We start from the raw sequence: 144,179 nt of genomic DNA, 5'->3' as shown, positions 1-144,179 counted from the left end.
CTGGACTGCTTTACCGCAAAGAGAACCGCCAGTGACTTGCTGAATTTTTTACTTTCGTAAGCGCCAATGTTAGACTGCATAAATCAGGAAGCACGTTATGCTGTTGAGATGGGGAACACGAGATGCCTATTCCTTTGCCAGCCTAGTGATTGAGACGCTACTAGACCGATGAGTACATGAGTACTCCACTGTAACACGAGAGTGATCGAACTACTGTTAATCACTGGTGCTAACTGAGACTGTGTAAACTAAGAGACTCAAAATAAACAGTCATGTGTTCTAAGTTGCCAGAAATTACTAAGTGGGTAGGAATAATGAAAATTTCTCTCTCGATAAACACCAAAATACGTGAGTAGCTGATGGGAAAAGCAGATAGTGAAAACAGACAAATTGCAGTATACAGGAAGAGCAGATAGTGAGAATAGACAAATAGCAGCATGCTAAGTGGTAAAAGGACAAACATGACTACTTTAAGAGTACTCAAGTTGTGCCATGTGAATTATTTGGCCTGAATATAAGCTCATTTACATCTCGGGTTCCATAAGTGGCTCAGTACTCTTGTTCCCCATCTCAACAGCATAACGTGCTTCCTGATTTATGCAGGTTGTCTAACATTGGCGCTTCCGAAAGTAAAAAATTCAGCAAGTTACTCGGATTCGAGCATTTTGCGGAGTTACTTTCATAACCTGGCAGGTCACTGGCGGTTCTCTTTGCGGTAAAGCAGTCCAGGCGCAGTAATTCCCTGCAATAGTTTTTTTTTTTTTTTTTTGCAAGACCTTTATTGTAAATATGCTCACATACACAGCAGTATGCCTACAACCCTATACAGGGCCGGCTGCTATCAATTCAACAGTGGGTATCTGTAAGCATACATCAAGGATAGTAGGCAGGGACGGTCCAAGTTCGTAGAGGGCAAGAAGCGGTCACAGTTCAAATATATATCAACCTCCACATGCGTTCCCCGCTTAACACCTATAGGTCTTATTTTGCAGTGTTTATTCAGAACAGTAACAAACCCCACCTCCCCCATCCCAACCAACCCGGTCCCAGGTCACAGTAAAGTGCATAGTATTAGTGCAGAATATGAAAACAGTGCAAAAGGTACGTAAGGTATTGTCAACAATCACACATGCGGTGCTATCTATAGCATACAAGGCAGCATGTGCCACCAGTCATTGCGAAAGAACAGGGAGAATCATATCCAAGATCGCCCCCCAGGAGCCACATTCACAGCAGACAAAACGACCCATGGCGACAACCACTCATTCTAACCAATCATTCGGACAGACCCTCAGGCACACCGTCAACTGGCAAGCAATCCCCACCCCCATCGTCAGAACTGTCATCCTCTTCCAATCCAAGCATGTAGGCAGTGTATGAGGCCCAAATATCTCGTGGCCGCGAATTCTCCGGTAGAGCTTCAGCATAGCACGTCAACTGATCCCTACAGTAGGCCATGTCCTTCAACCACAGCTGTACGTCAGGTGCCTGCCTTCCACCCCACCCCATGGCCACCCTCCGCTTAGCAAGCTGTAACGCCAGCACAATCAATTTCCGCTCCTTACATGGCACCCCAGAGGCGAGCCCTAGCAAACATAACTGTATATCCATCGCCACCTCCGTGGCCGTCATCTTAGCGAGGGTGTCAGTCACAGCCAGCCAGAATTCATACACCTTGGCACACCCCCATGCTAAATGCACAAAATCAGCATCTTCCTCTCCACACCGAACACACCTCGCAGCATCCCGAAGGCCATATCGGACCAATTGTTTCGGAGTGTAATACCATTGATGAAGAAATTTAAAATGAAGCTAGCGGAAATTGCCGTTTACCACATAGCCCCCAGTCATGGAGCAACATTCAGTCCATTCCTCGTCCGTCAAAGGCTCAGGCAAGTCTCTATCCCATCTGGCCCTGGCTAGCAGTGCCCCTCCCCCTTCATCTTCCTGAGCAGCTCGGTACAGTCTGGAGAGCAACTTGACTCTGTCCGTCGCGGTGTAGAGTAATTGCAAAGCGCTCAGCGTCAGGGGCTCATTCGGGAATGTAGGATACAAGGAGCGTATGGCCGCACGAAGTCTAACATAGAGGAAGGTAGCCATGACTGCATTCGTGGAGTGGTCCATCATCATTTGTAACGGGAGGAACTTGGCCCCTGGGAAGAGAGTACCCATAGTGTGGAGACCAGCTCCCTGAAGGACCTGCAAACCGCCTATTTCACTCGATACCGATATATCCGAATGATACAACAGCGGCATGGCGGGAGCATAGAGCGGTAACCTGCCAGCTCTCCTACCAAGCTAGTGCCAGGCAGTCGCTGTGGAACGGACCGTATCCACCTCACCCTTGTCAAACACCGAGTGAGTATTACCCACCATGGCTCTCAGCGGGTATGGCAAAACGGCACTGGCCTCAAGAGCCACGTGGGGGGTATACGGGGGCGCAGACACCCAATAAGCAGCAAAATGCGCCTGTGCACACAGGTAATACAACTTCATATCCGGCACAGCGAAACCGCCCAGGGCATAGGGCTTAGTCAGCACCTCCCACGTCACCCGCGGCTTCTTACCGGCCCAGGTCAAGGAGATCAGCAAAGAGCGCAATTGCGCAAAGAAGTGGGAAGTCAGTCGAATTGGTATGTTTACAAAAAGATACAGAAATTTTTGGAGAACAACCATTTTGATCAATGACACACGATCAGCCAGGGTGAGAGGAAGTTTGATCCAGCGGGCCACCTGATCCTCCAGTTTGGATATAGCCACACCATAATTGGCTCTAATAACCTCCTGACTATCTCGGTGGACCTGGATCCCAAGGTAGCGCACTGAATCCTCGGCCCATTCCAGTGGGAATTCCAGAGGGAAAGGTACGGTGACATCCGTGAGGGGCAGCAGAACAGACTTATCCCAATTAATAGTCAGTCCAGAATGTCGCCCAAACCGAATAAATTCCCGAAGGATAGATTCAAGATGGAGGGCGGGCTCACGCACATAAAGCACCATGTCGTCGGCATACATAGACACAGCCAGTGAGCGAAGGGGGAATTTCAGGGCTGCTTCAGCATATCTTTGCCTCAAAACACAGGCCAGAGGCTCCATCACTATAGCAAACAATAAAGGGGAGAGAGGGCAACCCTGTCGAGTGCCCCTCCGCACCGGGAACGAGTTCGAGACATGGCCGTTGACCCGCACACGAGCCACAGGGTCGGTATAAAGAAGAGTCACCAACGATGTAAAAAAGAAGGGCACCCCCATACGATGTAAAATAGCTATCATATACCGCCATGCCACAGAGTCAAATGCCTTGGCAGCATCCAGCAGAACAGCCACTGCAGCTAGGTCTGGTTTGAGTAGATGCAACACAGCGAAAAGAGCCCTGAGATTGTGGGTGGTAGATCGAAGCGGTATGAACCCCGACTGGTCCGGTAACACCATCACCGGAAGTAGCAGCCGCAACCGGGTGGCCAACACCTTAGCTATAATTTTAACGTCAGTGTTCATGAGGGAGAGGGGGCGATATGACTCACAGTCAGCGGGCCAGCGGGACGCGCAGCTGGGGACGCCGTCGCTTAGCCGGAGTCGTGCCTGAGTCCTGCCCGTCTGCGCTCGTCCGCGCCGAGGCAGCGCGAGGCAGGGCAGGCTCAGTCGTAATTGCTATCTCAGCGCCGTTTTGCTGCGCTGCCAGGTATGATATCTTACACACGTTCGGAGCTGTTGGCCATAGGTCATCGGTCCAGGAGCTCTGTGTGTAAGCCTGTGGACCCCTTAGTTGGCCCTTACAGATGCGTCTGTGAAGGCTGGTCTCTTAAGAGCCCAACCAAAATACGATCCTTGGAAAACGTCGTCCCTGTCACCCGGCCTAGTGCTAGATCGCCAGATCTCCGTATTTGGTGCCTTAACGTGAGATCTCTTATAAAGCACCACTTGTCTATCTATGACCTGATAGATAAAGAGGATCCCGATGTTTTCTTAATAACAGAAACCTGGCTTCAGGACTCGGACTCTGCCATATTGAACCTTGCATTCCCCCAGAACTACACCATCTTCACCTCTAATAGGACCACAAGAGGTGGTGGCATTGCTATGGCTGTCAAATCCTGCTTCCCAGCAGAATGGAAGCCAGCAGGACTACCCGCTTGTGAAAGCGCTATTTTTAAAGTCACCTTCTCTCATCAGTTCACCTTCAGTGGGCTGCTGATCTACCGCCCCCCCGGCAATGACTCGGTATTCAGATCCGCACTGGCCGATATGGTCAGTCCCATAGCATTGGGCTGTGCCAATTTCAACATCTTGGGTGACCTTAACATCCATTTTGATAATGGGGCTTCCACAACCGTGAGCTCCTTGTTAGCCGACTTGGAAGCTCTCCAACTTACTCAGCTTGTCACCCGTCCAACCCACGCTGGAGGCCATATCCTTGACCCCTTCTTTTCCACACTTGACGGGTTAAGGGTGTTAGATCCAAGGAGGATAGGGTGGACTGATCATCTACTAGTAGAGGCGTTCTGCCCGGTCCATGACAAGCCTTTTATATCCAGGGAAAGGCTAACCCTCAAAAGGCCGTGGCACAAACTTATGCTGGAAGAGTTCTACGGTTTATTAGAGCGGAAACCTTTGAACAATTTCATTAATGTGGAACAAGGCTACCAACAGTTCTGCATGTGGATCACCGACGCCTTGGACTCTTTGATACCTTTACGATGGGCGAAAGGAAGGACTAAAACACCTAGTCCCTGGTATAACGAGTCTTTGGCGAAACTGAAGAGATCCTGCCGTAAAACAGAGAGGGAATGGAGACGATCATATGACCCTGCTCTGAAAACTCGGTATTTTACTGAGTTGAAACTATACCACAGAGCTATCTGCAGAGCTAGAGCTGCATTCTACGCCCAGGAATTCGCCACTAGTACTAACCGCTCAAAACTGATTTTTAAGGTACTGAAGGACCTTATGAAAAACAGATCCTCATCAGAGGCGATTTGCACAGATTCACACTGTGATAAATTGGCCTCCTTTTTTGTGGAGAAAGTGGAAAAAATATATCACGGGTTCGACACACTCCACCAGGATCGAGAAGTCACTGTCTCTGATACATCGGATCTTGAGCCCTTGACTATCTTACCCGAACTGTCGGTTGAGGCCTTTGATAGACTCAGCCTCAGGGTCAAATCAGGCTCCCCGACGGACCCGTTAAAGCCTGCCTTCATTAATACACTTTCCCCGCTGTGTCGTAATCCCATACTGGATCTCATTAATAGGTCTTTGTCCTCTGGAATTGTACCCGCGGCTTGGAAGCAGGCAGTGGTCACTCCCATACTAAAAAAAGCCAACTCTGACCCCCGTCTGCCGGAGAACTACCGACCTATTTCCCTGTTGCCTTGGATCGCTAAGGTTACGGAAGCGCATGTCAACTCGGTTCTGGCTGAGCATCTGGCTTGCAACCAGATTCTGGACCCCAGCCAGAACGGCTTCCGGTCAGGACACAGTACCGAGACGGCACTTCTTCACATCTTGGAACATCTTCGCCAGGTACTTGACTCAGGTCATACTGCAGCGCTTATATTATTAGATCTAAGCGCTGCCTTCGATACTGTGTCCCACCAAATACTTATCCAACGCTTACAGGAGGCGGGAGTGACTGAGGTCGCTCTCCAATGGTTTCGGTCCTTTCTGGCTGACCGTACTTTTAAAGTGGCTATACCACCTGGACAATCCACCACTTACCCCCTGAAGACGGGGGTTCCACAGGGATCTTCGTTGAGCCCTACAATTTTTAATCTCTATGTGAAACCGTTGGCCGGTGTCGTCAAACAGTGGGGTCTTACGATGGCCTCATATGCTGACGACACTCAGCTAGCGGTGACACTTAGCGGAGACCCCGAGGTAGCAGCTTCGAGATTCCGTGCGGGTCTCTTGGCAGTAGCCAGCTGGCTTCGCACCAACTGCCTCCAGTTGAATGCCACCAAAACTGAGGTATTGGTCTTAGGGAAGCACGCTGAGCTATGGGGCAATCAGTGGTGGCCGTCAGAGCTTGGTGTCACTCCTATTCCAGTGACTGGAGTGAGAAATCTAGGAGTCTGGGTGGATTCTGCGCTCACCTTCAGGGATCACACCAAGAAGGTGGCTGCCACGTGCTACGGAATACTGCGGGGTATTAGGCCAGTCTTGAAGTACTTTGATCCCCCTACCAGACAGCTTGTAGTTCAGGCCGCAATACTATCTAGGCTGGACTACGGCAGTTCATTGTTGTTAGGGGTGAATCAAGCGGAAGCCTCTAGGCTCCAAAGAGTACAAAACGCCGCGGCACGAGCCATTGTGGGCCTTCCCAGACACTGTTCAGTGTCTGGAACCATCTCGGCCTTGCATTGGCTCCCGGTCAGACAGCGAATCATGTTCAAGGCGCTGTGTCTGGCCTTCAAAATTTTGAAAACTTCCTCGCCACCGGCACTTGTCACTCTACTCACGCCCTATGTGCCGTTGAGATCTTTGAGATCTGAGGGGCTTCATCTGGCTGTCTGCCCACGCTTTAGGTTGAGCAGGATGGGTGGCCGTTCTTTCAGGGTACTAGCGGCAGGCCTATGGAACTCGCTCCCAGTTCACATTCGAGCTCTTGAGGATATGTTCGCCTTCAGGCAGGCGATTAAAACTTTCCTCTTTCCAGTTTCTAGCTAAATTCTTTTGTGTGTTATGTTACAGCATCTGTCATAGCGCCAGGACGCCCCTTTGCTGGGGCAGCTGTGCGCTATAGAAATTTTAATAACATAACATAACATAACAGTGGTCCGGAGGCTTCCCGGGCTTCGGTAACGCACCCAGTAGTGCCTCTCTCATTGTGGTCGGGAACCGGCCCCTATCCACAGACTCTTCCAGAACCATCGCCAAGTGCGGGAGTAGAATATCAATGTACTCTTTATAGAATTCAGCCGGCAAGCCGTCTGTGCCAGCAGCCTTCCCATTAGGAAGAGCCGCGATTGCCTCCCGGAACTCCCCCTCAGTGATGTGGTGCATTAGAAATTCTTGCTGACCTCTCGAGAGCCACACCAAAGCTATATCGTCAAAGTATTCAGCAATCTCTGCCTCCGTCGCTGTCTCATTATACTCGTACATACCCTCATAATACTTGGCAAAGCAGTTCAAGATTCCAGGCGTATCAGTAACGACCTCCCCACCATCCACAATCTCCTGAACCGAACAATGCTTGGCCCACGGCTGTCTTATGCGATCCGCCAACCCCTTTCCCGGTCTGCCCCCCTCACCATAATAGCGTGCCCTGGTGTGTTTGGATAAAAACTTCACCTCCTGATCGGCCAGCTCGTTATACTCAGTCACCTTCGATCATATGTCGGCTAGTAGGGCCTCCCCAGGACATTCCTCCAACTGCCTTTTCAACCCCGTCAATTCCCTCTCCAACCTAGTCATGGAGTCTCGCAGTGATGTAAGGACTCCAGAGTGAAGGCCAATACATGCCCCACGAATAGTCACTTTGAAGGCCTCCCACACCGTACACATATTGTCAACCGATCCAACATTTTTTTCAAAGAACTCTACGATAATGGTCCTGAGTCGCTCACGGAGCACCAGGTCAGTCAAGGTCCCCGGCGATAAGCGCCAAGTGAACGGAGCAGGCGTGCACATAGGCATTTGCAGCAGTAAGCGAACCGGCGCGTGGTCAGACAGCGTGCGCGGCAAGTGGTCAACCTCCAACACCCACCCACTCACATCCCGAGTCACCAGCCAGTAATCTAAACGCAACCAGGTGTCATGAGCTGAAGTATAGCAAGTACCCTCTCTCCTTCCAGGGTGCCTCATACGCCACACATCAACCAATCCCAAACCTTGCATACCCCCCTGAACCTCAGCAGTCGCTTTCTTCCGCGCCCAGGGTCTGTCTTGCTTGATGTCCAACTCCCCATCCAAAATCACATTGAAGTCCCCACCGCAAATCACAGCCGACTGTGGCAACATGTATATCTTATTCCAGAGCGCAACAAAGAAATCGGGGTCATCCACATTAGGTCCATACACATTAACAAGTGTGACAGGGGAACCGCATAACGTACCATGCACAATTATATAGCGCCCTTCTTTATCCACATCCTCATGTTTCACGATAAAAGGCACAGATTTTTTAACCAAGACCATCACCCCACGTGCATATGAGGAGTAGCTGGACGCCAGTCGAACTCCCGCCCATTTCCTACCCACAGTTTCTGCCGCTTTGCCCCATAGATGTGTCTCCTGCAAAAAAGCGACATGCGCACCATGCCTGTTTAGAAACGCCAACATCTGTCTAGTCTTTTGAGGGCGATTCAACCCCCGTACATTCCAGGTAACACAAGCAATCTTACCCCCCCCGGCCATCCACCCAAAATCGAAACATGTCCCTAAGGACACAGGACCACCCCTCTTGTGCAGAGGGAGCACATCGCACCGAGCCCAACAAACTCCTAAGATCATTAAGAATAGCATTCCTTAGTAGACAATACCAGGCCCAGCCAGTCCCCCACCATGGCCCAGACCACACATACCTCCCAGCACACTTACTGCAACATCGTGACCGTTCCCAGGAGAAAAACAAGCCCCCCAAACCCCCACCTCCCACTTCAGCATCCCCAACCTGCCAAAGCTGACCCCCTCCCCCGTCCCCCAACAACCCCAACCGTATGAGCAAAACTGTGTGGGGATCTCCCATACTCGGGGACGTAGTGGCGCACATCTCCCGCCAGAAATCTGACGAGAGAGCGGACCGTACAAGCGATAAAAACATTCCCGCCCCCCCCGAACACCAAAGCTTCAAGCATTTCTGCAAATCATGCCCACCCAGCACTGCCAACAATGCGACTGACCCTCCCGGCAGGATCATATGAAATTATACAGAACCTCGTCCAGCAGTCATGGTCAATCTCCCGAGGGACCCCATATTAGTTATGTATCATTCCATGCCAAGCAGCAGTGAGGCACAATTCAAAGGAAATGCAAACAGTCGATTTACAGGGCAGAGTATAGTTTCCCAGAAACAAATCACAGCCGTATATCACTAGGGGCCCCTCCGATGACCCAGATCAGTGAGAAGTAGTCAAAGCACAGAGGGTGAGATGTTCAAAAAACAGTAACGATCATTTTACCAAGCTTTATCCTATCCAGCAGGGCGAACCTCATCAGCCGAAAATCTCCTATTCCACATCCTCCATGAGGTCTCCCTCCCCGTCTTGCTGCACATTAGAGTCCCTCTTGCGTTTCTTTTGCTTATTTGCATAGTCCATGGCAGCTTTAGGGGTAGCAAAGACTTTGTTGTCCGACCGAGGCCCTATCCGAAGGCGTGCTGGATATAACATGGCGTATGGAATGTTCTCGTCTCTCAGCAGTTGCTTCACTGGGGCGAATTCCTTGCGTGCGGTCTGCACCGCTACAGTAAAGTCCGGGAAGAACTCCAGCTTGTTGCCCTGGTACTCAATGGTGCCCTTCTCCCTGGCGAGTTGTAGTATAAGGTCCCGGTCTCTGTAGTTGAGGATACGAGCGATAACAGGGCGTGGGTTGGCGCCAGGCACAGGTCGCTTCGCCAAAGTTCAGTGTGCTCGTTCCACAATGAAAACCTTCGAGAACTTATCCGAGCCAAAAATGTCCACCAACATTCTTTCCATGAAGTCTTCCATGCGACCCACATTTGTGGACTCCGGAAGGCCCGTGACGCGGATGTTATTGCGCCTGGACCTCCCTTCCAAGTCCTCGTTCTTAGCCTGGATAACTGCCAACACCCTTTCCATGTTGAACACCTTAGTGGACACCGTGGCCAGTCCATCCTCCGCAGCCGACACCCTCTGTTCCACCTCGCCCATCCGCTCATTCTGCCGGTCGAACTGCGTCGCCATATGGTCGAGCCTGTGATTGACCGCCTCCATGGTGCATTCAATGGATTGCAGCGTTTTCTGCATTGCCACCAATGTGTTCTCCAGATTTGGGGCGCCGCCAACTGCCCCCGAGGATCTAGTGTCCGGCGGCGATTGCGACGAGGAGGTCGCCGTTTTCTTCGCCTCAAAGTTGATCTTGGGCTGATTGCGCTCCGGCCTGCCCATGGCGCAGCAATAATGGCCCTCCGGGTGCAGGGGCAGCCACCCACGTGTTCGCAGGCCTACTCGATCCGCGCTCCGGTATTCTCAGATGATCCAGCAATATTTCCAAAGTTATAGAGCTGCAGCGGACAGGGCCGTTCAGGTTCGCCGGTCCGGAGCGCACCTCCAACCAGCAGCTGTGTCGCAACACCTCTTCGCAACCCAGCCAGGCGTAGCGCGCGGCAAGTCCCCACGAGGCCTAGCGCCACCTCCGCAGCCCCGGTCTCGCGTAGACCAGCGCACCACTCACCGCCACCGGCAGGGACGACGCCGCTCAAGCTCCGGGCACCAGTCCGCCGTCAAAAAGTTGTTGTTTCCTCGCCCGGGACCCAGAACACAGAAGGCCAGCCGACGAGGCAGATATCGGAGCAGATCTCAAGGTCCCAGCCGGTGGGCGGGCCACACCGCCAGCCCGCGAGCCTCCGGACGTCCAACCGCCAGCCGACGGCGAGTTCGATATTTCGGCCACGCGACCTTCTCAGCCAGGGGAGGACACCTCAATCGAGTCCCAGGTGCTTCAGGCGTGCTTTGCCATCGAGTCGGGGGAAGAAAGCAGCAGAATAAGCAGGATATTATAGCAAATTATGGACGGTCCCGGCAGAGCCTCACATACGTGCGGCCATCTTGCTCGGCGCCCTCTAGCGCCCCAATTCCCTGCAATAGTTGATGTGGTATTCACCTAATTCTGAGTTCATTTTTCCGTACACAAAGCCCTTTTCCAATATGGCGGCCTCACTGTGGCGACCACTAATAGTCCTCTTTCGTTGTGTATTGACCAGCAATGGTTGCGCTTACAAAACGGAAGGGAGTAGCGAACACGAAGTCAGTTCCAGGGCAACGAGTTCAGGCACGTTAGATCCTAGGCGGTAAGCATGAATTTGTTGATGAAGTATAACTCGGACAGAGCAGGGGAACAGGATTTCGTGGTTTTAATTAATTTTTCTGGGTGTGTAGATTCGGCGCGCAGTAGGAGGCTTTTTTGTCAACATCAGTTAGTCTCGCTGTTGAAGCACAGACGACGTGTGAAGGAAACAACCCCTTACGGGACACATGCTGTAGTAGTAAGGTGAGCTGGCATTGGAGCTAATCTCTACATTTTGGACATATGGGAACTCACGCAATATTGCTTTCTCATTGACATTTTGCATTTAATGTGTACAGACCATTGGCTTAGGTAAGAGAGAGTCACTTTCAAGTGCACATTATCAGGTTCACACAATTGTATGTTATGTGGTGCCACTCGAGCTAAGAATCTTGGCTAGAGCGAAAGTTGATTACAAAGCTTTCGTCACAATAGGCTTGGATTTCAAGCACATTTCAATGAGAAATATATTCACAGGGATTTCATTGATTTTCCACAGAGCGTCCCTTCACACAGGTGATGAGCAAACATGAGAGTATAGAAGACTTACAGACCCACACCTGCATTGGCGCAGTTTCTATGTCGACTGCATTAAAAGAGAGCACGGACTAATTACACAGTTGTCATTTGTTATTTACACAGTAAGTGCATTGACGTAGTTCTATCCAGTTATTCTTACATCGTGAACAGGTGGCAGTTTCAATATGCTGAGTGGTGTTCTCATTTTCTCCATCAGGTTCATCACGTTAGGTCTTGTCATATTTTTTTCATCACGGACATTGATCTTCTAGTGCAAGTGAGTCATGTTGAAAACAGGGATCTGGTTTTTAGCACTTTCACTCAGCGGTGTCTTCGGGACTGTGTAATTAATTGTGTGATTGTTTCTTTTGGAGCTGGGATGTTTTATCAATAGAGACGGTAGGGGTAAGTATTTTCCACACACACATGGTGTTCTTTTGGTGGCGTGGCTACTATTCAAGTTGCTTTTTATCTCTCTTTGTCATTTTTGACCTCTTTAATAAGCTCATACAGTGTTATCTAGTGTTGCTTTTGTCCACTTTGTGTGTAAATAGAACTGCCGGTTTATATTGAATAGTAACAAGTTTTTTTAGCTAATTAGCACGTACCTTTGAAATACATTGCTACAATGAGTTGTTATTATGTTTTGTTTCTTACAGTGCCCCTGAAGAAGGGAACCCCCCGAAATGCATTGGGCTTTTACAGTGAATTGTGTCTCTCATTATACACTTGTCTTTAGAGTTTTGATTTAATCCATATGATTGTATGTGTCTTTATACCTTTACAAACATCACACAATAACGTTGATGTATTTGTTTTTTCCATCACCGTGTACAAATTTACCAGTTTTCTTGAATCTGTAATACAAATGTACAACTTGAAAAAATACATTTATTTTTTGAAAAAATTTTCATGAGTGATTATTAGGATAAATAATAATGGATTAATTGTTTCTAATGGTAATACTTTAAACAAGTAGTGCGTTTGGAATACTAGTGGTGTTTCCACCAGAGGTTGATCATTCATTAGGGCTGGCTGCCTTCCAACCAAACAGCACACTAACAACGCTCCAACTTTGTAGAACTATAGAGTACTTGAGTACACATAAGAGAGTGTAATCCAGCGCTGGGATGCTCTTCGGAGTTACTACGCGCTTTACAAAACCATTAAATTAAATTAAATTAAGAGTGCGCAGGCTGATTATTTTTTGTAGTATTTCAGGACAGAGCCATGGCCCAGCGCTCCCTGTGGGCGATTCCCTTTTTGCCTACAAAGCACAGACCGACTTACCTCACCAACTCTCCCATAACTCGCGCAGTCACCAAGGTGAGGGACGCGGTGGCCACTAGACGCGGCCTCACTACTTTTCCCTCTCCATTTACCCCACTACTAGACAACCCGGACTTCCCTCCGGGTAACGATCCCCGAGCTTTCACGCAATGGCGAGGCACGACATGCAGATGCGCAGGAGATCTTTTTGATCTACAGGGCTTCCTCCCCTTCTCCACCATTAAACTAAACTATGACGTCACCGACCCCCATCTTTTCCAATACTTTCAATTGCGGCACTGGCTCACTGACCCGGCGACTGTCACTTTGGTGGGACGCCCCATGACTCCTTTCGAGAAATGGCTCCTGACTAGAGACACAGATCGCCGCCTCATCTCTGATATATACAAAATGCTTACACCTCCAATAGATTGGCACAAGACAGCTGGACAGAAAAGATGGGAATCCGAGCTAGGCAGACCATTGTCATTTAAGGAATGGGGCCAGGTATACTACAGAGCATCCCACACCACACGCAACACGGCGGGCAGAGAGACAGCCGTGAAACTGGCAACCTATTGACACCTCACCCCAGTCAGACTTCATAAAGGTAACCCCTCTAGAAGCGACCTGTGTTGGAGGGGGTGTGGGGAAAAAGGCACTATGACTCACATCCTCTGGGACTGCAGGGAGGTCAGAGACTATTGGAACTCTGTTTTAGATTACATTGACGCGACCTTTGACACGGAGATACCTCGCTTCCCCGCATATGCCATCTTGGGGCTTCCCAATGCACTCACCTTCCCCCTGAAATCGGTCTGTGGCCGACAGATGGGCATTGCCATGCAAGCCGCCACGCAACATATCCTCTCACTCTGGGGGTCCGCATCCAAACCCACCCACACAGGGTGGCTACACAAACTTTGGTTCACCCTGGGCATGGAGCGTATCCAGGCTACTCTCTCTCACTCTGCAGCCACGTTTCAAAAAGTCTGGCAACCTTTCATCTCGCTGCTGTCCAAAGAATTTAATGAAATTACGTGTCCAAAGTACTTACGGCTGTTGCGTCTCACAGACACGGCGATAGACACCTAATTACCTCAAGGGTTTGCGGTACGGGTCTCTCTCCGATTCATAGTCATTGGGCCTCGAACATATGGCACACTGGTTGGGGTGGAGGGCGGGAGATTGGTTGGGGGGTAGGGGGGGTTTTGCTCGGTTGGTTAATTCTAAATTGTTGGCCACAAAAGCATGTCATGAGCCTCATTTGCATCACCCTGCTACTGCTGAATGCCTGTTTCTTATGCCAATTCTGTCTTAGCACTAAATGGACGTTCGTTACGAACTGCAACTGGTTTACGGGTCGCATGCACTCTGTATTACGATGCTTTACTATGCTTTACCTTGGCCCAATAAAAAACCATTTAAAACTAAAAAACATTACATGCAAACATTTGGTTTAACTTGTTGTTTAGTGGGATAGTGTATACAAGATACAGGGAACAACCACAAAGAGAAAGAACATGCAGAAAGATGAAAGGAGACAGACTGCAGAATGAAGAGAACAGAAGGAATGGCACCAAATATTGTGGCTAAAATATCGACTGACAAAAATATTGTGTCCTAAATATTGATTACAAAAATATTGCCACATTGGAGTTTATATTAGAAAGTCTACACCCACTAGAGTGATATTTTCATATATGATATTTTTACTATGACATTCTGAAGTTACAGCTCGATAGAGCTAAACAATAACAAAAGAGTAGCAACAATAATTACAATAGAATGAAATGCAGGAGTAAGCAAAAACAACACCAAGAAAAAGAGATGAAAGAAGAGTTTACTAATCCCACTGCTCTGTCTGCCCCAGTTTCCCCTTCCCAAGCATTTAGTGAAGATTTATCAGACTTTTTTGCAAAAAAAATTGCCAACATCACGGCAACAATTCTTCAGAATGGTACAGAAATTACTGAAGTCCTTATCACCATCTGCACAAATGCATTCACTACTTTTAAACCACTCACCAAGGAGCATGCCCTGAACCTATTTTTAAAATGTAAATCAGGCTCACCATTGGACCCAGCCCCGGCCCTGATTATGAATGAAATTGCCCCGTTAGCTATTAACCCCCTGCTTGAAATCTGGAACTCCACCCTATATTCAGGTGTTGTCCCTTCCGCCTGGAAACACGCAATGCTAATTCCCATTAAAAAAAAAGCAGGTGTCGATCCAACCTGCCTGAGCAATTACCGACCGATCTCACTCCTACCCAAGCCAGCCAAGGTGCTCGAGAAGGCGGTACAAGAGCAGCTGTCCAACTACCTTGAGTCAAACTCGCTGTTCCATGACTCTCAATCAGGATTTAGGCCGGACTTCAGTACTGAGTCAGCTCTACTTGAGGTGTCTGAGTCGATTCGGGAGTGCACGGATAGGGGAGAGGAGGCCATGTTGGTCCTCCTCGACCTATCTGCAGCATTTGGCACCATCTCCCATGACATACTACTCACACGCTTGCAAGAGGTAGGAGTCGGCGGGACTCCCCTCGCTTGGGTTAAATCTTTCCTTACGGACAGATTTCAACAGGTGATGCTGGGCTCCTTCCTTTCTACCAAGAAACCATTGATTTGGGGAGTTCCACAAGGTTCGGCCCTCAGCCCGCTCCTATTCAATGTGTATCTGAAGCCACTGGCAAAAGTGGTGGAATCCTGGGGCGTCAGAGTAATTTTTCACGCTGACGACACTCAACTGGTGTTCTCCTTCAGGGATCACTCCGAAAATTCATTTCACAACTTTCGCCATTGCATGGTGAATATTGCCGCCTGGATGTCTTCTAACAATTTAAAACTTAATACAGATAAGACGGAAGTCCTATTTTTCAATCAGAAATCTCCCATTTCTCCCAGTCTCTGGTGGCCGACTGAACTAAATCCTCCTCCGGTACCAGTCCAAGCTGCCCGTAATTTAGGCTTCCAATTTGATACTGCCCTCTCCTGCAAGACCCAAATTGACAAAGTCATTGCGTCTTGCTTTGGAAAGCTCCGTATGATTAAAAAAATCATCCCTTTTTTGCCATTAGACTCACGCAAGACAGTAGTCCACGCCCTCATTACCGCTCATTTGGACTACGCAAATAGTTTGTATGTCGGAGCCCCGGCGTATCTCAGAAATCAACTACAGACAGTTCAGAACTCAGCTGCCAGGTTGATTTGCAACATCCCTACCGTCACTCCATCTCACCTCATTTGATCAAACTCCATTGGCTCCCAGTGAGACTTCGCATTCAGTTTAAGTCTCTGACCCTGGCTTTTAGAGCTCTTAATGATCGAGGCCCTATCTACCTGAGACGTAGAATGAAGTTCTCACTTGCACCCAGAAACCTCAGATCTAACGATCTCCGCCTTATGATCTGCCCCCGTTTTCGCCTCGTACGAACGGGAGGAAGGGCCTTTGCAGTAGCCACCTCCAGACTGTGGAATCACCTTCTTACAGAACTGAGATTCCTGACCTCAGAGCCTCTATTTCGATAAAAACTCAAGACCTGACTCTTTTCCCTAATCTAATCTACCCACTTCCTCCTGCATCCCTCTGAACCTTTCGAGATACTGTCTTCAGCGCCGGGACACCTCCGTCGGAGGTAGCTGTGCGCTCTACAAATCACTAAATAAATAAATGACACTGTCTAAGAGACGTCTTGTCTTGGGTTAGCCAAGATAAAAGACTTGAACAATCCGTCTATACCTACACCTACACCTGTTAGTGATGACACTTCAGAGGGGGTAGTCGACGTACATACTATTTTGCATCACAACAGAACAGATCCAGATTGGAATAAATGGTTGATCTGGCCCACAGATAGATTCCTGAATAAAACAAAGGGGTTCACATTTATTAGGCCAGAACCAAGATGTTCAAAGACAGCATCCAGGAATAGTAACAACATACAGTGTAGGGAAACTTTGCCTTGATTGGATACATAGATCTACACTTAAGGATGTAAAGCAACAGTTATCTTTACTTAAAGATGGCGCTGATCTTAGGGAATTGTTGCTAGGAACAAGAACACCGCGTCATAAACGTTTTATATATGCCGGTATCTTTGCTGCTTATAATGAAGCATGGAAAATTACGCAAGCAGAGACTGCAGAACGAATACGAGAAATTGATCGTATTCATTTAGAGAAATCTCTCTCTGTGGTTGACAATGGGTTAACAACTCTGTGGTCCAGGATATATTCTTTAGATAGCATAGTGTCTTCTGCCATAGACATCATGGAACAGGACTTGGTCATGTTACAACATAGTCAGTCGCAAGTACGTTCTATCATGCTATTAGGCTGGACGGTGCAAAACCTTCATTCAGGCTATACTACGTCAATGTTTTCAGAATTCAATCTCACTGATAAACAGATCAAATTGGTACAAAGGGGAGCAGACAATACGGTGCTGACCGTTGAAAAACTGGAAAGATTGCCATTTACTGTAGCTGAAAAGCCAGTTATGGAATGGATTATACATTGGAACATTCACTCAGTCTGTTACAATTTTCCATTTTCAATATTGCCTACAACATATACCAGCAGGCACATATAAAAGGTTGGGTAAAGAATACATCAAGACATCCTGGGAATTGCCGTACACATACAGATGTTGAAGTGGGGGTCCTGAAGTATTTCTTAGCCGGGAAAATTGTGAAAATGCACTAAGCGGTTTTCTCCTATGTAAGGGTATAAACTTACACAGGGCCTGCGATAGTTCCTCTAAAAACTTATCCTCCCACCTGCAAGGTTCACCAGCTGCGGTGATTGATCCGATTTTTGGACAACTCTCGAATGGGAGTTACCTTACGTTGAATGATCGCAGCTGCTGTGGCATATTGCCAGGAATACCATATCTAGTAACTGTGTAAGCCAGGTTCACTTGCTGTATGCAAGTATTGTTTCCTAAAACCAAGTCAGCCGGGAGTCGCCACTTTGGGCTTCACTGAACATCTCTTCTATACAAATTGATACTTTAAGCAGAATGAAAGCCATTCTTTTGCAAAAAACAGTGCCACTGACATCGGCCAAAGAAACCTATTTTCTGCAAATCGCAAGGACTTCTGCAGAGTTACATGCCCTCTTAACTACACATTGCCCTATACATTTATCAGAAATGTTAAGTCGTATCTTAAACATGTCTGATACGAGTGGTATTGTACATGTATTTAAGACCGTATTTTCTGGACTGTCAGCACCTTTTGAAGCAGTCCTGGTAATATTTCCAAACTTTGTGCACTCTGTGTTCGGCGGATTGCCTCTCATTTTGGGACTCGCTGCAGGAATACTATTTTTGCTTCTATTGCTGCGATATGGCAAGTCAATTCACAAACGACACCTAGTTCTCCATGGAGACAACTCTACTGGTGATGAAGTGTCATGAGCACATCGTCCAAATTTTGGGACTACCTCGTCTAAGAGAATTAAATACCACATGGTTTCTGTAATTCAGACCAATTTGGCAAGATTGCATCCTACCTGTTTTACGCTGCCTGCTATGCGGAGAAGAATGCGTGTTAGTCACATGTCTCACACTCCCATCAGTCATGCCAACGGATGTTGATACTTTGCTTGAACCAGTAACAGCCCATGCACTGTGTTGTCCCCAGCGGCTACCGATTCTGATGACGGCATTCATTGAGATCTCATAGACGCAAAAAGCTACTGCTGTAATTCCTGAATTTTTATCTTGTGGTCTGATTAACTTGGACATATTATATTTGTCAATCTGTAACTTGGAAGATGTTTTTCTTTTATAAAACCGAATAACATTTGTTGATAATAATCACTAGGGGATTCATTTACAGGGTAGCATGGTATCCCTCACACTAACTCCAGGAGTCACAGTCCACACAATGGACATGCTTTGTTCCCCCTACTTCCAACCTTACATGTAGCCCTAATGACCTGCCCAAACCTCTCCGTGCTGATGCCAATGTGGTCCTCAGTCATCCCACAGACCATATTTTTGGCCGCTTTGAAACTGCCCATACAACCCATACAATAAAAATGCTGCAGTTGTAAATACATATCAACTACCATTTGTTGTGTTTGAAACATTTTATTGAATAATAAAACCTAATAAACATAAGCTGATTATTAAAGCAAAACAAAACATCAGTTGCCATACACATAAGAGACAAAAGTAGTACATAAAAATCAACTACTGTAACACAGCAAAGTTATGTAGAGCACAATTCCTAATTTCGGGCAATCTTTAAAGTTCAACAATAGAAACGTTCATAAAGTTCAAAATCACCTGCCCAAACCTCTCCCTGCTGATGGCAATGTGGTCCTCCGTCATTCCATAGACCATATTTTTGGCCGCTTTGAAACTGCCCATACAATAAAAATGCTGCAGTTCTAAATACATATCAACTACCATTTGTTGTGTTGGAAACATTTTATTGAATAATAAAACTGTAATAAAATAACGAGGTACACTGAGGTAGAGTATCAGTCTTCTTTATTCCATCTTATCACCACCACAGGTTCCAGTCAGCTGGAGACAGGTCTGGAATGTTCATGCATTATTGAGCGGACTATACCAACGGGGGCGGGAAGGAGAGGGGGGTCAGAAGGAACCAAGTGAGATTACAACACATCTCCTTATGGGGGAAGGGAAAGGAACGGATTGGGTACATTGCAGAGATAAGAGAATTCAATACATAGAGTAAGCAAACAGGAGGCGGCACACCAAAACACAGTAACCAGTGACGGAAGACTTATTTTGTGGTGTAGTAATCTTTGCTCCAGCGGGGTGCAACTGTGGGTCTAGACGACCTTCTGGGGGTCACCTGACTCATTCCTGGAGGTAACACTTGCAACTGGGGAACCTTGAATTCCTTGTATGGAACAATTCTATCCATGCTCCAGGTTTGACCATTGGCCAACTGTACCACATTCTTACCCACATTACTCACCACCATAGGATCAGAGAACCTGGTGGCACCTCTCCGTCTCGACCTGGGGAGATCAATGCGCACCAAATCACCTTCACGCACCTGTATGGTTTTAACATGTTTGTCAGAATTGTACCTTGCTACATACTTTTCTTGGTGGCTTTTGTAACGTTCACCAATCATCTCTCTGTCCACCAAACGACTGGTTTGTCTCTCAATAGGGGGAGAAAGTTTAGTTTTAGGATCCCTCCCCTTCAATGAAGTAAAAGGAGACACCCCCGTGACCAAGTTGGGAGTGGTGCGGTGCGCCCAGACTGTCGCAGAGCCTGTGCAGCGGGTGTGTTTAACGTTTCTGCCCGTTGTCAGCACTCTTTTACCACCCGGTTCATCCGTTCCACTAACCCATTGGCACGGGGACAGTATAAGGCAGATTTTTGGTGAACAATACCCATGTCTGAAAGAAATGCCTTCATCTCCTCTGATGTTAATTGCACCCCATTGTCCGTGACTAGAATGTCCGGGATGCCTTCCTCGAAAAAGATTTCATTGAGGAAGCTCACGAGTGCCTTAGTGTCAATCTGGCGTATACATTTAAATGCCACCCACTTCGAGTGATAGTCCAGCAACACCACAATGAATCGTTCTCTCAAAGTTTTCAAATTTAGTGGGCCAATTATGTCAAGTGCCAGTTTGGACCAAGGCTTCTCGGGTATGGACACCGGAGACAGAGGTGGTTTCCGGGTTTGATGGGTTTTATCTGCCTTGCAACACTCCATGCAGTCTCTCACGACCAGTTTAGCCATGGCATCTATCCCCGGCCACCAGTAGTCCAACCTGATCTTACTCTTGGTTAAACTACGGCCCAAGTGTCCTTCATATGCCAGGTCCACAATTTTCTGTCTTAGGGAGACAGGTGGGACAACCTTTTCTCCTCTGAAGACCATATCATCAAAAATGTTAAGTTCTAGTCTCACCTCCCAAAACCCACTCAATTCAGGCCCTACCTTGCTCTTATCACTGGGCCACCCATTTATTATAAGGTCTTTGAGTGTCTGCAAGTGCCTGTCTTGGTTCAATCCCTGTTCCCATTCCTCCTTACCCAAAGAAGTGAGTGTCAACACCCGTTCCTCATCCTCCGTTATAGCTTCTTCCCCACCCACTTTATTAGGTGAACGGGACAGGAAGTCTACAACCACATTCTGAGATCCTGGCATGTACTTCACAATAAAATTGTACCCCTCCAAACCTAAAATCCACCTTGAAATGCGTGGTGTGGTTTTCTCTGAACCCTTCGTGGTGAAGGCATACATGAGAGGTTTATGGTCGGTCCGCACAGTGAAAGGAATGCCCCATAAGAAAAAGCGGAAGTGTTTAATGGCCCATGTACAAGCAAGTGCCTCTTTCTCAACCACAGAGTAGTTAACCTCCGCTCCTTTTAGAGCGCGTGACGCGAAGGCCACTACCTGTTCTTTATTCCTGGCCATCTGTACAAGGCTAGCCCCCACACCCTTGTTACTGGCATCAGTGAATAGGATTGTGGGTTTGGTCGGATCAAATCTTCCCAGAGATGGGGCTGAGGCAATGCAATCTTTCACTGTAGTGAACAGCCCTTGACAACTTTCATTCCAAACAAACTGATTTCTTGCTTTCACCAACATTCTCAGGGGTTCCACAATACTGGCATAATTTCTCACAAATTTGGCGTAATACTCAGAAAGTCAGAGAAAAGACTTTAACTCTTCAACATCAGAAGGAGGTTTGGTGTCTCGAATGACTTCCACAAGGTTAAGCTTGGGCTTAATGCCATCCACAGAAATGGTGTGGCCCAAGTACTCCACTGACCCCACCCCAATGCGACATTTCTCTTTCTTCAGGGTTAGACCCGCAGCCTCTAGTCTAACCAAGGCTCCCCTCAAAATGTGGTCATGCTCTTCAACATCCTTACCATAGATGAGGATATCATCCTGAAAGCATAACGTCTTAGGTAGACCCTCCAGCACATGTTGCATAATCCTCTGAAACGCAGCAGCGGCCGAGGCTAAGCCAAACGGCATGCGGATGTACTGAAAGGCACCCAAGGGTGTAATGAAAGAGGTTAAATGCCTTGAGTTGGGGTGTAACTCTACCTGGTGGTAGGCAGAGGACAGGTCGAGGACACTAAAACAGCTGGCACCTTTGATCAAAGTGAGGACCTTGTGTATGCGTGGTAGTGGATGGCTGTCTACCCAAATACTGTTGTTGAGGTCTCTAAGGTCCACACATAGCCTAATGTCCTTTCCTGTAGACTTGGTTGTAAGAACAATCGGGGCCAACCGCTGTGAACTCTCAATGGGCTCAATTACACCTTGAGCTAGCAATTTGTCTATTTCTGCTTGAAGCGGAGCTTGCATCAAATGGGGAATAGGCCTTACTCTATGGGCCACTGGTTTCACCTTCCCTTTAAGTTTAATAGAATGCTGATAGCCCTTGAGTAACCCCAATTTTTTCGTAAACACCTGGGGAAACTCCTCACACACCCTCATGCTCCCTACTGACTGATCTACCAGGAGTACTTGGTCAGGGCTGTTGGCGTCTAGTTTGATGCCGAGCTCCCGTTGGTGTCTCCACCCCAACAAACAAGATCCTTTCTTTGTAATATACACCTTGCCCACCGTGCACATTCCTTTAAACCCAATCCTCATGGTTGTCATTCCCACCAAGGGTATGGGGTCCTTATTGTACCCCCCCGGGTGTACATCTGCAGGTTGTAAGGTATGCTGTTCTGTGGGGAACACTCTATGAAATGTCTCCTCCTCAATTAAGGTATACGGAGAACACGAATCAGCAAAGACACTGACCTCCCACTGATCTAGAGTAATAGTGCAAGACGGATACTTCTCTGCTCCCTCTTCATCATCCACCTTGAACACCATCTTGACTTTTTGGTCTGTTTCCTGTTCAATAGAGTGAACTGATTTAGGTTGGAAATCTTTGCACAGTCTAGCTAGGTGGCCTCTCCTCCCACACTTATGACATGTAACTGATCTTGCCGGGCAATTTGCGTGATTGGCCAGATGGTTAGGGTTGCCACACCTGAAACACTTAAGTTTGGTACCAGGAGGAACCGGACCCTGGCCTTTCCCCTTAGCCTCCCTGCTAGTTTCTTGTTTGCTAATAACATTGACCTCTGTGTTCTTCTGTCACTCTCCCTTCATAGCTGCCATACAGTCTGCTGTGTGCTCAATGCCTACCGCAATTTCTACAGCTTGTTTGAGATCAGGATTGGCCACCAAAAGCCTTTCTTGAATTTTATTGTTATTAGTACACCTAACTAGCTGGTCTCTAATAAGGGAGTCATGTAAACTATCAAAATCACAAGTGTTAGCCAAACCCTTAAGTGCTGCAATGTAAGTTTTCATCTTTTCTCCTTTACCTTGCCCCCTTGAGAAAAATGTGTGCCTCTCCAAAACCACATTAATAGTCTTGCCAAAATGTTTTTCCAGTCTGCCAACTGCTGCTAAATACACATTCTCATCATCATCGCTATCCTCCTCTGCCTCCGCAGTTATATTATCGTACGTTTTGCGCCCTTCTACACCTAAGTTATGGAGTAAAGTGTGCAATTTTCTTAAAGCAGAGAATTTCTCTCCCCCAATGGCTATCAAATAGGATTCTAAAAGTCCTAACCACTGTTTCCAAGGTAACTGTGGTTCCCCCACCTCGTTCAAGAATGGTGGTGGTTGAGACATGCTTGTGCGTGCCATACTGAGGAAAAGATAAAACACAATCTTATGCTTAACGTGTAACTGTACTACACCAACACACCACCATAGGCGAAATGACCCTCTGAACCATACAGCTCTTAACAATTCCAAAGTACAATTATAGTGATAATGTATAGGTAGACAGTACGTTATTATTTAAGGTTCTTGTCAAAACACTGAGAGAAAAAAAAAATTTCCACAGATTCTACACAGCTGTGCCCATCAGCGAAATATAGACAGGCCTCTTCGAACATGCAGGGCAAAAATTAGTCCAGCTGAGCCTGTCAGCGAAGGTGCGATCGGGGAATTGAAAGTACCTGTAGAAATGCCGCCACCACTGTCGTCTGACGCCTCCTTGAAGAACCGGTGACTCCGCGCCGTTCCTTGACCCCAAAACCGTGTGAATGTGAACAGCTGTGCCTGTCAGCGAAGACTGAAGGCAACACCGAAAGGCACCAACAAAGGGTAAATATATTTTTTAAGGCTCCCGTTAACACTCGGGAGAGGGCACCGCTAAAGCTCACGTTGCTTGCGGATACCTTTGTGAGGGAAAAAACAGAGCGCAGGTGCCGTTTTCCTTGCCACCGCTCCCCGGCTCTGGCGCTATGAGGAAAGTTTAATGCGCAGATGCGGTGTGCCTCACACAGCTCCCCTGCTCCGGCGCTTGTGAGGAAAACTGACACACAGGTGCGGCGCTGTAACGCTCTTCCCTGACTCCAGCACTGTGAGGAACTCAACTGCGCAGACGCGGCGCTCTCTCCACAGCTCCCCAGTTCAGGCGCACATCCTGACAGAAACCGCGCTACTGGAGGAGACCACACTGCAACACCACAGAAAACGATTGTGCCTCACTGCTTTTCAACTCCTAGGCAGCCACCACAAACTGCCCATGCCGTAACGCTGGTTGACTTCAAAGCTGTACCACGTTCTCAAACGTACAAGTTCACCTTAAGGAGATGGCAAATAGGTGAGCAGGCACACTAGAGGCTGTAATTACCTTTGCCCCCGGGTACCCACCCACTCACATTCGACCGTAGACCACGGACAACTTGCTGGAAGACACAGCCGATGCTCGCGCAGGAAGGATCCCCACAGCTCACCTCAGCATGAAGACAACAGCAACGCAGCGAGGATCTCGGAACGGACACCTCACCCTCTGCCATCTACTTCCAAGGCGGGGAAGGTAAGTGAGGAAGCGTCTTCATCCCTTTCAGGTAAATTATTATCCTTATGCCATCATAATACACTTGCTGTTCTGGAGTATCACTTGGGGGTGATGGTGAACTGCCCCCACGCAGTGTTCTGTCGCCAGTGCAATAAAATGACGAGGTACACTGAGGTAGAGTATCAGTCTTCTTTATTCCATCTTATCACCATCACAGGTTCCAGTCAGCTGGAGGCAGCTCTGGAATGTTCATGCATTATTGAGCGGACTATACCAACGGGGGCCGGAAGGAGAGGGGGGTCGGAAGGAACCAAGTGAGATTACAACAAAAACCTAATAAACATAAGCTGATTATTAAAGCAAAACAAAGCATCAGTTGCCATACACATAGGAGACAAAAGCAGTACATAAAAATCAACATACTGTAACACAGCAAAGTTATGTAGAGCACAATTCCTAATTTCGGGCAATCTTTAAAGTTCAACAATAGAAACGTTCATAAAGAACAGGAAAGGAAACAAAGAAGGTGGGGATACAGTGATTTCATTAATGTAATACTTCCTACATATAGAAAAACAAATACTAATTATTTTGCTTAAGCAATAAAGTCCTCACAATAAAATACTAAGAGAAATATATTGAACAATGAACATTTCATATGTAATTAGAATTCAATTTGAATATTTTAACCTCCTCAGCATTATTTGACTCATGATTACAACCTGAATGCTTTCTGGAAAGGAACTGCCTCATGGAGTTCAAAATCAAATCTTTTCCAACAATAGGATTCAAATGATAAACTTGAATTTCAATTCAATTTATTTATTTAGGCCACTTTGGAGATCAACAATTTGAAATATATACAAAATCCATACACTTTTGTAAAATTGTCTCCTAAACTTGAATTCCATCCACTTTTTGATTAAACACTTCCCATTCCAGCAAGCATCACAAGACCACTTGTTGTTATCATCCCAATTAGTGATAATGTTTTGGCTGGCAACAACAATAAATATGTTTAGAATTTTACCTCCAAAAGCAAAAACATGCCATTTCTGAATCATGGTGCACAATAAAATGTAGGAACAAAAGGGCATCTTTTGGTGTAGCATTCATTAAGGTTTGACAAGGCTTGAAACTAGAATTCCTGATATTTTGGACATTTAAATGTCATATTTTTGAAAGAGTTCTAATAGACCCAGCACGAGGTCCGCAAAAAATAGAAGATGACTGAATTGTACTTAGAGATTGATGTATAATACAGTGGTCAGGCAATGCTTGTGGATCTAATCTATTCAGATTTTAACTCCATAGTTTGTTCAATAAATTGACTGAGCATAATACTTGAAGGTCCATCTCTCAGATCAGTTCTATTACAGTTTTAGTTGCGATAACACTAATAGAGATCATTGATAAATAGATTTTAAAAGCCATGGGTGGAATTGATCCTTGGTCTAAATCTAGATTATTGTCTGAAATAGAAACCAGTACAAACAGATCAAATCTCAAAGCATTGAATATGTTTATTTTAGTGGTTTAGGGTAAACCCAGAAGACACGCATTGTTCCGGAAACTCAGAAAATGCATCTAAAGATTATGATTACATCCTATTTTATGTCCAGAGACTGCTTTAGCTGCTTTCCTGTATAAGTGACAACATTTGTAAATATATTTAACAAAACATTAACGCTGGATGTCAGAAATTCTGTCTTTAAGTATTGTGTAAGAGTTATGTGTGATGGTTTTTATTTGATCTGAAGCAACACTTACACTAAATAGGTACATGCACCGGTTATTATTCAACTAACATTATTAGCAAACTTAATTTGGAGGGAATTGAGAAAAATGGCCTCATGTTTTATTGTTAAAAAAATCTAAGGGTTCAGTACTTCACAGAGTTTGCAAAAGCTAAACCCCTTTTTGAAATGTACTAAGCCCATTTAACAATTCAGAATTTGGAAGGGGGATGTTAATAGTTTCCCTTCTGAATATTTAATACATTGTTAAGGTATGTATTGAGCTTTGAAACCATATGTTGGCTCAAAAACCATAACAGGAGGTAGTAACCCAAGGGGACATTTGTGAATCTGAAAGTAAAATATGGTGCATTAAAAATGCCTTTATTTAAAAGCTATCACAGACAAAGTAGTGTGCTAACTCTACAAGCAACCACTCTTTACCAAATGGATTATTAGAACATGAACCTCAGTATTTCCTATATTGCTGAAATTTAATCTCTGATATTTTTGTAATGTCGTGTAAATATTTGTTCCTGTTAGTTCCCCTTTCAATATTGTCAAAAAATGTACCTATTCTTTTAGTCAAACATATTGAAATATCTTTATCACAATTTTGAGGCATTCTCAAAAGTGTTTTCACTCTCTAACTTGAAGCTTCCTAAGAAATATACTGAAGCCAGTGCTTTCTCACTAAAACAAGCACAATATTGATTTGAGAGCGGTGGTTATTGTAGTCATACGCACTGGGGTTAGTTTAGAAAAGACCAATTCCTTAATCTTTAGAAATAAAACTTGGAAAAGTTTATGTTCAATAATTTCAGATAATTTACTGATAAAGATATCAGATAAAGATCCCCTAATTTCTTATATCTTGTGGTACCAAAAATATGCTAGAATTAACAGACTTCTGTTCTAGATAGATCTAGGTATGAGAAGTTATTAAATGCGATTATCAACTGTCTGTTATTTTAACACATTTTGTCAGTGCACTGAGTATTTTCCCTACATAGATCACAACATTTCATGCAATGGTCTGTGCTTGAACGTACAAAGAAGGGGTAAAAATGCATTTCTACCACAATCAAGAAACCCGTGGGTCTCTGAGGATTACTGTTGCAAATGAAGACCTAGCTAAGATGAAATATCCCTTTAAAAGGACGATTTCCCTCACCCACCATAGTTGGCATGCTTCCTTATTGGGAATCTCCTTGTACTATGAAACAACCCCCTTACTGAGAGGGAGGAGTTCAGGCATGTTTTGTTATAGAGAAAGGTATACTAAATACCACAATAATGAGCTCAGGGTAGTGGGGGCAGCAGATTGAAAGTTAAAACATGCTAAAGGGTATGTGGTTTCCATTATTTGTACGCCCTTGTGCCAGGATTAAAAACAAGACACTGTGGGACAAATATATATGCACTGTTAGAGTCAATAAGAGGTCAACATGTTTCAGCCTATTAACCCTCCAAAGAGGTGTTTGCGGCATTCTTCAGGACTTAATCAAAAGTTCTGCCGCTCAATGTACTCAATCAATAACAAGCATTGTCATAGCCAATAGGTCTCGCCTTTGGGACCTCATAAGTGTTTAGCCATGCATATTCAGTAAAAATTTGAAATAATTACTATTATAAAAAAGAAGACTATAAACTAACTAAGCTAGACGTGACTTTATAACTGGTTAATCAAACGTTTCTGGAGGTTTAGTATATATAAACAACTCGTTTTTTCTATGGTGTGTCATATACAATTGATGCTCTAAATTTTGGTAAGAGTACTCAAAGTCAAAAAATTCAATACTGCTTTTATATCAATTTACCTTTGAAAGCTTGAAGTGAAAGACAATTCTAAGTGGCATTTGGTTATGAAGAGGCTCTAATGACTATTTTCGGATGACAATGTAATTAGCATTTTTTATATAAGATGTGTTAGAAGTATGGGTAGGGAAAATGGCTATTTTGGCCAAAGGCTCCCCTTTCTTTATTCATGCTAGTTTTAATTTGTAAACAGAATCACAATTTTGTATGTGGTACACTGTAATGTTAGATGAATCTGTTTTACCCTTCTGATAAGCAAGGGATGACGATGAACTGTTTTTTCGTCCCTGGTTTTAAATGGATTCAGGTTGGAACTGAAGAGGTGTTGGTTGACTTTACCTCAGAAAATGGTTGTTTCCCGCATGCTGCTTTCATGCGACTTAAATCCCTTCAGAGGAAGAGGCGGCTGCATGCCTGCATATACGGCCAGATTAGTACTTGGCTGTTTCGGTTCTCCAGTGGGGCTAGAATAGAAGCTGTTAAGGGCAGGGGCTTAGCTTCCCATTGGTGCAGCAGGTGAAGTGGCACCAGGTCCCAGATGCCTTAAAGGCCCACTGAACCCTGATAACTGCTGTTTGTCACAGTTCAAACAGAGGCCTGAGGGCCCACAGAACAATGATTATTGCTGTTTTCCACAGTCCAAATAAACGGCAGAGGTCACATATCCTTTCTTGCCTTGGGGCCCAAGGCACACTGGCTAGGCCACTGGTTAAGGATGCAGTGGGGAAGAAGTGGCGAGACAGGTGGATTATCTAAACAGCTCGACGATGACTTCATGCCTGGGTATTAAAGTATTCATTACAATTAAAAACTTAAGCAGGAATAGATATCATAATATAGGAAGGCCTATGTACAAATGCAGCTCGATTAGCGGCTGCCTTTAACTTCTCACTTATCACCTCTCCTAATTTACAGTTTTATATTAGATGCAGACATAAATCGTGACCTATGAATATGTTTATCTATCTTTAGGTTCAAATGACCCAACTTTTCCATATGCAAGTATCAGACAGGTCGGAAACGCCTAATGGCTTTAAACTTGATAAAGCCACATTAATCACTGGTCTTGAAATACAAATGGCAGCATTAGGCACGCAGAGGTGTATTCTACGTAATCTCATTATGTTCAGGGTACGGGAGAGAATTTAGGGCATAAAGCACTTTGACAAAAACATTTCTGCCACCATAGAAATTCAATCTTCCTTGTCCTACCCTAGTATACAAGTAGTACCACATTCTTTGTATACCTGAATTAAATAGGCACACAAAATAGTACCGTATTTAAAGGCCCAGTTCAGAATTACATGGAAGGTGCACTGTCCCAGACTACACAACTGTGCAGTTTTCAGTGGGTGCTATCATCCCACACAGGGGCGAGCACACCAGATTATGCTGGAAAAAACATGTGGTGCCCCAACGTAGGCGCAGTTGTAAACCACCAGTCTGCTTACATAGTAAAGCGTCTGGCAGCTATTAAGTGAGGTGGCACGTTTCCCCTGCAGGTGGTTGGGGTCTGTCACCATCCTGTCAGGTGGGGGGTATACAATCAATGCGCCTCTTGACTGCTTGTTTGCCTTTTCGCCTGTGTCAATAATACAGTGCAGTCCTTGGAGGAGGAGTCAATTTGTATTCATGAAAGACACTTGTGTTTCTCGGATGTGTAATCCCCAGACGATGCCTGAACTGTTCCCCAATGGGCTATTTGTACATCGTATTAAATTGTATGGTCTTATGAGGACTGTTAATAATAATAAAAAATATTTAGTGAGTGTTTATTGCCCTCTATGTCACTCTACTTCTAAGCACCTAATACAGCTGGTACAGTGCTTACTGTCATCTGATCACTTACATTATGCTTATTATGCTTAATATAAATAGTGCACAATTTTGGCGTTTGTGTCTGCCTACAACGTGGACCTGATACAAATAGCAGTACCTACAAGGTGGATGGTACAATTCAACAAGAGTCTAAGATACTCCAGCACAGATGACTTTGCATCAACATTACGGGGCATCAGTCTTGATGGCAAGCCAACTTAAAACTTATCAGTATTGTATACATTATTATCAGAGACTATACTTGCCTCTTGGATACAACTTTACAACGGAATTTTATTAATTTTTGTACAGTTGTGTGTATACAATAAAACAACCTCCCCACCATAATTGATCTGGCTATTCATCTTGTTGGGATCTGGAGTAGCATGCTACTCGCCTAAAAGCACTTCAACACTTCATCAGGGGTAGCAAGCGCTATATAAATGCAAAACCTTCCCTCTTCTATCCCCCCACAATCTTTTTTAACCCAACTAACAGACCAACATGTCCAGCTCTCATATACATTTTATATTTCCCTATACTAATTCACCACTAATCATTTTTGGATCCTAGAGTAGTGTGCTACTCGTCGAAAAAGCGCTTCAAAGTTTGTATGGGGTAGTAAGTGTTATGTAAATCTAAATACATTACAATTACAGTTTACATCGGGCTGCACTAACACGAGGATAGAAGTAGAGTGGGGATTAGAGTTTATCTGCCCAGAACAAAGCATACTACAGAAAGTGTGGGAACAGTCTATATGTTGTGCACCTGGCAGAGAAAAACACAGCAGAGGTGGGAAGAAGGTAGGTCATCTGATGGTCAGACCTATGTGGAAAGAGGCAATCACTTTGGGCAGAAAAGAGGGCTTACACAGAGGACTACTTTGTTCGGATGGACAGCAAGAAAGGCAGGTCTGGAAGATAAGCCTGAAGCTCATCATCCTGCAAGCAGAGGTGATGGCAAGCAAAAAACTAGTCTTCTAAGGAGGCGAAGAGGATAATTATGTAGGCGCTCAAAGGAGCACACATAAGATAAGTGAGGTCAACTCCCACTAGGGCATTACGAAAGGAGAAGGAGGAAAGAGATGAGTAATGCACTTCAGAAATCGGTTAACAATAGGATCGAAGGCCATGCTCAAGAGCTCGGGGTACCAGACTTGGAACTGATCGCGTTTGATCTTCTTCAGCAATCTTGGCAGAAGTGGTACAGGAGGCCGCAACTCCACTCGCAACGAAAAGGGTCGCCGAGCGAGAGCTGCTTTGGAAACTTTAACACGCAGAACTGCTGACATTGAGCGTTCTCTTCGGTGGCGAATAGATCGAATCAAGGCTCTCCCCACTACTAAAAGAGACCTAGCATGACCTTCGAGTGAAGATGCCATTTGTGATCCATCATGCACCAGCGGCGGAGTTTGACCGCCCTGGCGTTCAGGGAACCTGCCAGGTGTTGAACCACCAGAGATATGCCCTGATGTTCCAGCCATGTCCAAAGGCGAAGAGCCTCTTGAAATACGGTCCACAACCCCACCCTGCCCTGTTTGTTGCAGTACCACTTGGCGGTGGTGTTGTCCGAGAACACCTGCACCACTCTTCCTTTGACAGAAAGAAGGAATGCCTTCAGTGCAAGACGAATCGCTCGGAGCTCCAGAGGGTTGATGTGGTGCCTGGACTTCGCCAGAGACCAGAGGTCTTTGATCTCCACCATTCCCATATGGCTGCCCCAACCCAGGAGTGACGCATCCGTCACTACTGTGAACTCAGGTTGGGGAAGGTAGAGGGATCTGCTGTTGACCCAATCCTGGTTCGTGAACCACCACTGCAACTGACTTGCAGTCACCTCCGAAATCTGAACGTCATCGGAAAGATTCCCCTGGTGCTGCGCCCACTGAAACTTCAGGTCCCACTGCAGAGCACGTATATGCCATCTGGCATGATGCACCAGCAGGATGCAGGAGGCACGAACACCGGGATGGAGGCTGAAACATCGGTATCATAGCCCCAATATCCTGGACTTGCTGCTAGGGAGGATAGACCGAAAACTGTGCTGTGTCCAGAACCGATCCGATGAAAAGGAGCTTATCGGATGGAATCAGGTGCGACTTCAGCACGTTAACTGAGAACGCCAGCAAATGCAGGAAGTCAGTCGTAGTCTGGAGGTGGGAGCCTTCAACAGCCAGTCGTCAAGATAGGGGAAGACTGGAACCCCCTGATCTGCGCAGATGAGCAGCGACCACCGCCATCACTTTCGTGAACACCCGAGGGAGGGGGGGCTGGTAAGGTCAAAGGGGAGCGTGGTAAACTGAAAATGCATGTGGCCTACCGTGAACCGTAGGTAATGCCGGTGGGCAGGCAAGACGGGGATGTGAAAGTAAGTGTCCTTCAAGTCCAACGCTACCATCAAATCTCCAGGTTCGAAGGCAGACAAGACCTGAGCCAAGGTTAACAACTTGAACTTCTCCTTTCGGAGAAAGCGGTTGATGTCCCTGAGGACTAAGCTAGGATGCAGGCCTTTGTCCTTCTTGGGTACCAAGAAGTAGTGAGAGTAGCAACCCCGACCTACTTCTGGCACAAGGACGCGTTTGACAAAGAGATCCATAACTTCCTGGAAGAGAAGGGCCAAATGATCCTCCGACATGGGATGAAATCACCACAAACTGCATGACCCTTACGCACTCCGCTGCTTGCGGAACTCCGCGTTGACCGCCAGAGTTTTTTAGTCACTTTGCGGAGTTCCTCACTGAGGAACTCCGCATAGGCTTAATCTTATCATGAAAAAATAGATATCAGTCATATGTTAAGAAACAAGGGTGTGTAGAAACCTTTTGGGTGGAGTAAAATTTAAGACATTATTATTGTGATTTTTTGGGCAATTAGTTGATTTTTGCAAGCACTAACACTTCTCTGTGTAAAGTAAAGACCTTGAGAGTTTTGTAACTTTCAGATACTCAAATTGTGGATTCGATTGCAATTAAAAATATTTCCAGGCCTGAAATTTCTTTGGAGGTTGCATGCGGGCAGCCTAAGTTATCCTGCAAGAGTTTCTTGATGAATTCTATTGCAACTACAATATGTGCTCTCTCATTCTAAAGTCAGGTTGTTAGAAGCTTTTCTGCAACTCAAGATACGCCTTACTTTTCACCTGGTGTGGATGCATTTCTCATGTTTAGTGAAATCTCCTTTCTGAGTATAACGGTTCTGGCTTTCCCCTCCTGTATATGGCTTTAGTCCAGTGTGAATTCTCTCATGTGAAATGACATTGTATTCAAGACTAAACCTCATCTGACATTCAGAACACACATAAGGCTTTTTTCCCCCTGTGTGAGTTCGCTCATGTCAAGTGAGAAGTAATTTGTAACCAAAACATTGCTTGCATTTCGAGCACTCCTAAGGTTTTTTCCCAGAGTGGGATCGCTCATGAAGCATAACACTGTCTTTCAGATTCAACCTTTTATGGCATAAGGATTTTCTCTAGTGTGGAGTTTCTCATCGTGAAATAGCATTTTTCTCTGCAGCTTTTCTGGCATTCAGAGCACTCAAGGTTTTTCATCAGTATGGAGTTGCTTATATTTAGTGAGGCTGTGCCAATCAAATAGGAATTTCTGGCATTCCCAGAAATTGGTAATGTTTTCCCCCTGTGTGCGCCTGCTCATGTAGAGTGAGATTGAGTTTAAAATGCATGCTTTTCTGGCATTCAGAGAACTGAATTATTTTGATGGTGTGTTTTCTTATGGCGCTTCTAACCATCTCTACCTCTGAATCTTTTCTGACATTTAGAGCACTGATAATTTATTTATATAGTGTGGATTCTCACATGTTCAGTGAGATGAGATTTTTGGCTGAAACATTTTTGGCATTCGGCGCACTGATAAGGTTTTTCCCCAGTGTGGGTTCTTATATGCTGAGTGAGACGATATTTTACACTGAAACATATCTGGCATTCGGAGCACTGATAAGGTTTTTCCCCAGTGTGGGTTCTTATATGCTCAGTGAGACTGCTTTTTACACTGAAACATTCCTGGCATTCAGAGCACTGATAAGGTTTTTCCCCAGTGTGGGTTCTTATATGCTGAGTGAGACAGCCTTTTTGACTGAAACATTTCTGGCATTCAGAGCACTGATAAGGTTTTTCCCCAGTGTGGGTTCTTATATGATGAATGAGACTGTTTTTGTATATGAAACATTTCTGGCATTCAGAGCACTGATAAGGTTTTTCCCCAGTGTGGAATCTCAAATGTGCAGTTAGAAGTGATTTACGGCTGAACTGTTTTGGGCATTCAGAGCACTGATAAGGGTTTTCCCCAGTGTGGATTCTTGTATGTTCAGTGAGTCTGCTTTTGAAACTGAAACATTTCTGGCATTCAGAGCACTGATAAGGTTTATCCCCAGTGTGGGTTCTTCTATGCTGAGTGAGACTGTTTTTGTATATGAAACATTTCTGGCATTCTGTGCACTGATAAGGTTTTTCCCCAGTGTGAGTTCTTGTATGATCAGTGAGACTGCTTTGATCACTGAAACATTTCTGGCATTCAGAGCACTGATAAGGTTTTTCCCCAGTGTGGGTTCTTATATGCTGAGTGAGACAGCCTTTTTGACTGAAACATTTCTGGCATTCCAGGCACTGATAAGGTTTGTCCACAGAGTGGGTTATTGTATGTCGAGATAAAAGTAAAGTAAAGTCCACATTTGTAAAGCGCACAATCACCCGTAAGGGTCTCTAGGCGCTGGGGGCCGTCGGGAAGATTAAGCGAGCTATTGCCCAGAGTCACATGGTGCTGGGCTGACCTGCCGCCGGAGCCGGGGATCGAACCGTGGTCCCCAGATTCCAGCGTCAGTCGCCCTGGCCGCGGCGCCACACCTCTTCCCACAATAGACTCTGTTTGTTACAAAACCTTTTCTGGCATTCAGAGCACTGATAAGGGTTTTCCCCAGAGTGGATTCTCATATGTTCAGTTAAATAAGATTTTTGGTTGAAACTTTTCGGGCATTCAGCGCACTGGTAAGGTTTTTCCACAGAGTGGGTTAATGCATGTCGGTATAGACTCAGTTTGATTCTAAACCTTTTCTGACATTCAGAGCACTGAAAAGGTTTTTCCCCAGTGTGGATTCTCATATGCTCAGTGAGATAAGATTTACGCCTGAAACTTTTTTGGCATACTTTGCACGGAGAGTGTTTTCCCCCAGTGTGGATTCTCATATGTTCAGTGAGATAAGATTTACGCCTGAAACTTTTTTGGCATACTTTGCACTGAAAGTGGTTTCCCCCAGGGTGCATTCTGTCAAATTCTGTGAGATAAGATTTATGGCTGTATCTTTTTGGGCACAGGTAACTTTTTTCCCTAACTTCAGTTATTTTGCCTCGATTTTAGAGTCGGGCTTGTTTAGATAATGTTCAGCACTTATCTCTAAAAGAAATTGTGTGTAATCTTCTCAACACTTGAATTGAGCAAAAAATGTCGGGAAGCAGTCCTGTAACACCTGTTGAAATTTTTCTAACAGATAATAGTCTTTAGGTAATAGCCTCTCCGGCAGCAACTTAATTTGTGACTGAAGTTTTTCTTGAATCTATTTCTATAGGTTCTTAGCAATGCAGTAATAAGGTGTTAATCTGATATTTAATGATTAAACTGATAAGTACCTTTTTGCACTGGTGTAATGGCAGTAACTGAGGGCGTAGAACGTGCAGAGTACTATTGTGGATCATTAGTCGCAGAACATCAGTTCCTTCTACCCTTTCTACGTTTGGGGTAAGTTTAAGGTTCGTAGTTCTGAGGATGAGGATTTACATTAGATATAGCGCAACAGTGCTCCTTTAATCCATTTTTATATTTAACAGTTTTATATATCACTCCTACACAACAGATAATGTTGAGGCGATTTACATAGAATTACAGAACAGTACACAATAAAAAGGAAACAATCTGAGATGGTCATTAACACAATAAAGTGGTGAATTTTTAAGGTTTTCGCAAGAAAGAGCAGAGTGGGTCAAGGTGTTATATCCCAAGGCAGATAGTCTCAAACTTGCGTAACTGGTTAAAAACGGTTGTTGAACAAAGGTGATTTTCCAATCTTTTGGTTGTTATTGTGTTAGCTTCTTTCAGCGTCTTTTCTTTGATGGTATCCAGAAGAAACCTTTAGTTGTAACTTTCTTTTATGCAGTGTGTGCTTCCTCTCTAGAATTACTTGATGCTTTAGTTGAACGTTATTCTGTCATGCTGAGGCAATTTGTCTTTCTGATAATATTTCAGATGAGGATGCTGAAGCGGTCTTTCTACATTATTTCTGATGCTGTGTGCACAGATATGGCTTTGCTCTGGGTAATGAAATGCAAAATTAGAGACTTCACTTACAGGTATAGTACTTTCCTCCCCACACTTAGATTTTTGGAAATTGTTTAAAAGTAGAATGCTGGATGTCCTTCAATTTTTCAAAATAATCCTTCTTTTGGCACTGACATTCACTTGCTTAGTGCTAAATCTTGCTTTCTTCGTCCGTAATTTCAATCACCTATAGTATTAAAATTAAATAGTTAATACATGTACATTTCCAAAAATATAATTTACAAGCCAAATCAATGCGGAAGTTTGAATATGCTGAGCTGTTTTTCAGACAGAGCAGAGTGCAGAATGGTAGCATGAGAGTACTTGGATGTAGGAGTGAGGTTTTGTAGAATTTTCAACATTTTATTAAGCTCACAAAGAATACATGTACCCTATGGAGTTGCAACATCGAATCCCAAAGGCAGATTTGAAAGTCATATGGACTGGCACCAAACAGATATTAAAAAACGATATACTATTAATGAATTTGTAATGCAGATTTCTGGGAAGGGAATGACTCCTCCACAGACAACAGGCGTTTTCCCCTGCCCTGAGTTACCACCTACTTGTATCTGGTTTCCTGACTTTTGAGTTTTGGCCTCTGCCTCAAGCAAATCTATTGTGTGCTGCGAGGACTATGCCTAGACCAGGGGTCTCCAACCTTTTGTGTAGTCAGAGCTACTTCTGGCCAGTGAAAATCATCGTGAGCTACTGAACCCGAAGCAACTCGCGCATTTTTCCGAGAGACCCCCCCACGCCCAGTTTCATTGACTTTAAGCCTAATTTCATCAGAGCCCATACTGTGCATTTCTGCCCTGCGTTTCACTTGTTTTTTGTGCCTTTCTGCCCTGTTTCACTCGTTTTCCCCTTGTTTTTTGTGGCTTCTGCTCTCTGTTTCACTCGTTTACTCCTTGTTTTTTGTGCACTTCTGCCCTCTGTTTCACTCGTTTTTTGTGCCCTTCTGCCGTGTTTCACTCGTTTTTGTGCCCTTCTGCCCTCTGTTCCCTTGTTTTTTGTGCCCTTCTGCCCTCTGTTTCACTCGTTTTCCCCTTGTTTTTTGTGCCCTTCTGCCCGCTGTTTCCCTTGTTTTTGTGCCTTTCTGCCCTATGTTCCACCCGTTTTCCCCTTGTTTTTGTGGCCTTCTGCCCTCTGTTTCACTCGTTTGCCCCTTGTTTTTTGTGCCCTTCTGCCCTGTTTCCCTTGTTTTCTGTGGCCTTCTGCTCTCTGTTTCCCTCGTTTTTCGTGCCCTTCTGCCCTCTGTTTCCCTCGTTTTTTGTGGCCTTCTGCCCTCTGTTTCCCTCGTTTTTCCCTTATTTTTTGTGCTCTTCTGCCCTCTGTTTCCCTCGTTTTTTATGGCCTTCTGCTCTCTGTTTCACTTGGGTTTTTTTTGGCCTTCTGCTCTCTGTTTCACTCGTTTTCCCCTTGTTTTTTGTGCCCTTCTGCCCTGTTTCCCTCATTTTTTGTGCCTTTCTGCCCTCTGTTCCACCCATTTTCCCCTTGTTTTTGTGCCCTTCTGCCCTCTGTTTCACTCATTTTCGCCTTGTTTTTTGTACCCTTCTGCCCTCTGTTTCCCTCATTTTTTGTGCCCTTCTGCCCTCTGTTTCACTTGTTTTCTCCTTGTTTTTCGTGCCCTTCTGCCCTGTTTCCCTTGTTTTCTGTGGCCTTCTGCTCTCTGTTTCACTCGTTTTCCCCTTGTTTTGTGCCCTTCTGCCCTCTGTTTCCCTCATTTTTCGTGCCCTTCTGCCTCTGTTTCCCTCGTTTTTTGTGGCCTTCTGCCCTCTGTTTCACTCGTTTTCCCCTTGTTTTTTGTGCCCTCTGTTTCCCTCGTTTTTTGTGCCCTTTTGCCCTGTTTCCCTCGTTTTTCGTGCCCTTCTGCCCTCTGTTTCTCTCGTTTTTTGTGGCCTTCTGTCCTCTGTTGCACTCGTTTTCCCCTTGTTTTCCGTGCCCTTCTGCCTTCTGTTTCCCTCTTTTTATGTGTCCTTCTGCCCTGTTTCACTCATTGTCCACTTGTTTTTTGTGCCCTTCTGCCCTCTGTTTCCCTCGTTTTTTGTGCCCTTCTGCCCTCTGTTTTCCTTGTTTTTTGTGGCCTTCTGCTCTGTTTCACTCGTTTTCCCCTTGTTTTTTGTGCCCTTCTGCCCTCTGTTTCCCGCGTTTTTTGTGGCCATCTGCCCTGTTTCACTCGTTTTCCCCTTGTTTTTCGTGCCTTTCTGCCCACTGTTTCCCTTGTTTTTTCAGGCCTTCTGCTCTCTGTTTCACTCGTTTTCCCCTTGTTTTGTGCCCTTCTGCCCTCTGTTTCCCTCGTTTTTTGTTTGTGCCCTTCTGCACTCTGTTTCCCTCGTTTTTCGTGCCTTTCTGCCCACTGTTTCCCTTGTTTTTTGTGGCATTCTGCCCTCTGTTTCACCCGTTTTCCCCTTGTTTTTTGTGTCCTTCTGCCCTCTGTTTCCCTCGTTTGTCGTGCCTTTCTGCCCTCGTTTTCCACTTGTTTTTCGTGCCCTTCTGCCCTCTGTTTTCGTCGTTTTTCGTGCCCTTCTGCCCTCTATTTCATTCGTTTTCCACTTGTTTTTCGTGCCCTTCTGCCCTCTGTTTCCTTCGTGTTTCGTGCCCTTCTGCCCTCTGTTTCCCTTGTTTTTTGTGGCCTTCCGCCCTCTGTTTCACCCGTTTTCCCCTTGTTTTTTGAGTCCTTCTGCCCTCTGTTTCCCTCGTTTGTCGTGCCCTTCTGCTCTCGTTTTCCACTTGTTTTTCGTGCCCTTCTGCCCTCTGTTTTTGTCGTTTTTCGTGCCCTTCTGCCCTCTATTTCATTCGTTTTCCACTTGTTTTTCGTGCCCTTCTGCCCTCTGTTTCCCTCGTTTTTCGTGCCTTTCTGCACTCCGTTTCCCTCATTTTTCGTGCCCTTCTGCCCTCTGTTTCATTCGTTTTCCACTTGTTTTTCGTGCCCTTCTGTCCTCTGTTTCCCTCGTATTTCGTGCCCTTCTGCCCTCTGTTTTACTCTTTTTTGTGGCCTTCTGCCCTCTGTTTCACCAGTTCTCCCCTTGTTTTTTGTGCCCTTCTGCCCTCTGTTTCCCTTGTTTTTTGTGGCCTTCCGCCCTCTGTTTCACCCGTTTTCCCCTTGTTTTTTGAGTCCTTCTGCCCTCTGTTTCCCTCGTTTGTAGTGCCCTTCTGCCCTCGTTTTCCACTTGTTTTTCGTGCCCTTCTGCCCTCTGTTTCCCTTGTTTTTCGTGCCCTTCTGCCCACTGTTTCATTCGTTTTCCACTTGTTTTTCGTGGCCTTCTGCCCTCTGTTTCCCTCGTTTTTTGTGCCTTTCTGCCCTCGGTTTCCCTCATTTTTCATGCCCTTCTGCCCTCTGTTTCATTCGTTTTCCACTTGTTTTTCGTGCCCTTCTGCCCTCTGTTTCCCTCTTTTTTTGTGCCCTTCTGCCCTCTGTTTCCCTCGTTTTTCGTTCCCTTCTGCCCTCTGTTTCATTCGTTTTCCACTTGTTTTTCATGCCCTTCTGCCCTCTGTTTCCTTTGTTTTTCATGCCCTTCTGCCCTCTGTTTCCCCTCGTTTTTCGTTCCCTTCTGCCCTCTGTTTCCCTCATTTTTTGTGCCCTTCTGCCCTCTGTTTCCTTCATTTTTCGTGCCCTTCTGCCCTGTTTCCCCTCGTTTTTCGTTCCCTTCTGCCCTCTGTTCCCCTTGTTTTTCGTGCCCTTCTGCCCTCTGTTTCCCTCGTTTTTCGTGCCCTTCTACCCTCTGTTTCACTCGTTTTCCACTTGTTTTTTGTGTGTCCTTCTGCCCTCTGTTTACATTGTTTTTCGTGCCGTTCTGCCCTCGATGACGTCACAGGGGTCATACTCTCACAAGAAGAGTCTGCAGCACCAGGAGAGGAACGTCATCCTCTTCACCCGCCCCCACCCTCAGCTAAGCTCCATTCCGAGCGGCTGGTTTGGGTGAGGGCGGGCAAATGCAGCCGGAAAAGTAAATAGCCCATGAAGGGCTACACAAGCTACTCCCAGGGTCTCCGTGAGCTACCGGTAGCTCGCGATCGACCGGTTGGAGACCCCGGGCCTAGACCTATCCCTCAACTATGGTCCAGAGTGTGAGTCAAGGGCAATGAAATTAAGGCGTACTTTCATGTGTTCATTTTATTCCACCTTTTTCGGCACCTGGATTTACTGGGTGCAGAAAACCAGGACACAATCTTTTTCCAGACAGAAAACTTAAGACTGAAAAGACGCATAAGACTCTGGGTGCAGCAGAAGCAGCCAAGACTTATGCTGGTTTTTTTCACTAACTGGGGGAAACACACAATTCTTCCCTCTGTTGGTGTTCACAGTTGTTGTCTGCCTGTGATTGGGTGTTGAGTGCAGAGCGTATCGATTAGAGCCGAGGGGCCGAGCAGAGGAGGAGTTGATGAGCAAGCGGAGCGGAGCCTGGGACGACTGCCAGGGTTTGTTTTGTGACCGGTTCCCGCTTCACCCGCGTCCTGTTATATGGTCGCTTTAAGTTCTACGGATCTGCGATGGAGGCAGGAACGGCCGCTGCCAGCACCGCAGTGCTAAAGCGCTGCTGGTGCTGCTCGTACGGCGGCTGCTGCAGAGCACAGAGGAGCACAGAGGAGCCTTGGCCTGCCACCTGATTTATGTAAAAAATGTGTTTATTAATTTTTTTTCTCCACAGTCCACAGGCAAAAATTACATCATCACTTGGTCCCACGCAGGGGATCAGAAAGCCTCAACAGAATTATAACAGGTGGACAAAGTGCATTGATCAATATAAATCAGCTCCTCCTCTTATTAGATAAGCCAAATGAAAGATACAGCTTCTAAGTGCCCCGGAGCTTAGAGAGACAGATAAAAAAGAAAAAAAAGACGATCATGCAACTTTGCTAAGCCAGCAGATAGGTCTAAAGAAAACTCAATGGCCTTCTGTAACGGTAATTTCTCCAGGTTGCTCCACCGAGGTGTTGTATGCGGAATAGCCAAAAAGCGTGGACAAACTCATCCTAACATGGGATAAGTAATTATGAATCTAACAAGGAACAAAGAAAAAAACGAATAAAAAAACACTTCCCGGCGTGGCTACCGGCCGAGAAAGATGGCTGCGTTCTAGCAGAGCTCCGTGACTGCAGGGCACCTTCCCCGACAATTCGCACGCACAATACTCCTGACTTCAGCAGGCGCTGCTACGGCTGTATAAAAACGGGAGATCTTCCGGTTCCCGGTGAAGCAATCGGCTACTCCAGACTCCTAAAACTCAAGCGGCTACGAGACAGTGCAACCGGGGCCTAACAGCACTACGGAAGCCAGGGACTAAAGTTTCACGGCGGCCCGGCATACAGATTACCCGACAAGAACTGCTCCTGGACGCAGAATAAAGGCGGCAAAAACCAAAACGGAAGCGGCTGCGCGCACAGGACATCCTTGGACTACAAGGTACTGGCGACTGCTGGAGGAGGCAGCGAGGGGGCTCTGACCGAAAACCCGACGTTACCGGGCAGGGACTGTGGACTGGGGACGCCGCAGTACGGCGGCACAAAATGGCAGCTTTCTGGAACCACCGGCCTCTCTGTTACCGCCACTGAGCACACCAACCGGCTCACTTGCCCCACACGCGGCACTAGCTGCAAATCAGTGACACCAGCAGGCATTTTAAGGGCCCTAGATAGCACTGTGCGAAGACACCCGGCGCTGTCTCACGAGCTTAACGGGGCTATAGGGAGCAGTTCCACAGCTGAAAGACAGAAGCTGGAGGTACCACAGGCCGCTGGTTCTACACAGCGGACCAGCCCAGCGCAACACAGGCCCACACGCGTTCCCGGAGTCACCAAGGAACACACTGTACAACACATCGAGGAACAGTTGGCAAACGGGGCTCTTCTCCTGTCCTCACGAATTTGTGGGTGCGTGTCCACTGCGATCAAGTACCATGACGGGCAGGTGCAACAGCCTCCGCACTTGAAAAAATATGCCTATGTAAAAGAACCCCAGAATGGTCAACCGAACGAAGCACCACGCACATCATCCAAGACGACCAACCTGCCTGGTGACGACGAACAGGTCACCCTGAAAGACGTTATGGCGGCATTGCACACAATGCAAACTTCAATGGGCACTATCTCCACCGATATCTCCCTGATAAGGGCGGACTTTTCCAAGTTGTCAGACCAATTGATTGAGGTGGAAAAAGCTACATCGGGGCTAACTGACGACACGGCGGCCTTGAAACACAAAGTACAGAAACTGGAAGATGACAATCTGCTATTAAAGGCGAAACTTGACGAACAGGAAGGCCGCTCACGGCGCAACAACGTACGCCTGGTGGGTGTACCGGAAACAACAGGACCTATTCGTAGAAGATTTGATCTAAACTAAGCTGCAACTGAAGGGCCTGTCAAATTATTTCTCAGTAGAACATGCCAACCGGGTGTCAGGGGGGAAACCAAAACCAGGGGCACCACCGCATCCAATCTTAGCGAGGATCTTCAACTTTCACGACCGCGATGCCATCCTGCAGACAGCTCGAATGGCTCCACCAGTCAAAATTGAAAACGCAGAAGTCACCTTCTATCCAGACTACACGGCAGCGGTGGCACAACAACGACGAAATTTCACGGAAGTGAAAAGGGAACTCCGTTCTAGAGAACTCAAATACTCAATGCTCCTCCCAGCGAAGCTGCATGTTGAAGCGGAGGGAAAAACGTGTTTTTTTGAATCGCCCAAAGATGCGCAAGACTGTTTGGAGGGCTGGCGGCAGACAGGGAAACCCAGGAACTGGGAAGAAAGACAAAATAATCGATAATGGAAAAGACAGAAGCCCACAACAAACTGCATCACTGAAGAGAAGCTATGACTTGGCTTTTTAAGGATTAAGGACCTCACAGGCTGCCACGCTTCACAACACAGCAGTAGGAGACTATGATATGGACACGGCCCGAGATTGGGTGGTGAGCGCAGGGTGGTGGGTACTGTTACATTGACCTTCCTTACAATGGGTCGATTAAGGGCGTGATACACAGGCAAGTTATGAAGACTCCTACAGGTAGGACCTACCGTGATGCTGGTAGCGCTGCATGGACATTGATGGGTGGGAAGGAGGCTATAACAGTCACGGTAGTCTCACCCTCACGAACACTACATTTTGTTCTGGGAAGTAAGCACTCTGCTCAGTTGGGGGTGGTGGATGGTTCTGTATCCGCCGGGCAGGGAGGCAGGGTGGGGGGTTGGGATTTTGATAGCGATAAGTTTCGGTTTGTTTTGGTCTCTGGTGAACAATGACCACTTTCTTCAGGGACTACAATTGTTTATCGGTGGCCATAATGAGCAATTGGAGATGGGGACAGTCACAGATCCGATGTGGGGGAGGGCAGGGTTTGGGATTAGGGGCCAAGGATTCTTGAAGCAACTGCTACAATGTTTACGTTTAATATGTTACGTTATTTCAAGGAACAAGTTTACGTGTCAACTATACAATCTATGCGCACACAGGGCAGGTCATGTACAGCAGGTATCAAGTAGTCACTGACCATAGGATATACATATCAAGCACGACGTGACACCACATGAGGGGCGGGAGACCAACACTCAGTTACCACTTCAGCCGGGCCCCCCTTGTCCATAATTTCGTGGAACGTAGATGGGTTGGGTCATAAGATTAAACGAGGGCTGGTCCCACAGTACCTGAAGCGCAAGGGGCCCTAGATTGTTCTACTCCAGGAAACACATTTGACAGGAACAACATGCAAGGCACTAGATAGATGGGGCTTTAAAATGGTAGCTCGCGCTGAGTTCACATCTGGCTCTAGAGGGGTGGGAATCCTAGTCCATAAGAGCTCCACATTCATGATTAAGAACACTTGGACTGATGCACAGGGACGGTTTGCGGTACTAACTGGGCAGTGGGAAGGTAGGTTGTATCACGTGCTCTCCGTTTATGTTCCCCCTACACTTCACAGGCAAGCAATTCAGGACCTCGGGAGGCTAACCACAATAGAGGACAATACACATTTCTTGCAAGACATTAGGATGCCTACGCTTTCCCCGGAAGCCAGGGAAGACCTAGATGCTGAGCTCTCGTCGGAAGAATTGGGGCGGGCACTGGCGGCACTCAACACAGGGAAAGCAATGGGTTCAAACGGGCTACCAGTAGAGCTGTACAAAAAAGTGGCGGGTCTGATCACACCTCACTTACTTAACATGTACAATGACTGCCTGGAGGATGGCAGGCTGCCACGGGATCAGCGAATAGCCACAATTGTGGCAGTGCACAAACCGGGCAAACCTGCGCATATGGCAGCCTCTTACCACCCAATATCGCTGATGAATACGGAAGCCAAAATACTGGCCAAAGCGTTGGCACTCCGACTACAGCCACACCTCAAGGACTTGGTTCACCCGGACCAATCAGGGTTCATGCCGGGATGTAACACCTCCCTTAATCTATGGAGGGTGCATGCCGTTATGGCCCGTACACCAGAGATACAGAAAGATGCAGCCATCCTTTCCTTGGACGCCACTATGGCCTTTGATTTAGTGGAATGACCGTTCCTCTTTGCGGTACTTGGCCCGAAATTCTGTGCATGGATAAAACTTTTATAAACGGAACCCCTCGCGCAAGTAGTAGCAAACGGAAGATAATCAAGAGAATTCAAACTAGGAAGGGGTACCAGGCAGGGATGTCCGCTGTCGCAGCTGCTATTCGCCCTAGTGGTGGTACCGCTCGCTGCATGGATCAGGCAGGACGTCTCCATTCATGGAATGAGATGGGAGGAGGACTGGGAGTATCGTATCTCGCTATATGCGGACGACGTGCTCGTATATTTAACATCCCCGGCGAGATCATTAGTGTTCCTACTAGACATTTTTACTGCATACGGGAAAGTATCCGGCTACACTATTAACTGGACGAAATCGCTACTCTATGTATTGCACGGGCCTACACCCAAAATCCCGGCGGGATGCGAACTGCAGATCGTGACCAGAGATTTCAAGTACTTAGCAATATATGTCACCCCATCAGAGTCTATATTCATGGAAGAAAATTTAATGAGTCCCCTGAATGACTCCGAGCGGACGTAAAACACTGGAGATCCCTCCCGCTGACGCTCCTGGGTAAAGCTGCACTATTTAAAATGCTAGCCCTTCCGAGATTCCTTATATGCCCTACAAAATACCCCATTTCCTGTCCCCCCTAAGTATTTCAAATCCATTGAAGCAGAAGTAACAACCCTTTTGTGGGACGGTAAACCCCCCTGGATTGCACAACACAAACTGGTCCGGAGTTGGTATGACAGTGGTATTGCTCTACCGAATGTTAAACTCTACTACTGGGCATCACAACTGATGACAATAAATTAATGGTTGCACGTCCCACAGGACGAACGAGCATACAGGTTGGACCGCAGCCTCCTGCCGGCAGACCGACTGATGAGGGCGCTTTACACCTACGGAAAACAGGAAGGACTTACAGGACCAACGGCACACACGATTAAAATATGGCACGCCGCACAGAGGGCCTTGGGATGGGAGGGAGCGTTGAAACAAGCCACTCCCCTCTGGGACACGAGAAAACTGGGCATACTGGCGAACACAAAGGGATTCAAAGAATGGGACCTAATTGGTATCTCTAAAATAGGCGACCTATGGGCGAAAGGAGAGATAATATCATTTGAAAACTTGCAAGCGAGGTATAAGATGGCAGACTCGGAACGATTCCGTTACATACAGATACGACACGCATTACAAAGTGCAATTCCCCCAGAGACCAAATTGGTGGAATCCTCCCCTCTGGAGGATAGGCTCCTCACGGACTACATGGAAAAAAAGGCAACCTCCTACACATACAAGAAACTGATCAATAATCAACCAGACCCCCTGATAGCACTAAAGGGAAAATGGGAGACTGAATTGGGAGATATCGAGGAATCTGATTGGATGGACGCCCTAGCATCAGCCCGAGAGGCAGCGATCCCATCCCGACTTAAACTCATTCAACTGAAAATATTACACCAAACATATTATCCTCGCACCACGATATTTAAACTGAGACACACACCAGATCACCTTTGCCTCAGAGGGTGTGGAGGTATTGGAACATTTTACCAAGAGTATTAGCGATAATTTCAGAGGTGGGAGGAGCAGAAGTGATATATGGATTGATGTAGCCTGATTACTGTGTTAAGTTAGCATGAGCTTTTTGTGAGTTTAAACACCATTTTTCCTTTCTGTTGCTTTTTGCACACGACACACATCTGCTGCTTTAGCTTTGAGCCTAGTAAAATGTTTTCGGTTCATACGAGAATAATATGTTGTTACACTGATATCAGCCTTGCTTGGAGAGCTATGTCTGTACAGGGAGTGCTGAAACCTTCAAGGATATCTCAACACAGTAGTTGTTATGAGCATTGATCTTCGCACGTCCCTAGACATAACATACATGCAGCTGCAGCCAAGTTCTGGCTTTAGGCGCGTTTTATATTGCTTTGCACAAGAGCATAACACACACTTGATGGTGCCTTGCATGCAGAGCTGGTTGCTGATGATGTGATCCCTTACCACTAGGATCTTGAGGTATGGGGCCGCTCTGCTAAAACCCACAAGAGACCTTCTTAGATATAATATAATATACTAGCTAGGGAGGGTGATAATTAGGTTTTGTTAAACCCTATTCATTTTAACATAATACTATGCTTGCACCGTTTGTGTTATATGGACTAGTGATTATGTTGATTACTTTTGTTTCTTATAATAGGTTTGCTTGTAATAGCTAAGATACTGCGCTTGAGAGCACTGCATTAGTGAATAAACATTTCAAATATGCACGTGTCCTCTTTTACTCCTTGTTCTGGATTGAAATTATTGTATAACGAAAGAGTGTTCATGTGTTCCAATGAGACACTGTAGCTAGTCTGGTAGGGGATTTTTGGCTGCTAAGGTGAGTTTTGGGACATCCTAATTCACTGAGGTTCCAAGCCTCTATGCACAGTTCTGTCTGAGCACGGAATCCCTGCGACAATGGGCCCAATCGTTGGTGGTCTTATAGCGTGATACTTGAGTAGTACATCATTCAGTCCTTAACACCTTCACTATTGTTTCCGGTTAACGGCGGTGTCGGACAAACCTACCTGTATTAGTATAGGGCTTTTGAAGCTTGAATCTTTCTAAACGGTTTCCTTGAATTACTACCCAGTTGTGCTACAGGGTTGACTTTGTACCTTTTTCTTTCTGTGTCGCTATGGCCGCGGTGGACATTCCGCAGAATAGTCGTATTGCGGTGCGCAATCATTTGCAAAATTATAATGTTCCCGTGGATAGCAAGGCAGTAATTAGGTGGTGGGTGCAGAGGTGGCTTACCCTTACGAAATCTTTTATTCGTGGGTGACCTTCCCGGCGGTGGACAGAACTTCAGGTGCGTTCCATACGTACACTCCCACTGCTGTGCCAAATAAGTATACTCCGTATAGGGCACAAAGAAATTCCTATTGATACTTGGCAGCACCGCGTTTGGTTTAATGGCGCCCTACCCCATTCATTATCAGCCCCGAGGTTAGGTCCTTTGTCCATTCCAGGTGCAACTTGGCCTGTCTTGGCTGAATTTACACCTCATCCTCAGCACGGGGCATGTCCCGTAGCTGAGATCAGACGGCTACATGTAGTCGCAATTAGCGTGATTAGTTCGTTAGTGCAATACATCACCCGCAATCTCCCGGGCGGGGCCCCGGATGGTGCGGCGCTTCCTGCCGGACAGGGCGGTATGAAACCTAGTCCCCTTATGGTCAACGCTGTGATGGGCAGGCGTCCCCAGGAACAGGATGATTTTCCTTTCTGGCTTGCCGAGAAGTTTGACCAGCTGGAAGCAGTATTTCCTAACACGTCTCCTGGTGAGAAACACAGGATTCTGACAATTAGCTTGCCAAAGGATTTGACCCCCGAAATCGGTGACTGTGAGACCTGGTGTAAAACATTGGCAGCGGTCTACGCGAGGTGTTACGGCACTCCGTCTATGACTGTCCTGCCGACGGTCCTTAAATGTGTTCAGGATGACCACGGACCGGAGGCTGCGGTTGAATTGGGTATGCGCCTCTGTGGTTCCTTTGATGTGGTTTCCGATCTCATACTTGCTAATGTCAAGGGGGATGCGGTGAACTTTCACGTTGCCAATGCTTTGCAGGCGGTTCACGATGCCGATAAACCCCGACAGTTGGCGAAAATTATTGTGGCGGCTTATAAAACAGTGGGCCGCAATAGTAGGGGCCTCAAGCCTTTTTCTAGTGAAGAGAAAAAACAACCCCAAGGGCAGAAGTCGGAAAGCGACGACCAGCCCAAGTCCCAAAAACAAAATTGGCCTAAAAAACAGAAACAGGGAAAACAACAGCAACAGCAGAAACAGGAGTCTCGTCCTGTGTCTCCAATGCCTGCGCCCACAGAACATGTTTATGACTTGCGCGATCGCGTGATGATAAAGTCACCTGATCGTTTTCAGGTTCCTGACCAACGCTCTCCTCGTTCTTTTCAGGAAACATCTGCCCTTTCGACCGGTGGTGGAGGAGGCGGCAGGGGTCGGGGTGGCCAACAAGGACGTGACCAGCCCCGCCAGAAAGACGGCAAGGGCAAACAGGACGATTCTTCACCGAAGAGACCCCAGTTTCAGAAGAAGAAAGCCGCTGCTTTAACAGCACACAGATATGCCACAGATAGTGAGAACCCAGCTTCGGAATCAGACATGGGCTCTGACCTTGCTGGACAGCGCAGCGGAGATTACCATAGTGCGAGAGGCCCTGCGTCCACTACTGAAGGTGACAGCGACTGACCGTTATGTTGTTGTTGAGACAGCTGACACTAGAGTAGCTCCCCCTGACAGGATCTATGAAATTGTCTTATTCATTGAGGGTGACATTCAACGCACTATAGAAGGGGTATTTTGGGAGAACCTTATGACTACCTATGACATTTTGTTAGCGGAGGCTGACTGGCCCCCACCTTTTGTGCTCGCAGCTCCGAGAGGGGAGGAGGTAATCCTCCCTAGTTTTGCGCACACAGTTTCGAAGGAGCATGCGCTGAATTTTGGGGAAGAGTGGGCTAAGGCTCTTGCGCCAGCTCTGTATCGTACACACTGTGGGTGGGATAAATTTTCCCCACACCACGAAATTCCTTTACGGTCTATGCCACAGCCTCAACCTCAATATCCCATAAAGCGTGAAGCAAAGGCTTCCGTTGCGGAAATCCTTGAACAATTAGAATATCAGGGTGTTATTGAAACTTGTGTGTCACCTATGAATAACCCTCTTTTTACTGTAACCAAGCCTGACGGTTCATATCGTTTGGTATTGGATTATCGGCATTTAAACTCGCATTGCCGTACTTGTGCAGTACAGAATACTCACGTCTCTGCTTTAGTGGATAGTCTTGTGCATAAGCGGTTTAAAACCACGCTTGACATTTCCAACGGTTTTTATGCCCACCATTTGGATGGTCTTAGTTCCCAATGGACCTCCTTTACTTGCGGCGGTGTCCAAAAACATTTCAAACGTTTACCGATGGGCTACAAGAATAGTCCTGTAGTGTTTGCTGCCCGCATAGTCTCTCTCTTAGAGAGGGTTGACCCAGATGCTTGTTCATATGTGGATGACATTTATTTCAGGATGACGAACTGTGGGAGCATCTGTGAACATGAATATGCTATGGTCTTACGATAGAGATGTTGAAATACAATGGCAAAATTACTTATGGTCAATTCCAAGTTTTTCATCAACAATGGGTATGAGGGAACATAAGAATGAAAACATCAGCAAGACTCTTGTATAAGAATTAGAAACCATAGGCCTAAGATGGCAAAATGGGCGATTTCCTCAAGATTTGCCAAAAGCATGGACTTTTCAAGCAGGGGATCATAGTGCTAGAATAGATTATACAATAGCATTGTTGAATCTATTTCATAAAATGTTGTCTTATCGGAAAGAGGGAATATATATAAACGACCACGATCAACAAATAATTGAGTTAAACCTAAATGGCCTAAGATTTGAAAACTATAGGTCACTTCCGGGAGAAATAACGACAGTAAATTATAAGAAACTTTATTGGTCAGATAACACCAAAGATTCTATTACAAACACTGCGCAGGCAATTGTGGATTTTCACTTCGAAGGAGATTACTCGAATGCTGTCGAAAAATGGTCTCGCTTCACAAAGCAATTAATTACCACGATCTCAATAATATGCTAATAAAGGTGAGTGGAGGAAAAAACCAGCATGTTCATTGGTGAAAATTTCGTTTGAAAGCCATCAATTAAAAAAAGGACGTAACAGAATCCTGAGATTGGTAAAAAAAAAGTTCCCAGTAATTGTTATATACGGATACCTGGACAAGAGTCCGGCTAGGGAATGGTTCAAAGCTTTCGAGGAAAATAAAAAAAACTCAAGGCCTAAAGCAAGGGTGTGTTTTAGCTCCATATTTATTTAATCTATTTTTATCAGACTTTACCCTTGCAATGAACTTATTATACGTTGATGACGTCGTCCTGCTAAGCCAAACAAGGGTAGGACTGCAGCAATTAATAAACAAAACATCAATGTATTCAATTGAGAACAAAATGACAATAAACGAAACCAAAACAAAAGTATTGGAAGTCAGTACCAAGAATCGGAAGGGCAGTCAATACAAAGGGTACCACCAAAAGCGAGAGCTAGAAAAAGTTCAATGTTATAAATATCTTGGGATACTGTTTGACGAGAAAAGATCTTTTTCATACCATAAAATGCAGATGAAGAAAAGAGCCAAAAGTCTACAAGGGACTTTTCGCCTACTTTATAGCTCCTTGGGAGGCCCAACTTATACCCCATTAATAAAAGTAATGAATGCGAAATTGCTCCCGAGCCTTATATGTAAGTGAAATACTCGTGGCTTGATGCCGCCCAGTCGGCATGCCCTAGACCTGAGACGCTGGCGCTGCTTTGCCAAAAGCATACCGAACAGTCCTACCTTGGTACAGAGGGTCGAGCGCGCCGCTTTGGGGAGGGGGACCGCCCGGGTCGTAAACTTGCTAACCTCCTACGTCCACCGCGCGTTGCCTCCTCTATACCTGCTCTCAGTGATGGAGCCTGGACTGGACCACCTCTCCGGAAGATATTAAATCCTGTTTTCTCGACTTTTACTCTCGCCTCTATTGTGCTGGCACTCCCTTGCCACTGGAGGAGTTCGACCAATATTTTGAGTCCTTCGCCCTCGTCTGGCTCGAAGACTACCATCGAAAATTTCTTGATGAGCCATTCTCCAGGGAAGAAATATTGGCAGCCATCAACAGCTTACCTAGCGACAAGGCCCCTGGCCTGGATGACCTGCCTGCCTCGTTCTACAAATCGTTTGCTGACATCCTGGAACCGCATCTGGCGGCCATGTATAATGAGTCTTTCGACACCGGGCTATTCCCGCAGTCCCTGCGCGAAGCATTGATAAATTTGCTCCTTAAACCTGACAAGCCTGCCGACCGTTGTGACTCCTACCGTCCTCTTTCCCTAATAAACATAGATAATAAAATCTTCGCCAAATCTCCCTGATCAATCTGGCTTCATACCTGGCAGGGCAACCTCACATAATTTTTGCACAATTTTCTCTGTCCTGCATCAAGTTAACCCTAACTTGCCGGCCGTGGCCGCACTACTCGACGCCACCAAGGCGTTCGATAGAAAAATAGATCAGACTGCTTGATCTAAAAAGGAAGGGCCGTCCGATGTATTTACACCGACGGCACCCAAGAAAGGCTGGACACATGACAATCCACCTGACTGGCACTAGATCAGGCAGACAATTCGTTAGTTGGACATCGCTAATCATAAGGATGTGGGGTGAGTGTTATTAGGGCCGAAGCCTTGCTGATTATATGTAGAATAACAGGTCTGGGAGGTCACTACTGACTAGGGCAGTTTAGCAGCTGCACATGCCTTGGGCATTGATCCTTAATATGTGACGCGCCACTGGTGACTGGAGCTGGCTAGCCACAACGCTAGCCTCTGGTATTCATTACAGGCAGGGTAACACTACATGTCAATATTGACTGGAACTGGTTGGCAGTAGAGTTGAACTCTGGTTTTAAATATTAGCAGGATTTAAGGTACAGGGGTCAATACTGACTGGAGTTACTTAGCAGGATAATAGGTCTCAGGGAGCCAATACTGACTGAAGCTGGTTAGTATGATCACTAGTCCCAAGGTGCTACTAATGACTCAAGTTGGCTAGAATGATAACAGGTCCCAGGGGCCAGTACTAACAGGAGCTGGCTAGTAGGCTTACATACAGGCCCAAGGGGCCACTACTGACTGGAGCTGGCTAAAAGAATAACAGGCCCATGGTTGGTGGGGGTGCGAGTAGCACCAGTGACCGGAGTTGGCTAGAAGCATTGACAACATTTGGTATTGATTAAATGCAGGATTCCAGGTCACAGGAGGCACTGCTGAATACAGCTGGATAGCAGCAGTGGTGGCCTCTAGGAAGAAGGAATTGAGAAAGCATAACTGGATATACTGGTTTCTTTAATACCGATAATTGGTTAAACAATGCGTTCAGTTACAGATAATGTTTCTGGGACTGAACCCCCGGAACAGTATACTGTGATTTGATTGTTTTATTTTAGCAAATGTACATAGCAGATATTGGCCCTTCCTTGTATCACAAACATGATCGGATACCTGCCTCAGAGCGCACTTCTTACAGACAAGTATGGGGTTATCATGTTGCTGCTAAAAGCTCCTTACCTGTGCGAGTTATCGGGAACGATGCAGGAGGCAGACCCAAACCAGCCACACATGGAGATCAATGACAAATACTGAAGAATTAACAGAGCTTCCAAGCTGGTGACCATTACTTAATTGACCTTGAAAATAAAAGACACGTTTTTAGTATTCTGGTGACTCATGACCATAAAAAACAAAGGTTATAAATTCAATATTGTGTCAAATACTTAAAAAATGGAACTGGATGTGCTGAATCGGATGTTGCCCCAGGTCATGAGTGACACCTTCCACCACTATTGCTTATGGGACTTGTAGTTTTGTTTTTCTCATTAAAAGGATGGGCTCTAAAGTCCCAGTGTTATAAGCGATGTTGGTCAAAATCAGAGGCCTGAGTGAGGGTGAAGCATGACACGGCTCTGCTTAGCAGTGAGATGACTGACAGTTCCCGAGCCCTTCCATTCTTTGACAGACAGAGGTTCATCGGCCTTTCATATTTTTTTGCAACAACAAAGAAACTTTTATTGCAAGATAACTTGTGTTATTATTCCAGCAGAACGAAATGCCATTCCTAATGTTTACGTCATTTTAAACACAAACACAGAAAAATGTATGGCCAGTGTTGTTCTTCTGCCTGTTAAAAGACAATCTCCATTAATGTGTCAGGAAATAAAATACTATGAGAAACCCTACTCTATGGCAGGGTGCTGCCTGCCACTATATTGCAGGTTACTTTCAACATAATCTGATTTATACATACATACTCCAGGGTGCTGCCAGCTATCGGGTGTACACACAGCAGTCTGGAGCCACTCAGGAAGGAGGTAAGCTCTACATTTCTTCTTAAGCCCTTAGGTTACATTCACAGCCTGATAGGTATGGAGAACTTTATCTGCGCTCTAACTGTGCCGAGCAGATACACGTAGCCCAACATAGTCTGTGTTGTGTGCTGGGTGATGCCTGGCATCTTATTATCGTTGGCGGGAGGATGAAGCTCTGATAGGAGCTACTACAACAAGAGCAGAGAAACAGGACCACAGATCGCCACAGAGTGACAACTGCCCAGAAGCTCAAGAATGAACTCTGGAACAGCAAACCGCCTGCGCCCTGGAGATCCTCCAGGGTAAGCAAATGATGGTAATGAAATGCAAACTGCAGCATTAAGGTCACACACTACAACATCATTCCCTTAAAACAAAAGGTAACAGCCTACAAGAAAAAACAAAACAAAAAGCAACAAAACTTGAAAATGCATTTCCAAATGCTGCAAAAGAGAAACAGTTAATACAATTGAAAAATATTAAACTTTGTTGGTACCTTAGTAATGTGCTTACTTCTTGGCTTCACTCCATCTGCAGCAATAACGCTCTGAAAGGAGAAATTACTGCTGTGAGTCTCAGAGTCTTCAGTGTTCCTGGTCTCAGTCATGAAGACTGCGGTGTCGGAAGATAACTTTCTCTTATTTGGCTTTATAGTTCCACCAGTCATGGCATTGCTTTTAGCAGACACGCTACTGTCAGCAGCATCATAACTTCAGGCAGATCAGCAAAGCGGATCTCACCACTCACACTGGGTGAATATTCAACAAGCAGGGTCTCGGCTTACCAAACAGAACAAAAGAATCGGGTCTCATAACCATACCCAGAGCCACAGCTAGCTCTGCCGCCACTTGAGCATACCCAAACACCTCAGCACTTAAGCACCAGTCCCAGGAGAGACCATCTGTGAAGACTTGGTAACTGGTACTACTCCTGGGTCAGCACAAGCAGCATCATGGACAGCGTCTAACACCGCTGCCACAAACATTCATGAACATTCAAATCCTTGTCACCCAAACTATCCAAAAATGGCTTTCTAGATAAGCAGCCAGGCCTGTAGTTTCTGTCTCTGTGTACTAATTTGATGCCAAAGATGTAATTTTAAAAACAACCTTAGTTACATTACAGGGGCCTGACTGACACCATTAAGGGTTCAAAGCAAAGGGCTGTGGTCTGCAAACTTTAAAAGATGCTTGCCCCCAGAGCTCTTCTGGACAATAAAAACTGGCAAAACCATTCAGAGGAATTGGTATCATAAATCATGTAAGAGTTCAGTAAGCACACTCTGTACCCTCAGAAAAACAGAGCGCACTCTATGAATGAGAGGTACTGCCTGAGCTTCAAGTTTGATACAATGCTCAGCCCATTCACTGCACCCACTCGGTAAACATCAGGAGAATGTAGCAAAGTATTCTTAATGTCATTGGCATCAAAATCTACATTCAAACCAGGCATGTCACTTAACACCGCTGGATTATCAGGACCCGGCCTCATAGCGAAACCAACTTAGTCTGATTCTGCCATCCCATCCCTTACCTTCCATTGATAGATACACACATTTTTGAGTGAATCTTTTTACCCAATCATTCCAGCAGACTAACAAAGTAATCCAGTATATATCGAAATCCTGCTCACCTAAGGTGTGGGGATTTATACTGGAGCTGGTCAGCTGTTTCTCACAGCTCTAGTTTTATCAAAGGCTACATCACACAAAATCTTGATGGGTAGTCCTGAATCCGCCATTCCATTTAACAACACCGTACCAGCATGAACGATACACAAGGGACACATTACTTGTCGCATGAAGGTGGAACGAACTATGGAATCAATTGATAAAACTATGTTATTCCCTCTGGGGACATTCTTCCTCATTAACATCAATTGTGCAGACTTTTACAGTAGTGCATACACTCATACTGCTTGAAAATGCCCCAACACTGCAACACTGTCCTTGATCCGGGCATTTCCCATTACTTCCCACGTGTGCCTTAAACCCACACCTGTAACAACTGCCATAATGAGCTTTCTCTGCCAAATTCCTTTTTGTTCGGTTTCTGGAGTTCACAGAACAATCCAGAGCAGTCCCAAGAATGAGACTCACTGGTGATGCGCCCTCCTCAGAGGTCAGCGTCTTAGATGAAAGCGTGGAGCGCTCTATGCTTTTAGGAATGTTCACCTCTCGGGGAGAGTTGGGTTCCTGCAGCTCAGTAATCTCTCCTGCAAATTCTTAGATAAACAGTTAAACACAAACTCGTCTCTGCTACATACATCCACTCTGTTCTCAAATTTGCTTGGGGCTGTCAAAATGCAAGGAGCTGCAATATATTTGTTTTAAAAAGTTGTGACGTTCAAACGTGAAGCTTGGTTTATCTCTAAACTGAATTTTGTAGCGGTTCTGTTCCCGCACAATACTCGTCCCATATTCCAAGTGCTTCAACCCTGGTAGGTAATCAACTGCCTATTTGCAGATAATTTCTAAAAACTCTCTGCTAGTTTCTGCAAGAAACTGAATTATTATTTGTGGTGAAAGAGGAAAAATCACAACCCCTGTCAGAGTGAATTCTCAACGCCATTAAAAGTAACCTGGAGTCAACCCCCTGGTACCTAAGACACGGAACAGGCAGGCTTAACATAAGACAATATGTAAAATATGTATGCAGAAACCAAAACAGTAAAAGTCAAAATGCAAAACAATAAAAACAATAAAAATAAAAACACGAAATAGAAAAATAATGTAAAATGTAATGAACAAAATAACACTAAAATGACAAAACCCAATAGCGGAATCTGAGATATGAAATGTAACGCTTCAAGTAGCGATAGTGCCAAGAATCAAAAGGTGCAAATGATACTGCATTGTTGCGGAAGACCTAGGCGTAAATTGATGGTGACCACGATGGAAATCAGGTCGGATACACCAACCAGGTTCGTGCTGGTCAAAGATTTTACCTTTTGACTTTAGTCCTTTAAGTCTTCTTCCATAATAGGAATGCACTTCTATAGCCCCCCAGGACCTCAGGGGAAGCACTTAGAGCCTCATATGGGCTCAGTCAAGGACCAACAGCCGGGACCAGTCCAGTCCATGCCACTGGTCAGCTGGACAGTTGCAGCAAAGGCCTTTTTAGTGTTCTGTATCCTTGTAGGTTGAACACTACACAGCACATGGGCACATCTATTGTTAGTGCAGCAGGCACAGTGGCACCAGGGCTGAAGAAGGGGTAAGAGCTCGCTGAAGCCTACCCTATGTCCACACAGGAGCAGCAATCATTAGTGAAGCAGGTGCAGGGAAGCTCACCAAGGTGCTATTTCCGTAATCAGATGTAGGATAGATATATAGGCAATCACCCGGCATACCCGACGAGACTACACGCTAGTACTTATCAAAGGCAATAATCCTTTCAAGATTTTATCTGACTGGATGCGATGGTGATTACCAGCTTATTGCTATTGCATCTCTTAATAAGAATAAGCGACTTGGTGTTCTTCAATGAGGCTATTTCAATATGGATCGAAGGCATTAAATCAATCATGAATGTACCAAACTGATGCTACGTTGATTGCCTATATATCAATTCTACATCTGATTACATGCTTATGTGAAAGAGCAAGGACAGTGGCCCTCTACCTCAGAGGCACTCATCAGTTCTATGCCCCTTTGAACTCAGTTGGATACCTCTATCTACACTCTCCTGAGACACTGAACTGACCCACGGGGAACTCTTCTCCTCATCTGTGCAGCAGCTAACCGTAACTTGTTCACAGATACATCCCAGGTGGCAGACAGAACCACCATGGCAAACAAAAAGTGATCTGGCTCATTACATCCCTCGGATCAGACTTTTGTTCCCAACCCAAGGTAAACTCTGTGAATTAAGACAGCAACCAACAGAGGCCCCGACAGCTGTCAGCTGACAAAAATATCAAAGACAGACAGGTACGTGCCAATACATAGGTGACAAGACCGAAGGTTTCCATTCAGACCATGCTAGCACTACCTCACATTAAAGGACACCATCAATGTGGAAATTGCATCTCATGCTTGAGTACCATCGAAGGAGATAAATTTGAATACAGAGGCAAAAGTATCATACATGAAGAATTCACAAATTACAATAGTACCAACGTAATATATTATGTAATATGCCCATGCCTGCTTGCATACGTAGGTAAAACAACTCAGGCAGTAAAAAAGAGGATCAGTCAACACAGATCAAGAATTAAATGCAAAGTCCAGAATGCACCCATGGTACAACATTGCGAAGAAAAAAAGACATGGGGCACAAGACATAAAATGGACAGTCCTAAAACACGTAAAAGGATGTTGCACTGATTCCATACTATCGCACTTCGAAGGAAAAACGATCCTACGTCTGGGCACAACCGACAATGGACTCAACGAGAAGAGCGAAATAATTTATTGCATATGAGGAGCCAACTACATAACACACAGCACAATATGCATGTAACATACAAACTGATAGTTTTTCACTAGGTCCTGGTGAATTGCCACTGATCCTCCAGACTATTAAGCAACAGACATGTCGACCACTTAAGAGTAGAGCGCAGTTATCCCGAACCATTAGTTCAGAGAGTCACCACTCTTCCTTTTAACCAGGTGGGGAGCCAACCTGAATAAAAGTCAGTCTTTGCACTACCCAACCTGTTTTAATCACTTTCCATTACATCTCATCTACACTTTATAGGTCCCTTACCTCCAATGCACCAAACGGCATATAACAAAAGAGCACCACCTAAGAGGCCCAACGAGGAGCAGGCCCAAATGATGAAGCATGGCACCTAGCTGGCTGGGTGTGTGAGGGCCCTAGTTCCGAAAGGAGGAATTCCCCTCCTGCCGATTATTTTAGGACTGCCATTTCTCTTTGTGACAATATATTGTTGATCTCTCTTTACTTATCTTGACCCACCTAAGGAACTGCATACCCTCTTCTCTAGTGTTGGCTTGGGTATGTATGCTTGACCTTCCAAAAGCCCTTCTGTCCCCCTCTTGTTGATTAACATAAGGGGATTGCATGCTTCAAGCACTACTATGGTATGAGCCCTAGCATAATCAGAGGCTACATCAAAGGTCTTATATTATGAGATTGCTGACATAATTTGCGGCTGCACTACATGGCACCAAAGGGACAAGTGGATTTTGTTACAGGACAAGTAAATTTATGAAGCAACCTGCCCCATGGATGAGTAGATATTATATTAAATTCCACCCCCCGTAACTGACATTGTTAGAATTGCAGTTAGTATGACTCTTCTGAATTTAAGGAGTTATTAGATAAGATAATTTGCAGTGGACTTCCTGGTAAAAGGGCTGATGTGTATTGGCCACAAGGGGAGTGACCCGTAATCCTGGGAAGATTCTACAAGGCATTTTGGGAGGTGGTGCCAGTTCTTAGTGATCTAGTGGGTACCAGTAAGTTTCTGAAGCTGGTGTTTTGCTTAAATGAGAACAGAGGTTAGTCAAAACTAAGTTTGTTGCATGTCAGGATACACCAGTTTCTTCATTCGGCACACTGCTATGCTTAGTTACACAAATAATTTATTTTTGGTCTTTTCTGTTTTGATCCATTAGGAATAATTCTTTACGATTATTATGAGCCCTTTTATTTGCTCCCTGAGTCAAATGTTCCAGAGGCGTGGCCATCTAAAAGTGTATTGGTAAGTATGACAGCTTCTTGTTTGTAATCGTCAATCTTGGAGCATTTTCTTGTTATGCGAAGAAACTGCCCAACTGGTACATTTTCCAAAGTGCGTGTGGGTGTGCACTTTCAAAGTGGAGGAGGCTATTCTTATCTGTAGGTTTTGTATAAAGTTTGATGACCAATCCTCCTTGCACTGGCTACCCGTCAGACAAAGGATTATTTTTAAGTCTCTTTGTACCTGCCATCGCATTCTTAACAACGCTAGCCCGAACTACTTAAGTGACTTGGTCACCAGATATGTGCCCCAAAGATCGTTACGGTCCGTCGGAACTGGAATGGTGGTCATTCCCAGGGTCAAGAAAGCCAGGATGGGTGGCCGCTCATTTAGATTCCGGGCTGCGCATCATTGGAATAAGCTCCCTGTGAATCTCAGGCTAGAGGGCTCTGAACGGAATTTTAGAAGGACTCTGAAAACTCACCTGTTCTCGTGCAGCTGGTAGTGGCGTAAGGAGTAGCTCTGTCTACAGTCAACTCACCCAGCGCGGGGACACGCCGAGATGGTGGAACCATCGCGCTTTATAAATGCTTTGCTATTATTATTATTATTATTATTATTATTACTTTGCTCATCTTTGATAGAGACATCGAGAAATGGTCATTCATCAATGCTTGTCGTCATGGTGACTCTGAATTTGTTTCGGCTGTTAAGCTAATCTATGAAGCGGATTGCATTCTTCAAGGTGCCATGTCAGATGATGAAGACATCATCTATGTGTCTGCACCACTGTTTAAAGGAGGTAATTATTCCATTTGTTCTGTTGTTTGAATCGATGTACATAGAGACAGGCTATGCTATGTGTGAAAGTGCTTCCCATTGAAGTTCCATGTAATTGTGAGTAGATGGTATCTTCAAATTGAAAGAAGTTCCTTGTTAGGGTGAAGTACGCTAGTTGTATAGTCCACTTGACTGGTGCTTCAAAGGCCACTCCCTTTCATTTAGGATGTCTTCAATGACTTGAAGGCTTCCTTCTCCGTGAATGCTTGTGTATAAGGCTTCCACATCGAGGCACATCATAAGTTCACAAGTCACATCAAACTCTTGATCCAAGATGATATTCAACGTGTTTTTAGTGTCTTAAACGTAGGACCTCATTTCTGAGACAAGTGGCCATGAAAACCAATCCACAAATTTGGAAAGGGGCTCGGGAACGGAACATATGCCAGAGATAATAGTGCGCCCATGTGGAGGAGTTCCCTGTTTATGTATTTTAGGAATATAAAAATAGGGTATCTTAGCTTTCACTGTAATCAAAAATGTAACTTCCTTTCCAGTGATCCATCCTTCATTCTTGGCCTCTTCCACCAAAATATTAATCTCTTTTTGAAGTGTTTCAGTTGGATTCGTTTTCAATACTTTGTCATTTCTGGTGTCTCCTAATAGGGTAAGGTATGCCTCTCTGTAGGTATCTGCTGTCTGAATCACAATTATTTACAACAAGGGGTGGTGATGGACAGAGTCTCTGAATTAAGCAGAATACTCTCACCCAGTCAAGAGATCAGGGCTAGATCCAACACCGTTTTTTAGCTCATTGCACCATCCCAGTTTCAGAACCTGGCTGTATGCAAATTAGTCTGTCCCTGGCCCAGTGCATCATGGGAACAGGGCAGACCAGACTACAAAAGCCAATTCTTACACTGGGAAGGAAACAAGCTTCCGGGGACCGGTTTCTGGCATTCCAGCCGTCTTCGGCCCGGCTTGCTTGAATCCTGATGGTGCAATGAGCAAGGGACATCACCACCCCCTTTTCTGAATCGTCTGAATCACAATGGCGCCTCCTTTATCAGAGTGTTTTATGACTAGGAGAGGCTTATTCGCCAGATCTTCCCAGGGCTTTTCTTTCAATCTTTGTAAGATTATTGTAAATGGCTTTCCTTATATCTATATTCTCAATGTGCTTTATCACAGGATCTTCAGGCCAAAACCTCAGAGGGGATACAACGTGGTTGGGAATTAAAAGATAATTCCAATTTCAAATCTGTGTACCCTTGACTAAAGTACATGCTAAGGTTTATTCTTGAAAAAAGGCTTTAAGTCTTATCTTGAGGAAATTAAAATACTTGCCCGGGATCCCTTCATTTGAAACCAATTTAGGGGTCATGAGCATTATAATTAGGTTGAGTAGATTATTTGAGTCACTAGACCTGCAAGTCTTCTAACATTTTTAGGATTTTTCGAGGCCTGTTTGGGACCCGACTGTACCAAACAGGATTAGAGAGGCCCCAACACGAATAATCTCAGCTGCCTGCTAATAGATTATCATTACTACTTAAATTAACTACAGTCAGCTAACTTGGAGAGCTGCCCAGCCTGCCGCAGTACTGGGCAAACCTCAGGAGAGTGAGTAGCTGAGGTACACAGGATGTAATTTTTTCAAAAGGCTTCAGCTTAGCTGCTAGCTCCCTAAAATAATGTAAATCAATTTTACTGTAGGCAATATGCCTAATCTGTTTATTAATAAAAGCTATGGAAAAAACATATGGTGGGATGTATTTATTGTTAAAAGCATATGTTAAAAGTGCCTAGCGGTGTAATATAGGAGAATTGCTATTACACTGCATTAAATCCAGCAGAGAGTTATTTGTTATCACAATCTCACATATTACCACAGAAGACTCGTATTTGCTCTAGTTATCAGCTTTTGTAATAACAATGGTCTCAATGAAATAGGCTGTAATTGCTGTGGCTTTACTCAAGCCAGTTTTAACTATAGCTTTTATAATACAAGTGACTTACGATTAAAAGTTATATATTTGTCCAAAACAAAAACATGTCACTTAAAATGCTTTACATAGATTGTGTATGATGAAAATGAAATTTTGATCTTATATTTTTAGCATTGTATGAATTTAGAAGTACCAAGTAGAGAAGGACAGAATTGTTCCTTTTAAAACAAGAGTTAGCGAAAGAGACGGTAAACATGTCTGTCTTTTGGTGCTTGAGAAGAAGTGATTGTAAAGGGCTGCAGGGTGTGCAAGTAGAAGCGTGTGTGTGGGATAAAACTGTGAAGGCAGCCACATCGGGCCTGTGCACTGAAGCACGATAAGAGAGTAGGCGTGATCTGTATCCACAAATGGGCACTTCCACAAACTGAATGGGAGGTCAGGAACAGCACCAGCCCTCACTGCACAAGCTTCTGTTGATTGTAAATACAAGAGCAAGTCTTTAAAACAAATATTTGCTGCAAGTCCCAGATCAGCAAAAAAAAAAGATGCTCATGTGGACACTCTTGTGTCAAAAACATCATTTATAGATGCGGGCAGCAATGGGTAAAGTCTGTGGGTGCGGTGGCCCAGGAGAAAGGTAAGAATGTGCAACTTGAGATACGCCGACTACGACGGCATTCAGAATCATAACTGAATACTCCAAACACAAATTTTACACGAGTCTCCCGTTTTTGCCTATCTTGTAATGCATTTTACATACCAGTATATCTGACTCCCCTAGTGTTACATTTTGAGATTTTGTTGTCTTTTATCGTATGAAGCCTCCAAAAGCAGCCCGCCGGAGCCCGAGGAATTGAACAGTTCTGAGTTCCTGGCTGCTAAAATTAAATTATTAACAGTCTTTAGTCTACAGACCCAGTGAGTCCAGGCCCGCGGCGACGAGGAGTCTCCAACAGCCTGGTCGCAGGGCATTGCATTTATTTAGAATTTTTTTTATAGCGCATACTTTACCCAGAGGTGTCAGAGCGCTTTACAATAGAGTGTAGTATATAGGTTTAGATATTATGGTAACATATTTACAGAGTTGTAACCGGGGGAGTCGGTCACCCTCTTCCTTATCGACCCCTGGTCCTCAGCTCGAGAGTAACAGCAATGACACACACCTCTTGTCTCCACAGTCCCACGAACAGCTACAATAATGGTGGCGACCCGACATACAGGAGCCAGACTCTGAGGACGAAGAGCGTGGTTCCTTTAACTGGAAGGCGGACGGAGAATGGGCAGAGCCTATCACCTCATCAAAAACCGAGACTTATGCAGACCAGGTGTGCTTGTTCACTGGAGGACGCGAGAACAAAGGAGCCGGGAGAGAAGTAGACGGATCGGAGGAGCTAACGGACATATCGGGGAACCGGACCGGAGGAGAGGCGCCACCGGAGCCTGGAGAGCCAGGAGGCCAACGACAACACGAGCCGCATGCTAGGAGGAGGCGTGTGGCTCCGCGAGGTACGCAGCCGAATCGCGGGCTGGGTTAGAGGCAAGGGGGGCACGGCGACGTGACTGAGGCTCTGGGTGGTAATCGCGGTATCGTAATCCAACTGCCCTGCCCTTCACTAACACTCATAGCTGTTTGTTCACTTTTGGTGTGCCCTCACTCCCTTCCCTTGCACGACTGCTATTGGCCAGCTGACTGATATTTTCCCTCTCACTTTTTGTCTCCCTGCCTCAAGCGTGCTGTGGGCGTCACGGAGTCACGGAGGACAAAACACCGCAGAAGTCCCACCCGATCCCCCAAGGCAGAGGAGACCTCGGGAAGACGTCGAACAGACAGAAGCCGATCCCCAAGATGTGTGTCTGGTCACCCTACTTGCACCGACTTTCTGTTAACTAAAATAAAACCACCAGTAACTAAGACTCGTATTATGCCCCTTCCTTCCGCCAAGTTTACAGTGGTGGAGAATGTGGGCAAACCTCCCATCTGTCTAACCGAGATGGAAGCCGTAGTACAGGAGCTGATTAAAGGCCAGGAGCGTTTGGAATGGGCAGTGAAGAAGCAACTCCAATTAGCGCAAGATGATCGAGAACTAATGAAAGCCGCGATGACAGCACGCACAGGAGAAGCCCCGAAGAGTTGGACGACAATGGGAGTAGGCGAAGAAAGAGTCATTCCTCACAGTGGAGGCGGGGTCTCGTTGCAAAAATACCAAGTGGGAGAAGACCCCGATTCTTTCATGTTGAACTTCGAGAGAGCTGCTAGGGCCTGTGGTTGGCCCGTCGCTAAATGGCCGTTCTTTCTAGCTCCCCTCCTTGTAGGAGAGGCCCAGGCGGCGTACCAGGTTGCAAATCCCAATGGTGATTCCACTAACGCAGACATCAAAAGAATCGTCCTAGATCATTTAGGGATGGATGCTGAGGCGTACCGCCTCCGTTTTCGGAAGAAGAGGGGCGCTCCCGGGGAAAACCCAAAAACCTTATTTGTCCGACTGAAAATGGCCGCAGACAAGTGGCTCACCCCGAATACGAGCACCAAAGAAGAAATAATGGATAAGGTGTACCTTGAACAATTTCTGGAAGCATTGCCTTACGCGACGCAGAAATGGTTGCGTCAAAATCATAATCTTACGACTGTCCAGGCGGTGGAAATGGTGGCTACATTTACCCGAGCTCAGCCTCGTGCACCATCCTGGGAGTTAGAAAAACCATCCAGACCTGCCCCGAAAACTGAGAACAGACCCCCCCCCAAATCATAGAACCACCAAGACCACGTATGTGGAAACCCGAACCCGCAGGGAGTACGGGGCCCCAATGCTTCGACTGTGGAAACTGGGGTCACATCGCAAGGTTATGCCCTCGTCGGAGGTCGTCCGAAGAACCCATGGAGGTCGGCTACCTTCCAAAGGCGGTACTCTTCTCAGCAGAGATGGGGAATTGCTTCAGAGTGAGTGTACGGGTAAACGGGTCCCTTATACAAGCATTGTTAGATTCTGGCTGCAGACAATCCGTGGTACAGTCCCAACTCGTGAAAGAATCCCAATATATCCACAAGGAGAGGGTCAATATCCGTTGGGTTCATGGGGATGTGAAACAGTATCCTGTAGCCAACTTGCCATTGGAACCTCTACAGGGACACCCCCACACCGTTAGAGTAGGATTTCTGGCTACATTACCGGAGGACTTGATTATAGGGACTGACAATCCTGATTTCCTCCGCATGTTCCAACAAAGCCTTTCACCCGTAAGAGCAAGCAGGGGTTTAGGTGGTACAACCAGTGAGCGACCCTTCCCTGCCTTTGTGTCTCCAGACCCTTGGGTACTGGACCGCAGTTTTCGCTTTGCACAGATCAATGACCCCACTTTGTTCAATGCCTGGGAGAGCGCTCATAGGGACCCAGGTTGCGAACCCTTTCAGTATCCAAGGTTCTTTATCAAGAACGAACTGTTGTATCGACAAGGACAGAAAAATGATCCCGAACAATTGCTGGTACCCACTTCTTTCAGGAATCAAGTCCTGTTCTTTTCGCATGCCCACTTAGTCGCAGGACATACCGGAGCAGAGAAGACAACCCAGAACATTCTACGCCACTTCTACTGGCCAGGCATCTACAAAGACACAATGACATACTGCCAGGAATGTGAGCTCTGCCAAAAGAAGAATATGACCAGGCCCCCGGCGGTCCCCCTGCAACCCCTCCCTATCATTGGCACTCCCTTTGAGCGTGTAGGTATGGACCTTATAGGACCATTGCCAAAGACCCGCAAAGGATTTCAACATGTATTGGTGGATGTCGACTACGCCACGCGATTTCCTGAGGCGTTTCCTTTGACGGCAACCACAACCAAGCAAATAGCGGATAAGATGGTGGAGTTATTTTCAAGAGTGGGGTTTCCCAAGGAGATTTTAACGGACCAGGGAACCCCGTTTGTCTCCCGTCTGATGAAGGACGTTTGTAAATCCTTGGACATCCAACAAATTCGCACCTCTGTCTACCACCCTCAGACAGACGGCTTGGTGGAGCATTATAACCGAACACTCAAGGCCACCCTACGGAAAATGTTAGAAGTCAGCGGAGCAGAGTGGGATCAATTATTACCGCTGGCCCTTTACGTGATAAGGGGTCAGAAACAAAGCAGCCTAGGGTGTTCGTCATTTGAGCTACTGTATGGACGCCAGCCACGCTCACTGTTGGACATGACCAAGGAGGCTTGGGAGCGGGAAGAACCAGAGGAAACAAGGATGACTCTCGAATATGCCCAAAAGCTGAAGACGAAAATCGGGAAACTAAGAGATCTAGCATTCACCAACCTGGAGAAGAATCAGCAAAAACAGAAGGTCATATATGACAAAGGAAAACGATGGAGAAAGTTAGCCGTGAACGACTGGGCCCTTGTTCTTCTTCCATCCTCTACACAGAAGTTTGAGGCCGAATGGGTAGGTCCTTATCGGGTTGTCTCTACCGTAGGCAAAGCCAGCTACTTACTACAAGTGACTCCGAAAAAAAAAAACGTATCACATTAACATGTTAAAAAAATGGTTGGGTCCCCCACCTGCTGGAGTGCATCTGACATCCGATTTTCCCCCTACTGATGGTCCACCTTCCACCATTGACAGTCTGGCAGTTAATGACGAACTGAGCCAACAAGAACTAAAAGAGTTGAAAGCCACGTTACGGGAACACTCGGGTTTGTTCTCGGACTTACCGGGAAAAACCACCCTCACGGAGCACAAGATAGAGACACCTGCGGGCAAGATAGTGCGGCTCAAACCCTATCGGATTCCGGAAGCCAGGAGACAAGACATACAAAAAGAAGTTCAAGAGATGTTGAAGATAGGTGTCATCAGACCCTCCACGAGTAACTGGTCCAGTCCCATTGTGATGATACCAAAACCGGATGGGTCACGGAGGTTTTGTATGGATTTTCGCGCACTCAATGATATATCCCAATTTGACGCCTATCCTATTCCTCGGATTGACGAGCTGATAGAGAAGTTGGGGGAAGCGAAGTACATATCAACGCTCAACCTTACCAAAGGATATTGGCAGGTGCCGCTACGGGAAGAGGATCGCCACAAAACCGCTTTCTCCACAGCGGAAGGACACTATGAGTTTACTGTCCTGCCCTTTGGGTTGCATGGAGCCCCAGCGACCTTCCAGAGGTTAATGAATACCATATTGAAAGACATGACCCAATTCACCTCGGCGTATTTGGACGATATAGTCATCTTTAGTCCGGACTGGGATACCCACCTACAACATCTGCACCAGGTATTCATGACTCTCGACAAGGCAGGATTGAAGATGAACGCCAAGAAATCCAGAATCGCCTACCAGAAGGTGAAGTATCTGGGATACGTCCTGGGACATGGCCTTATAGAACCTCAAATTAAGAAAGTAAGAGCTATCGTGGACACCCCGTTTCCTTCAACCAAGCGGAAGATGAGGGCCTATTTGGGGCTCATCGGATATTACCGCCGTTTCATTCCTCAGTTTGCCCAACTGGCTGCACCTCTCACTGACACCCTCAAACAATCAATAAAGCAAGCAGTATTGGAGAAACCAACCCCTGAAATGCAGGACGCTTTTCACCAATTGAAACGCCTCATCACTTCAACCCCAGTCCTATCATCACCGGATTTCAGGAGACAGTTTGTCTTACACACCGACGCTTCAGATTACGGAATAGGCGCCGTATTGTCCCAAGAAGGAGACGACGGCCTTCAACATCCCATCCTATACATCAGTCACAAACTCTTCCCCAGGGAACTCAAGAACCCCACCATTGAGAAAGAGTGCCTGGATATTAAGTGGGCTGTAGAAAAGTTGGCATATTATCTGGAGGGTCGACACTTTTTGCTTTACACCGACCACGTCCCCTTGTTGTGGATGTCCCGAGCCAAATCTAACAATGCTCGAGTCATGCGTTGGTTCCTTGCCCTTCAGCCCTTTGCTTTTTCTGTATGTCTCCAGAATGGTTCTGACAATACAGGGGCAGACTTTCTTTCTAGACAACCCCTTCCCGAACGGAAGCGTCCTGGGGGGATGGTGAGTAACCGGGGGAGTCGGTCACCCCCTTCCTTATCGACCCCTGGTCCTCAGCTCGAGAGTAACAGCAATGACACGCACCTCTTGTCTCCACAGTCCCACGAGCAGCTACAAGAATGGTGGCGACCCGACATACAGGAGCCAGACTCTGAGGACAAAGAGCGTGGTTCCTTTAACTGGAAGGCGGCCGGAGAATGGGCGGAGGCTATCACCTCATCAAAAGCCGAGACTTATGCAGACCAGGTGTGCTTGTTCACCGGAGGACGCGAGAACGAAGGATCCGAGAGAGAAGTAGACGGATCGGAGGAGCTAACAGACATATCGGGGAACCGGACCGTAGGAGAGGTGCCACCGGAGCCCAGAGAGCCAGGAGGCCAACGACAACACGAGCCGCCCAGCCGCACGCTAGGAGGAGGCGTGTGGCTCCGCGAGGTACGTAGCCGAATCGCGGGCTGGGTTAAAGGCAAGGGAGGCACGGGGACGTGACTGAGGCTCTGGGTGGTAATCGCGGTATTGTAATCCAACTGCCCTGCCCTTCACTAACACTCGTAGCCGTTTGTTCACTTTTGGTGTGCCCTCACTCCCTTCCCTTGCACGACAGCTATTGGCCAGCTGACTGATATTTGCCCTCTCACTTTTAGTCTCCCCGCCTCGAGCGTGCTGTGGGCGTCACGGAGTCACGGAGGACGAAACACCGCAGAAGTCCCACCCGATCCCCCAAGGCAGAGGAGACCTCGGGAAGACGTCGAACAGACAGAAGCCGATCCCCAAGACGTGTGTCTGGTCGCCCTACTTGCACCGACTTTCTGTTAACTAAAATAAAACCACCAGTAACTAAGAGTTGTATCCTGCCCCTTCCTTCCGCCAAGTTTACAAGAGTATACATTCGCTACAAATTACACAATGCAAACTAAAGTTGGACCGATTAGGGTGCCAAAAGTACATATTCCACAGTTGAAGAGTAAGGACAAACTAGTTCTCCAGTGTGGAACATGAAACAGTCAGAGGTATTGGGAGCCGTGTCTTTGAAAGAGAAGAGTTTTAACCCCTTCACTGCGGGCTGTTTCGCCTGTGCGTCCTGAATTTGGAACTCGCTTCCTCCATACCTCAGCACTGCCACCTCTTTCCGCATCTTCCAAAAGGACCTTAACCCCCCCAGTGCTCATGACGAGCTCAGCTCGCCATGAGCCACGGCGCTCCGGTCGCACCCGTTTAATGGAATGCTCAGCACAGCAGGGGAATCAGCCCAGCGTGCGAGCGTTCCAACGGGCATAACGAGCTCAGCTCGTCATGAGCCACGGAGCGCCGTGGCTCATGACGAGCTCAGCTCGTCATGAGCACATGAGGGTTTAAGGTCCTTTTGGAAGATGCGGAAAGAGGTGGCGGTGCGGAGGTACAGAGGGAGCGAGTTCCAAATTCTGGTCGCACAGGCGTCGGTGCACGCAGGAAATAAAACTCAGAAACATATGACGCCCGCTCCCTATATAATGCACGCCCTCCAGTCTGGGCATGTTTGCTGGTTTGACCCCGCCCTCACATTCACTGACCCTGCCCTCACCCCCACAGACCACACATCCACTGACCCTGACCCCACTTTCCCAGACCCCGCCCACACCCCCACAGACCCCGCCCACCCCACATCCACAGACTCCGCCCCCACAGACTCCACAACCACAGGGCCCACTCCCACAGACCCCGCCCCCACACTGACAGGCCCCGCCCCATACCCCAGGCTCCGCCCCCTTGCAGTTCCCAACATAATCTGTGGTGGGTGGTAAGAATGCCGCCGCCAGTGAGAGCGCAGCTGGGCCCAGCCGGACCCGGAAGAGGAGGAGCATTCACATCACAGGCCCCGGCCCCACCCGCATGGGATTAACAACTGCGCATGCGCTCAAGGACGGGGATGACGCTGCAGCTAGGCTTAGAATAGTCAGTCTCACGCGCCGTGTAACTGCGCATGCGCAGAAAACAGACACTGTCTCCTGCAGCGTAGCGCGGAATAAAACGGGTCTAGTATTAACAACTGCGCATACGCAAAGAGTAACGTACCAGTGGAGCTTGGAAACTGGAATTTGAGATCCTCACCTCTCCTTGTGCACCGCTCAGTGGGGGCTGCAGGGCCTGGGGAGAGGTGGGGGCACGCTGGGGGCCCGGCTGCCAGTGAGGAGTGTGTCCCGGTGTTATTTCCCCTCCGAGTGACGCGCGCGCTCACGCCACCGCACCAGCCACAAGCGCTCGGACAAAACATGGCGTCTCACGGCTGCACACGCGCAGGACCGCGCGTCACGGCTGCGCATGTGCGGAGCGAGCACACGACTTCCTATCGCTGAGTTAGGGCCTTGCTCGGAGTGCAGCCTGTGAACTGCCCTGGACAGAGGGCGCGCAGCCTCACTGCACATGCGCAGAGCAAAGACACCCCCCATAGAGAAGCTCTGCACTGAAATACATCTCACCCTATGCTGTGGCGCGAGGCGCCTCGTGCTCCGCGGCGGGAGGCGGTTGTTGCTTCTCACTCATTCTTGTTCCCTGCGCGGCCCCCGTCCCACCTGTGCTGGCTCTGAGCTGTCGGAGCCTGTGCTGTGAACTAAACAAAGAAATCTTTCTTGTACCGACTTCTGGAGTTTAACAGCGCTTCCGTTCTCCGCGCATGCGCAGTTAATCCAAGGCCTTCCTTAGCTCGTGCTCCGCGCGGGAGGCAGTGTCTGTCCTCAGCGCATGCGCAGTTGTCCAGCTTCGGTCCTCTCTAACCCGCGCTCACAGTTCAGTCCTGGGGTTACACAAAGACCTCAGAAAGCTCAGCCCGACCCACAGCAAGACCCACAGCACCTCATGAAACCCCAGGTGAGGCCAGACCCACAGCAGGACCCACAGCACCACATGAAACCCCAGGTGAGGCCAGACCCACAGCAGGGACCCCAGCACCCATATTAAACCCCAGGTGAGGCCAGACCCATAGCAGGGACCACAGGACCCATATTAAACCCCAGATGAAGCCAGACCCACAGCAGGGACCACAGCACCCATATTAAACCCCAGGTGAGGACAGACCCACAGCAGGGACCACAGCACCCATATTAAACCCCAGGTGACGCCTGGCCACAGCAGGGACCACAGCACCCATATTAAACCCCAGGTGAGGTCACGACCCACAGCAGGGCCCACAGCACCCACATGAAACCCCAGGTGAGGTCACCACCCACAGCAGGGACCACCGCACCCACATGAAACCCCAGGTGAGGTCCAAGGTGAGGTCACGACCCACAGCAGGGACCACAGCACCCACATTAAACCCCAGGTGAGGCCAGACCACAGCAGGGACCCCAGCATCCACATGAAACCCCAGGTGAGGCCACGACCCACAGCAGGGCCCACAGCACCCACATGAAACCCCAGGTGAGGTCACGACCCACAGCAGGGACTACAGCACCCATATTAAACCCCAGGTGAGGCCAGACCACAGCAGGGACCACAGCACCCACATGAAACCCCAGTGGAGGTCACAACCCACAGCAGGGAGCACAGCACCCACATGAAACCCCAGGTGAGGTCACAACCCACAGCAGGGACCACAGCACCCACATGAAACCCCAGGTGAGGTCAATACCCACAGCAGGGACCACAGCACCCACATGAAACCCCAGGTGAGGTCACAACCCACAACAGGGACCACAGCACCCACATGAAACCCCAGGTGAGGTCACGACCCACAGCCGGGAGCACAGCACCCACATGAAACCCCAGGTGAGGTCACGACCCACAGCAGGGAACACAGCACCCACATGAAACCTCAGGTGAGGTCATGACCCACAGCAGGGAGCACAGTACCCACAAGAAACCCCAGGTGAGGCCAGACCTCAGCAGGGAGCACAGCACCCACATGAAACCCCAGGTGAGGCCATGACCCACAGCAGGGCCCACAGCACCCACATGAAACCCCAGGTGAGGTCACGACCCACAGCAGGGAGCAAAGCACCCACATGAAACCCCAGGTGAGGTCACAACCCACAGCAGGGACCACAGCACCCACATGAAACCCCAGGTGAGTTTCAATACCCACAGCAGGGACCACAGCACCCACATGAAACCCCAGGTGAGGTCATGACCCACAGCCGCGAGCACAGCACCCACATGAAACCCCAGGTGAGTTCACGACCCACAGCCGGGAGCACAGCACCCACATGAAACCCCAGGTGAGGCCAGACCCATAGCAGGGACCACAGCACCCATATTAAACCCCAGGTGAAGCCAGACCCACAGCAGGGACCACAGCACCCATATTAAACCCCAGGTGAGGACAGACCCACAGCAGGGACCACAGCACCCATATTAAACCCCAGGTGACGCCCGGCCACAGCAGGGACCACAGTACCCATATTAAACCCCAGGTGAGGTCACGACCCACAGCAGGGCCCACAGCATCCACATGAAACCCCAGGTGAGGTCACCACCCACAGCAGGGACCACCGCACCCACATGAAACCCCAGGTGAGGTCCCAGGTGAGGTCACGACCCACAGCAGGGACCACAGCACCCACATTAAACCCCAGGTGAGGCCAGACCACAGCAGGGACAACAGCACCCATATTAAACCCCAGGTGAGGCCACGACCACAGCAGGGACGACAGCACCCACATGAAACCCCAGGGGAGGTCACGACCCACAGCAGGGAGCACAGCACCCACATGACCCCCAGGTGAGGTCACAACCTACAGCAGGGACCACAGCACCCACATGAAACCCCAGGTGAGGTCAATACCCACAGCAGGGACCACAGCACCCACATGAAACCCCAGGTGAGGTCACAACCCACAACAGGGACCACAGCACCCACATGAAACCCCAGGTGAGGTCACGACCCACAGCCAGGAGCACAGCACCCACATGAAACCCAAGGTGAGGTCACGACCCCCAGCAGGGACCACAGCACCCATATTAAACCCCAGGTGAGGCCAGACCCCCAGCAGGGCCCACAGCACCACATGAAACCCCAGGTGAGGCCCACAGATACAAAGACTGTCTGGTGCTGGAGGGTCTCGAGCTTGCTGACACTGGATTCATCTGTTGTTGTTGTTGTTGTTGCATCGATCCTTAGACATGATTATTTTGTCTCAACAATGCTCATTGGCCCTCACTGATGGAGTTGGGTCACTCTTTTGAAGGCCTCAGCAAACGTTGACATTTTTTTCACCTGAAAAATCTGTGTGATGAGAAGATCGACTTGAATTCCATTTTTGGCTTTCACCAGAGTAAAGGTGGGCAACCCCGTCAATTGAAAGTGAAAGAACACACTACCAGTCAGCACCGACTGTGCCTCATTGCACCTAGGCTGGGCGTGCACAGCATCATCTGATGAGGCTAAAACTCTCCCAAATATGTCTCAACCTCACTAGGGCCTCAGTAACCAGGTAGCGGTCAGCCAATGCCCATCAGGTAAACAAGCATTGGCATAGCCAGTAGGTCTCTCCTTTGGGACCTTATAAGTGTTTAGTTATCCAGCACAATATCCTTGGTGCAACAACATCAACTGTTGCATGGCTAAACACTTATAAGGTCCCAAAGGCAAGACCTATTGGCTATGCCAATGCTTGTTATCATTGGTTCCTGTTCGTGCCTTTTAGAGATGCATGTTTCTGTTTCGTCCTCGTGTCAAACTACTTCCACCTTTTGTTGATCTAGGTCACGGGTACTCATACACATTTTCCCATGGGCCGCAAAGTTTGGTCTGTGGTGTGACCGAGGGCCGCCCTGATGCCAGTGGGGTGTAAAGTAGGGGGAGGGAAACAAAGCATGTATATCTAGTGGCTGCCTTTAAGAATGAAGGTGTTCCTAAAGTTAAAGACCTAGTTACCTCCTTTTCATAACTGCAATTAACCTGTAAATAAGTGTTTGCTGTATATGTCCGTTTCTTTTTCATGTTAGTTCTGAGTCAAGTAAACGGCAGTCCAGTGCTGCTGCTGCCCGGGGGTCCGCATGTAAAGACCTGGAGGGCCTTATGCGGCCCCCGGGCCGTACTTTGAGTATCACTGATCTAGATCCTCCCGGCGACCGCCCCAGCTACATGTGTATTTCCATGTTCTTCAAAAAGGGGTCGGGTTGAGCCGGGGCCGCTGTATCTCCTTTGCTCTCGGTGGTCCCATGGGAGTAAAAGCTGCTCATTCTGCTAATCCTTCCCTAACTTTCCAGAAGTGTCAGAGCAGACAGGCTTGTCAAGTCTTCAAGGAAGTGTGAGTGTGACGAGGCTGGTTTATTAATTCACTACTTAACTAATCAGTCTCCTGTACCTCCGTCCTCACTTAAGCCACAATTTGTGACACATTTGCTATTTTAAGGCTTGTAATAACATCACTTTTGTATATTTAAGTCTATACAGATACTGAAAACAGCAAACCACAAGTACGAAAATGCAGAGTACAGGGGGCACGAGCCCTAAACAAAACAAAAAATAGGTTTTAGAGGGGCAGGGTTTGCAAAGTAGCATAGGCAGTGTGCAGTAATGTCACAGAGAGGGACAATGCAAGTTTATTATATCTCTCTTTAATGGTAATGAACCATGATTGACGTATTATAAGCACGCACATGAGCAGTGTATGCTCTCATGTACATAAATAAAGAAGGCTTAAATGGATTTTGGTACAACAATGTGGGAGAGTTTTAATGAAACGTGGGGAAACATGTTAACATTGACTTTTATTGAGCAGAGCAAGTTTCCAGTGGGAGAAAGCTAAAATATTGTAATGCATGATATAGAATGAATATAGTGCTCTCTGAATCTGACTTGCATATCTATGTACTTTTTTTTTAATGCATTGCACAGATATTCTACGCAGTAGTCTATTATTAATTTCCTTTTGCATGATAGCTGTGCATTATAGTTAGCTTATAGATGCCACTTCTTCAGCTATTTAATTCAGTAATGGTGAGCATTTTTATTTGGGTGCCGGTAAATATTCTTTATCTCAGTGCGACTCTGATAGTGGGCAGCCCACTAGCGATTCATTTGATATTCACTAAATACCAGGCAGTTGGGGTATACCTGCTACTAGCTACTAAATGGGTAGTTGTTGTGTATATGTGGCAGACAATTCACCTTCTGTGTATGACGCTATTTCTAAATTGCACAAAATTGCTGCTGAAATATATCCGAAAAGGGTACATGGACATTTTCTAGCTGGTTTTGGACTTTGCTTAGTACTTGGGGTTGGAAGCTATTAACGATCCTATATGTGATTATTGGAATACTTTTCTTCTTTTGCTTATGTATTCAATGTGGCCCTACCTTATGTTCTATATGTATTACTGCCTGCATTCCATCCAAACGAGCTATTGTTAAAAATGAGAAAATAATTAACAAAGAGATAGCAAATTTGATGCTGATAAATATTGATGACGAATATCCTGATTATTTTCATTATGAGGTAGCTTTAGCTAAATGCTAAAAGGGCCGTCTGTCGTAATTTGGCAGCACCTGAGTTAGCATTTAGCTCAGCTACACAAACTTTCTTATCTAACTTGACCAAAACGTGCGGGAGCCATTTTTGGATTCCCTGGCTTCCATTTTGTATGAACATGCTGCCTCGTGGTCAGCATGCCCTTTTGTCCTTTCTCTGTACCAATGACCATTTACCTTGCCCAGCAACAGACTATTTTTAGAACTGGTCAATCTTGCGCATGCGTACTCGCACGTTTAGACTACCGAGCGGTCATCTCTTAGGAATGTTCTCTTTCACTGACCAGTGGTACTAAACTCCTCCCACATGTTGGCTGTGCTCCAAAAATGCCCTTATATGTACCTAAACTGTTGAAAAGTATACCGCCTACCTTTTTCTAACTGTTAAAACTGTATAAAAGAGGTCGCACATCGATGTTCGGTGTGATACTTCTTGCATTACCGAAGGGTGCTGTAGGATTGCACCACCACCCCATGGGGTCTTAATAAACTTGTCTTTTGCATTTCCAGTTTCCGTGCCAACTTCTATTCTAAGGTGTTCGAGAGTTTTGCAGATATGTAGGTCTGTTGAACCCGATACGACACTAGGAGTGCTCCATATATGACAGTGAGGACATTTAAAAGCATTGATGCATAGTGGGTAGAAAGAACATGTGGATTTCTTTCATGCAACTGCCAATGTGCGAAGAAAAGTTCATCAACAGTATCATGGGTCAGCTAAAGGTCATAGTGGAATAGCTTGCAGGGGTTATTTGATATTCTTATGCCACTTACATTTGGTATTATTTTCCCACCTTTCTGTTATCTGAAGATTCTGAAACCTAAGGGAGGCTCCTGACCAAATATATATGAGACCATTTTCATGAGGAGACATGTGGTTCACCATCAGACCTAGTAAATTCTTATTTTATCCTAAATCACGATGAGGACATTTAAGATATGTTTTAAAGACTTAATTAGGGGACTATCATCAAAATGATAAGGCTTAATCAGCTAACGGCAGACCCAGAATTCCAAACTGGGACTCACTTGTTGCAAACTACGGATTGCTTAAACATTCATGGTGTCAAGTTCATTGCAAACCACCATTTAATTGAACTTCACTTTGTTGCAACCCATCCCCCATTAGACTTCACAGTGACGGCAATCATGGCATCCGTTATGGTTCGATGTCAATCAGGGTTCCATCATGGGTCTCATATAAGACTCTGGTCTTCATTCCATTATGGGCATAGCATTAATAGCATTGATATTTCATCCTGTCTTTAACATAAACTCTTCTTTATAGCTGTTTATTTACCTTTACTCTTTTTACAGCACCATTCTTAATGAAAACTCAACCAATAGCTATCCATAAAAAGACAGATCCACAGTAGATGCAGCAGTGTCAACTAAAGTTTATTAATGCATTCAATGTAAAGTACAAAGCAGGTGTGTACATTTATGCTATGAGTTTTGCTACAGCACAAAGCAGATCAATCCCAGGATTACAGAGTGCATTAACATCGGGGCCATAAACTCATAAGTCTGTGGTAGATCTTGTCTATGATCTGATATTCGAAGAGGTGATCACCTCCAAGGTTAAGAAAGAGGAATAACGCAGGACTGTCCAGGAGCACATAGTAAGGTCTCACTAACAGAAGCTAGTTAGATAGTTGGGAGTCTCCTGTGAGTGGTCACTGATGGTCTTCAATGTGGAGAAGAAGAAGGATGAACTCAAGGAAAGCCACAATGGATAATTATTAATATCTTGATCCAAAACTTCCAACTGCTTCGCAGAAGGGAGGGTAAACCTTTTCTATCTGGTTCTGGTACAGATTCACTTATAATCGAGCTGCGCTTACTGGTGGAAAGGAAGTTATAAAACTGTAGGAATTCAAAAATCAACCAGACTTTGAGCACGCAGCCGTGTGTTGTACTCTCTGAGTATCCCACATCAACACAGGGAGTTTATATGTAATCTGCATTTATATTTATTGGCAGGATATGCATAGACAAAACCATCATAATTCAGTTATGTTATTTCAAAATGGAGAGAGAACAGTTGAAACCAGTTTTCTTCAAGGTTACAAATTAAGCTAGCATTAGTATCCTATCAGAAGGAGCATCTTATCTGATCCCAAGCCATTCCCTTGGGTGGTTGCAGTACGAGGGCTTTAGTCTCTCAATGCACCAAGGAGAGTATTCCTTCTTAGGTGCCCGGGCACTATAAATGGCTGAATATAGAGGCCGGTGGTACATAAACAACATGGCAGCATAAACAGTACTACACACATTGCTTCCTGGTATTCGGTGTCCCAGGGTGGCTGACATGAGTTCTTCTGCTTCATTCTTACATTGTTCCTCTTCATGGCAGGTACTGGCAGAGCTTCGGGAATATTTCTACTGACTATTACTAAGCCGGGGTGAGACAGCATCAGAGGTGTGAATAATGGCCTCACAGCTTCTTGGCAGGTACACACAGTGATTCATCAACAAAGACTTGGGTCGCCACTTGGTCGAATATTTCACAGAAATCTGGAGTAGCACATCCTTTCATGCCAAATGGTGTCAAAGTGTAACCTATGAAAAAAACACACACACAATATTCAGTCATTAGCAATGGTACTACATAAATATGTGCTCCATCTAGTGAAGAAATCATGCCCATCCTGGCCCAAAGTTCCTAAGATCTCAGATTGGTCACTCACATACACACAATGATAGTTGTTCCAGGCTCTTGGATTCCAGGCCGAATTGTGACTGTCACAAAAGGTTTATAATTGTCCTTATGGTGGGAATCAAGAGCACTGCATGGAACAAGTACACGGTCGGCCAGACTGATAAGTATTAATTTCAACTGTAGATTGCCAACAATAAATATGAATCGCCTACATTATTTTACAGAGATTATCGATGAATCATTGAATTTGTATTACTGTTTTTGAAATCTTTGTTTACTTTTTTCTTTTACACTAAATATTGGACATGTTACATTTTAATTCAACTGATTTTCGAAACCCAAGAATGTTCACTTGTTTTTTCTGCAAATGTTGTAATGATTTGTACCTCAGTCCTAACTAAATAATACAACTATTTTATTTTTATATCTTTTTATGCTACCTCACCTTGGTGATTAACCTATTAGTGTGAGTTCACAAAAAGATCCATCCTTGTGGTTCATCATGCTGTTATCCTCTAGGCTACCAGCGTTGCAAAGTGTGAATAAACATGAACCATCTTTCTTTCTGCGGGGGGTATAGCAAGAACAACACACTCCTGTTGTCACTGTGGCTCCAACATGAACATTATTTGGAGACTGGCTGAACTTTGCAACCTAGAAAAGTTGCACAGCCTGCCCTACATGTATGGAATCACCTGGGAGAACTTGTCCTCTAAAATAGCTGAGACACACAAACAATGACTATGTAGGCATTGGTTATGTTCTTGGTGTTGCTGCTGGCTGTCCATTGAGTCTGTGTCCAGTGGTGAAATACAGAACCTACCATTGTTAGTATGTAGCTCTCTGTGCTCACAAGAGTGGACCATTGGTATTAGGAAAGCTGTGTTATCCCCATCCTGATCACCTGCCACATACTTTGTACTATAGCGTCCCATTATTTAGAAAATTATTGATTTTGCGTGGTGTATTCCCTTGGCATGTACTGTATGATGGACATTTATTCACAGCAGAAAAGTTGGCATTGCAGAGACAGAAAGAATCTTATAGTGTTCCGTGTACTTTTTTATCTTATCATCTATTTTCCCAACAGGCAGGACAACAAAAAATTATATGAAAAGCATTTCTCTGGATTTATATTGATTAGGTGGGACTGATTAGCTCTACAGTCATAGGTTGGAGAACTACATGGTCCCTCCTTCTACACCTAGCCATTCCTGCTCACTCCCCCAGTGGGAACATGCCTCACGGACATCTGTGCATGCTAGGAGCCATATCAAATGCTCCAACAACCTCCTCAGCTACAGTGGCCCTGAAGCCTTAATACACTACACGGTACTACAACCCCTTCTCTCCATCCGGGCCTGCTAGGCATCTATGGCTAATGCCTGTGCCTCCCAAATACATCACAAAATGCTGGTTGGAGCTGATTGGAGCTGGCAGGACTAATGTCTCCAGGGCCCATCACAGAGGACCTTTGCTGTCCTGCCAGGTCCACGCTGCTGGACTATCCCCCTCGGCTTCAGCAGTGTCTACCACAAGTGAGCCATACAATTCAATGCTAGGGGCACCTTTGAGGGACACAATTCTTATCATCACAGTGGAGCAGCTCAAATATCAGAACAATGGTGCAACCATGATTTCTATGGGCCTTGTTGAAGTTAAGCCAATACCCCTACTATTTGCTTAGGCATTTTTTCAAAAGGCCCTCCACACGAACTCAGCCCCAGTCTACAGGTTTCCCCCCATACCTTCCAGAGACAAAAGGACCTTGGACACTCACAGCAGTGACTGAATCCCCTGCACCTGGATGGTATTCAGTCACTGCTGTGAGTGACCCTCCTGCTCCTTTTCTATGGGCCCTGGTCTATAGGTTTTCCCCCAATGCCTCACAGAGATTGTTGGCCCTCAGACATTCTCACCAATGACTAGATCACCTGCCAATGGATGATATTAAACAGAGTTCATTGTTCGTCTTCCTCCTGTCCCTTTTTTATGGGTCAATCCACTTGAGTATCAGGACCTGAGATGATACACCTTTATTTATTGATGCTACTGCACTATTAGTCTTGGCCTGGCCGATTCACACTTTCCTGCAGTGAAGACCTACTGGGCAGCTACACTATCTAACCCCACCTGAACTGGACAGTGATTGCTTTCTCTCACCTGTCTCACATCCCTGTGCACCTGGACCTTGCCTTCTTTACTTCTGTTACTAAACCCGGATCCTAGTACAATATTCTCATTTAAATCGTCTCACCAGCTACTCTTCAAAGGTGTAGTGGGGGTGGCAATAAGAAATCAGCCTCTGCATCACCATCACTGAAAAAAACAGACACCATCCTCAAGAAACTTACCTCCTCCAGCTATCTTTCATAGGCCTGAAGATATTGCATGATGATGTCATCACAACCACATAGGACAGCATAAGCGTTATTCAAGCCCGAGTGGACATAGTTGCTGGTGGCTAGTCAACACAGAAGCCTGATTGGGGCACCTGGAGGTGCTGGAACTGGACAACCATCTCCCAATTATAAGTTGACCTTGAAGACCGGTCGCTTAACCTAAACATCTGCTATTATGGAATTCCAGAATGTCTAGAATGAAATGACACCCACATGTTCCTCTTGGATCTTATCTCATGCACCACTGGTCTGTCCTGTAGCCCCAACTGGAAATTCAGAGGGCCATTGAATGTGGTCTTATACTACTCACTCCTCTACTGTTTGTTTCAATAGACCTCCTCTGCTGATTGCCTATTTTCTACTCATGCCCATACCCATTTTATTAAACAGGATGCACATCACAGTGGACTTTTCATCAGAGACCAGCACTAAAAGGAATGTGTTTCTAGCCATGTGCCTGCAGCTTAAAATTGGGATATGAAATATGGCTTTCTTGAACTGGACACCATGTGCATTACTTTGGATCGCCGCGCCAGAGATTTCCTTGACTCCACCAAACTGGCCCATTTCATGGACTGCCTGTCCCTGTATGCCATGGACACCACCACCACTATCTCAACAAGAGGATGGGGCTGCACATGCATTCTACCAGACTAATCACAGAGGAGCTCTTCTGAATGTAGCTGTAGCAGAACTAGCTCAGACAGATTTGAAGGAAAAACTTGTGTTCACATGCTCCGAGTGTATCTGACCACGGCAGGCCATGACGAGTAGCATAATGAGAAACATGCAATATGTCCCTTCAACTATGAAATGGTTTTACATCACATCTACCTACTGTGCCCCTTTCTGGCATGATACTCTCTGCATGGTCTGTTCTACATGTTATGGCAGACAGTACATTTCCTGATCCCCATGGGATGTCGGTTTGTGGACTTGAGACCTACTAGTGGACCACAATGTTGATGTTAATGTTGATGTTGATGCTCCTGTTTGTGGTACTATTTGTGGCCACGGTTCTGGTAGTGTTGCTATACTTGCTCACATCTGTTCTTGTAACAGTTCACCTCCCTAAGGCTGGGCACCCTCCTCTCCTTTCCCATCTTTCTGAATGGCCTCTATACATCATCATACATTGACATTTTCTCATCCGTCATCTGTATTGTTGACTTAGCGACATATCCCATGGAAGGTCTGCTCTCTCACCATTTACTGCCCTGCCCCCAAACAGTTGCAAAGACTCTAGCTTGCCATGCCCCCTTGGCACCCATTGTATCATTTTCTCTCCTCTCTTCCCCAGTCGTAGCACCATGACCATACTTATCTCTTAAGAGTATGACTATCATGAATACTCCATACCATCCTTTGTCTCCAAGAGGGGTGTCAACACACAAGAAACAGATACTTAACACCACCTGGATATACATTTACTACTCATACCCTTTTCACTCTTTTTTTGCTTTGTCCATTCTGCATCATTATTGGCTCAACCTCCCTGTGGCAAACCCTCCTCATCTGCCTACCTCCCGCTCATGCCCTTAGATAATGTTGGGGTTTAGGCTCCCCTTCAACTGCACCACTCCTGTGCACCCAAAGCACCTCACAAATACTGTGCTCTCCCTCCCTTCTCTACAATGTCCTTGACAAAATACACTTGCCTTCCTTCTTCCTGTCGTATACTTTACCAACTTCACTCGCTAATGGCCACTACCATAGCCCACCACCCCCTTACTTTCACCACGCTCAAAGTTAATGTGCTGCACTCATATTAAATAGGAAAATATCATATCCTACCTGATATCTAAGCACACTGACATTAGCCCTTTTCTAAGAGACACACCTTTCAGCAAGGGAGGCAGAGAAACTCACTGGACTGGGTGTGACAAGTCCTCTAAAGCTGCAAGACATCAACCAGTCATGACTCTACCATACTCAGTGACACCATGCCCAGCTCCAATTAATATAGGTTGGCCATTCTCATTCACAAATCCCTTCAATGTAGTGTTCTAGAAAACTGGTCAGACGATGAGGGACAATATGTGTTTTCCAAGCTCTGGACTCGCACTATGGTGTTCAGCATCGGCTCTCTCTACGCTCCTAGCAGTGACATGTCCGCCATTCTCTCCCACCTTAACTGCCCCATCACTGAACTCCGCAAATACCATATCATACTGGGAGAGGATTGGAAAGAAGTGCTGGACACCGTTCTGGATGGTAAAGGCCATATCTATATAAAAACCTTTGAACAGACCCTACTGACCACCTCTTTAGACTTTACCCCTCCAGCGTCTTCAGACACTGAGGGGTGAGTGGTTCACGCTTCACAAATACCAGATTTACTGTTCCAATTCTTTCTCTTATGTACTCTGAAAATGACGTTCTCATTGCACTTACAGCGACTGGCTTGCAATTGCTCCTAGCTACTTTTATGGTCTGTATGGAAAGATTCAATTTAAAGTTGATCCGTAATAAAATATTCACAATGATTTAAGATGGAGTATCAAAACCCAACAGTTTTCCATTAAAGGTTATAGATACCCAAACATAATACCTTTTTTAACCTGAGAATTCTATTTGAAGGCTCTGGAAATTGGAAACCCCAATTCATTCTTAGGAACCAGCAGCCTGAAAATCACCTGTACGAGATTTAGATTTGCCTCTAAATTAGGGTCGGATTAGGGTCAAGTCGTGTGTAATATATAACATAGTAAATGTATTTCTGCTGCTATTTATTGTGTGAGTCTATGCTGATTGCCAACAATTGCATTGACTTTAAAGATTGCTTGCTGAACCTCTGGGTTGATCTAACACAAATAACTGGGTCTACCTTACATTGAGGTACAACCAATAGAGTCTATCTGGGCCAAATCTGAAACCAGTCTGAAAAGACTAATCTTTGTTTATTTGTCTCTCCCTTTATAATTCTTTGATTAGAACATTGCATATTCTCGTAGGTTTAAATTGTACTCGGAAAAAGGCATAATTAGTGCCACACTTTCAAAAGCAGAACTGAAAGGTAAACTAAGAAACAGTCTCTGACCAATCCATGACTTTATCTTGAGGAGGAATTCAGTTAGATTTGTTTATCACTTTATTTTCCCCTGTTTAACGTGGACCACTATATATTTTATGGTGGCACACCTTACATTGTGACACTTGTTTAAGGATCCTGACCTTGAGAAAGAGTCTCATTACAAAGCACTTTGCATTTTGTCCTGCTCTATACATTTTAGAGAATCCCTAGGACTCAGTTTTTAAACAAATTGACCCTAAGCACAACTGCTCTTATTTGTCCTCAATCATTTCCTACTGTGCCCATATCTAACTTTGTACTGAGTTTTGTAAATAATGTTGTGCGAGTTAGAAAATGTTCTCTCCTAACAGTTTCTTCATCTTATGAATTGGTTGTATGTTTTCTTTTTCTTTTATGACCTATGTATGTTATTTTTTCATGCAATCACTGAACGTATTATATGTTTATGGTTTCACAAGTAAACTTAATAAAGATTGATTGATTGATTGGCTGATTTGAAATGAGTGCACGAGGCTGCTCTTATTAACTGACTCTGTTCAATCATACCTAAGAATTTTTCAAGGCTTTGTTTCGTCAATAGATACACCTAGTGCTGTTGTGCTTTGTCACTCCATTTCATGCTGTGTTATTTGCATTTTACTCAATGAGACTATCAATTGGTGGCCTTCTGGCAGTAGGTACTGAACGTTCACCATACAGCAGGTGGCTTACTTAATGTGAGATCTGCCGCACACACACGTAAACATCCATGCTCCACACAAGAAACGCCTCCATATGGCAGAGTAGAGCAAGCCAGGGACTCGCATCCCCTCGTATTGCTATGGATTTACCTTGTGTTGCTTAGAGAATCATCTGATTTAAGGATTCCTTTGCCCTTGCAATACCATGCAAAATGGAAGAGCAATAAAATCCAATTGTAGATCTGGCTTCAAGTATCCTTGAGTCCATTTTGTAAATACTGTGGTCATTCTAAATCTTAGTTTTGGTTTAGTTTGCCTCCAACCCTGTACAGAACGCCATTGCTCTTTTGTCTAGGTTGTTGTTATACACATACCACATCATCAGGGTGTATTTGGTGAATGGGACATGATTTCTACTTTGAAATTAATGGAACCAAGCTCACTGAAGACATTCAGGCGGATTCAAAGAAAAAATGTAAATCAAATAGCGTGAACATCATTTAGTTTGAAAGAAAGGACCAGAAACCAAGAAGATTGGTTCAGTGGGATATATAAATCATACTTAGAAAATCAGTTTCTCTCACCAGGTATGATTGCTTTTCCTGAGTAGCTGTGGCACGTGTTCTGCTCCCCAGTGCACTGAATTTCTCCAGTCGGTATGCAGGAGTCCGAGGACTCGTCGGTAAAACACTCGTCACATTTATAGCCATTGGGGGTCCTATCCAGAGCAGGCACTGAAATAACACAGAACAGAAATTGAGAAACCTAATGTGTTCAGAAATGGGGTGCTAAGTCATGGCTAAATTCTCCCACCCTAACAACAGTAGTATTAAACACTGCACTTTGTATGAAAATAAAATAAATGTTATGTTCAACTCATGATGCACAGAGTTTATTGACTTAATTTTTGCCCGGAATAGAAATTCTTTTCCATTGACTGCTGTAGAACAGTGTGTGTTTTGATCACTCACTAAACCTGTACATTGTGTGTGTCACTCATTTACAAGAGTCCGGCACCATTGCAGCGTATCTTTTCATGCCTCTCTGGTGGCACAGGGCTCTCAATATTACCTATGAGGCGTGGCTTTGCATGGCCTCATAGATATAGAGAAAAGCACTGCCTTGCCTTACTTTACATCAAGGAGGCGTTCCATGGGTGTTCCATGGGTGTTGCCACTCAACACCCATGGAATTTGACACCGCTCCAGATTTACAAAATCACATAAACCTGGGTCAGCACCAAAACGTTCCTCCACAGACTACGTGTAACGAGGAGAAATGCTTACATTTCTCCTAATTTTTTCCCCTTTCAATGTGTGCAGCCTTCTGCAGCTCACTTAGAATGATCAAAATGCCTCATGTGATTGTTTTTGTGCATGAAGGTGCCTCTCTCAGCATAAAAACAATTGTGCCATCAACACAGACACGCTTGTACCATGGTGCAATGGTGCCTGTGTTGGCACGCAATTGCTAATTGTGCACGGGCCTTACCTAAAAGGAGAGAGTTGTGCCATATTGTGTACATTTGGTACATTCCTTACCTTTCGAATTAGCATAGAGCAGCGCAGCAGAATGACATGAGCTGTTGTCCTTTGCCAAATCTGTGTAAATGAGGCCCAGGATTCTCCATGTCTGGGAGACTTGAGGCAAATACCCACCTGCATATCAACCATGCTCCCTTGGGTTTCAAGGGTACCCTTAGCCGAAGGGGCTAAGATTAGGCTGCATGCCTTAGCGTGTATGCCGGCTCTAAACTCTACTGTGTGATTCTTGGTTTTAAATATTGACTTAGTTCTTTGAAAACAAGCTTTTAAAATTGTATCATTTTTTGGGGTAAATGACTATGAAGATGTACTGCTTACCTGGAGTTTGAATCTGAGCTCGTTATTGCCCGCACATCACACAGAGTTCACATGTTGCAGACGCTTCTTTCATTTCATCTCCCTCTTTGCATTTTTATTCCTTCCCATTCGAGGCGGAGGAAGATTCACTCTGAGCCGCCATGTTTGTGCTGCAGTGCTGTTGTGGATGGCAAGCACCAGTATTTCATGGGCCTTCCACTGAGGATGTGCAGCGGATGCACCCCTAGTGTGCCAAAAGCATGCCAAAGGAAAGACAGTCTGCACCCGTCCATGCCAGGAACACAACCAGTACCAGCCAAGCTGCCCAATCTCACCCAGGTATCTTTATGCCCTCTGACCTTCTCAAAACGCTTAACACAGCCGTAAAATGTAACTGCTATTTTATACCCCATAAAATCAAAGGCATACTTACGTGTCTTAATTGTAGAACCGAACTGAGAATTTTTTAGACTAGCCCTTTGATACCTGCTTGCTCTCTTTGAAAACATACCCAAGACTGCATGAGATGATCACTGACTTACAACTTTATTTTCTATTCATTACTGGGACATGGCTTAAGGAATGGTGTAACCTTAACATTGCATTAGTACTTCCTCCAAATTATACCATCTGTAGAGTAGACAGAAATGAAACATGGGGAGGAGAGCTGGTCATTATTCATCCTGACTCTTTGCAATGTATAAACTTTCACCTCTCCTCCCTGAAAGGACCAGAAACTATGGGTTTGTGTTTCAAAATTGATGTCTCCTTCTCTTTTGTAGGCGTCCTGATCAACCAACACTCTGGCCCCAGGTTGGAATTCCTGAAAAATTTAAGTGGTGCCTTGGGCCACCTTATGATCAGGTATTCAAATTTTACTCTTCTAGACAATTTTAATCTCCATTTAGAATACCAAAGCAATCCTGGAGGAGATAACCTCATTGAAACATTAGAAATTCTTGGACTTCACCAATTGGTTTCAGTCCCTGCCCACCAGGCCTGGCACACCATTGATGGAGAATGTTCAAATTTCACTTCTCTAACAGTCGGCACCCCGGAGACCCAAGTCTGGTTGGACTATATGCTAATTCCTTCAACATTAACCTTTGTCATTTAAACTAACCTTCTAATCAAAACCAACCCTATTACCAAGCTATAAATGGGCTGTGATGCTAGAGCTACCTTATCCACTATATCAGGAAACACCTTAGAGGACATCTGATGCTTTAACACATAGATAGCAGCGATTAGTGATGAACTAGCCCCTATAGAGCAAGCTACACATAAAGAATAAAAATTCAGCACCCTGTTATACGCATACACTAGCAGAACTCCCCCGCCAGTGCAAATAACTGGAACTCTGACGGAGAAGAGCATACAGTGCAGGTGAACGGAACCTCTTCAAATGAAGCGGAAAAAATACCATCCACAAATGAAGCTAGCGAAAAAAGAGTATTTCTCTAACAAACTCTTAGATGCTCAAAATGATCAGATAATTATTTTCACAGTGGTAAAATACTTTGCTTACCCAAAATGTTAGTTAAGGACATTCCTCCATCACAGATGTTATGTGACCAGATCTTTGTCTTCTTTAGACAAAACATTCTTAACATCCAAACAGAATGTAACGCTTCACACACACAGCCGATGGATGTGAACCCTACCATTGATGCTTGTAATCCGGATCTTCACAAGGTGGTAGAAATTGTTAATTCAGTAATTAGCAACATAATTAATTCATCACTAACTGCAGCATAATTCCTGCTGAATGGAAACCACTTAAAAAACAGAACATAGACCCTTCTGCACTTTCCAATCTTCGTCCTATATCACTACTACCCATCCTTGGCCATGATACTACACCGCAGCCAATCTGGCTTCTGTCCTAAACAACCAACTGAGTCTGCTCCATTGGACTTACCGGCCGCGCTTCATACCATTTCGCATGACATTCTTCTATCCAGAATCAAACAAAACATTTCACCTTTGCCTTGGCCTGGATAAAATCCTTTCTTACCAACCGTAGATAAACAGTAACCCTAGACTCTTCTCTCCGCCCTCTTTTATTCAACATCTATATAGCTCTGCTGATTTAGCTAATATTTTCTTTTAACACTGACACAACCTCATATGCAGATGATACACAATTGATTCTGACCCTAGACAAAGAAACAGCCAAAACAGAGCTTAATTTTTAGCAATGTATGACATAGAGGTCATCCTGTGGATGAGATTCAATCATCTTAAATGCAATACGGATAAAATCGAGATCCTATTGGTAGGGAAGGACAATTCTTTCAACCCGAACCAATGGTGGCCAGAAGATGCACCTGCTCCACCTAATACAGTAGAGAGCGCCAAGAACTTGGGGGTAAAATTTGATGTTGCTCCCTCTCGTTTCGGTCAGAAGCTCTTGCAGTGTCAGGAATGTGCTGCAGCCTTATAAAAACCCTCAAAAGGTTTTCTGATTGTATTTCCTACTCTGCAAGGAAACCCATAACTGTAGCACTTATCCTATCCTGATTAGACTACTGCAATAGCCTTTCGCAGGAAGTACCAAACAAGTAATATAAAAGCTACAGGTTGTACAGAATGCAGTGGCCTGTTTAATGCTGAAAATGCCACTTCGATCATCTGCCACTACAGCCCTCAATCTCTGCATTTGCTGCCCAGCCCCACAACATTTTTTTTTAACTCCTGGTAATTACTTTTAGAGCCATTAGATACTCGGGGCATAAGTACCTAGCAGCTACATTCACTCCTTATGTTACTGCTAGGACACTCAGATCCTTCACATCCCACCTTTAGGAATAAAACCAAAAGAGAAAAATCTGCTGCAGTGTTGGGAACAAGAGCATGGAACCTCATGCTTGCACAACTAAGGGTGATGGAATCAAAAACCCTTAATAGGAAATCACTGAAAACCTGGATATTCAGGGAACATGTTCCTCAAAAGGAACATCATGCCTACCTAATCACCTTCACTTCTTCCGTACAGTGTTTGGATTCCCAATTTGGAGTGACAGCTGTGCTCTATAAATAGTTAAATCAAATCAAGTAAGAAGTGTCTCTGCAAAGTGGTGATTTTGTTTTTAGCTCACCCATTTGCACATCCACGGTGCCACAGCAGACTGAGAAGTGTTAGGGCATGGACAAAGTAAGCTCATGACCTGAGCCAGCAGACAATAGAAGGCACCACAATGAAGTATTGATGTCACCTTCAAAAATTAACAATGCTATCAAGGAGCATGTTGTTTGTTTTTTAATTTCCACTCCCTTGTTGACATGTTGAGACTATAAGCAGATGTAGAGCTCACTGGTACATGTAGACATGTAGACCTGCCTGCCCTTAAAGAAAAAGATGTTGTGTGTAGAAGTGACACAACAGTTTGCTACTTCCTCTTCTTGTCTAGTCTCTCTTTTAAGGCAGCAGCTAAAGGTCTCAGCGACTCCACTGGCAGCTGCTCAAATACATTCAGAGAGTAGTGAGGGGGTAAAGCTAGGCCCTGGGTGAATGGAGGCTTTCAACTGGTGTTTGAAGGTTCCTGACTTTTGGTGTTCTGCTGCAGACTCAAACACATGTGAAGTGAGGGCCATTCACTCAAAACTGACACCAGGTGGTGAGCGGGCCCCTTGGAAGCCCTTGAACAGAGCATTTGGAGAACAGTGAGAGGATCAGAGGCAGAGAGCAGGATACCTGAGATCCCTTCTGAGCAAAATGGCAGTTGCTGACCCTTTGATGTCAACTACAGCTGGAGCTGCTTAATAAGAAATGAATGGAGGCCATGGTGTGGCCCAGTGGCAGGAGAGCCTCTGCGACATGGGAGTAGAGGTCTGTTGGGCAGGGGGTCACGTGGAATATAGGCAAGCAATATGGGTGTGTAGTTACAAAAAAGGAATAAAGGTGGATAATTTAAGTAGGTCTTCATGCTACAAAGACTGCAAATGGCAACTAGACAGATGGGCCCACATCCAGGGGCACCATTCAGAATACAGAAGCGGCAGCTACTACTGAAATGCCCATAAGGTGCCACTGTCCAAACGGACCACAGATGCCATGAACTCCTGAAAGCCAAGAGAGGAACATTTGAGCACTGGAGGAAAGTGAAGTGATCTCCAGTGACACACAATGACACAGGGTTTGGAAAGAGAGCCCCACTTTAGTGATAGAGCAGTGCATCAGAGTCGATCGTGAACCGGATCCAGGTATGCAAAGGTACCACTGTCCTGTGATATGGGGCAGCACCATGGAGAATCCTCTGGAGGAGGTGAGGTGCAAGTCCTGGAACAAGAGAGGTCAACTAGGACGCAGGGCCATGGAAAGGGACTGGGCCTAAACTAGCCTCATGGCCTGGCAGGAGTACTCTGGAATGGGAAATATAGTACCCAGACTTTCTGCAATTACCAGTGGCACCTCACCCTAACGAGTCTTGAACTTCTTAGTCATGATTCTCAGGTCATCGACAGGTCCCATTCACAGCACTGCTATGAACGATCGCAGAAAGGGATGACAAGCATCAAACTATCAATACTGCAGGAGCTCTGAAGTCAGCAGTGAGAAGCACAATGAATAGAGTTAGAAATAAGATGTGAATGGTCAGTATCTGATCTCAATAGGGAGGGAGTTTCGGACATTTTGAATATTTGTGCCTTGAGGAGTAATGCGCTCGTACTTCTGGTGGATCTATTTCCACCCAAATGGGTCAGTTTTTGTTATGGTGCCGCACTTTATCAGTTATGTAACCATTTTTACATACATCCCGGCTTCAAAAGGAAGCCAATTCAGAGCTCAAAGGCGAGGCGTGATGTGATCATTCTTTTTAGAAACTGTGATGAGCCTAGCTGCTACATTAAGTGTAGCCTTATGAGGAGCAAGTGAGGTTTTTAGGAGGTCTACTAGAGCAGTGCTTCCAAAGTCTAGTTTTGAAAGCACAAGTTCATGAGTAAGGTCAGTTTGGTGAATGAAAGGTTTGAGTACCCAGGGATATGTAACTGATGGTTAGCTCCCTTGGTGATGGCACTGATGTGTTTTAAAATAGAGAGGTCATTGTCTGAAGAACTACCTAGGGATCTATCAGAGTCGACAATGTGTGGGGTGCAATTCACTGACTATCAGCCACATATGCATAACACAGGGCATTCTCACGGGGGTTTTAGTTTAGGTCACTTCCTTTATTCCTGGCTGCCCGTCTGCCTACCCATATCAATCTGGGCTGCTCTTTAGCATCATGGTAAAGGTATCTAGATCATATTAAAAACTCAAGCCACCTGAATAGAGGAGTTTGATCCATGGGCCGCAGGTTCCCACCTCAGTTACAGTTGCCCATTTGTCCCAGTTGCCTATGGGTGTGAGCAAGTGAGGACAGAATCACCTCACTTGGACTTATCCATAGGCATCCTGTGGGTACCAAGTCCTCAGTTATAACTTTATCATAAAAGCAAACCCAGTAAATGTAGACAACTGTATATTGCCTTAAATACCAAAGCTATACATGTGAGGTACTACTACAAACATACACACACCATCCTTTGCTAACTTAAAGAACAGAGATTGGGTCTCTTCCCCTTCATGCCCATCAAATAAGGACAAGCTCTGCTGAACTGTCTGTCAATAGTTTCAATGAATGTAAAGGTACATACTTATTATCTTAAGAGAAAGTAAGTACCGCCTAGCTTCACTCACTATGTCTGGATGTAGCCTTTCATTAAGGAACACATCTTTGACTTTGAGAGTAGTAGATCATGCCGTGACTGGGTATAGAGAGAAGTTAATGCCGACAAACTTGATAGCATGACCCTTCTTGCCCCTCTTGCAAGTCACATCATAAAGAAGGAGTGGCGATCCTCATATAGATTCTGCTGGGAATATTTTGTCCTCATTAGGGGCTCAATGCAGATCCAGTCCATGATGCTTGGTTCTGCATATGGACCAATCACCACTAATATTGAGATGTTTAGAACCCTAATGGGAAATATACTTCAGTACCCACACTCAAATATAATGTTAAAGGAAGACAGGAACATTGCACCAGACCCATATCTGGACAAATCTGATCACCCAACATCCAGGAGGAGACAGACACATCCTCTTAGAGATCCAATCCAATTTCTCCCACTGTAACTCCTGGAGAGTAACCCATCCAACAGATGGACAATACACACAGACTTCCTGTGTAGACAGAACGTGTAACCAGATTAACTACCTCTTGACTTTGACTTCACTTTGTGTATGATGTATTTATTAAACCAAAAAGCACCTCAGAGCACAACACAATTCAATTTTCACTTTATGTGTATCTAAGCAAGCACACAATAGCACAATAGAACTGTAGTGGTTATCACTGAATGTTGAACTTGGTTTGGAATCTCCTTGTGTGAGGGATCCATGTCAAGCGTTGCTGGCTGTGGCAGGTTTCGGTCAGACGTTGCCTGAGCTCTGCCCTGAGGTGGTTCAACCACAGAGAAATAAACAAAGTGAAGAAACTTACCTTGCCTCCGTACTTCATTCCCACAGGAACATGTCTCATTACAAGTTATACCAGGAAAAACAATACCCACACACAACACTCCATACATAATTGACTGAAAACAACATATCAGTGCCCTCATCTCACATGCTATGGGAATGGGAAAGTGAGCATTAGAGAGAAATTAATGAGTGCCTCCACCATTTGGAAAAGGGAAGCTTTAACCCACCAAAGAGAACTGGATATGTGAATGTTGGAATTGACCCAATCTATTGCAGCCACAAACTGTCAGACAGACTTGCAAGACTATTAAAAGTTCAATATAACCTAAACAATCAACTTATCATGAAAGTAAAAACTAAGCTCTCCTGACTCGTACAACACAACTGTGAGAGGTGGAAGATGGTGGGATGTTTGGTTAGCATGCAGTTACACTCCGAATTGGTACAATAAGGAGTCTCCTCCTTGAACAAGGCAAAGAGACAGATATTGATTTATTCGATTGATATACTTAATAGATTTAGAGACATGCTTTAGAGTAAGGCTCATTAAATATTCACACACTGCCACTTCGGTCGCTTACAACAATGGTATTCCTTTACTTAATCATGTGTTGCTAAATTATGATTTTATTTTATTTATTGAACTGGTGACAATACTTCTAGCTTTGCTATTTTCCTATAGAGTCAGGTTTCCCGCTCTCCTGCCGGGCTGTGACACACCGCTTCCTCCGCGGTCCACCACTGGATCGCCTGTTTGCATGGAGGGATTTTATCTGTGGTGTCTTCCCTTTGCTCACTCACTTCCTGTCTGAGAGGAGCCTAGGGTTAGCAGTCTATATGCTTTCTGGCTCTTCCCCGTGCGCAGTGGACGCAAGCAACAGGCCCGCCAAAGCTCCTCCCAACCTAGATTGGTGCCTCAGCCGGAAATACACCTATACTAGTACGGAGCTTATTGCTCTAAGAAAGGTAAGCATCCCCACATGCGCTCCTAAGGCCCCCCGATAATGGAACAACCTTTTGCCTCTAGAGACTGCCAATTCCACACCTTGGAATTTCAGAAAGAAAATCCTCACCGGGAAACAAATCACCACCCCTCCCACTATAACCACTCCACCAGTAATCCCAGAGAGGGATGGAACTGCTTCTTGGCCAATTTTAGATCAGTGCCCAAGCACCCCCCTAAAATTTTGGACTTGCTCTTTTTAGGACATACCAATATTGGTTTCCTAACAGAAATGTGGCTCAAGCCTAGTTTCACCTCAGCGATTACTATGGCTATCCCCGATGGCTACTACATCCATAAACTTGATAGGCCAGCTAAGGTCGATGGAAGCATAGCCATAGTTCACAAGGACTCCATCAAAATTACTATCCTGAAACAATACTGTGGCAATAAATTAAAAATTCTTGTGTTCCGAATCGACTTCCAACCCCTCTAATTGTTGAAAAAGTGCACTTATCTACCGACCGCCAGGCCCCCTTCAGGACCTTCCTCTACAACTCATGGAGCTTTTTGCCTCCCAGATTATCTTTAACGTAGCTAGCAAAACCCTTTCTAATGTGGACACCTTGACTCTCCTGGCAGATCTAGACACTCTATTGCTGGAAAAGTCCAAAACTGGCCCCACACATCTCACTGGACACACTCTAGACCTCATCCTGAACCACTTCCCCCAATGTCTGCTGTGAGGCACCTTGCCCTCTCATTTGGTCAGACCGCTCTCTACTTCACTTTCAAATAAAAGAAGTGGGGGCCTCTCCAAGCCCCGCTAAAACTACCTACAAACTGCAAAGACAATGACATAAAAACACGCCGGAACGCTTTGCAAATAGCTTTCCAATGAATGCCTATCTGGCTTCAGATAATTTGGAGGACTGTCTGGCCAGGTACAACAACATAGTTCGAACGAGCCCAGAACAGTTGTCCCCATTTAAATCCTCTCCGACCGAGACCGGGAGAAAGCAGGCAGCATGGTTTTCCCCCAATTTGCAGAAGGAAAAAAGGCAATGCAAAAAATTGAAAAAGGCGCTGGTGTCTCTCCCACACCGATAATGACAAAAACACTTATGTGAGATCGCTTGCCCTATGCCACAAAAATCTTAAGAAAGCACACAAAAGGCGCATTGAGTCACAACTCAATCAGCCCAGTAAATCTTCTAAAGAACTCTTTTGTTTCTTCAATTCTTTCACTAATCCGAAAGCCTGTCAGAATGAGGCAACACTCTCACAAGAAGTTTGTGACAAACTAGCTTATCATTTTATCCAGAAAATTGAGTATATATATGACAAAATCATTAAGGACAGGGAACCTTAATGACATATCTACCCCCTTACAGTTTCCTCTACCACTACACATTATTTTGACTGCTTCCCTCCACTCTCCATAGATACAATGGAGTCGCTCATGAAAGCCATTAAATCAGGTACCCCCAGGATATTCTACCTGCCAAAATATCCTCCCAATTCTACAAACAGTTGGCACCCACTATCTTCTCCATTCTTAATTCTTCCCTGGACAAGGGATCTCTTCCTTCTGAATGGAAGTGAAGTAGTGTGGCTCACTGGTTAGAGGCGGCAGACCCGAGAGCAGAGGACGGCCCGGGACCAGGGTTCGATTCCCGGCGCGGCAGGTTTCTGGACCAGGGTCAGCGGACTCGATAATTCTCTCGCCTCGGTGCCCACTCTGATCAGCGTTCACACTCGGCAACTCTGGGCATTAGCTTGCCTCATCTTCACTAACGGCCCCACCAGACCGCCAGGGATGCCTGGTCTCACCCTGGAGATACCCATTAAGGGACCATCTCTCAGGGAAGCCAGGAAGGGTTTCGCAGCGGTCGAAGCGCCTTGGGACCCTACGGGTAAGTAGTGCGCTATATAAATGCCTATACATTTACATACATTTACAAGGCTGCCCAGGTAATTCCCATCCAGAAGAAACATAATGCCCTTCAGGATTATATGTCTAACTACCGTACCATCTCCCTGTTACCTTATCCGTGCAAATGTTTGGAAAAACACATTAACACGCATCTTTCAGAGTACACCGAAGCCGTAAGCTGTCTAGACCCCTCTCAGTCCAGGTTTCAACCCAAATTTAGTACGGAATCGGCTCTAATTGTAGTCACGGACAACCTTAGGCCCTTCCTTGATAATGGGCAAGCAGCATTACTGGTGCTGCTGGATCTGTCAGCGGAGTTTGAGACAATATACCATTCCATCTTACTCAATAGACTAAGTAACATTGGAGTTCAGGGCTCTGCTTTCCACTGGTATGCCAGCTTCTTAACCCACCGCACCCAAACCATCATTCTTTGCACTTTCTGCTCCCAAAGATCAGACCTGACTAAAGGTGTGCCTTAGGGATCATGCCTCAGTCCCACTTTATTCAACATTTATGAAGCTCCCCTTTGCGAATCTTGTAAGGGAACTGGGCTTCTTCCCAATCTCATATGCTGATGGAACCCAGAGTCTAATGGGATTTGACAAAAATTCTCACAATACCCAATCTACCTTCTGTAAAGGCATGATAGCCATATCAGCCTGGATGCCGAATAGTAGGGCACCAATCAGGGGGCCAAAGCCCCTGATTTGGCCTCCTGATTGGTGCCCTACTGACCTCGGTGTTGTCCCCATCCCGAAAACAGTGGTAAAAACCAAGGAGTCCATAGATCAGAAATAAAATGTAGGATCAAGTTATGACTATTGCGAGCTCTTGTCTCCACATCTTGAACCTCCTGAGAAGGGTTTTTCCTTTTTTCCCCATGTCAGACCGTAAAACTCTCCTTCAGGCACTGGTTATTAGTCATTTAGGCTATTGTTATACCCTGCTGATTTCAGCCATTGTGTCTTCTCTTAACAGCCTTCATGTCGTCCAAAACACCGCAGCCCACTTAGGGCCCCATTAGGATGGCGGGCGGACTTTGCCCGCCCGCCATCCTCACGGTACTAGGGACCGGCCGCCATGAGGGCGGGGGTCCCGTTGGCAGCATTAGGATGTGCCCGCCACAGTGGCGGGCGCATCCTGTATTCCCATCATTGTGGCGGGCGGTGCACTCTGCACCGCCCGCCACAATGCTGAAAATGCTTTGCAGCATTTGCATGACGAAAGCGGCAGGCACCGCGCGGTGCCTGCCGCTTTCATTATGCAAATGCAGGGGGGTACCATAGGTACCCCCCTGTGTGCACCCCCCTACTGTGCTTCACTCTGGGGGCCTGCAGGGGGCCCCCAGAGTGAAGTCCGCCTGCCTTTCCGTGGCGGCATTGCCGCCACGGAAAGGCATTGTCAGATGCCTATTCTAATATGGCTGGCGGTGTCTGATAGACACCGCCACCATGTTATCACTTATCCGCCCCGGCCGCCAGGCGACCGGGGCGGAAAACAGGCGGGCGGTGTTTCCCACCGCTGCGGTCCCCTCCGCCATCGTAATATGTCGGGGGGAATGCAGGGAAGGATGTCGGGCGGATTGCCTCCGCCAGGGTGGCGGTGGCCACCGCCACCCTGTGGTAAATAAATAATTAATTACCGGTACTATTTTTCAATACAATCAATAAAACAGGTAGCTCAATAAATAAGAGTCAGGATTCGAGGTATCTTGAGTCGACAGGCTTTAATCAGGCATAAAGGACAGGAACAGGACAGCCTGTACGGGAATGAAATGAAGGCAGCTGCCGGGGAATGGAAATCGGGGCTTGGACAACTTTCAGTAACAGTTCACAGTATATATATCAAAACAATTGCATTACATTCAATACAGTAGGCGTAGCAGTAGGCGTGACTCGTAGCAGTCGCGAAAGATAAGGGCAAAATGATGTAACAAGAAGGCGTGTACAGGGCGTATACATAGACATGTGATGTAAACGTAACAGAATATGTCATAAACGGGGCGGAAACATGGAGGGGGCTACCTGAGCAGCTGGGACCTCTAACCTAGTGATGCGCGCAAACGGGCAATGACGTGTTACCAGGGAGAACTGGGGGCTATGACTTCTGCGCTAGAAGAGGAGACTAAAGTCTGGAGTGTCAGAGCGACATGTACCCAAGGCATATCTAGTATCTGGTGTTTAGAGTACATGTTGATAGAATCCAAAAGTTATCAGGGCAAAGGCTAATAGACTCTAAGACTGGTGCATGCATAATTCTACATATATTGCGTGTGCGAGGAATATTCTATGAATATTAATACAGTATTTCTCTTACATGGAGACATAAAGGCTAGACCATGACGGAAACTATTGATGCGATGCAGTAGCTTAGGAATGCAGAGAAGGAGGGCTGGACTGATAACTAGAAGCATAACATAATCTTGGCAGACTGGGAGGCAGAGCCAGGCCGGGCCGGGCACTGCGAAGCATAAAGTAAGCGAAGGGTCAGGGATGCAGGTGAGGGCTGTATCGCTCCTCGGAGAGGGTTCAGGAGCCAGGAGCTGAATCTGAGTCCGGGCCCTTTTGAGGCCTAGAAACGGGGACAATTCAATGAATTAACGTGCACACTGTAAAACGTGGCAACGTAGGTTTACATAGGCCTAATATTCGTTGCTTTCACGAAGACTGGAAACTGGCATACTAGAGATGGACACAACTATAATTGCGTCTTTAATCAATCAGAGGGGAATACATGCATATCGATCATGCACATATAACATAAGATGGGGAACACGTAGGCACATATAACATGGCAAAATTTACTTTTCCACATTCCCTCCTTGTGCCCTACGTTTCCATCAGGAAACATCAATATTCATGATACCATCTATCATTTCATATAGCATCATTTGCTCGTCTCGAATTGTCTTGGAACGGGAGTTAGGACGAGGAATACAAGAGGTAGCACACATGCAGCAAATCGCAGGGCCACATTGTATACAGAGGCAGCAACTGAATATGATCATTACTGCAATACCTAGGAATGACAATACTTTCCATCCCCAGGCAGATATGATACTCCAGAGCCAACCGGACCATGTCCAAGTGCCTGGATTCTGGTGTAACTGATGGGCAATTTTATGAAGTCTGGTTATAGCTGAATAAACAGACGGCGCGTTATTAGGAATGAAAATGCAACAACTAGATCCGATGACTCTACATGCTCCTCCTCTATCGGCCAGTATGACGTCAAGAACGAGACGATTTTGGAGCACGACAAATCTCATAGCAGATTGTTCTTCAGTTAAGTTACCTAGAGCAGAAGTAGTCTCATTCACTACTGCTTCAAGGGTTCTGGTTAACCTACGTATTAACTTACTATTCTGGATAGGTCCTATAAAGAAGAAGAAACCTTTATTAAAGTCTGTATACTGTTCTAGAGTAGTTTCAGTTTGATCGACAATTGGGGACTCGATCTCCCTTCTAGGTCTGACGTGTACTAGATGTGTGTTTCTGTGATAATCAGATGGGGCTAGAAAAACTGGTGGCAGTAGGAAGGCAATGTAACATGTTCCATCCCAATCGAGGGGCAGACGAACATATGCGGTCTGACCACAAACAAAAAAGAATGACGTGACGCTTTAAAAATAGATTTCCCACTGTCACTATACTCGATAATAGTAGTACAATCACTATGTCCTACATGTGCGGAACCATTCTTTCTGACACATAATTCGCCTTTGACTGGTAGTACTGAAATAGCAGGCAAATCTGGAGTAGTATCAGACTGAACATTCAGGACCATGAAATTCGAAGAATAATTACCTAAATCATATACTTCATTTTCTAGATCTAACCCTATTCTATGGGAGAGACCTTGCTTGTCGGGAAAACATGTTCTATTCAGAAGGGACATATCATTGGAGGATGACGTTAAAGTGGACCATGCTCCACACGAACCATTATGTGAAAACGGATAAGGAAAGAGTGGCAGAACTCCCTTCGGGGTCTGGAAAGGGGGGAGTCGACCACACACCCAACAATTAGTGGCATTGCTGGTCTGGTGTGAATAGTGTAACATTCTAATGAATGTGTTATTTCGCATAGCAAGACGATAGGATAGCTCGTGAGGAGGCAGATCACTAAATGTGTGCTCTACTGTAGTATTAGAAGACATATGTACATGTGAACTTGGAAAACATAAATGTAAAGCATAACTTGTGCAGGTAACCATAAGACTCAAAAATAACAAGAAACTTAGAACAATAATACATCTTTTAGAGTTTTTACTAACTCTCTCACTATGGGGGTCTATCTCATACATGTCAGGAACCTGTCTAACCGTTTCACCCGAGAGGGACTTAGACAATTAAACTGGCTGACTTATTTTACTAGACCGAAGCTTCTCTTTATACTCCTGTTGCGGAGTTTTCTCTAACAGGGGAACTTTGAGTTCAGAGTCAAGTTCAGAGTCTGTTTTAGGCAGTCTTTAGGAATAAGGCAGTCCTTAGCAAAAGTCTTTTCTCGTACTCCATGGAATTTCTTTATATGGCTCAGGTGGACCCACCCCTTTCTGCCCTCGAGTTTTACGGCGGTCCTTGTTGTTAGCAAGATCATGCGAGGCTCCTTCCAGCGGGGCTCCAGCGAACTTGAACGATCAAAATTTCGGACGAACACGAGATCACCGGGGACGACTTCATGCGGTTTCACCTCGGTGTTGTCTGGAAATGCGGCGGCAACCTGTGAACGACAAGAGTGTAGGGCAGACATCAAGGAAGCTAGGTAATCTGTCAGCATATTACTGGAAACATCTGTAATACTGCGGGGTCTAGGTGTACCCCACATGTTTGGGGGGCGGCCGAATACGACCTCATACGGGGACAGACCTGATCTGGAATGTGCAACCATCCTCATATAGAATAAAGCAACTGGCAGGGCAACTAGCCAGTCTACACCTTTTTCTTTACATACTTTTGCAATGCGGATTTTCAACGTCTGATTATGTCTCTCTACGAGACCGGCTGCTTCAGGATGGCGCACACAATGGAACTTCCACTGGTACCCTAACAGAAGGGAAACATGTTTCATAAGCTCGGATGAGAATGGCTGGCCGTTATCTGAATACACGGCCCTAGGGAGTCCATAGCGGGGAAAGAATTCACGGACCAACTGCCTGGCAGTGGTCGCGGCTGTGTAATCTGGAACAGGATATGCTTCTGTCCACCTGGACAAAGCGCATACAACTACGAGGACATACTTGAAACCTCGACATCGCTCCATCTGAATATAATCCATCTGGAGGACTTCAAAAGGGTGGTCAGGAGGTTGGAATCCACCTTGTTCCACCGGGACACTTTTACCTGGATTGAACTGACAACATATCATACAGGTACGGACTTTCTGCTTGGCTGCAGCTCGTAAGTGCTTGTTGAACCAAAGGTTCTGGATACTGTCTAACATAGCTTTTTCTCCAAGATGTGCTGGACTATGTGCGTTATTAATAATGACTTGAACCATAGAGTCGGGGAGAAACCATGTGGCTTTTCCCTTCGTCAACCATCCTTGATCTGTCTGGACCCCTCCTTGTTCGGACCATTTCTTTATTTCCTCAGGAGTAGCATGTAACTGTATGTCTATGACATCTTGTGTGGGGTCCTTGACTGTCATACAAGTAGTCGGATCTAGAGTGAGTGTCTGTGTCGTGTTAACTGGAATGTCTGGGGTCTGAGCTGTAAGCTTGGCTGTTCGATCTGCTAGATCGTTACCTTGGGAAATGATGTCAGTAACTTTCGTATGTGCTTTGCACTTCATGATAGCGAAAGCTGTCGGTAAATGTATTGCATCTAACAGAGCTTGAATGAGGAGACCATGCTGAATCTTGGTTCCATGAGAAGTCATGAAACCTCTCTCCTGCCAGAGCACTCCAAAGTCGTGTACGACTCCGAATGCGTAACGTGAATCTGTATATATGTTTACTTTCAGGTTCTTGGCACGTATGCAGGCTTGGGTCAGAGCAAATAGCTCTGCTGCTTGAGCAGACAGGGTGTCAATACGATGTGTTTCTAGAACTTCAGTTTCAGTAGTCACTGCATACGTGGCTACTAGTTCTCCTGTACTTGTTCTCATACATGAACCATCCACATAAAGTGTCAGGTCGGGATTAGGTAATGCAATATCTGTCAGGTCTTGTCTTGGCTTTGTCAAAGTGTTGACAACTTCCACACAGTCGTGTGTGGCAGGATTTGAAGTAACTGACGGTAACAGTGTAGCAGGATTTAGAATGTTGCAGCGTCCGATTTCTATGTGTGGCTGGAACAGTGTCAGTTCATAACCTGTTAAACGTGCAATTGTCAAGTGCTGAGTCTGTGTTCGGTTTAAAAGAACTTCCACGGAGTGTGGAACTTGTACTGTCAGGGAGTGTCCTAACACTATGGAATCACTTTGTCTGATAGCTAGAGCTGTGGCTGCAACTGACTTGAGGCACGCAGGCAGAGCCTGGGCTACTGGATCTAATGTGCTCGAGAAATAAGCACAGGGCTTGTACTGTCCTGCTTGATCTTGTGTGAGAACAGATAATGCAGTACCATCACGTTCTGTGACAAAAAGTGTAAAAGGCTTACTGTAGTGCGGTGTTGCTAGAACAGGTGCTTGACATAAGGCTTTCTTTAACTCATTAAAAACAAGTGTATGTTCCTGAGTCCAAGGGAGGACAGTCGATACGGCTACCTCCTGTGTCGTTAACTGTATCAGTGGCTTGGCTAGAAATGCATACTGAGGAATCCATTGTCTGCAGTAAGAAGTGAGGCCAATAAAAGCTCGTACCTCCTTCTGTGTCTTGGGCTGTGGAAGACTCGCTATTAACTGGATACGGTCTGGTGTCAACTGCCTACCCCACTTGGACAGTAAGTGTCCTAAGTATACCACTTGCTGGACACAGAATTGTAATTTGGAAGGGGACACCTTGTGCCCCTGCTCAGCCAGAAAATACAGAACCGTGAGTGACGCACGCTCGCAGTCACGTTCAGAACGGGCTGTGATCAGTAGATCATCGACATACTGGAGCAGGGCAGTGTCAGTTGGCATGTGAATATTGTCTAGTTGTCTCTTAAGTGCTTGACTGTAAATACTAGGACTTTCTGTGAACCCTTGAGGAGCTCGTGTGAATTTATAGCTTCTTCCATTTAAACAAAAACCGAAAAGGTACTGGCTGTCTGGATGAATGGGGACACTGAAAAATGCGTTCTTGAGATCGATAACTGTGAAAAATGTGGCTTCAGAATCAATGGCTGTCAATAGGGAAGAAATATCTGGGACTACTGGGTACTGCGGTATGATACATTTATTAAGCTCTCGAAGGTCAATCACTAATCGATATACTGGAGGTGCATTTGGATCACTACGTTTCAGGACTGGAATGATAGGAGAATTACATACATTGGAGTCAGTTTCTACAACCACTCCTTGAGCAATAAGCTTGTCAATAATTTTGGATACGGCTGCTACAGCCTCAGGTGGCAATCTGTACTGTCTGATTCGTGGCAAAACTATACCTTGCTTGAGAGTCACACGATGGGGTGTGATATGCATACAACCTACATCAGTTGGACCTTGCGCCCATAAATGCTGTGGTACATTCAATAATCTTGGATCAAAATCACGTAATACATAATGACCTTTAAAGTCTCTCAGGAACAATCGGACCCCTTCTGGGGAGCAGCAAATTACCGCACCTAATTCTTTGAGTGTTTTAATGCCTAACAAATTTTCTGGACATGATTTCGTAAGTAACAAATCAGTAGTTCGGGACAATGGACCAACTTCTAGAGTAACTGGTTTCGAAATTTCATTAACAATCGGCTTTCCTGAAAATCCAAGGGAAACATTTTTAGAGCCTGAGAGCGGAGCCCCTGGAACCTCGTCATGACTGATAGTAGTCCTACTTGCCCCTGTATCAATCAAAAACTTTCTGTCTTTCCCTAATACTTGACTGTGTACATAGGGACCCTCTTGATCTACAGGTATCTCGATGAGAGGCAAGCCTACCTCCCTCTCTAGGCTGTTTCATGAATACGGCTGATAATCTGGATACTCTGACTGGGCATACTGGTACATTTGCTGTGTAACATGCTGTGTTGCAGCGATAGGCTGCGGTGCTGTAACTGTCTGTTGTGCATTCTGGGGTGGCTGAGAAGTCTGTGAAACTTGTTCTTGTCTAGGCGGACGTGGTCTCTCTTTAGTTTTACCAGTAGCTATGTTGTGTTTCAGAACTGCACACTCGTTTATATAATGACCTGGCTGTTTACAGTAATTGCAGGTCCCTTTAACGGGAGCTGCAGGATGACTGGCTTGATTCGGACCCCTCTTCTGACTGTCTTGTGGAACAGATTGTGCAACTAATACTTTCATTTTTGTGTCTTTCATACGTCTCCTTTCGTGTTCTTGCTCTTCCCTGATTCTATTCTGGTGATACTGGAGCATTTGTAACATTTGTGACGGAGTATTAGCTTGCCAACTACTTTCGACTTTCAATACTCGATTTTTAACTTGTGGACTTGAATTCTCGACTAGTTTGGTAACAAAAAGATGAGGGTATGATTCACTACTCGTTTTCAGACCACTGTTAATAATAAAACATTTTTCAAATCTAGAATAAAAATCACTAGTGTCTTCATCCTGTTTCTGTTTACAAGCTGAGATTGCATCCCAATCTTCCTTTTTCGTTGCTAATAACCTTGGCAAAACCTGTATCAATAACTCGGGTAATTCTTTAACTTTACCCCCAAGACCGGTACCTGGTACTCGTGAAGTATCTTCAGCTTCTAGAGCTGTCCAATCTATCTTTTTCTCTCCCACCTACCATTCTTTTTCCTTGAGTTTTTCATATACCCCTGCGGGCAACAGGACCTTTAACATTTTAATGATATCGGGATACGTGTATTCTCCCATACGGAGCATGTCTTTTAATTCTCGATGGAACCCTGCTGGATCTTTGTCGTGACAGGGAATTAACTTTTTCATCTCTAAGAGTTCCATCTTTGTGATAGGGGTGTAATCAAATACTCGTTCTAGGTCACCACCCGCTGTCCTAACTGGGTGTACTTCTCGTAACGGATGCTGTCTATCTATGTAAAATGATTTACTTTCTGGAGGTGAGACACGAACAAAATGCGGATTCAGAAACGTTCGATATTTGTGGCGTTGTTCTAGAATGATATTAATTAAATCAGTACCTAGACCTCTCCATCTATACTGGAGTAACTCGTTCAGAACATCATGTAACGGACCTGGATCAGAATGCTGTCCCTCATACAGTGTAATGAGGTGCTGGATCATATACATACCCACCAGTCGCTGCTCGGCTGGGGGCAGTGTCAGAAACATTTGTGCCACTATTTCGTCTGGAAAAGTGGTAGAATCAGTAGTCCATCGGACCGCTGATCGGGCTAGTTCTTGTTCATGCATGGTACTAAGTTCACTATAACCGATTCGTGATTTTAGAATGTGATCGGTAGCTTGAAATACTTGCTCAAGAGAACCTTGTTCTGGTGCTGGAGAAGGGAAAACTTTCTTGTGTTCTAGGCGTGAATGTCGGTCGGGAAGTCTAGTTCTACCTACATAAGCTATTCTGGAGGGATTCTCGTCGTCTACCTCTTCAGTAGAAGAGTTGTCTTCTTTCTCGGTTACTTGTGCTGCTTCTCGTTTCTCGTGTAACTTTATTATTTCCCTACGGATCTTCTTGTACATACTTTCTATACAGTTCTGTGTCTTGTGTCTTCCCTCGGCTATATGGTCACTCCATCTGGTCAGGACTTTCATTTCTTCCGGATCTTTATCCGGATAATCTTGTTCCCTTATTAAACAATTAATTAGAAACTTCAAAAGCATGAGCTGAGTCTCGACTTTCCTTTGAGCCATGGCCTCGCCAATACTTCCTGGATCTACTCCTGTACGGATGAAACGATATATTCTGTCTAGATAACCTTTCATATTCGGCAGGGTGTCCAAATATTCGGTCACCCGTCTTACACGTAATGAATACAGGACCATATCATCATCGCCTGGGACTGGATCATAACGGCATTCGGTAAGAGCTCGCTTGATATCTGCAACTGACTGAAGTTTGGGCGAACGCTGTAACGCTCGTGCATGTAGCTCGAGTAACGTTATACGTCTAGGTTGAGGCGGGGTTCCAGGAGGACTTCCCCCCACGGCCCCTAGACTAGAATCGTCAACGGGTATTGTACGTGCTGGGAGAGTGACTGATGTAGCGGGTACATGTACGGTAGGCTGAACCGGGGGTACCGTAACAGGTGCTGTAACGGGTGCCCCGGTGTCTGGAGGAACAGGAATTACATTATTTACGGGAGCTGGCGGAACAGGATTTGCATATGCTGGGACTGTGTCGTCCAAATAGGACGAGAGAAAAATATCAGCTGCGGTCGGTTTGTGACGCAACTTAATCGGAACTAATGGCGGCGGAAAATTACATGGTGCTTCCGGGGTTGCTTTCGGCAAGCCCTCGGCAAGAAGAGGATACATACCCTTAATAAGGGCATTTCTCTGTCTGTCTGACTGTTCGGCTTTAACTCGTTCACCTAATTCAATTAATTCCCTTTCTTGGGCTCTTTCTGAGGATTCCCTACTTAATTCTGTCTTTCTGATTTCTTTTTCGGTTCTTCTGTGAGATTCTTTGCGCCATAACTCGATGGCATCTTTCTGGGACTGTCTGGATTTCTTTTTCCATAATACTTCTTCTACTCGCATGATACACTCGGCATCCCACGTACCTGATACGGGCCATCTATATTTGTCTTCTAATTCCTTGGTATAATCCACCCATAAATCTAGATATAATATGGCACTTAAGCCATGCTTATGCTACATAAAATGACCTGGACTGTCCCTAGGCGGGACAGGAACTGATTACTCGAGCAATCCTTTTCTGGTTTTTAACTGACGTAACTTCGAGAATAGAGGCATAGTTTAGGCTGGAGTCTGGACACAATACAATACACGATAAACACAATAATAACTGAAAAAACAAATCACTCATACCACGACATTGAAAACACATGAAATAACATTTAAAATAACAGTTCGGACAGAATACATGAATTTCTCGAGAACAGAACTTTACTAGAATGACTAGATGCACTGCTAAAACAGCACGAAACTTACCGGTCCCCTAAAGAGACACGTCAGGACCCGCGTCCACCTAGGTGAACACTTCGTGTTGGATCTGCGTACCCAAACCCACGGACCAGAGACAAATTAATTGACCCTGTCTAGATACTACCCCAGCAACGGTACTCACCGGGCAGCAAGAACGGAAGGCCTCGGATTGGACTGGACTGCTACGACGACGGACTACGAACTTCGGACTTCAGTTAGAGGTGGGCCTCCGGATACCTCGGACCTTGGACTCTCGGCTTGGGCTCTGGTCGGGACTCGCCGCGTTCCTCACCGCCTCGTCTGGATGCTGGACCGCAACCTCCGTCTCCTCCGTGGGCCCGAGGGATACTTGAAGCAGAAATATCTGCACGTGCACGGTATGGTTCCGTCACGGCTGTAGAGGATCAGGGGGCCTGCGTGGCTTCTCCGGCACGTGGGGAAAGGGCAAGGCCCTATTCGGGCGCCATTATGTGGTAAATAAATAATTAATTACCGGTACTATTTTTCAATACAATCAATAAAACAGGTAGCTCAATAAATAAGAGTCAGGATTCGAGGTATCTTGAGTCGACAGGCTTTAATCAGGCATAAAGGACAGGAACAGGACAGCCTGTACGGGAATGAAATGAAGGCAGCTGCCGGGGAATGGAAATCGGGGCTTGGACAACTTTCAGTAACAGTTCACAGTATATATATCAAAACAATTGCATTACATTCAATACAGTAGGCGTAGCAGTAGGCGTGACTCGTAGCAGTCGCGAAAGATAAGGGCAAAATGATGTAACAAGAAGGCGTGTACAGGGCGTATATATAGACATGTGATGTAAACGTAACAGAATATGTCATAAACGGGGCGGAAACATGGAGGGGGCTACCTGAGCAGCTGGGACCTCTAACCTAGTGATGCGCGCAAACGGGCAATGACGTGTTACCAGGGAGAACTGGGGGCTATGACTTCTGCGCTAGAAGAGGAGACTAAAGTCTGGAGTGTCAGAGCGACATGTACCCAAGGCATATCTAGTATCTGGTGTTTAGAGTACATGTTGATAGAATCCAAAAGTTATCAGGGCAAAGGCTAATAGACTCTAAGACTGGTGCATGCATAATTCTACATATATTGCGTGTGCGAGGAATATTCTATGAATATTAATACAGTATTTCTCTTACATGGAGACATAAAGGCTAGACCATGACGGAAACTATTGATGCGATGCAGTAGCTTAGGAATGCAGAGAAGGAGGGCTGGACTGATAACTAGAAGCATAACATAATCTTGGCAGACTGGGAGGCAGAGCCAGGCCGGGCCGGGCACTGCGAAGCATAAAGTAAGCGAAGGGTCAGGGATGCAGGTGGGGGCTGTATCGCTCCTCGGAGAGGGTTCAGGAGACAGGAGCTGAATCTGAGTCCGGGCCCTTTTGAGGCCTAGAAACGGGGACAATTCAATGAATTAACGTGCACACTGTAAAACGTGGCAACGTAGGTTTACATAGGCCTAATATTCGTTGCTTTCATGAAGACTGGAAACTGGCATACTAGAGATGGACACAACTATAATTGCGTCTTTAATCAATCAGAGGGGAATACATGCATATCGATCATGCACATATAACATAAGATGGGGAACACGTAGGCACATATAACATGGCAAAATTTACTTTTCCACAACCCTGGCGGAGGCAATCCGCCCGACATCCTAATGGGGCCCTAAGTCTCCAAATCTCCTGCCAGGACCACCTCTTTGCCACTTTTCCAAGGTCTGCACTGGCTACCCATCCGCAAGCGAATAAGAACGGAGAAAGAGTCCGGAGGGATACAGAAATAAACAGGAGATGTGTAGAAATAAACAATGACTTGCAGAAAGAAGGAACAGAGGTGCCGAAAGAGGCAAGAAGGGTGCACAGAGAGGGAAGCAGTGTGTCAAAGAGGCAAGAAGGGTGCAGAAAGAAGCAAGAGGTGTGCAGAAAGAAGCTTGAGAGTAGCCACAAGAAACAAAAGAAGTATAGAAAGAAGGAACAGAGGTGCATAAAGAGGCAAGATGGGCACAGAAAGAGGGAAGAGGGGTATAAAAAAAGGCCCAAGGGTTGCAGAAAGAAGGAATAGAGGTACAGAAAGAGGGGTGAGGGATCGAGAAAGAGACAAGAGAAGTGCCGCAGGAAGCAACAGTGTCATGTAGATAGGCTTTGCCTTTACACTGTGTTAAGTTAGCATGAACTTATTAGAAGTTTAAACGCCATTTTACCTCTCTGCTGCTTTGGAACAAGGCACATATTGTTATTAATGCTTTGAGCCTAGTAGAATATTTTGCTTCACACGAGAATAGTATGTATCAGCTTTGCTTAGTAAGCTATGTCTGAACAGTGAGTGTAGAGGCCTTCAAAGTTATTTCAACACAGCGGTTGTTGTTCGATCTGATCAGCACACATCTTAGATAACACATAGGCAGCTGTGGTCAACTCTGGCTTTTGGTGCGTTTAATCATGCAGTGCGCAGAGCATGCATACACACTTTATGAATATTCGTATGCAGAGAGTTGGTGTAGAAGATGATGTGATCCCTTTCTACTAAGACCAGAGGCACTGGCCACCCTTCTAAAACCCAAAGAGACCTTCTATAATATAATAACATATACTAGCAAGGGAGGGTAAGAGTGAGGTGCTATTTAGACTTCTTCCCTTTAGCATTTTAACATGCTTTCACCCTTTGTATTTTATGGACTAGTAACTATGCTGGCAACCTTGTTGCTTATAACATGTTTGCTTGTATTAGCCAAGATACTGCGCTTGAGAACACTGCATTAGAAATAAATATTTCAAACTTGCACGTGTCTTCATTTTCTCCTCGTTTTGGAATGGTATGATAGTATAACAAAAGAGTGTTCTTGTGTTCCACGTTACCTGAGGTGTTCTAAGTCCATGTTCTGGGTTGTCTAATCATTGGGAGTTTGTTAGAACCAATGAGACACTGATTGCTAGTCTGGTAGGGGATTATGGCTACTAAGGTGAGTTTTTGGCACACCCTAATTCACTAAGGTTCCAAGTCTCTATGCACAGTTCCTGGTAGGAGCAGAATCCCTGCGACAACAGAAATGCAAAAGGGGGAACAGGGGAGAAATAAGTAGCAAGAGGGGTGAAGAAAGAAGCAAGAGAGGTGTAGAAAGTAATGGAAGAAATGCAGAAAGAAGGAATAGAGGTGCTGAAAGTGGCAAGAGGGGTGCAAAAAGAGAGATGAGGGGTACAGAAAGAAGCATGGGTGAAGCAGAAATAAGCAAGAGACGTGCAGAAAGAAGGAACAGAGATGCATAAAGGGGCAACAGGAGTGCAGAAAGAGGGAAGAGTGGTGGAGAAAGAGGCAATGGGGTGCAGAAAGAAGTATGAGAGCTGCAGAAAGAAACAAAAGAAGTACAGAAAGAGGCAAGAGGTGTGCACAAAGGGAATAGGGGGTGGGGAAGAGGCAAGAGGAGTGTAGAAAGAAGTAAGAGGAGTGCAGAAAGAAGCAACAAAGGTACAGAAAGAGGCAAGAGGGATGCAAAAAGAGGGAAAGGGGTACAGCAAGAGGAATGTGGGGTAAAGAAAGGAGCAACAGGTTGCAGAAAGTGATAAGATGGGTATAGAAAGAGAAAAGAAGTACAGAAAGAAGCAACAAGGATGTAGAAAGGGGGAACAGGGCTGGAGAAAGACGCAAGAATGGTGCAGAAAGAAGCAAGAGAGGCTTTTTTGTTCAAATCTGCAGATTAGGCAGCAGATGATAGATTATGTGGCTAATGCGTAAAATGTATAATTGTGCAAAAGTCGGTGCAGTCACAAGATTCCAGTGGCCCTGTTCATACCTCTGACTAGGTCCAGAAGTGCTCCCCAGTGATTTCCTCTTTTTTTGTCTCATGGAGTTCATAGTTTTGCTTCTATGGAAACAAGGAAGCCTAAACCTGAGGTTACCAATCCACAACACAGACTACCATACCGCATAATTACTCCCCATAAATAATAATCCCACTCTACATAATTCCTGTACACTAAATGGGAAACAACCTTTACAACACAGTCATTACATCACACTACTTTTACATAGCAGTCATAACATCGCAACATCCTGTACATCGCATGTCATTACAACGCAGCCATAACATTGCATGTCACTTCAACACATGTCATTACAATGCATGTCACTAAAATGCAGGTATTACATTGCAAGTCATTACAACGCATACCATTACAATGCATAGTACCTTTACACTATCAGACACTTACCCTATTGTTGCACTCACTGGAATTACAATAGTAATTTTTACCCCTAGGCTGTGGGGGGCACATGCCCCTATACATTTAATTATTAAAGCCCCGGGAGGTGGCAGTCCCCATGGCTGCTTGGGGCGCTGCATGAGCCCCCCACCCATTTTAACTACAATAAAGCCACAGTGAGGTGGTGGTCCCCAGGGCTATGTGCCCCCTGCATATAATCAGCATAGCCCCGGGGAGGTGGCTGTCACCTGGGCTGCAAGGGCCCCTGCGGGCCCCTTTACTATCTTTTGTGATTGCCCCCTGGATCTGGGGCTTAAGTAAACAAAGCACAGGAGACCGCACTTCGGTTTTCTTTTTCTGCAGGATTCACGCACCCAGCGCATATTCTGCAGATTTTTGTTATTTATAGCATGCTTTTTTCACCACGGGTCCCAGAGGGACTGAGCATTCTTGTTTGGATTGTTGGCAGCCAATCAAAATGAAGCTTGTGCTCGGGAGGGTTTGTGAATCCTCCTTGATGCCCAGATATCAATGTCAATATATATATATATTTTTTAATTTCTCAGGAGCTACTGAATAGATTTATACAATTTAAAGTGTATCACACTTTCTGGGCCAATACCTAGCTTTTAGTCAAAATTGGTGTAATTCCGTTCAGCAGTTTGAGCCATAGCTTTGTCTAAATTTCCCATGGAAATTAGCATGGAGGAAGAGTAAACGTGTTTTGGGACCCCCCTTTTTTCACGGCCACTGTTTGACGAATCACCCCAAAACATTTAAGGCAGGAGCTGACCTGAGTGAATCATTCGTTTTGAAAAAGTTGCGAAGATTCGTCAAACAGCGCTAAAGATATTGGTAAAAAAAAAAGAAACGTTTTGGGTAGAAATGAGGTTCTAACTATAACTACCTACTGGTGACTGCCTTTCCTGGGATTCCCAGCGGTGGGGTGAGGAATACGGGAAGCTGCCCCATCACCCATGAGAAAGATCAAGGTCCTCTATGGGGAGAAGGGAACAGTGATGTCATCAGTGATGTAATTTTAGATGTCATCAGTGATGTCACTGACCATGTTATGTTATGTTATGTTATGTTAAATGGTTACTTGTAGAGCGCACGGCTACTCAAAAAGAGTGTCCCGGCGCTTTTAATTGAAGAAGGCTGCAGAAAACTAACATAACACATTAAAAAAGAAAAACAACAAAAGTGAAGAAAAAAAAACACAGCACACAAAACAGGCCTAATGGTACAATATTTTACGTCATCAGCAGTGCATTGCTGGGGCGCGATTTGCAGTTAGCTCAACTAAGTATAACTGTGGAATTTCTATGGTTTTGTATGAGTGAAATGTCCAACTAACTATAACATGTCTGAAACCTATGGTTTTTTCGGTGAATTACTAAGGTTTTTTAAATGCTAATTTCTAACTACAACATGCCTGAAAACCTATGGTTTTTTCAGTGAATTTCAAAGGTTTTTTAACTGCTAATTTCAAACTATAATGTGCCTGAAACATATGGTATTTTCAGTATATTTCAAAGGTTTTTTTAATGCTAATTTCCATCTATAACGTGCCTGAAACCATATAATATCTTAATGTCGGGAAATGTGGCAATCGTTTTTTCAGTAAATTTGAATGTTTTTTTAATACTCATTTTTAACTTTAATGTTCCTAATACCTATTTTTTGTGAAATTCAAAGGGTATTTAAATACTAATTTCTAATTATAATGTTGATAAAACCTATGTTGTTTCCCAGTAATTTTGAAAAAAGTGATATTTTGTAACTTTAATATCCGACAAATAGTTTTTGTAATTTTTTTATTTAAACTATATAATGTCTTCTTTTTTTAAAACTATTAAACAACTACATACAGTATGAAAGGGAGCCCAGCCCAGAGCCACATCTGAAGACCTACACATGTCATGGACCTACTGATCAGGCAGCTCCAACACCCAAGAATGCCACAAAACCCACCACCACTCTCTGGACCCCCGTACCACTCAGGCAGCACAGAACAAACAAACAAAATAGCTGAATATTGGGACAGGTGTGAACAAACTATATGTGAAGGAAGCAATTCACCCATGAATAAAAATGCACACAATGCAAAATGTAGCAGTGATGTGCTGGACACATCACAGTATGCAGAACACACACCTCTCCATGTGTACAAATACTACTGGTGCGTAACCTGAGTAGGCTGATCCGACATACGCCACTTCAGGGTAGGAGTATAAATAAATAGGTTGGTGCTCTGGACGTGATTTACTTGTGGGAAGGCCAAAGCATCTGCCAGGGCGGCACCCCTCACCCTGCCATGAAGCCGCCATCGTGACCACCAGCCTCCTCAGTTGATCGCTGGCTTCTGCCACACAGGCCCCCAGTGGAACAGCACCATGGATTTATGTCTGTACAAACTACTTATTTCGATATACACTGTGGACAGCAAGGAACACAATTCAGATCGAGTCGCGATTGCAGATGACGCAGTCCAGTAGGCAACAGACATTGCTCAAGTCAACAACATGTGACTTTGGACACTACCTGACCGCTGCCTCTGGCCTACACTGCAGTGAGTAGGGCTCACTCTTCAGATTGAGTCGCAATTCAAGATAATGCAGTCCAGTAGGCAAAAAACATTTCTCAACTCAACGCCAAATGCCTCTGGGCCCTTCCTGACCGCTGCCTCCAGTCTACAATACGGTGAGTAGGGCTCACAATTCAGATTGAGTCGCGATTGCAGATGACACAGTCCAGTAGACAACAGACATTGCTCAAGTCAACGCCACGTGCCTTTGGGCCCTTCCTCACCGCTGCCTCCTACCTCCACTGTGGTGAGTAGGGCTCACAATTCGGAGCAACGCGCGATTGCAGATGACGCAGTCCAGTAGGCAACAGACATTGTTACCAGTACGGCCTGCCCGGACAACGCATTATCAGCACAGTAGATCCCACATGTGGAACGGTGTCCTGAGTCCTAAATGGCAGTGACCCCAAATCCCTGGTAGCGACCACAGCACCAGACTCCCTTCGATCAATGAGGCGTATTTCAATACGGAAGGCAGGCAAAACGTGGTGCCACTAACACTATTCAACACAAGACAATCCTACATGTGGAAGTGTGTCCTGAGTCCTGAATGGCAGTGGCCCCAAGTCCGTCGCAGCGACCACAACACCAGACTCCCTTCGATCAGTGAGGCGTATTTCCATATAGAAGCCTGGTGACACATGGTGCCACTAACCCTGCACAATGCAAGCTACAACACATGGTGCCACTAATCTGGTTCACCTCAAGCCGGTGACACGTGATGCCACTAACCCTATTCAACACAAGCCGATCCCACATGTGGAACTGTGTCCTGAGTCCTGAATGGCGGTGACCCCAAGTCTGTGCCAGCGACCACAGCACCAGACTTCCTTCGATTTGTGAGGCATATTTCCATATGCAAGGCCGGCGACACTGAACCTGAACTACGCAGGCCGGTGGGGCCACCAACCTATGCACGTGGCTGTGGGCCCTTGTTCACCGCTACCTGTGGCCTAAACTGCGGTCAGCAGGGCTCACAAATCAGATAGACTCACGATTGCAGATGACGCAGTCCAGTATCAATTATAGCTTTAGTACAATGACCAAATTCATCTTCAAGTGTAAACGAACACTCAATAACAGTCTACACTGCGAACAGCAGAGGTCGCAATTCGAATTATAAAGGCTCATTTCTATCAACAAGATTGTACTCATAAAAGACAACACTTCGACAGAGTATTCTATTCATATTACATCTTTTCATGATACGCCTACGCTAAGGTTAGTAGGGCTCACAATTAAAATTAAGTCTTGATTCATTAATTACAGAGTCCACTAGGAAAGTAACTATCAGAGGCCTAAAACCTACATAATATCCTTTTAGTATCCTTGATTCAAGAGCTTTTTTTTATATCAGTATAGCTTTAGTACAATCACCAAATTCATCTTCAAGTGCAAACGAACGCTCAAAAGCAGTCTACACTGCGGGCAGCAGAGCTCACAATTCGAATTTTCCTGAATGGCAGTGACCCCAGGTCTGTGCCAGCGACCACAGCACCAGACTCCCATCGATTTGTGAGGCATATTTCCATATGCAAGCCTAGCAACATGTGGTGCCACAAACCCTGTTCAACACAAGCCGATCCTACATGTGGAACCGTGTCCTGAGTCCTGAATGGCAGTGACCCCAACTTTGTGACAGCGACCACAGCACAAAACACACAATCACCAAATTAATCTTCAAGTGCAAACAAACACTCAAAAGAAGTCTAGACTGCGGGCAGCAGAGCTCGCAATTCAAATTTTAGACATGTGGTGCCACTAACCCTGTTCAACACAAGCCGCGACATGTGGTGCCACTAACACTGTTTAACACAAGCCAGTGACACGTGTTGCCACTAACCCTGTTCAACACAAGCCGATCCCATATGTGGAACTTTGTCCTGAGTCCTGAATGGCAGTGACCCCAACTTCGTGGCAGCGACCACAGCACTAGACTCCCGTTGATAATGAAGCGTATTTGCATTTGGAAGTCATTGATGTGGAAAGAATTGTCGACGGAAATATGAGTCAAAGGATACATTTTACACAAAATGTCAATTTGGCTTCCTACGTCCAGTGATTTCCAAAGAAAGAGTGAACAGTTTTATGTCAGCAGTGAGGCATACCATCACTCGAAAAAAGAACAGAAGAATCGAAGTACATTAATGATTACAATCCGGTGAGTTTGAAGATGTGGAATGCAAATATGGACATATGGAGGGCTCGATTCACAGAACTAACTTAAGACAAAATCCTAAACTTACTACCATTTTGGTATTCACAGAAGGCACATACTCATTTTGGTATTCACAGAAGGCACTTAACTCATTTCGGTATTCACAGAAGTTAGGAGTCCGAACTTTAGGACTCCTAAATGCCTTCTGTGAATACCGAAAGTCTTAAAGTTAGGACTTTTTACAGTTTAGGAGTAGTAAAGTTAGGACTCCTAAATACCTCCTGTGAATACCGAAAGTCTTAAAGTTAGGATTTTTCACAGTTTAGGATTAGTATAGTTGGGACTCCTAACTTTAGGACTCCAAAATGCCTTCTGTGAATATCGAAAGTCTTAAAGTTAGGATCTTTCTCAGTGTAGGAGTCCTGAACTTAGGAGTCCTATTGTGAAGTCACCGCTATGCTGTGGGAGTGCATGGTATATAGTACTTTGGAAGAAAAACAACACACGCACACTTCCTTACAGCGATAGCTGGTAAAATACAGTATCCTTTCTTTACAAAGACATAAAGTAAAAATATACGTGTGCAGTTGTATATACTCTGCTTTTACTAACTCTATACTATCTGTCAGATCACTAAACTAGAGGGTGCACTATGAACCGGCATGTGCTTGGACACACACCAGAGACAAAAGTGTGAGCTACAAAGATGTTCTCCAGTATTAACTGCTCCATCTATAACTTTCTCTCTTTCAGTTTTAATGCCATTTTTTCTCTCTTTCTTTCTCTCCTTCTCTCTCACATAGTTTGTCTTTCTCTTTTAAATGTATGGATGTTGCTATCCACTCTGCTGATAAAAACATCAAGGGTGAATGTAATACAGTCTGCAGTGTACAACCAAAGCTGAGTTCAAGTTGTGAACTCTGTTAGCCACAGTGTTTACAAAAGGTAAGCAGAGAGGACTAGATACACAATGCCTGCGATTAAATTTGTTAGAAATAAAGGGGCTTATTTACAAGCCCCTTGCGCCACTTTTGTATCATTTTTAACATGGGAAAAGTAATGCAAAAGTGGCGCAATGGGCTTGTAAATAAGCCCCAAAGAATATTGTCCTACATAATGACTTGATCTCTCCCCTAATTCTATCTCATCTCTGAATCATTTTAAAGACCTGTTGGTCCATACTGTAAATCTGACGCAGTAGGCACTTCTGTACAGACACCTCTTGAACGTGGGCCTATAAGAGAGGTGGAATGTATTAGGCACACTGCAGACGTGTAAATTAACTTTAACTTGTAATCTTTGAACTCCTTCAGTCACATCGATCTAACTTTAAACACTTTTTTTCATTTTTGTTTTGCAGATTACCTACCCTACTTCTATTGGAGTCCATATCACATTTTGTTTATTATATTGTTTTGTTAAGGTTATGTTTCTAATTATTAATTATATTGTTATCTTAAAGTTACGTTTCTAGTTATTTATAGTTGTTTTAATAAAAGTTTAAAAGAGTATATAAGTCGTCTTTTTCTGACAACATTTCACTATTATTTAGTGTGATAATCATATACTTAGAAAACATTTAAAAATGGGAATGATATTTATAAGTAGAAGTATAATACTGAGGCAAACGCTTTACCAGTTCTTTACCAGAGTCTATAGCTACGACTAACGTTTCATATGGAAAACTTTTAAAACTCCAGCACAGTAACTGTTTCGATTAGCAACATTGTGTGGTGAACTTCTAACCTCTGTGCTCACTTAAGTGTTCCATTAACTGTTACTATTGTAACAGGCAGTAAGGAGTTTGGGGGTAGGCTTGAAAGGTACTGAGTGTACAAAAACCTTTTACATTTACCCAGGATCCTCTGCATGACAGAAGGGAAAGCAAAGTAAGACAGAACACTGTGTAGCAGATTTACAAGCCCCTTCTTAAAAGTGATGCAATAGTAACGCAATGAACTTATAACTCTGCCCCTATGCTTATTACGAGCAAAAGAAGTACACAACTCTTTCAATTCTGTATTGATTACAATTAAACAGTGTTGCTGCACGGTTCACAATGCACTTCAATAATTACTTTGTGCCTATTTAAATGGGAGATGGGAATGCCGACATTACGAAACTTTAGGCATATTTACAAAGACGCTGTTAAAATCGTCGCCGCTTTAACGACAGCAAAGTACAACAAAAACGGAAAAAATGGACTTCAAAATCCTGTGTTATCTCATCGGAAGATTTTTTCAACATTGCTGTTTGCTATGCAAGAGTGAGAGCCACCCCCAGGGGTTATGAAAGAAATGGTTGTGGGGGCTCAAATGCCCCCCTGCAAAAATAGTGGTGAGGGCCTCAACGACACCCCCAAGCCCCGGGGACCACCACCTCTGTGGCTTTCTGTATTGTGGGAAGGGGGCTGCGTTATCCCCATCTTGGAGACCTCAAGGGCCTTGGGGACCACCACTCCCCAGGGCCGGCTCCTGCAGTGTCCTGGGGTGCCTACCCCCGGGACACTGCTGTTTGCTATGAGAGGGTAGGAGTCTCGCGGCTCCCGCCCTCCTATAGCAAACTGTAGGGCATATTGTAAAGCATGGCATTATAATTATCGCCGCTTTGGCGGCAAAAAACTGCCACTAAAGGTGCGATAATGGGCTTGATAATATGCCTTAGAGCATTCTCTTATAAGCCCATGTTCACACCAGAACATGGGCTTCTATGGGAATTCACAATTAACTGCTAACATGCAGCTACCCATGTGGAAAAGCAATCTGCTTTGGATTAGGAAAAAAGCATCTTTCCCTGCTCTCTCTTTCAAAATCCAAACCAAGTTTCCTATGGGAGGCGTGCGTACCCCGGGGCACTGCAGGAGCCAGCCCCAACCTCAACATCATCTCTTACGCAGATGACACTCAACTAATCCTTTCTCTCACCAATGACCCCAGCACCGCCAAAACTAACCTACACGAAGGAATGAAAGAAGTTGCCGAATGGATGAAACACAGCCGTCTGAAACTGAACTCAGATAAAACAGAAGTCCTCATCTTAGGTACATCCCCCTCTGCATGGGATGACTCTTGGTGGCCGGAAGCCCTTGGAAAAGCACCCATCCCGACAGACCACGCACGGAACCTAGGCGTCATCCTGGATTCTTCACTCTCAATGAACAGACAAGTCAGCGCCGTATCCTCATCCTGCTTCAACATTCTTCGCATGCTCAAAAAAACATTCCGCTGGATCCCCACCGAAACCAGGAAAACTGTCACCCATGCTCTGGTCACGAGCCGACTGGACTACGGAAACACCCTCTACGCAGGTACCACCGCTAAACTCCAGAAGAAACTCCAACGAATCCAAAACGCCTCAGCCAGGATCATATTAGACATCCCACGCAACGAACACATCTCTGGTCACCTGAAAGACCTCCACTGGCTACCCGTCAATAAGAGAATCACTTTCCGACTACTAACCCACGCACACAAATCACTCTACGACATCGGACCAGAATGCCTCAACTCTCGACTGTCCTTCTACACCCCCTCCCGCCAACTACGTTCTTCCAGCCAAGCCCTCGCCACTGTACCTCGCATCAACAAGACCACCATGGGAGGCAGATCCTTCTCATACCTGGCTGCTAGAACATGGAACTCACTCCCCACTTACCTTCGCCTTACCCAGAACCACCTAGCATTCAGAAAGCAACTTAAAACATGGATATTTGACAAGTAATCCTCCTCCCCTTCCTAAGCGCCTTGAGACCCTCTGGGTATGTAGTGCGCTATATAAATTCTTTGACTTGACTTGACTTGACTTGGGGAGTGGCGGTCCCCAGGGCACTTGAGTGCTCCAGGATGAGGGCCACGCAGCCCCCTCCCACAATACATAAAACCCCAAGGGTGGTGGTCCACGTGGCTTGGGGGCCTTGAAGCCTCCCCCAACCATGTTTTTTTCTAGCCCCGGGGGGTGACAATCAAAGTCATATATCAAAGTCAAAGTCAAAACAGTCTTTATGTTGATCGTTCAGAGCGTAAAAGACACAAATAATATTTACAGTATTACATTAAGACTGAAAAGTTAAAATAGATTCAGGTACAAGTGCTATGGTACAATGACTACACTAGAAAATACACAATGTAACTCTTAATATATACATTGCATGATTATGACAAAGTAAAAACAAAGAACTTGGGTTAAAAGATTAATACAAACAGTGAAGCACATCGGTGTAGCTACTTTACTTAACTGCCATTCAAGTACATACTTCCATTTCATAAAATGCTAAAACATTTTATTTAATCAGACTTGTTCCTAATGAGTATAAAAACAGGTCCCACTAAGCAGAATGTATTAAGTACAAAGACTGTAATCATGGTTCTACGTGAGCATTGTTACGTTTCATTAGCTCTTGCTTCTTCAGCTTATTAGCACAAATACCCCACATCCAGCTCAATAATTTGGCCATAGCTATTGCTATGGGCTCTTGAGTATTGGTCTTCAGTATACAGAGAGCTATATTGATTGACCTGGTACCAAGGTTGGAGCATATTGGCTTTAGCCATTTGTCCCTGGGGGACTTGTATGCTGGACACACAAATACAATATGGAGAATTGACTCATCCTGCTCCGGACAGGATACACATTTCTTGTCCGATGGATTATGCCATTTCAGTGTGAACAATTTAACAGTGAGTGTGTCTACCCTAAATGGTGGAATAGCTTCTTGTCTCTGGGTTTGGATAAAAAATCCCAGTAATCCTCAAACAAGGTATCATGTTTGTGCTCCATGAAAATGCCTGACAAAGAGGTATTCTTAGAGGATCGCAAGCTATTTACTTTGATTGTAATCCTGTGCTTCCTTCAAATCTTTTTTATAGGGAAAGGGACTACCTGCTGGATCCTCCCACAGGTGTCTCACACTCATGTTCACCAGTGTGAACTTTATCTTTTGTAACCAAGGGGCCTTACATGATAAATCAGCCTCTCTAACATCTTTTAACGCTTTTGCGTAAAATGACAACTCCGGGTTAGACCAAAGCCTTTTCCAGAATGCTAAAGGTCTATAACGGGCTTCCTTCTCCAAGGTACCACAACCCAGATCTGAGTAAACAAGCTTAAGTGGGTAGATTTCGGGAGACCAGTGAGGGCTCTGACAAATTTATTCTGGGCTGTAGCTAAAGATGCCAAATTATCAAAGCCCCAGAGCTCGGCACCATATAACATTGAGTCCCTAACCTTGGTATTATAAATCTTTAAATTGGGCCCTACTGGCCTCGTTTGAGAGAGTCTCTGTTCTTTTTTTAGTGCTCCTGTCATTCGGGCGAGCTTAAGGGCCATCACGTCGATCCGTGTCTTCCAGTTTAGATTCCAGCTTAGAGTAATCCCCAAATACGTAAATAAGTCAGTTTATTCAAGTTGTACCTTATTCATAAAACCCTCCCTTTAGTCACTTTTTGTTTGTGGAGGACCATAAATTTGTTTTTCTCCACATTAACCACCAACTCATGGTCACCACAGAAATCCTTAAATCTTTTCAGTGTACCCTGCAACCCTGCTTGTGTTTCTGAGATAATAAGGGTATCATCGGCGAACATAAGTATGGGTACCTTCATACCAGCAAGAGAGGGAGTGTCAATAGGGTGGGTAGAAAAATTGTTGAGAACCCTATTTATGAATAACGAAAATAGGGTTGGAGCCAAAACACACCCTTGACGAACCCCTTTAGATTCTGGAAACCTGTCCGTAAGGTTACCCTGGGAGCCCCACCGGAACTGTGCAAAATTTGACTTGTACAGCTTAACTACAAGGTATAGTAATTCTAACGGCATCCCTACATCTTTTAATACCCCCCATAACTTGTTGCGGGGGACCAAGTCAAATGTGGATTTGAGCTTGATAAATGCTGCTTTTATGGTTCCTCCTGCTATTGTTACGACTCCCCAGTAGATTAATATAAACCTAACTCCTGGTCTATAGTGCTAACGTGTGGGTGAAAACCAGCCTCTAAGGGTGATAGTATACCCCATTTCACTAACTGCCAAAATGTGTGCATACCTTTTTCTTTGCTCGCCTGGAGGAGGGCATGCCATATTTGTTCATCACACTCCTTCTTAGCTTTATATTGGGTTCTTTTGTACAATTTCAGTGCATATTTAATGTCACCGATTACTTTGGATTTAATGGTTAGGGACAGCTGCTTGTAGGCTACACTACAAGCCTTATTGTACCAGTTTACAGGCTTCGGATTGTCCCTTCGATTCGGTTTTTCAGATTTGACGAAGAAGGATTTTAGTTTGATAAACATATTTTCTTGGGCTTGCATAATGATAGCATTAGTATCATCCTGCGTGTCTAGGTTTTGTAGTGCTAATAATGTACACTCCACCGCTGCCTTCATTTGCTCTAATGAGGTGTCATTTTAAAAAATCCTGGCCAATTTGACTTTTTGGAGGTCATTGCATAGAATAATATCTGCAGTCACCCTCTCCATTATCTGTGTCTGTTTTTGTAGGAAACCAGATACCTGCAATGTTAACAACAGAGGATTGTGGTCACTTTCACTTCTCTCATGGACCACCATGACAATAGGAGAAGACCGTAACTCCAGGTTATTAAAAAAGTAGCCAATACGACTACTTCTTGGCCCATTACAATATGTATGAGAACCCATCGTATCTGAGGGGGTCCTCCCATTAACCGCCCTGATGCCCCCCTCCAGACACAGGACTTTTAATTGAAGTATAGCCTCTGTCCATTTCCTTGTCGGTGCTAAGTCTAGGAATAGGAAGCTCCATTGGACGTCCTCCTCGGCACTAAGGCAGCCATCCTCATAATCAAGGGGCTTGAATGACCAGCTGAAATCACCTGCAATCACCAGGTTACTACTGCCCATGTTGTTGTCTAAGAAGCTATTGAGTAGAGAGATGGTGTTTGATAATTTACCACCCACCAACCCTCTTGCATATATATTAATTACTAATACATCGGATTTTTCGGGCATAAGAGAATAGCCATGATATCAGGGTTATCGATTGGTACTTCCTCAACCCTATAGCCAGAGTGCTGCCTGATACATATGGTAAGCCCTCCTGAGGGTCTGCCATTTTGTCCACCAAGGGTTGGTTTGGAAACATTTAGATAACCTGAGAGATAGATTTGATTGAGTGACCATGTTTCTTGTGAGGCCCATTTATCATGGTCCTCTATAAACGCTGAACAATCTGCTGATGATATGTTAGAGTGCTGTGCCGCTGTATTCCAAGAGGCAAAAGCCAACCTTGTTATAGTAGGTTTGTGGGTGATAGAACTGTGAATCTACCTGGATACAGTTCTCCAGGGCACTTACCAACATGTCTGGGTTTCGATTAATGAGGGAGGTGTTAGGGCTAACATTATTGTTATCTATGGACCTAGCCGACCTATTCACAAGCATTAACCCCCCAGTGGGCTTTTTTATAAAAATAATGCATGGGGGTCCCACCCCCTATGCTGCCCCGGGGACCACCACTTCCCCGGGGTTTTATCAATTGTAAGCCGGGGGCACGCTCCCCCCACAGCCCCGGGGAATGCCACCTCTCCAGGACTGTGTGTATATATATATTTTTTTTTAAGTGTGTGGGGCAAGAGCCCCCCACATGCACCGGGACCCACCACCTCTCGGGGGCACTCTGTATGCAAATGTTGGTGTCCATTATGCCCATGGGGACGACCACCTTCCCCGGGCTTTAAACATTGGGAGGGGAGCCATGCGCCCCCCCTCCTGGAGCCCTTGATGCCCTGGGGACCGCCACCCCAAGAACACTGCTGTTTGCAATGACAGGACGGGAGCCGGGTGGCATGGAAACCTGCTCTCGCTTCATTGAAGCAAAGCAGATGATTGTTTTTGAGCGAGGGGAGTTGCATGTCAGCAGTTCCAATTGCTCAAAAGCAATGACGGCTCCCTCAGGAAGCCTGAAGCTGGTGGGAGGGTGGGTGCATTGGGGCTCCCCCCATGCTCCTCAACACAATGGGCCCCCTTCAATATTATTATTATTTTGTTAAATGAAGCACAGCTCCGGGGATGGGGTCGCCGGGCCAATAGAGGCCTAAGGAGGGGGGTTTCCTGACCCTGCTCTAAAATTAAAAATACCAAACAAAAAAAGTTAAAAAAGGGCAGGCCCTGGAGGACGGGGTCCCTGGGGACCAGATAATGTAAAAGGAGGGGGGGCCACACAGCCCCCCTTTTAAACCGCCAAAAAAGCCAGCTTTGTGCATGAGGCCCTGCCCCCTCCCTGCAGCACTCAGCAAACTTGCCCACCGGGTACCTCCAGTAAGTGCCACAGAGCTGTGTTGCAGAGAGGTGGTCTGAGGCCACACCCCTTTTTACAACTCTCTGCAACGCAGCTTTATGGCGCTTATTGGAGGTACCTGGTGGGCTAGTTGCCCCCATGGACCCTCAGGATGCAAGGGAACTTAATCCCCCTACTTAGAAGACACCAGGGGCACCTTTGCAGAGTGCTGGAGGGTGGGGGTGGGCCTGATATAACAAGTTAGCAATCCTGCTGTGTGGGACTTACTGCAGGAAATAAAAGGGGTAGTTGACGTCTGGGGCTCACTATCCCTCCTATTATGTCTGCTAAATCCCACACAGTGGATTTTGCTAAAAGTTGTTTGAAGGCCACTCTCACCTTTCTCCATCACTTTGCCAACGCGGCTGCTATGTTATAGTTAGAAATTAGCATTTAAAAACCTTTTAATTTCACAAAAAAACATAGGTTTCAGGCACGTTATAGTTAGAAATTAGCATTTAAAAAAACTTTCGAAATTCACTGAAAGAACCATAGGTTTCAGAGTCGTTATAGTTAGTTGGACATTTCACTCATACAAAACCAGAGAAATTCCAGCGTTATAGTTAGTTCAGCTAACTATAACTTGTGCTCCCGCAATGCACTGCTGATGACGTCACATATTACATAATTCATGACATGGTCAGTGACATCACTGATGACATCTCAAATGCATATATAGATTTCATGGGGTCAATCTATGTGAAAGTTGAAATTATTGATGTCTGTGTTGTGCTTTGATTCACAACCGTCAGAGGTTTGAATGCTCTTGATTTTGGTGTTGAGTGTTAGAGCAAAGACGAGTGATTTAGAGTAATGAACAGTATCGGTGAGAAGTCTTAGCACTTGCTAAGTGAAGTCTAGGTATTTTTCAAGTTCCTGCAATTAAATATGATGCCCATCTCCAATGTTCCTGGAGTCAAAGACACAGAATATACACTCCTTCCTTAAATTCTATGTAGGAAAGTAAAATGTGATTCTTATGGTTACCCCCACTTTTTGCTTGATGTACTGCTGTTTCTGACTAGTCTGACTTGGATCCTGCTAATCAGGACCCTAGTCTCTTTGCTTTATCCCATGAATTGTTATGGTAAGTACTTAGGTACACCCCTCAATGAATACTGGGGTAGCCTGATCACTCCCTATTATATGGTACAAAGATATCCAGGGCATAGGTATTCCAGAGTTCCCCCATGGGCTGAAACATGCATTATCCCACCTAAGGGAGACCATTCAAAATGAGCATGCCATTGTAGCGTATGTAAAGGCATACGTTTTCTTATATCTAGTGTCACTGCGCTTGAAACCTATAAGTAACCCCTACAGCAGGCCTTTTCAATCCTGAAGGCAGGGTGCTCGGGTCTAAGTGTGGAGGTGCCCTTCCATGAGCAGGACACCCTTACAGCCTTTGGAGTCCATTTTCCTGGGTTGTAAGTGAGAGAGCCATATAACATGTAGAGGGGCACTGCGTCATTCTGCGATGACCATCTCAATACTGGCTGCAACAAACCATGTCATGTTTGGTATCAAACATGTTGGAATCATAGCACTGGAAAGTGCCTCCGTAAGGTCCACAGAGATTCTGGTAACAGCCTTCCAGACCCAGGCAGCACAACATGGCTGCTTTCTCCCAGAGACAAATGTTCTGCCCTCCTGCTGCTGAGCTGAGCTTGAGCAGGCGAAGGCAGAACAATCGGCATCCTGTCACAGAAAAAGGTGACCACCTCCCAGATAGAGTGTATTATATTGCGGTCGGGTGGGATTGCTTGCCACCACAACATAGTCTGCGTGCAGGGCACACTTGTTGCCCTCCATGCATAGTCTGGTGCGAGACTGGACAAAGGACAGGGGAGTATCCTCCCCCTTGTTTAGCCATCCTTAGGGAGGGACCCCTGAATCGTCCCAAACTTCCATGCCTGTGCACCAAAAAGGAACCTTTCAAGGCCTGTGGGCACCAAAGACACCTGAAGGAATCTCCCTTGAAGTAAAGAAGTCAAATTCCTGCATCTGCAGGCACCTCAAATGAGCTGACCGGTCTGCTGATCCTGAGCTCCTCCGGACTCTAAAAAGGTCCAGCAACACAGATAGTAATTCTTCACATCCCACAAGGCCTGCCCTGTCCTCTCACCAATTTTGAGGCCTGTATCCCTCGTCTGAGCTACCGGAACCATACTCCTGTGAAGTGAGTTGACTTGCCATTGCTAAGGCTTGTTCACTTCTTTAAACCAATATGTTTGGGCTCCAAGTTGCCCCAACCTCAAGCATATCCAGTGACTAAGATTTTCATTCCCACTGTATCACTTGCACCGTGGGCCTGCATCTCTTAGTGAACTTCTTGAGGTCCTCCGTGACTCCAGTGCCACCAGCCTGTGGGTCCTCTTGAGGTTCACCTCCGAATTTTTCTGGGCTCCCCTGATTGCTTGGGCCTACCCTGAGTCCCCTACTTATGTTGAGTAATGTGATGTGATGTGATGTGATGTGACATTTTTATAGCGCGCTGACACTTCAAGGAGCATCTTGGCGCTGCGACTCCTGATTACCAGCAGATAACCACAGCTGGACTGCCCATGTTGGAGAGGAGGGATCATAGCAGGGCTTTGCAGCCTGTGTCTGACAGTGTGTAAATCCATGTTTTCAGCATTTTTCTGAACCTTTGCTCCGTGGTGGCTTCCCGGAGGAAGTGGGGTAATTTATTCCATGCTTTAGCGCCGATAACTGCTAGGGATTTTCTTCCTTTGGTTGTCAGCCTAAATCTAGGAACGAGGAGGAGATTGGCTGTAGAGAATCTCAGGGCCACGTGCAACAAGCTTTTTTGCATTCGCAAACGGCGCGAATCGCAAAATTCGGCCGTTTGCGATTGCAAAAACCTTTTGTGGGATGCATCATTTTTTTTTCAATGTTCCCAATTTAAGAAATCGCAATTTTTGACGATTTCTCAAATTGCGTTAGCATTTAAGAAATCGCTAATTTTGCGATTTCTTAAATGCTATGCATGATTTTTTTTAATTTGCGAATTCGCAATTAGGAAGGGGAATATTACCATGAAGTAAACCTTCATGGTAAATTGCGAAAAGTTTCAAAAATGCAAAAAAATGCATTTTTGAAACTTATATTTTACACACACACATGCCCTTGGGACATGTGTGTGAAGAAAATGTACTTACGTGACATTTCAGGGGTGCATGGGGGGTCCTTTGGATCCCCCCTGCACCCTTGAAATTGCATTCTCATTTTGCGATTCCTTAATTGCAAATTTGCAAAATGAGAATGCCTTCCCATTGATTCCTATGGGCCTCTAGGCCCATAGGAATCAATGTAAAGCAATTCCTTATTTGCGATTCGCAATTAAGGAATCGCAAATAAGGAAAATTAGGAAATCGCAAAAACTTTTGCGAATTCTTAATGCATAGGAATTTGCAATTCCTAAATTGAGATTCCTTAATTTTCGCAATTTAGGAATCGCAAATTCCTACAATGATGCATGTGGCTGTAAGTTCCCGCGTCGGGTGATATTGTATAAAGTGCCTACGCAGGTACAATGGCCCTGATGATGGAAAGCTCTGTAGATGAAAATAAGGACCTTGAACAGGATGTGCTTTTGTACTGGGAGCCAGAGTAGGGCATCTAATACAGCAGAGGCCGAAGATTTTATGGGCCGTCTGAGGACCATTCTGGCGGCTGCATGTTGGACCATCTGGAGTCTGTGCAGGGCAGATTTATTTAACCCTGCATACAGACTTTTGCAGTAATCTAGTCTAGATGTTATCAGCGCCACTGCAACCGTCCGTCTGGCACTCAGGGGGAGCAGGGCAAAGAATTTTCTAGGACCCCTAATGATGTTAAAGCAGACACCTGCCACTTCTTTGGCTTGTTGTTTAAAGGACAGGGTGTTGTCAAATTTGATACCCAAATTTCGTGCTGCATTGATAGTCTTTGGTGGAGCCTCTGTCTCCTTAGGCCAGCAGTCGTGAGGAGAAAAACAGTTATTGGGTCCAAAAGGCACAATTTCTGTTTTCGCAGAGTTACACTTAAAATGATTGTTCGTCATCCACGTAAAGATTGACGATAGGCATTCCCTCAGGGTCATTTCCGCATTGGTTTGGTTCTTATCAAGAACCAATACCAACTGGGTATCATCGGCGTATGCAATTGTACTAATACCGAAAGAAGAGATCAGTTTGATCAGGGGAACCATATACAAGTTGAACAATGTGGGGCTCAAACTGGAGCCCTGCGGGACCCCTGTTTTCAGCACTTTCTCCTCAGAACAAAAATTTGCCAACATAATGATCTGGCGCCTGTGTGCCAGATCATTTTTAAACCATTCGAAAACGGTTCCCGCTATGCCCGCATTTGCTGGGCGATGTAGAAGGATAGCATGGGACACCATATCGAACGCTGCAGAGAGATCTAATAGGATCAGGACTGCCATCTTGCCCTGATCCAATGCAGCTCGAATGGTTTCAGTTGAGGACAACAGTGCAGATTCAGTTGAATGTGTGCTCTAAAACCTGCTTGACATGGGTGAAGAATTTCATTCTCTTCCAAAAAAGCCATAAATTGCTTATTAACATACAATTCCGTTAATTTGCAGAGTGCTGGGAGGAGTGAGATGGGGCGCAGGTTAGAAAGGGTCGCAGGGTCCTGCAAAACCTTCTTTTGCAGTGGTCTAACTGCTGCCACTTACCATTATGGGGGGATTTCACCTGATTGGAGGGATGAGTTTATGATAGAATTAATTCCTGGGTTGACCTCTTCTATTATTGCTTTAAGCAATGTAGGGGGACAAGGATCGAAGGGAGATCCTGACTTAATAGCAGATATCCCCTGGTATGTGTCTTCCAGACTAATTTGATTGAAGGTTTCCCAGCAGGGTTTGTATATATCTGTGTTCGTTTTATCCTCTAACTCCTCTTTCTCAAACTGAGGGAAGTCTTTCATGAGGGTATCTATTTTGTGTACGAAATAGTTAGCTATCTCGTCACCGAGGGTGTGGGAGGGTGGATCTCATGTGTTAAAACAAAACTTTGGGCTTTCTAAAGCTGTTAACAATTTTAAATATTTCTTTCTGTTTATTGCTAGAGGCTTCAATTTGGGACGTGAAGTACTTGGCTTTCGCGCCTTTTATAGAGGCATGATAGAGCCTCCTTGCTCTCTTGTATACCTCCTTTTCTTCGTTCCCATAGTTTCGTCGCCACCTCCGCTCTAGAACTCTAACTTTATCCAACATTTCTTTTAGTTCACATGAGAACCAGGGTGCAGATATCCTCCTTTTTCTTGATGTAAAACTTCTACCTGGGTTTTTAATCTGGTTTCTGATCGCAGTCATCCATCCCTCAAATCTCTGTTTATCTATTGTGGTATTCCCTGAGAGAGCGGGTTTGCTCTCCTTCACCCATTCACCAAGGTCAGGGTGCTCTATGATTTTTCCCCAACAAGGTGAGGATATGCCCTTTTTTGATGTCTCCTTTATCTTTATCTCATTTCCCTCTATCTTAAGGCTAAATTCAATGAAATAATGATCGGTCCAAGATTGCCGTACAGGGGGTTCCACCGTCATTGCGTTCATATTGGAACCAATGCAGTTGAGAGTGTGTCCAGCCTCGTGAGTCGCTTCTGATATCCTCATCGTCAACCCCAAAACATCCAGCGTTTCTTTAAAACTGGAGTCTCCTGGACCTTGCTGATCCAGACATTGCACATCTTTCAACTTCCCTTCTGGTTGCATTTACCAATGTTTTTACATGCTCCCGCCAAACACTGATTCCTCAACTCTCAAAATCTGATGTAGGAAAGCTCATGTATGGCTCCTGGTCTTCCAGTGTCTCCTCGTCCACATCCCTGCAGTTCTAAGGTCACTGTCAGCCCTCCTGCAACCCCCGGCATCAGTGGGCATTCCTCTTCCGTGCCTCCGGGTCACTCCTGTGTGTCATAGACTCTGTCCCCTCTGCTTACAGGTTCTTCACATCTCGAATCCACCTTTGGCTTCTACTGGACAGTTTCACCTTCCCCAGCAGTGGCATTTTCCTGAAATCTCTCATTGATTTCGCAATGGTTTCCGACGCCACTTTACAACTATGCACCCGACCTCCTTGGTGCAGGTAACCTGGTTCCTAAGGTATCCACGGGTGGGTGGCTCTCTAACCTACTGTCTTCCAAGGGATTTCTTCATGGTCCACTGGGAAGGGTCCTTCTTCTTTAAAATTTCAACCGCGACTTACCCATTGACTTTTATTGATCCAGCGGTAGTGTTACCACACTGCACGCGGCCCCCGTCGACCACTGTGTATTATGTTCTACGTACCTGTTTCTATTACAAAGTATTGTGAGTATTGTGTATATCTCCAGCTAGGAGATATCCAAACGTGTTAGTGAATGTCTTATAATAAATACATATTTATATAAATACATTGTGTGGTTCTTTTTCATTTAATCTATACCTATACGATCATGTTCAAGTAAAACGAGCTGCTTTACACGCCATCTGCACTGAAGGCTGCTCTCAACAACTACTACTCAGAGACATTTTTAAGGCTGTCTAAGACCACTAAATTCACCATATTGGTTGTCTGGACTGGTGCTGGGTGCCAACTTACATGTGTGTGCATCACATACCAGGCCAACCTCTCACACACCATGTCACTGAAGTGTGACACTGTGTGAACCTTGCAAATCCCTTTTATCACAACTGTCAGTCAAAACACTGCATGTCCCGTGCCCATCCCATCAGTTACACATGACATAATCACAGACTGCATGTCCCTGCACAGCCACTCCTTTACAGATGACAGAATCATAGACTGCATGTCCCTGCACAGCCCCTCCTTACAGATGTCAGAATCACAGACTGCATGTCCCTGCACAGCCACTCCTTTACAGATGTCAGAATCACAGACTGCATGTCCCTGCACAGCCACTCCTTTAATGATGACAGAATCACAGACTGCATGTCCCTGCACAGCCCCTCCTTTACAGATGACAGAATCACAGACTGCATGTCCCTGCACAGCCCCTCCTTTACAGATGACAGAATCAAAGACTGCATGTCCCTGCACAGCCCCTCCTTTACAGATGACAGAATCATAGACTGCATGTCCCTGCACAGCCCCTCCTTTAATGATGACAGAATCACAGACTGCATGTCCCTGCACAGCCCCTCCTTTACAGATGACAGAATCATAGACTGCATGTCCCTGCACAGCCCCTCCTTTACAGATGTCAGAATCACAGACTGCATGTCCCTGCACAGCCACTCCTTTAATGATGACAGAATCACAGACTGCATGTCCCTGCACAGCCCCTCCTTTACAGATGACAGAATCATAGACTGCATGTCCCTGCACAGCCCCTCCTACACAGATGCCAGAATCATAGACTGCATGTCCCTGCACAGCCCCTCCTTTACAGATGACAGAATCACAGACTGCATGTCCCTGCACAGCCCCTCCTTTACAGATGACAGAATCATAGACTGCATGTCCCTGCACAGCCCCTCCTTTACAGATGACAGAATCATAGACTGCATGTCCCTGCACAGCCCCTCCTTTACAGATGACAGTATCATAGACTGCATGTCCCTGCACAGCCCCTCCTTTACAGATGTCAGAATCACAGACTGCATGTCCCTGCACAGCCACTCCTTTAATGATGACAGAATCACAGACTGCATGTCCCTGCACAGCCCCTCCTTTACAGATGACAGAATCATAGACTGCATGTCCCTGCACAGCCCCTCCTTTACAGATGACAGAATCATAGACTGCATGTCCCTGCACAGCCCCTCCTTTACAGATGACAGAATCACAGACTGCATGTCCCTGCACAGCCCCTCCTTTACAGATGACAGAATCATAGACTGCATGTCCCTGCACAGCCCCTCCTTTAATGAGGACAGAATCACAGACTGCATGTCCCTGCACAGCCCCTCCTTTACAGATGACAGAATCATAGACTGCATGTCCCTGCACAGTCCCTCCTTTACAGATGACAGAATCACAGACTGCATGTCCCTGCACAGCCCCTCCTTTACAGATGACAGAATCACAGACTGCATGTCCCTGCACAGCCCCTCCTTTACAGATGACAGAATCACAGACTGCATGTCCCTGCACAGCCCCTCCTTTACAGATGACAGAATCACAGACTGCATGTCCCTGCACAGCCCCTCCTTTACAGATATCAGAATCACAGACTGCATGACCCTGCACAGCCCCTCCTTTACAGATGACAGAATCACAGACTGCATGTCCCTGCACAGCCCCTCCTTTACAGATGACAGAATCACAGACTGCATGTCCCTGCACAGCCCCTCCTACACAGATGCCAGAATCATAGACTGCATGTCCCTGCACAGCCCCTCCTACACAGATGCCAGAATCATAGACTGCATGTCCCTGCACAGCCCCTCATTTACAGATGTCAGAATCTCAGACTGCATGTCCCTGCACAGCTCCTCCTTTACAGATATCAGAATCTCAGACTGCATGTCCCTGCACAGCCCCTCCTTTATAGATGACAGATTCACAGACTGCATGTCCCTGCACAGCCCCTCCTTTATAGATGACAGATTCACAGACTGCATGTCCCTGCACAGCCCCTCCTTTACAGATGACAGAATCACAGACTGCATGTCCCTGCACAGCCACTCCTTTACAGATGACAGAATCAGAGACTGCATGTCCCTGCACAGCCCCTCCTTTACAGATATCAGAATCACAGACTGCATGTCCCTGCACAGCCCCTCCTTTACAGATGTCTGTGTCACAGACTGCATGTCCCTGCACAGCCCCTCCTATACAGATGACAGAATCACAGACTGCATGTCCCTGCACAGCCCCTCCTTTATAGATGACAGATTCACAGACTGCATGTCCCTGCACAGCCCCTCCTTTACAGATGACAGAATCACAGACTGCATGTCCCTGCACAGCCCCTCCTTTACAGATGACAGAATCACAGACTGCATGTCCCTGCACAGCCCCTCCTTACAGATGACGGAATCACAGACTGCATGTCCCTGCACAGCCCCTCCTTTACAGATGACAGAATCATAGACTGCATGTCCCTGCACTGCCCCTCCTTTACAGATGACAGAATCATAGACTGCATGTCCCTGCACAGCCCCTCCTACACAGATGCCAGAATCATAGACTGCATGTCCCTGCACAGCCCCTCCTTTACAGATGCCAGAATCATAGACTGCATGTCCCTGCACAGCCCCTCCTACACAGATGCCAGAATCATAGACTGCATGTCCCTGCACAGCCCCTCCTTTACAGATGACAGAATCACAGACTGCATGTCCCTGCACAGCCCCTCCTTTACAGATGCCAGAATCTCAGACTGCATGTCCCTGCACAGCCCCTCCTTTACTATGACGGGATCACAGACTGCATATCCCTGCACAGCCCCTCCTTTACAGATGACAGAATCACAGACTGCATGTCCCTGCACAGCCCCTCCTTTACAGATGACAGAATCATAGACTGCATGTCCCTGCACAGCCCCTCCTACACAGATGCCAGAATCATAGACTGCATGTCCCTGCACAGCCCCTCCTTTACAGATGCCAGAATCATAGACTGCATGTCCCTGCACAGCCCCTCCTTTACAGATGTCAGAATCATAGACTGCATGTCCCTGCACAGCCCCTCCTTTACAGATGTCAATGTCTTAGAATGCATGGCCCTCCACAACCCCTCTACAGAGATGACATAATCACAGACTGCATGTCCCTGCACAGCCCCTCCTTTACAGATGACAGAATCATAGACTGCATGTCCCTGCACAGCCCCTCCTTTACAGATGACAGAATCATAGACTGCATGTCCCTGCACAGCCCCTCCTTTACAGATGTCAATGTCTTAGAATGCATGGCCCTCCACAACCCCTCTACAGAGATGACATAATCACAGACTGCATGTCCCTGCATAGCCCCTCCTTTACAGATGTCCGTTTCATAGACTTTACATATTCTAAACATCCTCACTTTTAAAGGTGTTGGAGTAACAAACTGCCTAATCTCTCAGTTTCAGATATTGAATTTATAGACTCTAACCCCCCTGCACATCCCCAATGTTATAAATGTTGGAGTCACAGACTACGCATGCCCTGTGCATCCCCTATGCTAGAGATGCCAGAGTTAAGAATGTACGTGGCTTGCGTGCCGCTCTGTTACAGAACATACCCTGCACACCCCCTGAGTTAGAGATGTCACAGACTCTCTGTTACAGATGTTAGAGTCACAGACTGCATCTACCCTTCACATTACCTGTGTAACAGATTTCAGAGTCCATACACACACTCTCATACATACCTTCCACCTCCCCTTTGTTGCAGAAGTCAGAGTCACAGCATGTTCTACTGATCCGGAAAGTGAACACGGAGTTTTGGAAGTAAAGCTCTCTTCCACAGGCCGCTTCTTTGGAGGGATTCATACAGTCCTTGAACGCAGTTACAGCAACAAGATCTCCTGTTGGCACAAATACAAGTTTTGATTAAACAAAAAAAGATCTCAGTATGAGTTCCTGAGCAGATATGGTTACCTTTAAGGGGTCTGGGTGAAACAACCAAACCAAGAAAAAGTAAGGGTTTAATGTGTTCAAATAGCTTTTATTTCAGTGTTTATGCACCAAATATCCCTCCTCATTTTTTTTATGGGGTGTCACACTTTGCCCCTACCCCTGTGATGATTACTCCATTATTTCGCTAATTTTGAACTCAAATGCATGTATAACTTTGTCCACACTTCTAAACCACTTTCAATAGCTCACAGTAGATTTCCAACCCATCTTTTTATGCCAACTGTGCCACTCCATACAAAAGAAGCCGTTCTTATCCAAATCAGTACTGACCTGATACCCAAGAGAACAATCCAGCTTGAACTGCAAGTCAAGACACTCTCCAGAAGGGAACACAAGCACCACAACCCTGTTACACCATTATAAGGCCTCCTTAGTGAGGTGTAGCTGAGTTAGGGCATCTGGCACCACAAGCAAGGGACCCAGGTAGAAATGTATGCCAGCCTACATCTTTTACACAATCAGTTACTGCCATGTAGATACAACAGAAGAGCATTCTGAAGTTCACAGAGACACCTTACAACCAACCACTAAATGGCCAGAATCAGTTCTTAATTTGTGCTGGTGTTTTCTGGTGCTTTAAACCCAGACTTATTTCACAGTGGCACACATTTATGACAACTCTCGACATGGTGGCTCTGTTAGTCTATTTTTGAAAATACACCTAAGAAAAGTGTTTAATATAGGATTAATAAAATAATAATACCAAAGTGCTTGCTCAGGTCCTTCTTACAGCTTTGGTTCACCTGGTATAGTCATACATTCATGACAGTAATGGTATATAGACTCTTCACTCTATAATCCCCTCTTCCGTTGCCCTTTTACATTCCACTCGGTGCCAGAACACTCCATGGAGTAGTCATGTTCTCAAGAAATATCATTATTTATTCATTCATTGATTTATTCATTAACTCATGTAGGTGTGCCGTTGGTACAGGTATCTGGCAGTGCGGACAAGGACCACAGGTGGTGCAAGCTGCAGTGTCCTCCTAAGGACAGAGTTACAGATATGTGGCATGCGGCACTCACCAATTGTGGTATTCTCCACTCCTTTTTCGCAGTGAGTGACATCAGGAGGGCATTGCTTAAAGATACCTGAGCATTGGGTGGTGCCGCTAGCAAGACACTTCTCGCAAAGTAGGCAATCTGCAGGAAAAAGAAATGCAATCTAGAAATCCGAGCAATATCTGTAAAAAACAAGTATGGGGCTTTAGTGTTAGAGCGGGCCACATTCACACTTCACATGGAATTTTTTAGGAATAAGGAGAAGAGAAGAAAGTTCTGGTACTTAGTGGTACAAAATATAACAGAAAATAGGTAATGTATCAGAGAGTTCCAATTGTTTGGAGAGCAGAAAAATGAAGTAATATAAACACAAGGGTGCTAAAGAAGAGGCGAGAAAACACTGAGGCAGAAAGAAGATTATAACAGAATGAGACAGAAAGAGACCAATAAAAACACACAAATGGCAAGACTCAGGCACATAGAGACAGACGGAGCCTAATAGAAATAGATGACAACAAATGCAAAGATCTTGAGATAACTAAAGCATTGACACAAACACATTTGATGAGCTGTATTGTGTCAAAGAGAGAGAGAAATCAGAACAGCACCATTTTGACTAATATATTGTGTTTTTCTTCGTTCTGTGCTGGAGCAAAATTGATTTCAGTAGGTCTGGGAACAGGGGAAATAAACAACAGACTATGAACTTGAACAGTAGAATTCCCTCTAGACCTAAATTACTTTAAATACTGGCTAAAGATTTCTTAGAAATGGGGCATCATGAACATTGAATTACAAAAAAACATGTTTTTTTAAATTTCTCATTACGTATTTTATATTTAATTTTCTTCTTATATACTTTTTATATTCGTTACGCTTTGTGTTTATTATACTTTTCAGGCTTAGCAAGAAATGTTCCCAGATACAGAAGTATTTGTGGCTTCTGAATTAAAACATTATCCTATTCACATCTATATTTTGGAAATCACATGTGATGAAATTGTATTACAGTCATTCAGCAATTCCCCTACACTCAATCACACCTCTTTCACCTACCACTCATGTCTCTTACACTCACCACATTCATACTCTGCACCACCAGAACAACACTGCATGTACAGAAGAGAACCAGGTGATATGATCAACCCTGAATAGCTGTGCTGTGAGCTGGGATGCCACACTCTATCTCTTAGCCGACGCACGTTTCAATGGTACTATTGCTTTTTAAACACCTTCTTCAGGACTTGTTTTTATAATTGCTTAAAAACGGAGGGAAGGAGGGGAAAGATGATCTATTTGTGATGTTCTTGGGGTACTCTGGCAGTACAACTTATCTGTGCAGCTAGTGAAAAGGATAAACTCAAACTGCTAGTAATGAGGGAACCTTATTGGTGATATCTTGTGCTGTCACAGAGGTTGGTGTAATAGGTACAATTATCCTTTGCTATCTCTAATGATGAAGTTAGGTGGTTGCATCTATCAGTACTTGACTTGGAAGATCCTCTACAGAAGGCCTTAGTTGGTATGTATATGTTTCTTTGTTATTAAACAGGGATGAATGGTCCTCTGTCCTTATCTTTGCATGTCCTTCTTTGATAATAGACGCTACACCTTGACAGTCTATATAATCTTTCAAGAAGGTCGCACGCCCTTCACTTGTCAGCTCGCCATCCGCCATTGCTAAGCTTTATAGTGCAACGCCATCTCTGTAATGTGCCGCGTGGGTTTCGGACTGGAAGTGTACCCTTCCACTATAAGATTCTGTGCTTAGAGATAATTAAAAAATGTTGTTCATTAGAGCACTCATGGAAAGTTGGAAATGTTTGGAGAAATGGGCTTATTTACAAGCGCCTTGCGCCGCTTTTGCTTCATTTTTAACATGGAACAAGTTATGTACGTGTGGCACAAGGGGCTTGTAAATATACCCAAAAATATTTAGAGTGATGCATGTACAATGCAAAGGCTCCAGTAATATTTACAAACCCTCACACAGCCTGATTTCACAGCATTGCATGGATTGTTTCATAGAAATGTAAAGCAAGGCAGCTGCTTGCGCTATATTCTGTTACATTTCAACTTGGGTGTCGTTACATGATTGGAGCATGGGCTTTCCCATGAATTCTGTCATGGATTTTGCTGCATTTCCAGATTCTGTAAGAGTTCTGAACCTGGGAAAGTGATGAAATGCTACGCCTTGCCAAGCAATGGGGATTGAGGAGGAATATATTTATTTCTCTTTGTTATTCCCTCTTTTCATATGTGCTGCATTCTGCAGTATGCACAGAAAGAGGAAAACGCCCCTAAAGATCCTCCCTGCACCAAAAGAATCCTTCCAAGAATGCACTGTAAGTGTTTGTGCATTTCCTTCTGAGACACACTGAGGACACAAGAGAGCCCTGTAGTAAGAGGGTCTGGTGGCATGGCTGGTTCTGTTATTTCTCTGCTGCCAGCAGCCATCCTTCCTCTTACAATCAACTTTCAGGCAAAAATATTTTCGTGATCATCTAATGGTCACCATGACAACAGGTGCCCTGAAGATGATTGTGATCATTGTTCCAATGCACCTCTTGCATTGTATATAAAATTAACATGCATCCAGCACCAAGACACCTCCGGGTATATGTGCACTTTATGAATCACAGTAACTTTAACATTAAAGCAATCCAAAGGAGCTCGGTTTCTATGAGGTCATTAGATTGCATTTTCATAGGAAGGCTAGCAGGACAAGCCCCAAGGTACAGAACTCAAAACCATAGCAAGGTCCAGCCTGGCCGAACCAAAGCAGAACCTAAGGTACAGTTCAACACATCCTAAAGAATACAAGTTATTTCAATATTACCTATAGGCCCCTCCTAGAGTTTGTGGTTAGGGAGGGGGACCCTGGCATTTACAGGCTGTCTAAAACTGATATAAAGAATGAACAATAGAGGGGAAGACAGAAACAAGAGAAAAGGACAATGATATGATAGAAGATAAAGAAGGCCGGGGACATTTAAACTTACAGCAGATTTCTGGAGTGAAGTAAGCTCTGTCCTGATCATTACTCTCTTAATATCTATGTGCGCCTTTGTGTATACTCACAACAATCAAGACTGTACAAGTTTATGACCATCTTACCTCCATGTATCAGTACCTGGAGCATGACCACAGCTGCAAAGATGGCCCTCATGGTGCTAGCAGAGTAAGGAGTAGGGGATGGAGTCTCGAACCTGGATCACTTGCTGGGTCTTCTGCACATCTCATGCTCAGGGCGTGCCTTTTATACTCTCACAGAAGGGGTTGGGGCACAGAATTCCTGAAGTATGTTCACAGGATGTGGCCAAACTCGTTGTGTGTGACTGGGAGCACTTCTCTGGTTGCTGGCGTCATCCCTTGGAAATATACTGTAGGAAATGATGTACTGCAGATTTGTTGAGTAAATACCAAATTGTGCTGAGGCCATGATTATAAGTGCTGAGCTCAATTCCAATCCAACAATCATATATAAATACGAGTAGGAGTCATAATAATTTACTTACGGGTATTTACCACGTGGTGGAGTATTTTCTACGTCAATCAATCAATCAGTCAATCAGCATTTATAAAGCACAGCAAATCACCTGTAAGGGTCTTTAACTGCTGCATGGTAGTTGCTCAATTGAACAGTGATGTATTTTCTGAATTGCTGGAGTGACGGATTGGTCCTCAGGTGCATCAACTGTGTTTTTTGCAATTTTCACCCCGAGTGTGCTGGGGATGCTCAGACGTGAGTCCCAGGCTCTCCACACCACTGGAGTCAAGCTATCCAGGCTGAAAAAGGCTGATAGCCAGAAACCGGTCCTTGGATGCCTGATTCCGGTCTGGGAAAGACATGGCTTGGTAGTTCGGACTGGACTGTTCCCATGAGGCACAGGGTCAGAGCTGATTTGCATATAGCCAGTGTCTAACCCAGGGTGGTGTGGAGTGCAAAAAAACGATGGATTTAGGCACAGATCCTTGTACTGGGGTGAATGTATGACATTGTTCTACATTCTGTCCATCAACTGTGTTTTTTGCAATTTTCACCCCGAGTGTGCTGGGGATGCTCAGACGTGAGTCCCAGGCTCTCCACACCACTGGAGTCAAGCTATCCAGGCTGAAGAAGGCTGATAGCCAGAAACCGGTCCTTGGATGCTTGATTCCGGTCTGGGAAAGACATGGCTTGGTAGCTCGGACTGGACTGTTCCCATGAGGCACAGGGTCAGAGCTGATTTGCATATAGCCAGTGTCTAACCCAGGGTGGTGTGGAGTGCAAAAAAAACGATGTATTTAGGCCCAGATCCTTGTACTGGGGTGAATGTATGACATTGTTCTACATTCTGTCCATCAACTGTGTTTTTTGCAATTTTCACCCAGAGTGTGCTAGGAATGCTCAGACGTGAGTCCCAGGCTCTCCACACCACTGGAGTCAAGCTATCCAGGCTGAAGAAGGCTGATAGCCAGGAACCGGTCCTTGGATGCTTGATTCCGATCTGGGAAAGACATGGCTTGGTAGTTCGGACTGGACTGTTCCCATGAGGCACAGGGTCAGAGCTGATTTGCATATAGCCAGTGTCTAACCCAGGGTGGTGTGGAGTGCAAAAAAACGATGGATTTAGGCACAGATCCTTGTACTGGGGTGAATGTATGACATTGTTCTACATTCTGTCCATCAACTGTGTTTTTTGCAATTTTCACCCCGAGTGTGCTGGGGATGCTCAGACGTGAGTCCCAGGCTCTCCACACCACTGGAGTCAAGCTATCCAGGCTGAAGAAGGCTGATAGCCAGAAACCGGTCCTTGGATGCTTGATTCCGGTCTGGGAAAGACATGGCTTGGTAGTTCGGACTGGACTGTTCCCATGAGGCACAGGGTCAGAGCTGATTTGCATATAGCCAGTGTCTAACCCAGGGTGGTGTGGAGTGCAAAAAAACGATGTATTTAGGCCCAGATCCTTGTACTGGGGTGAATGTATGACATTGTTCTACATTCTGTCCATCAACTGTGTTTTTTGCAATTTTCACCCAGAGTGTGCTAGGAATGCTCAGACGTGAGTCCCAGGCTCTCCACACCACTGGAGTCAAGCTATCCAGGCTGAAGAAGGCTGATAGCCAGGAACCGGTCCTTGGATGCTTGATTCCGATCTGGGAAAGACATGGCTTGGTAGTTCGGACTGGACTGTTCCCATGAGGCACAGGGTCAGAGCTGATTTGCATATAGCCAGTGTCTAACCCAGGGTGGTGTGGAGTGCAAAAAAATGATGGATTTAGGCCCAGATCCTTGTACTGGGGTGAATGTATGACATTGTTCTACATTCTGTCCATCAACTGTGTTTTTTGCAATTTTCACCCCGAGTGTGCTGGGGATGCTCAGACGTGAGTCCCAGGCTCTCCACACCACTGGAGTCAAGCTATCCAGGCTGAAGAAGGCTGATAGCCAGAAACCGGTCCTTGGATGCTTGATTCCGGTCTGGGAAAGACATGGCTTGGTAGTTCGGACTGGACTGTTCCCATGAGGCACAGGGTCAGAGCTGATTTGCATATAGCCAGTGTCTAACCCAGGGTGGTGTGGAGTGCAAAAAAACGATGGATTTAGGCCCAGATCCTTGTACTGGGGTGAATGTATGACATTGTTCTACATTCTGTCCATCAACTGTGTTTTTTGCAATTTTCACCCGAGTGTGCTGGGGATGCTCAGACGTGAGTCCCAGGCTCTCCACACCACTGGAGTCAAGCTATCCAGGCTGATGAAGGCTGATAGCCAGAAATGTAAAAAGTTCAATCGGGTCGGGGACAATCGATATTTGCCCGGCGGTATTGCCTCTGTGACCCTCTAGTTATTTAAATCAATGAAGAGGCAGGCGCTGGAGACTGAAAAGCAGGAAACAAGGTTTTTTTATTCTCTCCGGAGGAGAACACAACGAAACGGACAGAAGGTATCGTTCTGAGGTGCTCTAACTGTATTTCTGAGGCCTGGCCTCTTATATCCACATTTATGACTTTATTGCAGATTACACATACATGTTTAAAGCTTTGATGTACGGAAAAAGACATTCTCGGAACTCCCCTTTGGGCCCGTTCCCACACACATTTACAGTTAAAGTCCCCACCCTAGTCACAACAGGTGATGAGCATCGCGCAGCTGGATAATCCGCCGATTCACGGAATGTGGGGAGTTTGATCGGATCTCATGGGGTGGGGGGCTTTGATCAACCCGGGGATTCTTTGATGGGGGAAGCTTTCTATTGTACGGGGAGGGGCAAGGATGGTATCGGCAGAGCTGGGTGTCGGCTTGGGAACGGGGAGGAAAAAACGGGCACACGGGGAAAAAGGGGGTTTGCATCTAAGGGCCGGAGATCATGAAAGGAAAGCAGGGAGGTGTCGCGCTGGGAACAGGATGAGGGCCTGGGGCAGAGCAGCGCCGAAGAGGGGTTTATGACTCAAGGCAGGTGCAAGCAGGGGGTGGTCAGCGTGCAGGCTTAGCGAAGGCAAAGGGCTATGTCAGGGGCCAGCGGCATGCAAAAGGGTTTGTTCTGATCGGGGCATCTTAAAATGGCGGGCGCGCACGACAAAAGTGTGGCATCAGGGAAGAGGCAAGATGGCGCAGATAATGTTCACCAAAACGCACTAATTTTCCACAGTCCTCCCTTTAACATATTCAAGACATCTTGCTGGTTCATTTTCTATTCGGTTCTACTGTGGTGAGTATGAGAAAGAAAACGGTAGGAACCCTAGATGGAAAAGAGTTGTAAACAATACATTTTGAGGTTTCTAGTTTTTTTTTGGAGGTGCACCTATTTGATAAAGCAGGAAAGTCATAGGAATGAAATACAAAAACGGCGAGCAGCAAGTACATATCATAACGTGAACTGGCAGGTTAATACATGTTTCAGATTCGGATTGGAGCAGGATCAATACAATGGCGGCTGGGAGAGAAATGAGGCGTAGCAAAACGGTGGTTGAGGATGTCGAATGTTCGAAGTTTTATGAGTTCTCATTGTTCTTTGTGGTCTTTCGTTGGCGCTGTTGAGCACCGGCGGTGGAGCTACAAGTCCAGCTCTGTTCTAAGTTCTGCGTTGCAGGGCACGACCCTTTCCTCGCGTTTCTGGTCGGAAAGGTCCTTTTCGCCCTGTGTCCTTTGAGGTGATTGTCAGAAAGTTCCGATGGAAGAAGAGCGTTCAAAACAGTCCATAGGGTAGGTCAGAGGAAAAAGGGGGATGGAGCAAGGCCAAATTGGGAACAAACTAGGGGAACGAGAGACTTCAAATGGGCGGGCGTGCGACGGAATTCAGAGAGCGGGGACTTGTCGACAGGCACTGGACGTCGAGCAGGGGCATCAGGTCGACCCTTTCTTTTCATGCTGTCGAAAACAGTGCCTCGTCCTGCAGCTCCTTTCAGTCGTGGTCTCGCCTTGGCTAATGTCGCAGGTGTCCCTTAGTCTGCAGTCGGGCCTCGTGCTCCCACATCCGGTCCTTCTCTCCTCCAACAGCAGTACCCTTAAACAAGTTTGAAAAGACAGTCTTTAGAAAATTTGCAGATGAAGATAATCAAAAAGTCTATTTCTCTCCCAGCTCCAGGCAAAGAATGAAAATGTCCGTTATATTTAATGTTCACAACTGGCATATGAATGACCGGTGGCGGACCTGTTGGATTTACTACGACTTTCCTTCATAATCATTTATTACAGGCATGACAGTTCATCTGATGGTAACCCACCTTCGGGAGACAAATCTGGCAAAGATATGCCGTTCTCTAGAGTTTCACATTTACAAAAGGGTACAGTGAGTCGTCAACATGGTACTACACAGGTATTTTGCTGAGAGACGAACAGGGCTAAACATTTCCTTTCTATCGGTGCATCCTGTTGTTCAACTACTGCGGGGTTCATTTTGATGATTTCTTTACCTTGGTCTAGTCTGTTAACCTTGTAAAACATCATTCTGGGTCCTACGTAACCTTTTACAGCCCGGTTACTTAACTAGGGAGGACAGGGGTTTTATGGGAAACAACCAGGGACATAGACAGGGGAGGTAACGGGGGTGATCGTTTTTCTGGTTTGGGTATTGCGACGATTCGGGGAGGGGAGGGTCGCGTATTCTGAGGTCCTTGTTTTATACTATAGGAGCCGTTGACATGTAGTTCCCTTATTTCGGGCCAGATTAGGGAACCTCTGTCGTCTTACCTGTCCTTTCCCTTACGGCCCAACCTGGGTTCATTGACTTCTAGCGGAAAAGGAGAGGTAATGACGCGGCCTCAGGGTGATTGTATTAAAGACAAGCGTTTGTGCAAATACTGACGGTATTTGAAGCCAATTAGGTGGTGTGCTAGGGGTGGCAATCTGTCAATTTCGGGGCTAACCACTCGGAAGAGTGGTAGTGCAAAAATAGAGAGAGAGAGAGAGAGAGAGAGAGAGAGAGAGAGTGAGAGAGAGAGAGAGAGAGAGAGAGAGAGAGAGAGAGAGAGAGAGAGAGAGAGAGAGAGAGAGAGAGAGAGAGAGAGAGAG

General features: G+C 45.6%; 1 protein-coding gene across 1 annotated transcript; it reads right to left on the bottom strand.

The window, feature by feature from the left end:
• Nucleotides 1-77,060: 77,060 nt before the first annotated feature.
• LOC144806281 (phospholipase A2 inhibitor and Ly6/PLAUR domain-containing protein-like) lies at nucleotides 77,061-138,909 on the bottom strand. The gene is made up of 5 exons (XM_078672671.1): nucleotides 138,799-138,909; nucleotides 135,706-135,822; nucleotides 134,412-134,567; nucleotides 85,044-85,193; nucleotides 77,061-78,243 (listed from the first exon to the last, which is right to left on the bottom strand). Exons 1-5 carry the CDS (start codon nucleotides 138,848-138,850, stop codon nucleotides 78,119-78,121), a joined length of 600 nt encoding a protein of 199 aa, XP_078528797.1. The 5' UTR covers nucleotides 138,851-138,909; the 3' UTR covers nucleotides 77,061-78,118.
• Nucleotides 138,910-144,179: the final 5,270 nt, after the last annotated feature.

Source organism: Lissotriton helveticus (assembly GCF_964261635.1).
Source record: "Lissotriton helveticus chromosome 1_1 unlocalized genomic scaffold, aLisHel1.1 SUPER_1_unloc_6, whole genome shotgun sequence".
Lineage (NCBI taxonomy): Eukaryota > Metazoa > Chordata > Amphibia > Caudata > Salamandridae > Lissotriton > Lissotriton helveticus.
Note: the sequence above shows the minus strand (reverse complement) of the source record. Positions and strands in the feature narration are given on the sequence as shown.

Coding starts and splice junctions, on each gene's coding strand:
- LOC144806281 (XM_078672671.1), bottom strand. CDS start 138,850: ATGAGGGCCATCTTTGCAGCTGTGGTCATGCTCCAGGTACTGATACAT. Junction 85,194..134,411: donor CAACAAAGGGGAGGTGGAAG/GTATGTATGAGA, acceptor GTGTTATTTCAG/TGCCTGCTCTGGATAGGACC. Junction 78,244..85,043: donor AGGAAAAGCAATCATACCTG/GTGAGAGAAACT, acceptor TTTTTTTCATAG/GTTACACTTTGACACCATTT.